Source organism: Sorex araneus, chromosome X (genome assembly GCF_027595985.1).
Source record: "Sorex araneus isolate mSorAra2 chromosome X, mSorAra2.pri, whole genome shotgun sequence".
Taxonomy (NCBI): domain Eukaryota; kingdom Metazoa; phylum Chordata; class Mammalia; order Eulipotyphla; family Soricidae; genus Sorex; species Sorex araneus.
Genome location: NC_073313.1, coordinates 233401887 through 233546065, shown reverse-complemented (window position 1 = coordinate 233546065; position 144179 = coordinate 233401887). Strand labels below are relative to the sequence as shown.

The 144179-nt window shown below is 39.3% G+C and overlaps 1 protein-coding gene across 1 annotated transcript; it reads right to left on the bottom strand.

Annotated features, from left to right (window-relative positions):
- Positions 1 to 45139: 45139 nt before the first annotated feature.
- On the bottom strand, positions 45140 to 128663 carry AOX1 (aldehyde oxidase 1). The gene is made up of 35 exons (XM_055120892.1): positions 128503 to 128663; positions 118477 to 118534; positions 116958 to 117054; positions 111680 to 111788; positions 109770 to 109896; positions 106582 to 106643; positions 103160 to 103249; positions 102451 to 102531; positions 101745 to 101889; positions 100920 to 101012; positions 99169 to 99320; positions 98031 to 98124; positions 96736 to 96845; positions 94979 to 95163; positions 93851 to 94013; positions 91992 to 92084; positions 88864 to 89033; positions 88441 to 88576; positions 85616 to 85738; positions 81628 to 81724; positions 68865 to 68989; positions 68163 to 68296; positions 66721 to 66808; positions 65594 to 65680; positions 64528 to 64719; positions 62247 to 62474; positions 57924 to 58019; positions 54753 to 54881; positions 54013 to 54087; positions 52319 to 52371; positions 50809 to 50923; positions 49165 to 49230; positions 47233 to 47421; positions 46494 to 46661; positions 45140 to 45556 (listed from the first exon to the last, which is right to left on the bottom strand). Exons 1-35 carry the CDS (start codon positions 128584 to 128586, stop codon positions 45506 to 45508), a joined length of 4065 nt encoding a protein of 1354 aa, XP_054976867.1. The 5' UTR covers positions 128587 to 128663; the 3' UTR covers positions 45140 to 45505.
- Positions 128664 to 144179: the final 15516 nt, after the last annotated feature.

Genomic DNA, 144179 nt, shown 5'->3' with positions numbered 1-144179 from the left:
AAAAGGAAAGCTTCAACAAATGACTTATCCATTCACCTTGTGAGTTACTTTTTTCTATCCTTTTGCACCCATTTTATGTCATGAGTTTTTTTAAATATCAAATAAATAATTGCATATGTTTCTATAGATTTAGTGCCCTAATAGGCAAAACATGTTTTAGAATCTGTTTCACTGACATACATTAATTTCCTCAGCAGAGGGAGCTCATGCACTAATTTCAGGTAGTTGGAAAGACTACAGGACTGTAATAGAACCTGGAAAAAAATGTTGTGACACTCGTTTTAAATAGTTTTGGTTTTTTTTTTTTATTACTTCTTAAGGCTCAGACCTTTTGATTTAGGATAGTTCATCTGCATAAAAACACGTGGTTATTGATTTGGGGGGCAGAGTTTTCTTTGATAAAGTTCTGTTTTGCTTACCAAATAGATTAATTTAAAATAGCTACTCCAGGTCACAAGGCTAAGGATTCATCTAGAAAGAAGATAACTGTCCACATGTTCACACTTTGATGACTTTTTAGACTGTACCATGAGCACAGAGATAACCTTATTTGCCTTGTTTTAATGTTTCTCTGATTTGACATTGAATGTTTACATATGAGGTCCTTGCCCTTTGAAATTATAAAACAATATTTATTTAGACGTCAAAGGATATTGACTATCCCACAATCCAAGTTCAAAGGCAAAGTGAGTGAAGCCTGAGAAATGAATTGGTCCCTCAAATAAGAAGCCAGAAGTATTATTGGACTCAGCAGTACTCAGCAGGTGGAATCAGCCACACTAATGCTTGGGGTTTTGTGTGCATGAACTACTATACTTGTATTTATCCTAAAAACTCTAATAATATGAAAGGGCACATTTGTTTAAAATTTTTATGTTTCCTGAACTTATTCCTGTCTGTGTTGTACATATCTAAATCATACATTTCTACGACACAGAAAGCTATATCTAAAAATGTGACCGCTACACTTTGAAAAAAATATACCTTTCTTTGTTGGACACCTTAGGGATAGTAGGTAGAGGTAGTGGAGCGAGCTTCTGGATGAATTAACAAACTCCTGTTGAGTCTCAGCTCTGTGCAGAAAATTAATTCTTGAGACAATGATCATTTTTACCAGGATTTTATGAATCAAAGAGATTTTCTTTTCAAAAGATCAGATATTATTCAGAATTCCACTGCAAAATGCAATTTCCTCCATCCACATGATTCTGTGATTTGATTAGTGTTAAAATAGCCTTAGCCTTCCTGAGCAAAACCATCTGCAGCAGAAGGATATGGTTATAATGAAAGAAAACACACCTTTTGTCTTAGTTACTATAAATAATTCCCAAATCCTTGTAGAAGAGGTAATAATTGAATGGAATTTTCTTTAAACTTCATATAGGCCCTTGTAGAAAAAAAGATTATCAGTAGTGGAAAAGAAGCCAGTCATATTTTGTGTAGCAAATAACCATACAACTCTGAAGCTATTATTACAGGCCTGATAAGTGAAGGGTTATAAAACTATGACAAATGAGGCCTGTTTTCCTCCACAGCATCTCCCCCACATTTAACTCGAATTGGTTTGATCCAAGCTGTAAACCCATCTGCATATTTCTTCGTTTTCAAATCTGAGAGAAACATCTGTTCTAGTATTTACTGGTGTTTCAAAGGAGGGAATTTTTTTTCTTCAATTTTTATTTGGGCATGGTGATTTACAACATTGTTAGTAATAGATTTTCAGTCATGCACCCACAGCCACAGCAGCGTCCCTTCACCAGTGACTCAGAGTTTCCTACCACTTACCTTTGGCCCCTTGGCAGAATCAGTTCTCCAGGTTAAATCTCAAGGGTTGATACCATTGGCCAATAGTTATTTTCTTACTCTGTTTATGTTCCACATGTGAGGACTGGAGCGATAGCACAGTGGGTACGGCGTTTGCCTTGCACACGGCTGACCTGGGTTCGATTCCTCCATCCCTCTCGGAGAGCCTGGCAAACTACCAAGAGTATTCCCCACACACAGCAGAGTCTGGCAAGCTACCCATGGCGTATTTGATATGCCAAAAACAGTAACAACAAGTCTCACAATGGAGACGTTACTGGTGCCTACTGAATCAAATCGATGAACAATGGGACAACAGGACTACAGTGCTATATAAGATAAATTATTTTGCGTTTGTCCCTCTCCTTTTGACTGACTTAATTCCCCATAGTCCCATCCATGGCAAGAGTTACATGATTTTATCTTTTCTGATAGTTAGACAAATTCCATTGTGTATACATACCGCACTTTATCCACTTGTCTGTTTTGGGCATTTGAGTTATTTCCAGATCTTGGCTATTGTGACAAGTGCTGCAATGAGCACAGGAACACAATTTTTAAATATATTTTTGTTTATTTGTTTTAAAATGTTTTTATTTGTTAAGAGCACCATGCCCAAATAAAAATTTGTTTGTTTGGTGGGGGTGTTTTATTTGCTTGTTTGTTATTTTGGGGCCACACACAGCTCAGGAGTTACTCCTGGCTCTGCACTCAGGAATCACTCCTGGTAGGCTCAGGTGACCAAATGGAATGCTAGGATCAAACTCAAGTCAGCCACATACAAGGCATGTACCCTACCTACTGTACTATCTCTCCAGTCCTCAAATATTGTTTTTGATTTCTCAGGTTAGATGACAACAAGTGTAATTTCTATGCATATGGAAGATCAATTTTTAATTTGTTGTAAAGTTTGCATATTGGTTTCCATGAGACTGAACCAGATGACAATGGATAAGATTCCTTTTACCAATACCCCCACCAACACTGATTTGTTTCTACTCTTTGTGTTTGCCAATGTCACTGATGTGAGGTGATATCTTATTGTTGTTTTGATTTACATTTCCCTGATGATAAGTGATGAAGAGCACTTTAAAAAAAAATCTATTTGCCATCTGTACGTCTTCTTTGAGGAAGCATCTGCTTAATTCTTCTCCCCATTTTTTGATGAGGTTGTTTTCTTTCTTTGTTGTTAAGTTTTGCAAGTGCTAAAAAGCATAACATTTTATGCTCAAAGGATTCCCACTACATACTGGAATTGAAATGAGAAGCTAATTTGATCTTTAGGAGCCAGAGACATTAATTATCTAACAAGCTGGCAAAAGGGTGAGTTTGAATGACCAGATACTTTGATTCGCTAATAGTTACTGCGCTACATTTCATTAGCGTGTATTTCATTAACATGGTAGCTGTGGCTCTTTGCTGCCCACCAGCATAGGTGTTTCCCATCACAAGTAGAGCTTTGGGAGATTTGATGTTCCAATCCCCAATGGTCATTTAGGGTCCTATGTTGATGCAATTACTGCTCTCTCCATGGAAGTTCCTCTCCACTTCTTTTTTAAGATCCTCCATCATTATCTGCAATAGATAAATGCAGATTTAATGCTGATGTCAATGAGAAACACAGACTTCAGTACAGCTCATAAACTGAACAAGAATCATTGAACTCACCATGGAGAACAAAACAAAGACAGATACTGATGAATCCATGGCTTAATCGGTTCATAATTAGATCTATTGCATTGTATATTTATTTCCCATAGCTTGTAGCTTAAAAAGAACTAAGTGGATTTTAATTAAATTTTAACTCATAAACAAACAATCATCTCATGTACCAGGGATGAGATTTCTAATGTCAAATTTTCAACCAAAGAAATAATTTATAAATGATGATAGAAAATCAACCAAGACTTAACAGCATGTGTCCGAGGGTGAGTGTGCCATCTATTATTAGACACCCTTGTAGAATGGAAAAATGATGCATGTACCAGGAAACAGGAGACCCAGCTTCTAATTCCAGCCTGAGCACTTGTCATTGAATTTAGGAAAAGATCAGGATGCCCCTTGACTTTGCTTTATATATAAATTAGGGATTTGACTAGAAGCTGTTTTGGTTTCTAGGCTGTACTTCTGTGAGGTAGAGCTGACTACTTGATTGAACAACAGACAAATGGTAAAAGTTTAGAACGTTAGGTTTACTTTTGGGTGAGAGGGCTGGAGGAGCCCCTGGGCCCTGCCTGGTGTTGCCCAGGGGCTATTTCTTCACTTGTGTGAAATAGTGACTCCTCCTAATCCTCAGGGGACTATATGCAGTGCCAAGGATATATAGTCATGGCCTTATCTCCTGTACTTTCTCTACATAAGAATCTTAGAATTTTAGACTTTAGACTTTAGAATTTTAGTCTTTAAAAGTCCTTAGATACCTCCCATAGACTATTGTTGCTTATTGTGCAAGGTTGAGGACTTTCACAAGATGAAAATTTTCTCAATTAATGAATGCATTTAAAAAGCAGAATTTTCTTAATTTTTTTTCTTCATCCACTTCTCTAAAGCCAATGGCATGCCAACTGAGAGCTGACAGTAGGATAAAATGTATGAGTAGGAAATAAATATTTCTGAAGGTAATTTGTAAATATCTGAATGTTTTGTTGAATTATAGTTTCAAGCATTTTAGGCTTAACATCGGGTTGTCCTTTCTCCTCCTGCAGAGAGCTTATGTTAATTGAGTTGCACCCACTAACAGGCTCCAGAGTGCACACCCAATTCCAGCAGGGCTCTCCCAATCCTTTGTGTTTGTCTTTAACCTCTCCTTTGTGTTCTACTCCCCCTATCTCTTAGTCACAAATATCTCCAAATTAGACATGGTACATTGTAAAGTCAAACCTTCTGATGGCTCTGGATTTTGTACAAGTTAAACATATGCTGTTTTTTCCTTTATGCCCTTCCCATATTTTTATTTTAGAACAATGTCCTTTCTGTATAGACACAGGAAGATAGTTAATGCTATACTTCTATAATATGGGAGTTAATTGACTCTGAAAAATATTTACTCCTGGACATATGTCATATTTACTTGACTTAATCCTCAATTGCCCTTAGATTGACCTTAGTTCCTTAAATTCCAAAAGTGGGTCGCACTCAGGGTCTTGGATGGACTGGGGGCAAGCAGTAAGCTACCCTGGCCTTGACAGGAAACAGTCTAAGGGCCATAATAAATATAATAAGTTAAGAGGACAGTCATGAAACAAACTCTGACATGACCAGAAAAGTAACTGAATAAGGACCCTATTGGGAGTAGGAAAAACTAACTCAACCTGACAGTAGTATGGGAAATATAGTAAGACGTTCCCAGGAAAAGTCACTCTTTACAATGACTCCAGAGAGAACATTTTAAACTTAACCTAGGATATAGATAAAGTCTGCATCTCTTTCTGTGTTTATACAAAATGACTAGAAATATCACTAAGAAGTAAATTTAATATGATTGCTTAAATGGATTACTAGTAAAGGTAAGGAGTAAAGGAAAGGAGTAAGAAATATGCCCAGAGATGGAATATCACCCTTGGGTGGATCTCCTAGAAGAATTTCCCATGAAGGAAGCACTTTACATCTGTTGATGTTTATGTTAATATTCAACCATACCCATGTGTTATTGCTGTCCCCCAACCCTTCATGTTTTTTCTATAATAATCCTGATTGATTTGAATAAAATTGCCACTGGTTACCAACCTGTGGACATGTTCCTTCGTCCATAAGCTGGAGGGGATGGCTATGGGTCCCCAACACACCAGAGGACCCAATCACTTCAGGACAGTGACTCAAACAATATTTAATTGTGTCACTCAAATTGTACTACAAAGCAGTAGTAATTAAAACAGCATGATATTGGGATAGAACAGACCCACAGCCCAATGGAACAGAGTGGAATATTCTGACACAGCCTCTCAAGTATATGATCATTTAATCTTTGATAAAGGATAATAAATATGAAGTGGAGCCTCTTCAACAAGTGATGCTGAGAAAACAGGACAGCTACATGCAAAAGAATGAACTCATACCTCTGTCTAATGCCAATCACAAAGGTCAGATCAAAATGTATTAAAGACCTCAATATAAGACCTGAAACCATAAAGTACATGGGGAAAAATGTAAACATAACTCTCCATGATACTGAAGCTAAAGACATCTTCAAGGATGAAAAGACCACTGACCAAGCAAACAGAAACAAATATAAACAAATGGGACTACATTAAACTAAGAAGCTTCTGCACCCCATAAGAAACAGTGACAAAAATATTGGAAGAGCCCATGGAATGGGGAAAAATATTTACCTAATGCCCATCAGATAGGGGTTTAATATTCAGGATATACAAGACACTGATAGAACTTTACAAGAAAAAATCCTCCAACCCCATCAAAAAATGGGGAGAAGAAATGAACAGAAACTTTCACCAAAAAAGAAATTCAAATGGCCAAAAGGCACATGAAAAAATGCTCTACATCACTAATCATCAGGGGGATGCAAATCAAAACAACGATGAGGTATCATCTTACACCACAGAAACTGGCACACATCAATAAGAACAAGAACAACCAGTGCTGGTACAGATGTGGGGAGAAAGGAACTCTCATTCATTGTTGGTGGGAATATCTACTGGTCCAGTCTTTTTGTAAAACAATATGGACATTCTTCCAAAAACTAGCTCCCATATGACCCAGTAATACCACTCCTGGGAATACATCCCCGAGATGCAAAGAAACACAGTAGAAATGACATCTGCACTTGTATTGCAGCACTGTCCACAATAGCCAGAATCTGGAAAAAACCCGAGTGCCTGAGAACAGATGACTGGTTAAAGATTCTTTGGTACTTCTACACAATGGAATACTATGCAGTTGTTAGATGAAATGAAATCATGAAATTTGCACATAAATGGATGGATATAGAGAGTATCATGCTAAGTGAAATGAGTCAGAAAGAGAGGAACAGACATAGAATGACTGCACTCATTTGTGGAATATAAAGTAGCATAATATGAGACTAACACCTAAGGACAGTAGAGATAAGGCCCAGGAGGATCATGCCATGATTTGGAAGCTGGCCCCATATGCAGGGGGAAAAGCCACTTGGGATGGAGAAGGGACCACTAAGTAAATGATGATTGGAGGGATCGCTCTGGATGGGAGATGAGTGCTGAAAGTAAACTAAGGACCAAACATGATGACCTCTTAGTATCTGTATTGCAAATAATAATGTCCAAAATTAGAGAGTATGAAGGAAAGTACCTGACACGGAGGTTGGGGGTGGGATGGAGTGGGGGGTCTCAGGAGGGATACTGGGGACAATGGTGGTGGAAAATGTGCACTGGTGGAGGGATGGATGCTCGATCATTGTATGATTGAAACATAATTATGAAATTTTATAACTCTATCTCACAGTGATCCAATAAAATTTATTTTAAAAATATTTAATGGAGTCATCATTTTGTTTTCCTCCCTTGTTTCTTTTAAATGAACTTCTGTGCTTCCAGTTTTGTTGTGAATACAGGCGTATTTTTCTATTCCTAAAATCAATCCTAATCTGCTTTAATTCACCACTGTCTTATGTTGTTCAGAAATATTATGTAATCAAAGAAAATCCCTGGAATTACATCTTCACATACTATGTCTGAGAACTACTAGTCTCAATTAAAGAAGAAAATAATAATGAGGTCCAAAGATGTGATCTGGTCAAGGTGACACAGATGGCTAATACAAACAAGACCGTGAACTCCAGGGCACCAGGTTTCCTGCCAAGAGTCCTCTGAAACTGAAACAGATTCATGCATCTGGAAAAAGCATGACTTAAACAATTTCTGTTGGTTAATAATAAACAAGAAGTCATTTCTTAAGGGAATTGAATTGTTTAATTTGCTTGAAATTAAAATAAATGATTTCCTTGTAAAATGTTTAATACAAAACTCTTGTTCTTTGTACAAGTCATCTAAAGGACTGATCTTTTGTTGGAATTTCCATGTGTTCACAAATAATTTCACGCTGAATAATTCCAACATTGAACAAACATTGAGGAAGCTGCTTTACTGACTGAAGTGATGGAAATGGAACAATTAAAGGCTTGTTGAGAATTTCTTTATCATAATGATTTTGTGAACATTGCCTTAAGTTATGTGTTTTGTTAGAAAGGATGACAGAGAAATGGGAGTCCCTGAGATTGGATTAAAAACTCTGACTAATGGAATAATTCTTATGTTCCTCTCTTTTTTAGGGCTATGGTTCATAGAGTATAGTTCAGGGATTCCCATGGGTTCCTGTTACTATTTCAAAGATCCCATGGCCTAGCTAATTTATAATGAGAGATGTTATTTGCCATCTTCCTTGTCATTCTCCTGTGGAGGGGAGCTTTCCAAAGGCAAAATCACGCTTGTGACAGGACTGCTGAAATAGACATGGGTATGCAAATATTGTTGTCTACTTTTAGCATAGTAACGAGATTTATTCTTAATGTAGAATAAAATGTATTCATTATTTTCAAATGAATAGATGAACACATAAAAAATTAAATGACTTTGTAATTTTAATTTCACATACTACAAATTTCAACTGCAATACACATAAACAACATATTTTTAGGATTCTCAATAACTTTTAAAGTTAAAAATGGTGTTAATTAATATAGACTGACACTCAAGGACTGTAGAAACAAGGGTCAGTAATATTGCTCCATGGTTGGAAGCCTGCCTCATGAGCTGGGTGAAAAGGCAGCTTGAATAAAGAAGAGATCACTAAGTTAATGATGGTTGGAGGGATCGTTCAGGATGGGAGATGTGTGCTGAAAGTATATAAAGGACCAAACATGATAGCCTCTCAGTGTCTGTATTGCAAACCATAATGCCCCAAGGTAGAGAAAGAGTATGGGGGAAATTGTCTGCCATAGAAGTAGCAGTTGGAATGTTGGGATGGGGTGGGGGGAATAATGGGAACGAACTTTGGTAGTGGGAAATGTGCACTGATGGAGGGATGGGTGTTCAATCATTGTATGACTGAAACTCAAACATGAAAGTTTTTTAACTGTATCTCACAGTGATTCAATAAAAACAAAATTTTAAAATGGTGTTAACATAGTGGAGAATTGAGAATTGTTATGCTACTAGCACAACATTGATCACATGTCTCTCATTGAGCTGACCCCATGAGTTCACAGGTGATCAGGACATAACTAAAGATACCTTAAAGGAAAGAGAGATTTCTAGGAGGCATAAGGAGCTTCCTCCCCATACTTTGAAGGAGTGTTTCATTTAAAGGTCTCTGAAGAGTAGAGACTTTCTTCATTCAAGACTTTGGCCCCAACTCTTCTGTGTCCTAGTCTTCAACATCTCCTTGTTATGGGTATTATTCTCATAAACATCCAAGCCTCATTCACTAGGAAGAATACACTCATATTATTTTCAATAACAAAGAAAACAAAACTAAAATAATTCTTCTTAGTCCTCTTCAAGATATTACCCTGTCTATTTTATCTCCCTTATCCAATTTTTTAAACTACTCTGATCTCTGACTTGATTTATTTTCTTTTTATTCTTTCCTTAACACACTCCTTTTTTGCTTTTTGAAGGTTAACAGTGCTGTCACTACTTTCAATAATCCTCCTTTGTCTTCTCTCTGAGCAATACTTATTGCATTTGACCTTCTATGAAACATTTCTTCCATTGCTTGTTCTTAAGCTATTCCAGTCTTCTCATATGTAAATCCTTCTCTTAGATTTTTTTGTTTGTTTGATTGGGGGCCACATCTGGTGATGTTCAGGGCTGACTCCTGGCTCTGCACTCAGGCATCATTCCTGGCGGGGCTGAGGGACCATATGAGGTATCTGCAATTAAACCCAGGTCAGCTGCATGCAAGGCAAGTACCGTACCCACTGTAATATCTCTCTGGACTTCTTACCTAGATTCTTGTTCTCAGCCTTTGGGGCTCATTTATCATTCTGCATTCTGACTTTTGTTAGCCATTGGAATTCCCTAATGGCTAAGATTCAGGTTCTTAACTGTGTTCATGTCACTACCTATAATTCTGAAACCCAATCAAACATATACATTCAACTCTTACCTCTCTTATAAACTTCCTCTTACCTACTAGAAACTTCCCTCTAGGTTACTTAAACTTGCATGTAAAAATATGCATTTCTGAACTGTCCTCTGAAAGAAGGTTCAGCTACAATATCCCTAACAGCAGCTTGTTATGAAAATAAAACACCTTGGAATCACTTGACTTTTTTCCTTGTATTTTCAAACATCCAAACCCACCAGCAATCCCTTCAAATTTCTCTTATACATTTCTACCATCTCTCCCCTTCTCTCCATGTTCATCACTGTGCTTTCCTAGGTGTAATCCCTGGCATTACAAGACAACCCAAGTACCTCCAGGAGTGACTGCTAAGCAATGAGCCAAGAGTATCTCCTGAATACTGCCAGACATGGCCCCAAAGCAGACAAAAATAATTTACTATCACCCTAATCCTAGATACTATTGTTTATATCTTCTGGGCTGCTAGAAATATGCTTGTTACATTGAATTAACTTCAATTTTTTTCATACAACAGCCAGAGTGGTCTTTCAAAACTATAAATGTCCTTTATCAAAATCTTTTAATGGTTGTTCATTACATGTGCAAAAGATATTTCTTATATTTATATTAAAGGATATCAAGATCTGATCTAGTCTTTTTTTCCTACTTCACACTATGGGGTAAAGTTGGGGATTACAATGATCTCTCCAACCTGTCTTACTCTAACAACTTCATGATTTTTCAGAAAATTCTACATTCTTCAAAGCCATAGCCAATCATATGATTTATGCTTTACCTAGATTTTCATCTTCACATCCCATTTATTCCTGTTCCTAGTCTTAATGATTTGTATTTATAATTCAAGTGATAGATCAAGTTGGCTTTTTGGAAAGGTCTCTGATTATGCATTTCAGTTCCCTTGTTGCTCTCTACTCTACTCCCAAACCCCAGTTCATAAGGCTTATTTATAATCCTATACATGTTCTATCATTAAAAAACATTACAGTTGCTTTTGTCTAACTCCTCCATTTCATTGGGGTCCTGAGGGACAAGGTGTTTGTCATTTCTGTATTTCAAGTGCCTAACTTGGTGTCACCATTTGGGAGCTGCCCAATGGAAGTTTGATGAACAACTGACTATAAATGAATCCAAGGTGTGGTTGGAAGATCAAGTGAAAAAATTGAAAAAAAGGAGGTTATTCAAAGGTTAAAATTTGTACCAAGCTGTCACTTGGGAGAAGAGCTAGTAACTGCCTTTACCTGCTTGTGGTTTGCACCTGGATTTCGGATTTCAAAAAAGAAGGACACGTGTGCAAGAATAGACTATGACTTCTCCACCCTAGATACAGAGGAGGAGAAGATGCATTAGATGAAATGTCAGGGTCAAGGTACCTTGACCAGGAGCTAAGTCTGGGAGGAAATGTTTGCCATAGTCCCCTCGGGTGCCAGCTATACAAACGTACCAAGGGGGAAATGAATAGTGAGCCAGCTCAGTAAAAATTGCTATGATTCATAATTCCTTTTCACCTTGACTTTATTTTTCAAAGAAAGAAAACTAAAGCAACAAGTTAGCTGATTTACCAGGAGAGTGTGTTTTATCTTGAAGATATTTTACATTGTCCTTTGACATTATTAAGATATTTACATAAAGATGCCAGAAAATATCAACCAAAGAAAAGCTTCTGGGGCTACTTATTCTCCCTCAGTTAGCATCAGAAGAGAAATAAATCAAGAGAAAGAGAACAAACATTAGTTCGGGTAAAAATATATGTTCCTGAGGTAAGTCCAAGGTCTAAAATTCTTTTCCTTCACATATCGTTTATTATAAGCCACAAAAAAGGTAATAGTCTTTGATAAAAACAGAGCCAAAGGTTGATCAGTGGCATTGTCATTAATATCCAAGTACTGGATTTCTCTTGTTGGCAGGGCCCTGAACCGGGGTGTGGAGAACAGGATAGTAAGACACCACCCCTCGGTTTTATGCTGCCTAGAGAAGCTGGAAGCATGGGATGCAAAAGGAACTAAACTTTGTGCCCCACATGACATCGCTGGAGAGAGATAAAACAACATGTGTAGCCAAAGTCAAGTGTTAAAGATCAGTTCAAACAGCAAACTTGCCCAGAGGTTAGGTGCAAGGCTTTTTGCAAGAGGAACTCAGACCCAGAGGGCAGGCTATATGTGAGTGCTAGAAATCAAATAGAGCACTTGACTACTGAAAGCCTGGAAAAAGCTGGTGTGAGAAGCAGGACAGAACCGACTGGAAAAAAGTCTTCAAAGTCAGCTTTAGATAGAAGTTAATACTTAAACAAGTGGAATATAGTCAACATTTCTATACTAATATTCTCAAAAATCAATTTGACTATGATTTGTAGTCATTCCTAATTCCAGAGCAGTTTTATGTGTCCCTATGGAGTTCCATAGCAAGTCAAAATTAATCCTGGATCATCACAAAAGATTCCAATCTAGACAAAAGGAGGGAAATTCTAGACAAATGTGTTTTCAAAATATCAAAAATTCCTGAGGAAGTCTGGGAAATTTGAGAACACTGTCATGAGTTGTCTGGATAAGACAGTGGAGAGGCAGGGGAAAAGCACAGATGATTTTGAGGATGCAGTGCAAGCTAGAATGTTCCAGCTTTAATTCTCAAAGACAAAAATCAAAATATGTTATACTCTTAACATTAGTATGGAACACCTGGGAGGCACTGATCTAGTGGAGTTTGAGTAACCTCACTCTTGTGAGGGTGACAGTGAATTTAGGATTGGGGAGTGATGAAATGTTCAGAGATAATGCAGCAGTAGAGATGCACTTGGGACTCACACATGGCTGTTGCCTGGAATGTGAGGGATATGTATGTAATTAGATGATTAAATGCTTGGAAAGAATTTAGTTAGAAAGGAGAAAGAAAGGCAGGTCGAGGCAAATGTGCAGCAGGTAAGGTGTTTGCCTCTAATGTGGCCAACCAGGTTTAATCCTGATACGGCGTATGTTTCTCTCTCTGGTCCCTCCAAGAATGAACCTTATTTATTTATTTATTTATTTATTTATTTATTTATTTATTTATTTATTTGCGTCACACCCAGTGATACACAGGGGTTACTCCTGGCTCATGCACTTCGGAATTACTCCTGACGGTGCTCAAGAGACCATATGGGATGCTGGGAATTGAACCCCTGTTAGCCACGTGCAAGGCAAATGCCCTACTCTCTGTGCTATTGCCCCAGTCTCCAGGAACCATCCTTCTGTGCAGAGCTAGGAGTAAATCCTGAGCACTGCAGGTTTTGCCCCCAAAAACAAACCAGGAGGAAAAAAAGGAAGGAAGGAAAGTATAGAAAAAAGAAATGAAGGAAGGATGGAAGAAGAAAGGAAAAAGAAAAGAAGGAAGGAAGGAAAGAAGAAAGGAAAAAGAAAAGAAGGAAGAAAGGATGGGAAGAAGGAAAGGAGGGAGAGGGAGGGAAGGAGGAAGATAAATAGACAGAAAGCCAAGTGGGGTAGAGCTGGCTGCAACTGTGAGAAAGGCTTTCATATGTGTGGAGTACAGACTTACCCAACGTCTTTCCCTCTGTGCAAATTACAGGAAGAATCTCAGATTGAACAAGAAATGGCTTTCAAACAGATCTGGGCCTCATATGTCAGCTATTTGAGTTACAAGGCAGTTTCTACTAAGAAGTTTTTTTGTTATAATGGAACTAAGCATAATTAATTGATGCTTTGAAGAGAAATTATATAGAGAGAATAACAGTTGAAGGCACTGTGCTTAGATTATGCACTATAGCACTGTAGCACTGTTGTCCCATTGTTCATTGATTTGCTCAAGTGGGCACTAGTAACATATCCAATGTGAGATTTGTTACTGTTTTTTGGCATATCAAATATGCCATGGGTAGCTTGCCAAGCTCTGCTGTGTGGGTGGAATACTCTCAGTAGCTTGCCGGGCTCTCTGCAAGGGATGGAGGAACTGAACCTGGGTCAGCGACGTGCAAGGCCCTACCCTGTGTGCTATCGCTCCAGTGCACCTTGTTAAATTTGCTGTAACATTACTTTTGTTGTTTGGTGGGTGGGGCCATGAACCATAGTTCCCAAGGCTTACTTCTGGCTATGTGCTCGGGGATCACTCCTGGTGGAACTCAGGCAACTATACATACTCGTTGGACCAGGGTTGGCTTTGGCACCTTACTCACTATACTATTTCTCTGGCTCTTATAATGTTAATTTTCATACATATGAACTGCTCTCCTAGAGTTCATTTCTATTTATATTTCTACTTAAATTAAAGGCATCAAATGAATGTAGCTTCAAGGTGTCCTCCAAGTCACTAGGTCTCTACTGTGGATCTCAACTCCGACTTACTCTTGCAACAGTCTACTCCCAAGGGAAAAAAAATTCCATCATATATTAGTGGGAATTTCACTGACAGTCAGTACTTCACACATTATCCACTCACAGCTAATAACACCAACTTCTTCCCATACACTATGGACAGCTACAAACTCAGAATTTTATGCCCCAGAGGTTAGCTTCCAGTGCCCATGTGGGATCTTTTTCTTTTAAATCTTTTAAATTAAATTAATTTTTAAAAATTTATTCTTTTGTTGAATCACCACGTGTAAAGTTACAAAGCTTTCAGGTTTAAGTCTCAGTTAAACAATGCTCAAACATCCATCCCTTCACCAGTGCACATATTCCACCACCAAGAATCACAGTATACCTCCCTCCTCCCCTCCACCTCCCCAGCCCCCCACCCCGCATGTGTAACTGGTAAATTTTACTTTACTTTCACTTTACTTTGATTACATTCAATATTTCAAAAAGAAACTCACTATTATTGATTTGAAGTTTCCTCCCCCCTAACGTCGACCTGCTGAAAGAAAGCATTTTATAATTTGTTTTCCTTTGCTGAGAATGAAGAGATATGAGGTCGAGAGGCCACACTAGCAGCTACAGGGGTTTGGATTTCTGTATTTTAGTATAAATTAAATTAAATTTTATTTTTTATAAAGTTGTTTACAATAATTGATTATATTTAATATTTGAACACCAATCCCACCACTATTACACCTTCCCACCATCATATTTTGAATGTTTCCATCCCAAACCCCACAAACCCTGTCCCCAAAGCAGAACTGAAGTAATTTATTTTGTTTTTCTTGTTATAAATAATCCGCTAAAAATGCTCCAAAAAAGTTTTTTTTATAGGAAAGTGTGTAAAGATTGTTGCATCTCACCAAGGAGCCTTTAAGCCCTTCTATAAGAGACTAGTAACATGTGGTTAAAGGTTGGTTGGTGTGCTTATAAATGTATATGTGTATATATATATATATATATATATATATATACACACACACACACACACACACATATATATATGCCCCTAGATTGGTTGCCTTCTACTTTAAACCCCATCAAATGTGGTGTGTTACTCTTCGTATATCAGTGGTGTAAAGTATCAGATGTCATGTGGCTGCTAATGTCGCCACATGGTCTAGGAATAGATTCACTCATGGGTGAGGCTCCTCCGAGTATGTGGAGAGTGGCTGTGAACATGGCTGTGAGTTCTAGAAGTTTTCAGCTGTTGGAGCTTCATAAGGGTGGGGAGGGGAACTCACCCACCCTCTCGGGGTTGCTCCAGATGAAATAGCCTGGTGAGGGGTCTGGAGGCATCTCTATGGCATATTATTCTGAGCTCTCTTCTGAGAGATTTATTGTTGTACCTCTGGATTTGCCATTGTGGATCTTTATTTTAGTCCCTACATTCAGAGAAAGCAACCGTACAAGTAGGAACTCACCTGAGAACTGAATGGTGGCCAAGGAACAGTTGTTTGGAAGGACAGAGCTTGGACTCATAGGCTCAATGTCAAGTCTGTGATTACCTGGATATAACACATAGCCGGGACAAGAAGATAGGAGAAACTGAAAGCTTTTGTTGGTACTACAGGTTTCTGCAAATGTGAGAATCAAGTCTGCCATTTCTGTCACCACAGGTGGAATATGTGGTTGCCACTAGATAAGCAGCCACGTCAGTCTTTAACATATCTCTCTCTCCCCTTGCCACTTTAATGTGCTTATTTAGGTCAACTTGATTTTCAGAGGGAATTGTTTTCTTTTGTTATTGTTATTATCTTTCATAACAATTATTCTTTGTTTAAATTTTTAATGTGCAATTATAAAGTCAATACATGTTCACATAAAAATCATACTGAGTTGATGGAAAAATCTAGAAAATTACTTATAACCCAACCATGCAGAGATAACTACCTAGTGGTTACCTACTTAATACAGTGCATGCACTTACTCTCACTTTTTATTCTTATTCTGTGTATGTGTGCTTATGGTGTAGTTATAATTTCTTGTACAAGTTTAGTGCCATAGTGTTGCTTTTAAAAACGTTATTTTACTTAAAATCATCTTTATTTTTAATGTTATACAAAAATGATTTTAAAGATAGTTTCCAGTTATATGGGCCTGCCATGATTTATGTAGCTATTTACTTATTTATTTACTACATATTTTGGGTTTGGAGGCCGCACCTGACTGTACACAGGGTCTGTGGCCTGGAGTGACCCTTGGCAGTATGAGGGATCTAACTGGGAGCCTGACCACATGCATGGTAAACACCTTATCTTCTATACTCTGTATTTGCCCACAAGCCATGACCGACAATGATTTATTTAAGTAATATCCCATTGTTGGATGTTTGTTATTTCTGAGTTCTGTTATTGTTTATAACATAGTGAGAATTATCTCTCTACATAATAAATCATTATATTGACTACAATCACTTCCCTATAACAAATTCCTGGCAGTGGAATTGCTGGGCCGAACAGTGTGTGCATGGAGAATTTTAATTCCATGGAAATTTTAATTTCTTTAGCCTTTGTGAACCATCTTTAGCCAAGATTAGATCTAAGAGTGATTCAAAACACTGGTAATTAGAAAACCTGTCATTTACTAAACTACAATGTGCTTGTCTGTGCTTGGGACTTTATGCACATAATTTTATCTATATTTTTCCCTCAATAATTCCCTTTAAGTATTATCCCAATTATACCAAAATTAAATTTGAGCTGGAAAGTTGGAACTTGAACTGGGCCCTCTCTTGCCAAAGTTGATGTCATCATTCCAGTCAAACAATCACCATTGTGATAGTCAAACTATCACCATTTTTCCGAGTCCCGTTAATAAAGCTTATAACGTCTGATCAATGAGGTGGACTGAGACCAATTGTGAGAAATTGCAGATAAAAGGGAAAAGAAAAGGAAACACACAGCTTAATTCTCGGGCTCCTTCTTTTCTTGATTGAAGGAACAACATTGCCTATTCTTTTAACAGAAATATAAATTAAGAAAGAAATCATTATTCATTTATTTTGGTATTTGGTCCATGTTTGATAGTGCTCAGGGCTTACTCCTGGCTCCTTGTTAGGGAAAGACTTTCAGCAGAAATCAGGGAACCAGTTGTGGTTCCAGGGATTAAATCCAGGTTGGCCACGTGCAAGCTATCTCTTGAACCCCAGAAAACATTTTCTTGTTGGCAAAATTGGCAATCCTAGAGACCTGATTTCCCACAAATGTTAATAATATTAATAAGTGTGGTGGTTGGGGGTGATGGTGATAGCTATCATCTGCATTCATTATAGTGGAGATTGTATTGTTATCAGCTGCATTACTTATAGTGAGATTGTATTAAGTACCCAGTATGTGCTCAGCATGACGCTTTGTACTTTACAGATGTGAAATATTTCATCTTCATGAGCATAATCCTTTATAGTTAAGGAAATGGTAACCTAGAAAAATAAAGTGATTTATCAAATTTTATAGCTAAAGAATAGAAGAATATGAATTTTCAGTTATGCATTGTATAATAGAGTTCATATTTATAAAAATACAATTTTCATTGCCTATAATTATTACTAATAATCATAAATTTCTTATGGTTTACTATGGTCCACTGCTTTCTAGTCAGACATTCAGTCATCTAAACAACCCCTACAGAGAGAGGAATGGGGAGCAAGCTGTTCAATGCAGAGCTGAAAGGTCTAGGCTTCCAAGTTAGAACAATATCCACCCTGTGATCACCAAGACCCAGGAATTGACTGCATGACAGGATTTTTTTCAACTTCTATTGAATCTATTATCCCTTTATCTGTTTCAGTCTGAAAATATGAGCTTGTTAGAACTCGTGTTCTAGCTAATTAAATTCATTCAAATTATTTTTAAATCTGGAAGGAAACAGAATATGAGATATAGTTGACTATGAAAGGTACATAGCTCCTATAACACATAATTTCAAATGAATAATGAATGGATGAACTGAAAAATAAATGAGCAAATAAACAAATAGATATTATTGCAATTTGTCTTGCTTCTTCAGCTCAGGTAAATAGTAGTACTAATATTTATGTCTGCTTGGCATGGTAAGAAATGTTTTACATGGATTATTCATGTCAATTTTGTTTACATGGCTCTCTTGTCTCTATTCTTTAATCTTTCTTATAGATATATTTGTTTGTTTATACCCTTTGGCATTGTCTTAACTCTCTCTTTCCCACACTTTTTAAAAGAATTTAGAATCTAAACATCTCCAGATATAAAGCTTCTGCAGCTTAGAGAACATTTTTTTAGGTAAGAGTTTGCAATTTAAAAATCAGTAATTCTATATTATCTTTCCTGATTATTTATTACAGTTTTTGGATGTGGAGAGAGAATGGACAGAGAAAGTCTTGGAACTCATGTTGTATGGAAGTTACTGGTTTTCTCAGTGGCTCTTGATTCTGTGCAATGTGAGAGATGGAAATGGTTTCTCCTCTCTTTCCCATACACCATTAGTACTAATCAAAGATGGAATCACATTCAGAGAGGACATAGGGCATTTATTTCATAAAAGTGCTCCAGTTTGGCTTTGATTCCACAAAATGTGCAGCCGAAAAGACAGTGTGAGAAATGGCCTCTTCTCTGTCTTTTCCTATCACAAAGCTAGGTGTTAGGAAGATGGCCTAATCCTTTTTCACTTAGAATATGCTATTTTATACCCGTCACCTTCAAAAAATCCATTAAGGTTCTACTTGTCTGTATTTATGAGAAAAATATCTAGTTGCCCTCGCTGAGATGAGCAAAATGGTAAACCTCAGAGTCTCTAAAGCACAAAATTGCACTTTCCTTGAAAACCAATTCCATGTAATGGGTGTGATGCTTTGCTATTTAACCTCAAAGTGCTGGCTCAGCAGCCATTAGTCATTTCCTATGCATGGGAGTAAAGCCTTCCCACTCTCCACAATGGGTCTGGATCTAATACAGCACATAAATTACCTGCAGAGAAGGAAATACACAATGTTTCGACTCTAAGGCCATGTCTCTGAAACTTGCCATATCTTTCTTATCCATAACTAGGATACCCCTCTCCTCAAAAAAAAAAAAAATGATGCACAAAATACCAGTAGTTTTTTCTAGGTCGAATGAGAGTCATCAGAACATTTAGGAATTTAGAATACACCTCTGGTTCACATGCTGATAATGGGTGCAGAGGTGGGAATCTGTGAAGAAGATGGGCAAAGGACTGAGAAAACCAATAGAAACAGAATGAGTCATGTGCCAGAGGGGAGCACATCACATAAGCAGAGGCCTATTGCTTTTGATCTGGGTGATCTTCCCAAAGATATGCACTGGGATTGTGCATAGTTTTGCAAAGTAAAGACAGACCCCCACACACAAGAAAATGGAAGGTATTAAGTGATGTCAAATCCTTGGCCCTGGATTATAGAAATGAGAATGCCAAAGAAGAGCTTAGGGGAGGGGGTGCAGATAAGAAGGTGGACTGATGATAACATAAAAACATTGGTCAAAGGTCTTGAACATTTCAGAGATGTAGAAGTGAGGAAACTCTGCAGATCAAAACCTTATGAGTTAATATTAGTGTAAACATGTGATCCAAACTATCATAATATTTTAATGTATTTGTAAATGAAGTGAGATAGGAAGAAGGAGGAAAATTTGGGTTATTGGTGGAAAGACACTGATAGTGATGGTGGGTTTGGAGGTGGAACACCGTGTGTCTGAAACTCTTCTATCAACAACTTTGTAAATTATTGTGCCTTTGAAAAAAGACTCTCTAGAGTGGAATTAGCAGAAATACTTTACTGATAAATTCAATAATGACAATTCTATTTCCTTGGAGGCTTACAGCTCACTATAAAAGATTTGTGTTTCCTCGGAGATGGAGCGATAATACAGCGGGTAGGGTGTTTGTCTTGCATATGGCCAACCTAGGTTCGATCCCTGGCATCCCATATGGTCCCCCGAGCACCAAGCAGCTCTAGGTGTAATTCCTGAGTGCAGAGCCAGGACTAACCCTGAGCATTGCTAGGTGTAAACCCCCCCTCCAAAAAAAGGGGAAAAAATAAAATAAAAGCATTTTCAGGGTATGTGTGTGTGTGATTAAGAGAGAGAGAGAGAGAGAGAGAGAGAGAGAGAGAGAGAGAGAGAGAGAGAGAGAGATTTGTATTTCCTAATCTCAAGCTTCCTCTCCTGCAACACAAGTCATTACGCATCAGGTCTTGACTGACCCTCTTCACATTGTCTTGTGAGGACTGGGGTTTCAGAAAGCCAACACAAATGCTCCAACTCCAGCTTGACTATTTCTATGAAGAAAGTCCTTGGTCTCTGACCTGTCTATCAGTCTGTGTCAGGCTAACTGCTTAGGTTATAAGTAGGGAAAAATTCTTAGACCATTTATAGCTCTTAGGGCTGAGGGCTGGGTTGAGCAACACCCATGATGTTCAGGGGCTACTCCTAATTAATGCAGGGGCTGGGGATTGCTCCTAGAAGTGTTTGGGGAAACAAATTTGGGTCAGATATATGCCAGGAGAGGGCCTTAACCCCTGTACTTCTTTTAACACTGAACTCTGAAATAGAGGGAATATCTTGTACAATCAAACATCTAGATCCAATCAGGATGTCACTACAATGCAATTATTTTAGTCTCTTTAGTCCAGTCATTCTCACTTTCATGAGTGGATTATACTCCAATGTCAGTTCTGTTACATGGATATATCTTCAAAATCGCATCTGTGTACACAAAATTTTGCACATTCATGTGCTCCTTTGGAGACATAAATTGACTCTGAATCAGAATCCCTGGTCTGGATGATTCTCCACAAGGTTAAGAACCAAAAGTACACAGCTCATGAAACAGTAAGCAATAAGATGCTAACAGAAGGAAGAGCACATTAATAAATTACAGAAGAAAATTAGAAGACTAAAAATTTACATGTATGTTATTTCACAATGTGAAAGAGGGCCAGAGAGATATTAAGTGGGTAAGGCACTTGCCTTGAATGCAGCTGACCCAGGTTCAACCCCTGGCCCCACATATAGTCTCTTGAGTTTTACTAGGAGTAATTATTGAGCACAGCAGGGTGTAGCCCCCAAACCAAAAATCAAAGAAATAAAATATAAACCCATTTTATATAAAAAATATAAAATGCTAACTATATTATGTGAAGGAAATAATAACAATAAAGGAGATGCTAGAAATTCTCCATGAAAAATAGCAAGGGGAAACGGTGTCAGGAAAATAAACACATTGCAACTAGGTGGGTAAGATCATGGATTCAATGACCAGATTATCTGGGTTGAAATATTGACTCTTCCACTGACCAATAATGTTATCATAGGTAGTTGATTCCTTACCCACTCCATAATTTAATTCATTATCTGCATATGGCATACAGTGTCTGTCACAGAATAATTCCTTGTGCCTATAAAGTACCCTATAAAAATAAACTGTTTTGTTGGTAGTTAGATATTAATACACAGGCAATGGATGATAAAGAAAATAACTTGTTATGTTAGTGTAATTATCCTATTGATGTCTAGTAGGTTACTACAGACCCTCCAGGGAGGGGACCCACAGATCAGATAATGTTAAAGCAAGCAAATAAACAAAACCAACAAAGAAGGCAGGAGCCATATGATAATAAAATTAAACTGGAGTGGAAATCCACAAGCTTCATAGAAGAGAAGTAGGTACAGGGAAACAATGGAAAATGAGCAGAAAGTACTCAGAAACAACCCAGCATGGGTCACAGAGCCTCCTACAAGTAGCTGTTCAGATCCGCCACTTTTTTCTTTCTAGGTGACTGGTTCTTATCGAACCCTCTCATCTTTGGTTATTATTTTTGGTTCTTATCTTTGTTTTTTCTTGATGTTTGATATTTGTCTCTAGACCTTAAGCTTTGCTGACACTACTGCTTCTGGTTTACTAAATCCAGTTCCCCAGTCTAAATCTCTGATTTCAGCCTTGCCATCCTTGTGTAGGAGATATCTCATTAAATCAATATCCAGTTTCCAGGGCATTTAAATAACATAGGCCACTTAGTCTAAAAAATTATTTCCCAAGGGAAATTACACTAGAAGAACAGAGAAACGATGTCTCTAAAAGGGAACTTTAAATTACCCAGATTTGAGAAATTCAATTTGTAAAAGAAGAGGGATAAAAATTTCTTGCATGACACTGAAGTAAGAGGAATCAATGGTGGTCAGACTATCAGTGATGTGAAAGAATTTTGGAGAAAATATCTCTGGGCTCCAAATAAGAGAAGGAAATATTGAGTGTTGTCCTTCAGGGTTACAGACTTATGAAAAGACAGTTTTAGAAAGTGCTGAGGGATGATGAATCGTCTCCCATTTAAAAAGAAGCTGTAGAAGGAAACCTGACCTAAAATACAAAGGAAGCTCTCATAAGCAAAATCTGGAAGATAGGATTGTAAATGAGAAGAAAAAATAAGGTGTTGGGGCACTCATTATAACCAGATTGCTCTCTGATCAGCAAAGACTAAGAAAGTCTTGGGACAAATGACTGAAACAATGGGCAAATTGCTGATGAAGGGAACGGTGTAGCAGAGATAGGTGTAAGCGTGACTAAGCACTGGACAGAGACATTTTGTGGAAAATACTATTAACCATAAAGCATATCAAACTGAAAACAAATATGTTGCACCATGGAAAGAGACAGATGTCAGAGAAAAGGAAGAACTATCAGATTCCTATTTTGCTTCCAAATGTCTTCTCCAAAAGAATTCTTGGTAAACTAAAGGTATCAGACATGCACAGGTAGAAGTACTTGAAGTCCAAGAAATGTGGGAACTTTAAGAGACTATGTAGCCTCTTTATCTGTGTTTAAGTAGTGAATTGTGTTCCTCCTATACGACTTTCAAAAAGTTTGTAGTGGAAATTGTGAAACCATGGTCTGTAATCCTTACATTATGGAAAACCTGAGCTAGTATACAAGAGAAGACCTGGTTCTTAAAAAGTTGGATTTAGGTGAGCTTACTTAACTTGGCTCTCAGGCAACTTTCTCCATCTACTCTGCAATAGATAATTGATGAGACATCTTAGTTTAGTAGTTCCTAAGAGGAGATTGGGTATTCAAAAAAAAATGGTGGCAGGACCAGGTAGTACAGCAGGTAAGATTCCTGCTTTGCACAAGGCAAACCCAGGTTTGATCCCTGACATTCTATAACATCTCTACGTGTGAATCCTGAGTGCAGAACCAGAAGTAACCCCTGAACATCACAGGTGTGGTCCAAAAATAAAATAAATAAATAATTTTAAAATTCCCTGGCATTTCAATTGAGAGCAAATTTATAAGTGTTAAGTAATTTTTTTCCTAATTCCTATGAGTCTGTGATACAACTTGTAGCAGCAACAGCCACAACAAAATATAAAAACAAGCCAAAAGATCACTGATTTTTGGTTTTTTGTTTTCTTTTTTTGGCTAGCTCTAAGTACATAATTATGATTTTTTAAAGTCCTAATATTTCCAAACACCATTCCAGTACCATTGCTATTGCATCAGTCACCCACGCAAAGATTGTCTCCATAAGCATATGTTACCCAAACATACATTTCAATCAAATGATCAGAAACAAGTGTTGTAGTGCCAAAAGTTTAACAATCTTGAAGCTGGAGAGATAGTATAGAGGGAATGTGCTTGACTTGCATGCAATCAACCTGGGTTCTATGACTGGCAACCTATATGATCCCCCTAACATCACCAGGCATGATCCATGAGGTCAGATACAGGAGTAATACCTGAGAACCACTGGGCATGTTCCCCAAACCAACCAAGAGAACAAAAAGATAATATAATAATAATAATTTAACAATGATGACAAATCCATATTGTTTTCTGACTGCCTGCCCCAGTTTCCCATCGTGGTAAATATGAATGGATAGTGCTGATACTATTCAAGAGTATTAAAGTCATAAGGATCATAATTTAATATATGTTCCAGCGTTTGGCCTGCTTCCCTAGAGGGCAATTCTCAGGCATCCTCATATTGCTTGTTAAGAACAATATTCATTCTATAGTGTAAGAGGTTCATGCTCGTCAGCCAGTGTTTCCACTAACTACTCTAAGAATTGCAAAGTCTTAAATCTAAAGCAAGTTTCAGCTTTACTTTTTCATATATTCTGCCCTGACCTTGAAGTGTAATAAATCTGATGTTTCATTCACTTGGAAATATTTTTCACTATGCATTCTTTTTTAAAAAAAATTTTAAATTAATTCACCGTGATGTACAGTAACAAAACTCTCATGTTTGAACTTTGATCATATGGTCAACCACCCATCCCTTCCACCACCAAAATCCCCAGATTCTGCCCCCCTCCCAATTCCACACCTCCTCTTGCCTATATGGCAAACAATTTGCAAAATATTCTTTCTTCTTTCTGTACTTTAGTTACCTTAGATATTTCAAGACCAGTCCTACAACCCCTAATATCTGCTGAAAATGCAATGTTAGACAATGAGTTTTGTATTGCTTGTTATGGATATAATATAATGTCGCGGCCACGTGCTCAAGGAATCCTGCTTTTAATAATTAGGGTCTGAAGAAGTCAGTGAAGCAAGCTGCTCAGGTCCAAGATTCATCTCTATGTTTTTGGATCGTGGCCACGTGGGAGCTTAATTAGATGGTAGGCAGATGTGACATGATCTTGCCCCATCTGGGTGGGTGGGGGGGGAGGGTGGGGCGGAAGGATGGTCGATTCCTCCATTGTCCCTCGAAACTTGGCACATGTCATCACCACGAACTCATACCTGGTGCTTCTCGCTGGCTTCTAGAAAATGGCACCCACTGGAGCTCTTAGAGGGCAGAAGAAGGGACAACACCCGCCCCCGTCTGGAGCAGCCCAGCAGAGAAGGCCTTTTGCAAAGTCCATTTCTGCCGCAAGTTGCTCAGGTCAGAGATTCATCACTATCTCACTATGCATTCTTACAACACAAGTTTAAAAATCTTGTGAGGCACCAGGAGAGATAGCTCAAGGGGCTGGAACATAAGCTTTACTTATGGGAGGCTCAAGTTTAATCCTCAACATTATGTGGCCCCTCTAAGAATTGTTGGGGATGACACATAGAGCTCTACCAGGAGTGGTCTTTGAACACCACTGGGTGTGGCCCCTCCTAACTTTTTAGAAAAGGAATATGGTGCAGACTAGGTCAGAGACTAACACACCAAGCTGTGTGCCTCTGATAGTGTCAAGGGATGTCCCTGAAGGACAAACAGGTCAGGACATTCCTTATCATCCAGTCTTAGGCTCAGTGACCTGTCGGTAACATTTACTGGACACCAATTCTGTGTGGTTTGGAAAAGTATTTTTGAAATGAGACATAATCATTGCCCTTAAAAAGGGTTTATACCTTAGTTTGGGGGAATTTGATATATATAGTCTTGATTATAGACTATTACATAGCAACAAATTAAATTATCCAAGCCACAAAAGAGGGTTTTCTTGGCTACAATTAGCAGTATAGCTGTGTACACAGACCAATAATAAAATATACATCCTTGTTTTCCCCAGAAGAAGCAAGATAAATGTGGATTGTGCCCTTTTCAAGTCTTTGTAAAAAGAACCCAAAGGCCTCCTGGAATGAATATTGTTCTCCAAGGCAGTGAAATGGATTCCAAGTGACTCAGAGGCGATGACACTCCACGTACCTTTTTGTAGAAGCATAATAAAATTTCACTAACAATACAAAGTTATAGAAAGAAAAAAGAAACCCATAATATAGCAACACATATCTCTTACTGTAAAGGACATAACCATATTCACCTGATATCTTTGTCCTCTGAAACCATAAGCCACACTCATTGACATCTGTCATTCCACTTTCAAGACAAGCCACTTACTTTACTCCGATCCTACCCCAATCTATTTGTAATGAGGTATAATATAAGGGAAGAACTCCATAAATACAAGAACAGTAGAAAACCATCCAGCTATTTTTTTTAAATTTTTTTTATTGAAGCCAGAATCTGGAAAAAACCCGAATGCCCCAGAACGGATGACTGGTTGAGGAAACTTTGGTACATCTATACAATGGAATACTATGCAGCTGTTAGAAAAAAGGAGGTCAAGAATTTTGTAGTCAAGTGGATGGGCATGAAAAGTTTCATGCTGAGTGAAATGAGTCAGAAAGAGAGAGACAGACATAGAAAGATTGCACTCATCTATGGTATATAGAATAACAGAGTGGGAGACTAACACCCAAGAACTGTAGAAATAAGTACCAGGAGGTTGACTCCATGGCTTCGAGGCTGGCCTCACGTTCCGGGGAAAGGTCAACTCAGAGAAGCGATCACCAACTACATTGTAGTCGAAGGTCATGTGGGGGAAGGGAGTTGCGGGCTGAATGAGGGCTAGAGACTGAGCACAGCGGCCACTCAACACCTTTATTGCAAACCACAACAGCTAATTAGAGAGAGAGAACAGAAGGGAATGCCTTGCCACAGTGGCAGGGTGGGGTGGGGGGGAGATGGGATTGGGGAGGGTGGGAGGGACACTGGGTTTACGGGTGGTGGAGAATGGGCACTGGTGAAGGGATGGGTTCCCAAACTTTGTATGAGGGAAGTATAAGCACAAAAGTGTATAAATCTGTAACTGTACCCTCACGGTGATTCTCTAATTAAAAATAAATAAATTTAAATAAAAAAAAATAAAAAATAAAAAGTAAAAAAAAAAAAAACCAAATTATTTTATATGTAAACAAAGGCCAGTAATAAAACTAATTATGTATTTAAGCATAGAAATTATTCTTGTTCAAACTTCCACTTAATAATTAATTTTAATTACTAAAAAAAAAATTTTTTTATTGAGTCACCATGTGGAAAGTTACAAAGTTTTCAGGTTTAAGTCTCAGTTATACAATGCTCGAACACCCATCCCTTCACCAGTGCACATATTCCACCACCAAGAATCACAGTATAGCTCCACCCCGTCCCCCCACACCCCTAGTCCCCCCAAACCCCTAGCCCTCCCCACCACCCCTAGCCCCCCCTTGCCTGTGTAAGTGATAAATTTCACTTTACTTTCACTTTGATTGCATTCAATAATTCAACAAAACTCACTATTATTGTTTGGAGAGTCTCTCCCCTAAAGTCAGACCTGCTAAAAAGGAAGCATTTGACAATTTGTTTTCCATTGCTGAGAATGAAGAGGTATGAGGAATCCAGCTATTCTTATTTTATTAAGTTTCCCCAACAAAAAAGTAGGTATATCCTCCCCAACTTCAGGTCAAATAAAGAATTTACTTTTGACTCTGAATTCTTCTTAGTGTCCTATATCTGTACTGAGGAAATGCCTGTATCGAGACCATTATTTCTGAAGAAGAACAGCTATTTAGATATGTTGTTTGCCTGACTTGATCAAATATCACTTTGCAATTATAAAATTATATAATGTGCTGGATTTTATTTCTGTAGGAAAAAAATGTTCGGCTGTGAATAAGAGGCAAACCAATAAAGATTTTCATTCTAACACAACAGTGATTTCTGATGAATTAAAAATATGGTAAGTTATAAACTTTAAATTTCATAAGTTTCACAGTTGAATAAAAGCACTTTAATTCTCACTACCTCCAAAACATTCTTTGTTCTTCTTTCATATTTGAGAAGTTAAATAAACAAGGCCTTGGCATCGTAGAAAATGGCATTAAGTCAGCACTCACAAGAAAACCTCCCAGAAAAACTCCTGCAAATTAACCCACTGTTAATTTCTTTTGGTGAAGGGACTTTAGAAGACTTATCACCTCCTTAGGAGAGGAAATGGGATGCAGAAAAAAGAACAGAAACGTTGGGAGCACATAGATGACAAGTAAGGTCTCCTTTAATACTAGTTAGAGTCATCTTGGGCCCCTCAAAAAACTTTGTTCTCTTTTCTGAGCACAATCCTGTTGGGAAGCTACAGGAGTTCATTTCCAACTGTGGCCATTGCCTCCTTTTACCAGTGGTGCTGAAAAAAAGTGATATTGAGTTGCCATTCTGGCCGAGTTGAGGATAATAGAAAACAATGAGCACATTTAAGAATTTTATTTCTGGGCCAAAGTAATAGCACAATAGGTAGAGCCCTTGCCTGGCATGCAGCCAACTGGGGTTTGAGCCATAGCATTCCATATAGTTCCTAGAGCCTGCCAGGAGTGATCCCTGAGTGCAGAGCTTAGAGTAACCACTGAGTAGCACCAGATGTGGCCCCTAAACAAAACAGCAAAGGGAATTATATCTGTTAATTCTCAAAAAGTCAAAAATAGAAGTAGAAAATCATTTGGCCTTTCTTTTAAGAGAGTGGATTTAAAGCCAGAAACTGGATGAACCAAGAGCCGCGGCACGAGAAGCAGAGCCTCCCGCCTACTGACTGTGATCCTGAGGTCTCCTAACCCATTTTGGCACCAGAGCAGATTCTTGCAGCCATGCATTTTGACTGCGAACTGAACTACAACCTCGTGCAGCCCGGGAAGGGATTTTTTTCCCTCTCCACCTCATTTTTCTGAGCGAAAATGGCGGCAGCGGCAGCAGCCACGCGGTGAGAGCCACCCTCTAAGACCCCTACACCAGGAGGTAGGACTTTCTTTAGTGACGTAGCCTGTAGGTGATCCTGGGAGGGGAGGTGTTCCCGGCGCGCCCTCCGCCCAGAGATGAACCAAGAGCCGCGGCACGAGAAGCAGAGCCTCCCGCCTACTGACTGTGATCCTGAGGTCTCCTAACCCATTTTGGCACCAGAGCAGATTCTTGCAGCCATGCATTTTGACTGCGAACTGAACTACAACCTCGTGCAGCCCGGGAAGGGATTTTTTTCCCTCTCCACCCCATTTTTCTGAGCGAAAATGGCGGCAGCGGCAGCAGCCACGCGGTGAGAGCCACCCTCTAAGACCCCTACACCAGGAGGTAGGACTTTCTTTAGTGACGTAGCCTGTAGGTGATCCTGGGAGGGGAGGTGTTCCCGGCGCGCCTTCTGCCCAGAGATGAACCAAGAGCCGCGGCACGAGAAGCAGAGCCTCCCGCCTACTGACTGTGATCCTGAGGTCTCCTAACCCATTTTGGCACCAGAGCAGATTCTTGCAGCCATCCATTTTGACTGTGAACTGAGCTAAAATATTAGAAACCGCTATTGCGGCCGCGCGGACTCAAAGTCTTCACCTTTACCAAGGTAGAGAAATTATTAGATGATGCTTATTCAGCAGGCCTGATTGTTGGGGAAAATTTCCAATCAACAATAGTGAGTTCTGTATGGAAATATGAAATGTACTCAATATATAGAGAGAATAATGGGAATATCATCAGCTACTTAGATGGGGGGAGGGGTGGGAGGGAGGTGTATTGGGGTTCTTGGTGGTGGAACAGGTGCACTGGTGAAGGGATGGTGGTTTAATCAGTATTTGACTGTGACTTAAACCTGAAAGCTTTGTATTTTTTTTGTTTTCACGGTGGTTCAATAAAATATTTCTTTAAAAAAAAAAATAAATAAAGCCAGAAACTGGAAACAATTCAATGCCAAAAATAGAGTGCCCGAGAACAGACAATTGGTTAAAGAAACTTTGGTATATCTATACAATGGAGTAGATGAAGTCATGAAGTTTGTTTATAAGTGGATTGACATGGAGAGTATCATGCTAAGTAAAATGAGTCAGAAAGAGAGGGACAGACATAGAATGATTGCACTCATTGGCCAAATATAAAAATAACATAGTATGAGACTAACACCCAAGGACTGAGGGGGAATGGCCAGGAGAATTGCTCCACGGTTTGGAAGCCTGCATGAGCTGGGGGAAAAGGCAGTTGGGATGGAGAAGGGACCACTAAGTCAATGATGGTTGGAGGGATCGATCGGAATGGTAGATGCATGCTGAAAGAAGACTAAGAATCAAACATGATGGCCTCGCAGTACCTGTATTGCAAACCATGATGCTCCAAACGTAGAGAGTAATAAGGAAGATGCCTGCCACAGAAGCAGGGAGTGGGTGGGGTGGGGGAGGCAGGAGGAATATTGGGAATATGGTGGTGGAAAATGTCTACCGGTGGAGGGATAGGTGTTCAATCATTCTAAGACTGAAACTCAATCATGAAAGCTTTGTAACTATTTCTCACAGTGATTCAATTTAAAATTTTTTTAAAAAAGAGAGTGGATTTAATACTGGAAAAGTCTTTTGGGAGCGGTGATGGTAAAGCCCCTGAAGGAAGACAGTCAAGCCTAAAACCCAAATGTTTATTTCTTTTAGTTATATCACAGCTCCTCCCATGGTGAAAGGGTTCAAAGTTGTCAGTGGGCCATTAAGTGATTGTTTCATCTCCTGGAAAGACCTTGCCAAGGAAGGAATTAGACGTTAGACTGTTGTAGGCAGGTTGGATATTCAACAGCAGCAGCTGCAACAGTAGCCTCTTTGATACATGGCTTCTGTTCCTACCCTCACAAGTCTTCACAAAACACTATTCCCGGTGGGTGACCAAAGACATAAGTGGCTGATATCAAAAGTCATTTGGCCACTTGTTTAACACATTTTTCATGTCATGAACTTTCTGTTAAAACTGAAATCCCTGGTTGAGGAGTATGTACTCCTAAGCCCAGACAATCCACCTTCCAAAACGTGTGCATTGGAACAACAAATCATATATAAGTGAGAAGCTTTCCCCACAGTCTTTACCTTCTTGGAGTATCAGCCATTTTTACAATACGTGGGAAATTATTGTCATAATTATTGTCAATTGTCATAATTGTCATCCCTCTTGATATAATAAGGTCAATTGTCTTGCTGTGCATTTACTGGCTGTATTTATTTTCTGATCCTAGAATTTTTTCTAAATCTATTTTTCTTCACTCTTTGGGTTTAGTGAGAAGCACACCATGTGGTACTCAAGGCTTACTCCTGGCTCTATGCACAGTGAATACTCCTGGAAGTGTTCAGGGAACCATACGTGGTGGCAAGGATTGAGGGCAAGACAAGGACCTCGTTCACTATACTATCCCTCTGATCCTTTATTATATTTGTGGTGCTGGCTGTAAGAAATTCTGTTCCAGTGGGTGCTCCCAATAAAGGGAGAAATGTATGCTGTATGAGAGCTAGACTGAATTTCCAATTCAGTTTAAGAGAGGAGGAAATGAAGAGTAACAGAGAATGATGAGGAGATAACTGGAGTACTATTCTCAGGGTGCAGACCAATAGGTGCCCCAAGGGGCTGTCTTCTATGCAACTGGTCATTCTCCCTCAGAAGCATCTTAAAAATCTCTTGGGTGGACAAAAAAACAATTGCTTGGAACCCAACCACCATTTTAAATCACTAGTTTCAGCATTGAACTTCTCACTCTAATGAGTTTGGTTGTTGTAGTTTGGACCTCATCCTTAGAGTGTGTTGTTTAGATATGTACCTTTGCCACAACTCTGTCACATCACCAGTGATCCCAAAGCCCCTGAACTGCACCTCTGTGGAGAGCCTCCAGGGGACAGTGCTTCGTGGACACCTATTTCTTGTTAATTGCACCGTGCATCGAAAACAACTCCTAATAAGGAAACAGGATGTCCAGTCACGCCCACAAGGTGTAACTAGCCTATCAGCTGCAGACACTTGGGCGTAAACAAGCAGCGAGAGGTATATAAGGGGGGGAAGCTGCCTAGCTAGTCGTTCCCCCTCGTTTCTCCTCCTTGTTCCTTCTCTTTCCCGGTCCTCTTCATCTTCCCCAATGCATGGGAAGGTCCCTGAGTAGTTCATCTTCCCCAATGCATGGGAAGGTGCCTGAGTAGTTCATCTTCCCCAATGCATAGGAAGGTGCCTGAGTAGTTCATCTTCCCCAATGCATAGGAAGGTGCCTGAGTAGTTCATCTTCCCCAATGCATGGGAAGGTCCCTGAGTAGTTCATCTTCCCCAATGCGTGGGAAGGTCCCTGAATAAATCGCTGCAAGAAGAATCTCCGGGTTGCGTGTTTCTTCACTGGTCGAAGCGGCGCACGACACACCGCTGTTACCTCTTTCTGACTCTTACATCCCTCCTTGATTTCTGTACTTCTCTGTCCTCATTTCTGTAATTTGGGGTCAAGGATAATCTATGTATTCGCACCTTAATCCCTTTCACTCCCTGTCCTATTATTCTATATGCCACAGATAACTGAGATTACCCTGGATTTGACTTTCTTATTCTGATTTACTTCACTTAATGTGATATCCTCCAGTTCCATCTAAATTGTGGCAAATTGAATGATTTTATCATTCCTTGCATATACATACATACCATTGTGTATATATCACATCTTCATTATCCACTCACTGGCCACCTAGGTTGATTCCATTGTATTAAGTGCTGTAAAGGTTGATTTTATTTTCAGACTATTGTATTAAGTGCTGCAATGAATAATGGTGTGCCATTTTCAATTAATGTGTTTGTGTCTTAAGGTAGATAGCAAAAAGTGGAATTACTGTGTTATATGGAAGCCCCAGTCTTACTTTTCTGAGGACTCTCCACAGTGTTATGCACAGGGATTGAACAATACAACTTTCCCACCAATAGAAGGTGAATGTTTCTGTTTCATCACATGCCCACCAACACAGATTGTTCCAGGGTTGTTGACTTTTTTTTTTTTTGATAAATGTTGTCACTGGTGTGAGATGATATCTAATTGTTTTCTTGCTTTGGATTTCTCTGATAATAAGTGATGATAAGCACTTTCTATGTGTATTCCTCAAAGAAATGTCCATTTCCTCTGCCCATTTAAAAATTTTTATTGTTTTTGTTGTTGATTTTGTTCATTTTAGTTTTTGTTGTTGAACTTCATGAATACTTTATATGCCTTGGATACTAACCCTTTATATTATGTGTTGGGTGCAAATATTTTCTTCCATTCAGTTGGGTGTCTTTTAGTTTTAGTCTTTGTTTCACTTTTTAATTTGATATAATCCTAGTTGTTTATGTTGCCATTGTAAATTAAATCATATCATTAAAAAACACTTTTAAAGTTCATAGCCTGGAGCACCTGCTTATATTTTCCTTTATGTATTTATAATTTCTGTTCTGATCACAAGATTTTCTATCACTTTTGAGTTCTGTGTAGGTCTGAGCTTCATTTTTAACATGTGGTTGTTTAGTTATCCCAACACCATTTATTGAAGAGGCTATCTTTACTCCACTTCATATACACTACTCCTTTGTTGAAGATTAGTTGACCACAGGTCTGTGGATTTGTCTTTTGGTACTTAATTCTAACCCATTTGTCAGATATTTGTCCTTGTGCCAATTCCATGCTGTTTTGATCACTATACCTTTGTAGGACAGTTTCAAGTTAGGGAATGAAATATATCCCAATTTCTTATTTCTCACTATGTCTTTGGATATTTAAATTATTTTATGATTCCATACAAACTTTATTGTTAACTGTTTTAAGTCCTTGAAGAATGTCATCAGAATCTGGATGAAGATAGCATTGAATCTATATAAAAATAGGGAGGATGGTCATTTTTACAATATTAATTCTTCTAATTCCTGAATATGGAATGTTTTTCCATTTATTCTGATCTTCTATCTCTTTTTCAGGGCAGGAACCTTTGTTTATTTTATTTACTGAAATGACTTACACAGTGCCTGGAAAATACCACCATATTTTATAGTATTATTCAGAAACATTAAGAATAACCTTAGTCATTAGTCTGAGGCCATTAGAAATTATTGCCATGGGCCAGAGAAATAGTATAGGAGTTAAGGTACTTGTCTTGCTTGTTTCTTACCCAGGTACAATTCCTAGAACCCCATACTGTTCTCTAATCATAGCCAGGAGTGAGACAGAGTAACTACTGAGTAAGAGCAAGTACTGAGCACAACTAGGTCTGGTCCACCACCACCCCACTCAATAAAACATTTGAAAAAAAAAAAGAATTACTGCAGTCTAAATTAGACCAGGGAACAAGGCTGAGAGTATGGCAAAGAGACAATAATATTCATTAGTCTCTAGTACTTTGCACCTTGGTGATCAGCGCCTTACCTGCTCTACTATCTCTCTGGTCACTACGTGGGCCTTTCCTTGCTTCTTTATGAACACTTGCATTGTTATAAACTTCCTTTCTAACACCACTTTTGTTGTGTTTCCTATGTTATGGTAGCTTTTATAGTCATACTCCTTTGTTGCAGGATCTATTTTTTTTTAATTAAAATTTTTTTTCATTGAGGCTCCGCGGCCCTGAGCACCCGCGCTTCCCTCCCCTGCGGACTGCCGGCCGAGTGGCCAGCACGCCGACCCCAAGCGCCGCCGCCATTCTGTCTTCCGGCAAAGGTCTGTGACACTCCCTCGACCAGCGCTTCCGGACCCAGCCTGCTCCACGGCCCTGAGCACCCTGTGCTTTGACCGCTGCCGGGTTGTGGGAAAGGGGCGTGGCATAATCGGTAGGGGCGTGGCCTAAGAAAAGTGGGCGTGGCCTCATCACTGGCCAAAGCTCATGCGGCAGCAGATAATTTCCTCAACATCCTATCCAAGACTAACATCCTAGCTATTTGCAAGCAGTAGGACAATAAAACACAAGACTTCACATAAGAACTGAAGGAAACATCTCAGTAGGAGACCAGGCTCTACAAATGGCAAGTAAAAAGGCAACCGCCAGAATCTGGAAAAAACCAGAGTGCCCCAAAACAGATGACTGGTTAAAGAAACTCTGGTACATCTACACAATGGAATACTATGTAGCTGTCAGGAAACATGAAGTCATGAAATTTGCATATAAATGGATTAACATGGAAAGTATCATGTTGAGTGAAATGAGTCAGAAAGAAAGAGACAGACATAGAAAGATTGCACTCATATGTGGAATATAATGTAACTGAGAATTACAAGTTGGCAACGATGCAACTTCTGGCAGATATCTCTCTGGACTTAATTACTAAAATACTAAATTACAGAAACCCAAAACTGAGAGGCCGCTAAGTGTGGTCACTCGACCTCATACCTCTTCATCCTCAGCAATGGAAAACAAATTATCTAATGCTTCCTTTTCAGCAGGTCTGACTTTAAGGGAGAGACTCTCCAAACAATAATAGTGAGTTTTGTTGAAATATTGTATGCAATCAAAGTGAAAGTAAAGTGAAATTTATTAGTTACACAGGTGGGGGGGGCTTAGGGTGGGGGGGCTAGGGGCGTGGGGGGGTTAGGGGTGTGAGGGGGTGGGGTGGAGCTATACTGGGATTCTTGGTGGTGGAATATGAGCACTGGTGAAGGGATGGGTATTCGAGCATTGTATAACTGAGATTTAAACCTGAAAACTTTGTAACTTTCCACATAGTGACTCAATAAAAAAATTTAAAATAAAAAAAAAAAAGGCAACTGCTATTAACTGAGCCTATCCACAATCCTTTTTCACAACAAAAGGAAACAGGGATACTCATCTCCAAGGGCCCTCTTTCATACCACAACAACAACATGAAGAAACAGCGAAAATCCCCAGTGCAAGCAGAGGACGATCCAAGGAGTTCGGAAACCTCAAGGGGCGTTTCCTACAAACTTGACCTCACTGAGAAAGAATTCAGAGTTGAAATCCTCAACATGTTCAATGAACTCAATGCAAAGATAGACAACTTCAAGGAAGACCTGGCAGAAACAATACAACAGACAGCCGACAAAATACAGGAAGAAATGAGAGCAGAAATAAAAAACCTTCAGAAAGAAATGAAGGATTCGGTACATGAAATCAAAAACTCTCTGGCTGCCCTCAACAATAGGATGACTGCAGCGGAAGACAGAATAAGTATGCTTGAAGATGAGCTGCAAGAGGCCTACAGGCAACAACAAACCATGGCAAGAGACCTCAAAATAGCTCTAACCAGAATCAGAGTCCTAGGGGATGATTTCAAGAGGAACAACATTAGAATCATTGGACTACCAGAACCACAGGGAACCAACCCCAGCGAAAAAGACACAGTCAAACAAATCATTGCGGAAAACTTCCCACAGCTGGACAATGCGGGCATCCAGATTCAAGGCGCCCGAAGAGTGCCAGCTAAAAGAGATCCTAATAGAAAAACCCCAAGACATATCATAGTTACAATGATGGACATCATTCAGAGAGACACTATACTGCAAGCAGCAAGGTCCAAGAAGGAAATTGCATACAAAGGAGCTCCCCTTAGACTCACAGCAGATCTATCAGAGGAAACCCTCCAACCTCGAAGGCAATGGTGGGATATAGTGAAAAAACTCAATGAAATCAACGCTTCACCAAGAATACTTTATCCGGCTAAACTCTCATTCAAACTAGAAGGAATCATACACTACTTTGAGGATAAACAACAGCTCAGGAACTTCATAGACTCAAAACCAAACCTAAAAGAAGCACTAAAGGGGCTATTGTAAGACAAGAACAAACCCTACAAGCACAACAAACCCTTGCACAAAGATGGCACAAAATCCCATAACAATAATCTCCCTTAATGTCAATGGTCTGAATTCACCAATTAAGAGACACAGACTGGCAAAATGGATTCAAAGACTGAACCCAACATTCTGTTGCCTGCAAGAAACACATCTGAATAGCCAGAACAAACACAGACTCAAAGTCAAAGGCTGGAAAACAATCCTGCAAGCAAACAACTCCCTCAAGAAAGCTGGGGTGGCGTTACTAGTATCGGACAACATAGACTTCAGGTTGAAAAGATTAGAAGGGATAGTGAAGGCCACTTTTTATTAATCACGGGATGTGTACATCAGGAAGAAATCACACTCCTAAATGTCTACGCACCCAATGAGGGACCAGCTAAATACCTACAACAGCTGCTAAGAGACCTTAAGAAGGACATCTCGAGCAACACAATAGTAGTTGGAGACTTCAACACCGCACTGTCTCCTCTGGACAGATCAAGAAGATTAAAACTCACCAAGAAAATACTGGCTTTGAAGGAAGAAATAGAAGAGAGAGGGCTAATAGATCTATACAGGGCTTTATATCCCCAAAAAAAGGAATACACATTCTTTTCCAGTGCACATGGAACATTTTCCAGAATAGACCATGCACTAGGCCACACAGCATACCTCAACAGAATCAAAAAGATAGACATTGTACCAGCTATCTTTTCAGACCATGATGCATTGAAGATAAAACTTAATCGTGGACAGATGCAGAAAACCAAATCAAATACCTGGAAATTAAATAGCTCGATATTGAACAATGAGTGGGTCAGGAAGGAAATCAAGGAAGAAATCAAAAGGTACCTAGAAACAAATGAGAATGAAGACACGAGCTACCAGAACCTGGGGGACGCAGCTAAAGCCGTTTTAAGGGGAAAATTTATAGCTCTGCAAGCATATCTCAGGAAGGAAGAAAGGGCCCACATAAATAACTTGACTTCACAGCTCAAGACCTTAGAAAAGGACCAACAAAAGGAGCCCAAACCAGGCAGAAGGAAAGAGATAATAAAACTTAGAGCAGAAATTAACGACATGGAAACCCAAAAGACAATCCGAAAGATCAATGAAACCAAGAGCTGGTTCTTCGAGAAAATAAACAAGATTGATAAACCACTAGCAAGACTCACAAAGAAAGAGAGAGAGAGAACCCTTATAAGCCGAATCAGAAATGAAAAGGGGGACATCACAACAGAAACCAATGAAATTCAAAAGATCATCAGAGACTACTTTGAAAATCTCTATGCCACGAAACAAGAGAACCTAGAAGAAATGGCTAAATTCCTCAACTCCTATAATCTCCCAAGGCTGAACCAAGAAGACCTGGAGTACCTGAATAGTCCAATTAACATCAAGGAAATTGAAATGGTAATCAAAAGTCTTCCCAAAAACAAAAGCCCTGGTCCAGACGGATTCACTAGCGAGCTCTTCCAAACATTTAAAGAGGACCTTTTGCCAGTCCTTCTCAAGCTTTTCCAGGAAATTGAAGAAACAGAAACCCTCCCAAACAGTTTCTATGAGGCTCACATCTCCCTAATACCAAAAGCAAACAAGGACACCACAAAAAAAGAAAACTACAGGCCAATATCCCTGATGAACACAGATGCGAAGATCCTCAACAAAATATTAGCAAATAGAATTCAACAACTCATCAAAAAGACCATACATCACGACCAAGTGGGATTCCTCCCGGGGATGCAAGGATGGTTTAACATCCGGAAATCAATCAATATAATCCATCATATCAACAAAAGAAAAGATAAAAATCATATAATCATATCAATAGATGCGGAGAAAGCATTTGACAAGATCCAGCATCCGTTTATGATAAAAACACTCGCCAAAATGGGTATAGAAGGGACCTTCCTCAATATAGTCAAAGCCATTTATCACAAGCCTATGGCAAGCATTGTCCTCAATGGGGAAAAACTAAGAGCCTTCCCTCTGAGAACAGGGATGAGACAAGGATGCCCACTCTCTCCACTTCTGTTCAATATAGTACTGGAAGTACTTGCAATAGCGATTAGGCAAGAAAAAGATATTAAGGGCATTCAGGTAGGAAAGGAAGAAATCAAACTCTCACTATTCGCAGATGATATGATACTATACCTAGAGAACCCTAAAACCTCTACCAAGAAACTCCTAGAAACAATAGAGTCATATAGTAAAGTTGCAGGCTATAGAATCAATACCCAAAAGTCCATTGCTTTTCTATATGCAAATAATGAGAGAGAAGAACGTGACCTGAGAAAAGCAATCCCATTCACAATTGCACCTCAAAAAATCAAGTACCTCGGAGTCAGCTTAACAAAGGAAGTAAAGGACTTGTATAATGAAAACTATAAAACACTACTTCAGGAAATAAAAGAGGACACAAGGAAATGGAAAGACATCCCCTGCTCATAGATTGGAAGAATTAATATTGTCAAAATGGCAATTCTCCCCAAAGCATTGTACAAATTCAATGCGATCCCTATAGGGATACCCTTGACATTCTTCAAAGAAATGGAGCAAGCGCTCCTGAAATTTATATGGAACAATAAGTCCCCACGAATAGCTAAAGCAATCCTTGGGAAAAAGAAAATGGGAGGAATCAACCTCCCCAACTTCCAACTCTACTACAAAGTGGTAGTCATTAAAACAGCATGGTACTGGAACAAAGGCAGAGCTGCAGACCAATGAAATAGGGTTGAATACTCTGACACATACCCCCAAATATATGATCATCTAATCTTTGATAAGGGAGCAAGAAATGTGAAGTGGAGCAAGGAAAGCATGTTTAATAAATTGTGCTGGCAAAACTGGACAGCTACATGCAAAAAAATGGGCTTAGACCTCCATCTATCACCAAGTACAAAAATCAGATCAAAATGGATTAAAGACCTCAACATCAGACCAGAATCCCTAAGGTACATTGAAGATAAGGTCGGCAAAACCCTCCACGACATTGAAGCCAAAGGTATCTTCAAAGGTGACACGCCACTGGCCAAGCAGGTAAAAACAAAGATAAATAAATGGGACTATCTCAAACTAAGAAGCTTCTGCAACTCAAAAGAAACGGAGACCAAAATACAAAGACAATCTACAGAATGGGAAAGGATATTTATGCAGTACCCATCCGATAAAGGGTTGTGTATAAAAATAAAAAGAAAAGGGCGCGGGCGAGGGAAGGGACGCCTCACCGCACCGAGCCAGGCACAGGGCCTAGGGCAGCAGCCGTCTCTCCTGCCACCCGAGTTCGGTAGCCTCCGGCCACTTCCCCCACCCCGGGGAGGTTGATGGCCAAGATGTGGCAGGCGAAGGAAGGAACGGAGCCATGATGGTTGGTCTCACTTGCAGTTTATTCCAGTCTTCCCTCTATACACTCTCCATCCTCTCTACACCTGTCCGCCCTCTATACACTTTCCGCCCCCTCGCCTTCTCTCCGAACCCCTTTTATTGATCATGGCCCTTCCAAAGGCTGCAATACATTGACGTCACCAAAAGCACCAAAAGATCTTACAGGAAGAACATTGAGGCAACATAATTCTCTTGTATCTGCAGGCCCTTAATCTAGGCCCTCAGAAAGAAGCTACAAAAACAAAACCAAAGCCTTCTTTGGGCTGAAAGCACTCGGATTTACATCCCAAAGATCAGGCTGGGCTGCAGCAAGAAATCTACATGTCAATTACAAACTAGACAGCACCTGAAATTTACATCCCAAAGACCAGGCTTGGCCAGAGCCTGGAATCTACAATGTCAAGTCAAGCCTGGCTAGCACCTTAGATCTTCGGGGTCAAAGATCAGCTAGGTTTCTGTGACAAAAGGTTTCTGTGACAAAACTCCAGAAGGCATCTGGAAAAGGGGAAATATTCCAACAGGTTGATAACAAGGGTATACAATGCACTGGTTGAACTCCACAAGAAGAAAACTGCCAACCCAATCAAAAAATGGGCTGATGAAATGAACAGAAACTTTTCCAAAGAAGAAATCCGAATGGCTGAGAGGCACATGAGAAAATGTTCAACATCACTAATCATCAGGGAGATGCAGATCAAAACAACAATGAGATATCATCTCACACCACAGAGACTGGCCCACATCCCAAAAAACAAAAGCAACCAGTGTTGGCGTGGATGTGGGGAGAGACTCTCCTTCACTGCTGGTGGGAATGCCGACTGGTTCAGCCCTTTTGGAAAATAATATGGACGATGCTCAAAAAGTTAGAAATTGAGCTCCCATTTGACCCAGCAATACCACTCCTGGGAATATATCCCGGAGAGGCAAAAAGGTATAGTAGAGATGACATCTGCATTTCCATGTTCATTGCCGCTCTGTCTACAATAGCCACAATATGGAAAAAACCAGAGTGCCCGAAAACAGATGATTGGCTAAAGAAACTCTGGTATATTTACACAATGGAATACTACGTAGCTGTCAGAAAACATGAAGTCATGAAATTTGCATATAAGTGGATCAACATGGAAAGTATCATGCTGAGTGAAATGAGTCAGAAAGAAAGAGACAGACATAGAAAGATTGCACTCATATGTGGAATATAAAGTAGCTGAGAGGCACAAGCTTACAATGTTGCGATTCCTGGCAGACATTTCTCTGGACTTAATTACTAGATACTAAAATACAGAAATCCAAAACTATGCTGCTGCTAGTGCGGCCTCCTGACTTCATATCTCTTCATTCTCAGCAATGGAAAACAAATTACCAAATGCTTTCTTTTCAGCAGATCGACTTTAGGGGGGAGAAACTCCAAATCAATAATAGTGAAATTTTTTTGTTTAAATATTGAATGTAATCAAAGTAAAGTGAAAGTAAAGTGAAATTTACCAGTTACACATGTGGGGTGGGGGGCTGGGGAGGTGGAGGGGAGCAGGGAGGTATACTGTGATTCTTGGTGGTGGAATATGTGCACTGGTGAAGGGATGGGTGTTTGAGCATTGTATAACTGAGACTTTAACCTGAACGCTTTGTAACTTTCCACATGGTGAATTAATAAAAGAATTAAAAATAATAATAATAAAATAAAATTGTTTTCATTGAGCCACCGTGAGATAGTTACAAAGCTTTCATGTTTGAGATTCAGCCATAAAATTATCGAACATCCATCCCTCCACTAGTGCGAACTTTCCACCACCAATGTCCCATTATTCCCCTCCCCCAATCCCAGTTCACCCTGGCTCTATGGCAGACAATTTTTGGGTCACACCCAGCGATACTCAGGGGTTACTCTGGGTCTGCACTCAGGAATTACTCCTGGCAGTGCTCAGGGGACCATATGGGATTCTGGGAATTGAACCTGGGCTGGCCACTTGCAAGGCAAATGCCCTACCTGCTGTGTTATCGCTCTAGCCCCTCTCTCTCTATTTTTGGGCATTATATTTTGTTTGAATTTTCTCACCACCATTCAAGCCTTCCTTCAGGGACAGATGCTAGATCATTTATTTTCCATTGCTCATTTTACATATCATGAGTGCAAAATGATATGCATCCTAAAATTCTAAGATTTTAAATGGTTGGATTCCAGAGACATCTCTGTAGGGAGCTAATCCATTTTAGGATTCAATTGGGAGATTTTGGACCTGCTCCATCTGGGGTCCCTTGGTAAAATTGGCTCAGTATGGGGCCGGGAGAAATCCCTGGCACTGTGATGCCCTCTGGGACTCTCTTTTGCTGTGTCTCTGGGCCTGGACTCTTGGTGCACCTGATGACACCCAGAGGTGGGTTGTGGGCTTGCTTGTGTAAGCTCATGGTGGCTGGAACTCCATCTGGAGTTGGCGTGTTGCAGGATCTTTTGATTTCCTCTTGACTCACTGGTGAATTCAAGAGAAATTCAAAACTGGAAAAATTTCGGCTGTGAGCTTTTGCTCTGGGGACTGGGATTGAAGATCTCTGAAGGCAGTAACAGGTGTGGGTGGGAGTTTTTCTCTAGGAACAAGGGATGGTCCTACAGGATCCAGGTGGATGAGGACAGTGCAGGGAACAGAAGGTGTGAGGGTTTACAACCCACCTAGGACTCTATTTATTTATTTATTTATTTATTTTCTTGTGGGTTATACCTAGTGGTGCTCAGGGTTTTTTCCTGGCACTGTGCTCAGAAATTACTCCTGGCAAGCTTGGGGGACCATATGGGATACTGAGAATTAAACCTGGGTTGGCGGTTTGCAAGTACCCTACCCACTGTGCTCTCATTCTGGCCACTAGTTTGTTTCTTTTTCTTTGGCGGGGTGGGTGGGGATCCGGGGCCATGCTACAAATTCTAAGTCAATGGACTACTGGTTCAGTGCAAGGGACAAGGGTTTGATGGTGCTCAGGCCCTGAGGTGCTGGGGATACCAGGACTACCCCCACTGTGTTTTGAGGACGTCTGGGACCACAGCCCGTGGTACTCTGGGGCAACCTGTGGTGCTCCAAATTAAACCCAGGTTGGATACATAACCACTCTCCTACCATCTGGCACCCAGACCACATTTTCTGTAATGTCTTTTAATAAATTAGTACAGCTGGAATCTTTCCAATTTGGCTATTATGAAGAATGCTATAAACATTTGTGAACAAGGTTTTATGTGACAATATGCTTTCACTTCTGTTGGGTGTTCATCTAGCTGCAGTCCTGGTAATACCATGTTTAAATTTTTGAGGAACCACTGAACTTTTCCCTACAGTCTGAACCATTTTCTTTCTTCTCTGCAATAAGGAGACACTCCAGTTTCTTGACATCCATGTCCATACTTTACTATTCACCTTTTGATTCCAGCCATCTTGGTGTGTGTGAAAAAGCCTTTTGTTGTGCTTTTTGGTTTGAATTTACTTAGTGACCATTGTGTTTGAGCATCTTTTTATATCATTATTGATCATTTACAGATCATCTTTGGAAAACTGTCTTTTCAATTCTTTTGGACATTTTAAAATTAGGTTATTAAGAATCTGGGGACACTGTTGGAGAAAAGTTGATAATGGTGGTGGGACTGGTGCTGGAACATTTTATGTCTAAAACTCACCTATGAATAACTGTAAATAATGGTGTCTTAATAAAATTTTTAAATGGATAATTTATCTTTTTATTGAGTGGTAAAGTTTTTAATAATTATATTCTGTATAGTAAATTTTAATCAGATATATTATTTTCAAATACTTTCTTCCATAGGTGTTATCTCTTCAATTTTTTATATCTTTGAATCAAAAGTTTTATTTTTAAGTCCCATTTATCATTACTTTCTTTAGAGAATTATTATATTCTTATATCTTTATAATTGTAGTCTTTAGTACAATGATTGGTTCTATTTTGCCAAGAAAAGGAGGATTACAGCAGTTGTGTGTGTGTGAAGGGGGGCAGTGTTGGATGACATTGGTCCAGTCCTTTCTCTCCCATGGCAAGGAGCTTAGGTTTATTGAGTAACACCCATCACAATGCTCACCAAGCACTCTTATTTCCTCAGTATTCATCTTTAATTCCTCCTTTGTGCTCTACCTCTCCTATCTGTTAATCACTCATTTTCCTTAATCAGACCCTGGGACTTGTAATCTTCAGAGGATTCTGGATTTTGTATTTGTAATTGAAATATTGCTTTTCTCTTTCCTTTATATCCTTTACAATTTACTTTAGAGCAATGTCCTTTCTGTATAGACACAGAAAGGCAGTTGATGCTATGCTCTTGTTACTTGAGAGTTAATCAAATCTTAATAATATTTACTCCTGGGCATCTGTCATATTCACTCGACTTAAGCCTCAGTTTCCCTTAGTTCTTAGCAACTTAAAAGGAGGGTCCTTGGCAAGGGACTTGGATGGACCCAGGGCAATCTGTAAGCTACCCTGGCATTGAAAAGGGATAGGCCAAGTGCCATAAAACTTTTAATAAGTTAAAAAGCACAGTCATGGAAAAACTCTGGCATGATCCAAAAAGAAGTAACTGGATAAGGACCTTGCTGAGGTTAAGAAGGACTAATCTGGCCTGAGGACTGCAGTCTGGGATGTATAGCGAGATGTCCCCAGGAGAGCCAGTCTTTAAGCTTAATATATCTTTTACTGTCTCCATACAAAATGACTAGAAATATTGTTAAGAAGTAAATTTAAGATGACTGTTTAAATAGATTTATACTAAGGAAAGGAGAAATATGCCCTTAGATGAAATTCTGCCCTTGGACGGATCTCCTAGCAGGATGAGATTTTTGTCCTAGCTTCTCTGGAAGGAAGGGCTTTACATATGCTGATTGTGCTACCTGACCTATGTGTAATTGCTACCCCCAACCTTTGATGTTTTGCTCTTAATTAGCTGGGAGACAGGAATAGGGAGAGTGAAACTGGATGGAGAGGGTGTAAGTGGATGGAGAGAGTGAAACTGGACAGGGAGTGTGAGACTTTGAATGAGAGGCAGTGTAAGTCTGGAATGGGGATGGAGATTGGGATAAACAGCGACTGATCACCAACCAGCTTGGCTTCTTGTGTCTATCAACAGTGGCAGCCAGCCAGGGTGGGGATACGGTTTATGACCACTGAACACATGCGCCATGTACCGACATTATTTGAACACACAGTGGGGAATGAAAAAGTGACACTTTATAGTTTGTACTACTAATAAAATTACTTAGACCATTTCCTTTCATTAGACAGTATAATTTCTGTTAGAAGATACAAGTCAAATATGAATCACAAATAAATCACCATCTTCTATTCCATTAAACTGAATGAATTTAAGGCACTGATTAATGAAGAATATCATTCTAAAAGAAACCAGTTAGTACTTACATCATTTAAAACATGACTTCTAAGTGGTTGAAACATAACTATCAAGATCTAAATGGAACATTTAAAATCAGCATTAAATAAAAGAAATATTTTATGAAATTATTTCAGAACCATGAAAATTCATCTTTGATCCTTAGCCTTTTTAAACATAGATATTGATGAGATTGCTATACTGGAAAGTTAGTCTGCTTCCTGCAGAAGTTTAAATTCGATTCATACGCATATATTCCAAGGAACATAAGATCCAGGCTCATCTCTTGGAATCTAGGATAAAAGAACAAAGTTAATTTTTAAAATTGGAAAACACTTGTGAAAGGAAAAAAATATAAAATAAGATAAAGATCACAGAACATAGTACAGCATAAATGCCACAGAAATGAGACACATGGAGGCACTCAGGTGTGGGCTAAGGATCAGGCAGGCCAGCTAAGAGAATCATTAGCTTTATGCCTGAGAAAGGACAAATAACATGTCAATATCAAGTCCATGTTTCTCCAAGGTGAAGATGTACCTGGAGTGACCTCAAGGTGAACCTGGAGTCAGGTTATAAGGAGCCAGCAGAGGAGGGATTGAAGAGAGAGGCTCCCTTAAATATAAGGAATGACCTGTTTATAGTCAGAGGAATCACTGTGCATGGTTGCCTTCCATGCACAATGAAAACCCACTGAAAATGAGGGCATGGTTAGAGCATATTTGTGAAGTTCCAGTGTCCTTTCCAGAACCACACAACAGCCAACCAATCAACCTCTCTACAAATCAACCAAGAGGGTCTGAGGCATTTGGTCAGCAACAGTGTTGCTAAGAGGATCATCCCTGCTCTTACAGTTGGAGACCAGAAAAGGGCCCACTCTAAGGCTGGAAATAGAAATAGTACAACTTTCTTGGAGTCTGAAGGAGTACAGAGAAATGGACTGTTGTTGTCACCCAGATTCTTGGCCTGAGTGTCTTAGTCTCAGATTTCTATTTCTGACATATCCTGTCAGAAGGGAACAAAATCAGGAAGGGAGATAGAACAGATGGATGAAAAAGAAAGTTCTTTCTGCATGTGGTACAAAGCCTCTCTGCAGGCTAATAAAATCCAAGGACCACATCTGTTCAAATGCACTTAGGAGTCCTAACCCTTTTTTCTGCTATGGAGAACTACTGTGGTAGATTGACACAACTTAACCACAAGTGAAACAAATAAGAATTCAGAAGGTACCATTTTTGTGAACTTGTCTTCACAGGCCATCCTAATCTTCTCTGGGGTCATCGGACTAGTTGATACCAATGGCGTGCTCAAGCCTCTCTCCCGCCGCGCTGCTCTCACTGCATCCTGGATGGCAAAGAGCACGGAACATCCCAGGAACAGTGCAGGCTCCCCTATACCCTGCAAGGAAAACATCCACTAGTTGTGACTGCCACAAACAGACACATATGTAAAAATATTTGTATATGTCAACTGTGACATATGCATCTTTTATACTTAACATTTATTTTAACCCAGTTTTCCTATTCTCAGAATTCTAGTGTAAAGAGGTCATCCTGAAGGCCAAGGAAATAGCTCAAAGGGCTGAGCACATCTGCAAGCTGGAGCCCCAGATTCAAGCCTGGGTCCTGATACATGATCTCCTGAGCTCCACTGGAGTGACCCTTCAGCTCAAAGCCAGAAGAGCAGAGCTGGGTGTGACCGACCACCATCACCACCACCACACACACACATACACACACACATTCACACACACACACACACACACACACACACACAAGACCTCAAGTGGGGAAAGCAGACGTTGAAGGTGGGAGGATTATCATTGCAAGATGAAAAACCATATATAGCCTGATGGGCATTTTCTTCTACAATCCTGTTAATAAAAACCCAAGTACTAAGAGAGGAGTACAGCTCCCCATCCCACACACATATCACATAAGTCTGCATTTAGTCACAAAGTGTGGTTTACCTTAGAGGAATACAGGGTGTTTGAGTTTTCAGTTGGAGGTAACAGAGAAACATGCAGTTCTATGGGGATGTCACAGATGGCAGGGATTTTATATTGGCTTGGACCACGAGTGTACAGGACACCCTGAGGAGAGTACTTCAGTTCTTCTATTGTATAAAGCCCCATGCCTTGAATAAATGCACCTTCAATCTTAGGGGAGAAAAAGAATTTCAACTTATAAGAAAAATACAGTAAACAGTGGCATTTCAATTTCATGCTGTTTGTTTGAAGTTTTAAAATACAGAGTTTTAAATATTTTTTAAATGGGTTAAAAGACCAGTTTAAAAGCATTTTCAGTGCATCTTGCATCTTGGAGCATTTCTCTGAAGGCTTACCCAAGAGTGTTTCTCAACATCCCATTTAATGTTAAGTTCAAAGTCAAGGGACTTTGAACATTACCACTCCATAAGCAGCTTCAGAGAGCTGATGGCTCAAACACCCTCATTGATTCTGCTTCTGAGGAGGAGGATTGACCCCTCTCTGACTCACTCATCCCCAGAGCCCAGTTTGCCAGAAAAGGCTCTTGGGACTCAAGAGACTCAGCATCTCATTCCACTATCCTCACAAGCTGACTGTTCTGACATCTGGACACATTTTTCTCACTTTTAACAGGAAAGGCCTGACGTGGGTGCTCCCGAAGCTTTTTCTACAGCTTTAAAATGTTCTCTGTTCCTACATGTCTGCATGGAGTCAATATTACCTTCCCACATTTTTTTCTTTCTGATTTCTGGGTCTCTTCTTCATATACTTCCTTTCAGTAGCCAAATTTTCTCCTGACCTACTTCTGCAATTGACATAGCCATCCTTCTCTACACAACAATAAATGAATCCAAATAAACTCTGTTCTCTGACCAGATTTCCTCCTCTGCTCAGCTAAGTCCTGTCTTGGAGACCACCAACTTGGCCTTCATTTTCTATCTTCTCCACTGTCTTGCTCCTCTGATTCAGACACTCACCATTGTCATTACTTCTCCTGATTATCAACTGTGGCATCAATGTGCACTGAATTTCAGGTCTTGCTACAGGTTAATTTCCTTCCCTCTCTTCCCACCCAGGAAGCCTTTTTCCTATCTGCTCCTGAAACCCTCCTCCACCCTTAACTCCTCCCTGAAGTCTGCTTTGACACTTTCAATCTACACATTTTTCCCATTCTCCAATCAGCGTTTCAATTAGACAATATCTCAATTTAGGTTATGTTGGAGGAAGTAAAGAGAACCATCCCTGAGGGAGAGATACATACAGAACATAATGGGGTTCTCTAAGGGGTTCCATACTGAAGTAACCTTAGTAACCTAGCATCAGAGAACATGGTTCTTTAAGGAGGCAGCTAAAGGACTTTTCTTTGTGGACATGTAGCAGCAGAGTTGTTAAGTTGTTTCTAAGAGACGCTAAGCATTTTAATACTTATTGAAAATACTTGTCATGCTTTCATCTTATCTACTATTTTAAAATTCAAATTAAAAACTGGCTGAGCACAAAAGTGGCTGCCTATCAATAACTACAGCTGTTGATGATGTTTGTCACCCAAAGTCAACTTCAAGCTCCTTAAAACTTGCACTAGCACTAGAGCCTAGTACTCAGCACTTAGCCCTGCATTCTGCTTCGAGCGCAGACAGGTGGCACTCAGTTTGTGACTACCAGTCTCAGCCTGACTCACTCAAAATTCCCAAACACAGACTGTATATTTCTTCAAATGCTACCTAAAACATCTTTGTTTCTTTCCTGTTTTTAAACAGAAATTTGAGTTCTGTAGCTGGCCTGAATAGAATGATTTTGGCTAAAGGAGAAGAAAAACAAGATGATGAATAAACTGAATGGAATGTTTTCCCTGTTGACCCCCACAGCAGTCTCGCCTTTCACAAACAGGAACAGAGGCAAATTGGTTCCACATACCTGGCCTATGTCAATGGCTGGATTGAGGCTGTAGCCGATATCCATCACAATGTCTGTTCTGATGTTCTATTAAAGAAACAATTCAAAAATTAGTACAACTTAGGCAGAAAAAGCTGAGAAATAGTTCCTGCCAGGATGGAGTTGGACTGAACCTCTCTTTGGATTATTTTATCACTCCAGGTAAAAGAAACAACAAAGATTTTATGAAGTCACAGAATTGACCAAGCATACCTTCTAAATTATATAACTACTCTTAATTAGCTTATATGATTTTTTTTCTTGGAGACAGTAGGAGAGAAAAATATTTACTTGACTCTGAGTCCAGCTGAGTGATGCAACACACTGAGTTGAATCCACGACAACATGCATAACTTAAAATGACAGAAATAGAAAAGTTCTCTGATGCTCAGAATTCTAGCTGCAAAACTCTATGGCTACAAAACAACTCCACATCCAGAGTCCAACTTGGCTGCATGAGGTTTATTTATTAAAGCCTTGACCCAGGGTCAATTCACAAAAAAAGTCTCCCAGCTGTCACCTGCTGCCTTCCAGTTTTTGTTTTTAGAGTAGAGATAAACTGACTTTACAACTTGGTAACCTCTATGTTCTCTAAAAACCTACAGAGGAGGACAGAAAGTCAAGCCAGATTGATAAAAATCCTTTTGCTCTCCAGCAGATCTATTCCTTTTTTTATACGGCATAAAGATATCTACCATGACAGAACAAATTATACTTGTAATAATCATTCATAGAATGAAGGAACCTGAGTTCTTTATTTCATCTGGGACTGTCACCTAACACTTTTCTTAAGAAAATTAGATAGTGATGAATAATTTTTCACTAAAATAAAAGTTCAGGTTCTCATCTTTTTTACTTAAAGATGCAATAAAACATAAATTTGTCTTTGATACCAGTTAGCAAGGCTGGCCAACCAAGAGACAAGTGGCCTCAGTTGAAGGGAGGGACATTGGATAGATGCTGAAATAACTCGAGTGTTTGCTTGGAGGCTGGTTTGGGAGAAGCTAAGGGATAGCAGAATCTCATTTACACTGATGATTATTTACTGTTAGCATGACTAATAAGTAGCTTCATTTACGCCAAAGACCAGAACAAGAGGAGAAACTCAGTGAATACTGAACCGGCTGTATGTGTGTGCATTTGCCTCTTTTCAAAACATGCCTTTAAAGCAGAGGATGCTCTCAAAATGATTTAAGTAGTAGGACCTGGCTGAAAAAAGTATTTCAAAAGCTGGCTTTTAACATCTTTAAACTGATTTTTGGTACCTACTGGGTGGCTGGATACTTAAGAAATCCTTTCAGATTGTCCTAAAACAGGCTCCATATAAGAGGACAGGATTGCTGGCTGTGCCATCAGGCTATAGGAAAGCCTCCCTCTAGGCTGTGCTTCCTTAAAATGCTTTTCTTCATCATTTCATTTGTAAAGGCTACAAAAATAAAGAGGAAGTCACTACTTGCTTTCCATAGAATCAGCCATACCATCAATGTCAGTGCTAAGTTTCTATTCTGATAATAGAAATCATCCTTAGACTAAGTACATAGTGTTTCTATGGTGCATCAAAAGATGAAGTATCTGGAAATTGATGTTTCCAAGTACAACATGAAAACCTTCCCAGTTGGTACTGACCTTATGACCACCAGTGAGACAGTCTATTTCAACCTCAGAACAGGCAGCTCCATATACAAAGTATTCAAAAGGATGGCCTTCACCTGTCTCCCAATTCATGTTTGATTCATAACCCCTGGAGAAAACAGAATCCTTGAGAAGTGTTGTTAAACTGTGAGGTCCCCTCATTACAGACCTATTAGAGGTTGTGCTCAATTTGTATGCACAGCAAACCAAACGAATACACTTGTACAGTGTGATGTGTCAGCACCTAATGCATGTAATAAATCTGTTGACTAAATACATATTTACTTATTTCTCATTAAATTTGCTTTGTCTAATTAAAAACACTCAATCACTCCTAACCAATAATTCTTTATGTCTGGATATTAGCTTCTTACTAATTATTCATCCTATTATCTTTAACTAACATAGGAACATATAATCCTATTGTTCTCATATTAAAGACATTCAATGTGCTTTTCATATCAAATACTACTGCAAATGTGCATAGCACACTTGCCTGTTGCCTTGTCTTTCTATCTTCAAGGTTCAGCTTTCTGTGTAAGGAATCAGGCCTATTGGCGCTGGTTTTCTGCCACCCTCTGTTTCCCACTCATCTGTAAGGATCTCAAAGGAATGCCATGGTAAAAAAAGAAGCCGGACTGCTTACTTCCATAGTATTCCTATGCTCTCTTACCCCTATTAAATGAAGTGACCAATAAAATTGTCTAGTGCTTATTCTTAACAATTAGTACCCTGGGACTCCCATGATAAGTGGTAAAATTATAAAATCAGTAAAACTCTATGCCATCCTTCTCTCTGGTGGGTTTCACTCTCCGTTGAATTAATTTGATAATTTGCTTTCAAAAGTATGTGATTCCAATGATTTCACATCTAGATAATAAATTGTTATTGTCAAATTTCTTATTTTGAGCTTAGATTGGCACAAAACTTTCTAAATCCAAAGTGTGAAATGTTGGGGCTAGAGAGAGAGAGCACAGCAGGCAGGGCATTTACCTTGCATGTGACCAACCCAAAGTCAGTCACCAGCAACCCATATAGTCCCCTGAGCCCACCAGGAGTGATTTCTGAGTGCAGAGCCAAGAGTAACCACTGTACACTCCTGGATGTGGCCTCCCCACAAAAAAGAGAATAGAAAGAAAAAGAAAGTGTGAGATGTTTTTCTCATATTGTAGTTTTTAACTTGAATTACCTTACCTTTGGGATTTAACTCATGGGAGCCACTAGGTTTCAAAAAAGGGCCAACCATTTCTGTGGGATCCAAATATTAACCCCCAGTAAACCCTCAAACACTAATTAGCATGATTTGAATTTCATTTCAGTTGTATTTTAAGTGTCTATTTTTCTCCAGAAAGCCTGTATGAACATTTGGAGTAATTAGCTGTTAAGTGTTGTTCATAGTGAGGTAACAAAAGGCATAAAATAAATTTTTGTCAATACTGGAAACAGAAGTAAAACTTCCTTACTATATACTGCTTTCCAAAACATGATTAGAAGGACTATTTACCTAAAGTATCCAGTAGCTGAAAGGCTGATGCTCTCATTAAAGGCAGCCTGTGCCTGTAATAGAAGAGTTAACATGAGATGTCATAAGTTGGTTTAAAGAAATAATTATTCAAGACTGCAATTTTAATTTCACTACACGTTAAAAGCTATCAGGAGTAGTAACTAGGAAGAAATGTGATTAATTTACTCATCATTCCCCACCTTCACACATTGGTTAACAGCCTTTGTTCATTGTATCTAACCTTGATCAGAAAGTTCCAGGGTGTGTCACACTATAGACTAAAGTAGAATGGACTTGTATGTGCTATAAATAACTTATGGAAGTCATCTGGGGATACTCAGCTTATTAGTGGATAATGTTCTGGGAAACAATGGGAGATTTAATTTGAATATCGTGTATATTCTCCAACAGTCTAAGAAGAGGGGTATGATTTTGCTAAATTGGACTATTTGTTCCAAAATTTTTCCTTATTTTGTAGTGCCCAAAGTTGATTAATCTATAAAAAAAATGGAGATGAGCTCTAAGGCCCCATGTCTGAGAAAGACAAAGATGAGAAGTGCAACCATTGTGAATAAAGTGGGCGGTACGATCACCATTCACAACAATGGAAGACTGATCCTCTTGCTAGTTTTTTCAAATCAAACTCTCAGGTAGCACAAAGGTGAGGGCAGAAATAAATATGCCCAGAAAGGACTTGAGAGTGCCTGTGAGTACAAATCATGAAGAGAGTCACAAGTCGGTGGAATAACACACAATTTCTACATAAACTCACAAAATGTTATCTACCTAGACCAATGCTTTTAATGTGATTTTCTGAAATGATCAGCATGACACATATTCCCAGCCTTTATTGATATCCATTTCATACTCTCTGGTAGTTTAGAGTGTAGAGCCTATTTAAAGCATTCAGTTGACTTGACAATATGTGTCTTCTCTTCTAACTGAACTGTAAGTAGATCTAACTATTTCCATTATATTATGGTTGAAAACATATATGTATATACATATGTGTGTATACATTATATGTGATGATTTATATTATGGTTGAAAACATATATATACATTTATGTGTGTATACATTATATGTGATGGTATAAAGATAGGTATATTCAATGATTTTCTTTCTTATTTCTAAAAATGTTTATGTGATTTTTGTTTTTTATAGAAGGATTATAGCATTGCTTCCCTCTTTTAAGAATAGTAGAACTCAAAAGAGAATAGACAGCTCTATAGCTACTATCAAGAAAATACTTAGGCCATAAGAAAAATATTAACCAACTCTTGCTCAAAATAAGAGTTCTAGGGGCTGGAGCAATAGCACAGCGGGTAGGGCATTTGCCTTGCATGTAGCTGACCCAGGTTTGATTCCCAGGATTCCATATGGTCCTACAAGCACTGCTAGGAGTAATTCCTTAGTGCAGAGCCAGGAGTAACCCCTGAGCATCTCCAGGTATGACTCAAAAAGCCAAAAAACAAAAAAAGAGTTCTAGATAAAATCATTTTTACTCTAATAAAGACTTTTCTCAAATGCAAGATTCCCCACCATACTGTGATAGCCTTTCCATATTGAGAGCCAAAGGACCTTTATTGCTTATTGTGTAACCACAGTCCCTTTAAGGTGTATCTCCCACTAATATTAATCCACACTCTCTCCTTCTACCTTCAAACATAAAAAGAGAAACAATGGTTCTCACCCAATCCTTCCAGGTGCCTTGAGGATTCTTGCTGATGATGGGTTGAAGGCGTTTCAGAAGAGTTTGACAAGCATCCTAGGGAATATTTTAAAATTAGAATTATAATAATTATTTCATGCAAACACCACTTTAAAAAGCTCATGATCTCTCATATTCTCTTATATTTAAAGGTCCTCTGGAAAAACAGAAAAGTGACTATACCTATGAGAAGGAAATCTGAAAGCATCCCTCAAGAGGGGTGACATGTGACCTGGTCTTGAAGGCATATCACTTCATAGGGACCTTATAAGTCACCCCTAGTGGCAGATCTTAACAGTAGCAAATTACCAGCCACTGTTTTAAACCCAATGTGTTCAGATCCACTTCATGGGAAGTGGCTTCTGGCAGTATGTGGCCAGAGTGAAGTGTGAAGGGACTGGGATGGAAAATCAGAGCCTCAGGAAAGCCAAAGCAAGGAGTTCAAGTCTGAATTGGCATTACACAGAGCAGAAATTTTCCGAGTAAGACTGAAATGAGGTGCTGATTAGTGAGAGGCAAGGGAGGAGAGAAGGTGGTATTTTCAGGCCAGGAGAACCCACCATGCTGCATCAGCTATTGAGTGTGGGGGAAGATGCAGTTTTCACCTGAAGGTATGGGAAGGAGATAATAGTAGGATTGATTCTCAGCATCTCCTGAGCTTCACCAAGTGTCTCAGAAGCTACTGATCTTGATCAGGTGAATGATTTGGTCATGACTTTTACCTTGACTGCTAAACCGTTGAGCTCCGCCACCACAGATCCACCAGAGGCATTTGCATTAGGAACAGTTTCCGTGCTTGTACTACGCAGATGGACATTGGATATCGGCATTCTCAGCTCACGACTGACTACCTGGGTTTTAGAGGAGAGTTCCTTTTCACATACTTTGGTAAGTCACGGACACATGCATTATGTTTTCCACATGATAGAAAGCGCAGGAAATACATAGAGCAGGGACCAGTCAGAAAAACCACAGCATCCTCTAATCAAAACAAGTTACTTTTTCTAAAATCCCTAAAGCTAGCCTGGGTCTTATGCCCTAAGCACACTTTTTAAAATTTTTTTTAAATTGAATCACCATGAGATACAGTTACAAGCTTTCATGTTTGAGTTACAATAATACAATGATCAAACACCCATCCCTCCACCAGTGCACATTTTCCACCACCAATGTCCCCAGTATACCTTCCTCCTCATTTCCCACCCTCCCCCTGCCTCCATGGCAAGCAATTTCCCCCATACTCTCTCTCTCTACTTTTGGGCATTATGGTTTGCAATACAGATACTGAGAGGTTATCATGTTTGGTCCTTTATCTACTTTCAGCACACATCTTCCATCCCAAATGATCCCTCCAGCCATTCTTGTCTTAGTGATCCCTTCTCTATTCCAGCTGCCTTCTCCTCCAGCTCACGAGACAGGACTGAGCACACTTTCATTTTATCTGACTTCCCTTTGAATAACACATCAGAAGAGGAGGTGAGATCCCAAGCCACAGATGGAAGAAATGACTTTATCTGATCTGATAGAGATGTTTCATCCATGATTCTGAAAATATTCTGAGAAAAGAGCATTTCTTGTGATAAAGAACAATAATCTTAGAGAAGCAGTCACCAACATAAGACTGCACGAGACAGAAGCTTGCAACTGGTCAACATGAGAATTTATTAGCAGGTGGTTCTGCTCCTTTTTTTTCATTTTCATTAAGTAAAGGGAAGATTTTGCTGGAGAGCAAAACAATATTACTAACTTCAGCTGATCTCAAATTCTTCTCTTTCCCATATAGCAGTGTAGCTTAGCAAAATCTGCCCACAGAACTTAGATATAGACATTGGCATTAGTTTTCTGTGGCCCAATCAGCCTCACCATCCCTACCTTCTAAGCTGGAAAAGGTCTCACCAGAAAAATTCCTCAGGTGCCTGATAACATGAAAAAACATATATATATATATATATATATATATATATATGCACACATATATTCAACATGTCTGTGACTAGGAAATTTTAAATTCAAATCAAAATCAGGCATCATCTAACCTTTCAGTATCAATATTGCAAACCACAATGCCCAAAAGGAGAAAGAGGGGGGCAGAGAAGAAAAGTACCTGCCATAGAGGCAGGTAGGGAGTGGGGATTGGGGAGGATGGGAGGGAATCTGGGAACACTGGTACTGGGAAATGTACACTGGTAGAGTGATGGGTGTTGGAATACTGTATGACTGAAATTCAATCATGAACAGCTTTGTAGGGTATATCTCACAGTGATTCAATAAATTTTTTTTAAAAAATCAGACAACATCATTCACATATCAAATTATCAGAAACAATTTTTTTTTAAATCCGTAACATGCAATATTAGTTCTCAATGTAGATTAGTACTGCATGGAAAACAATTTGGAAATACTTGTCAAATAACTTAATATATCTTGTTATTTTTTTCTGGAAATCTATTTTTTCCCTAAATAACCATTTCCTTGATCACAGGCTTATATGCAGCACTAATCACTGAAGTTTCAATAGTTGGGATTTTCAATTATATACAGGTTCCATGTAGACCATATGCAAAACCATAATTGCAAAGAATTCTTATTGAAAGTAGTATGTACTCATTCCATATGAGGAAAAATGGGGGTGCAGGAGAAAAGACAAAAAATTTCATAAAGATCATATTAGCTTCTTTTGTTTGAAAGAACAAAGACATGATGGAAAGATCCCCAAACAATTACTTTTTATTTTCCCCTGTCACTGTCATCCCATTGCTCATCGATTTGCTCGAGCAGGCACCAGTAACGTCTCCATTGTGAGACTTGTTGTTACTGTTTTTGGCATGTTGAATATGCCACAAGTAACTTGCCAGGCTCTGCCCTGCGAGTGAGATACTCTTGGTAGCTTGCCAGGCTCTCCGAGAGGGATGGAGGAATCAAACCCGAGTTGGTCCCGTGCAAGGCAAACGCCCTACCTGCTGTGCTATCGCTCCAGCCCAATTAAAAAAATTACTTTTTCACAATTTAGAGGAAGATTAATGCTAATGATGCTTTATTCTTTCACAACATATACAACAAAGTGTCAATAATCATCAGCCACTGTCTATAGGTCCTTTTCGCCACCCCCTCCCTGCGGTGTTCTGTGAGCAATTCATTTTTCAGTTCTGTTGGCAGTATCTCAGGTATTGAAGCAGTGAATACAGCTAAGCGGTAAAATTACAGAAGATTTTAAAGGTTTTTTCCTCTCCTCTTCCATAATCTCTATTGTCATTATTAAGAGCAAAATATAGAAATAGCTGGAAACTAATCTATAGTAAACAGTCTGGTGAGACAGATCTAATATGCTATGTAATACTATTTGTTCAGAGTCCTTACTGTGAAAAATGCAAGAAATAAGGTACACCAGAATTTAAACATCTTTTTATTAACCAGCAAAAGTTCAAAAAGACAACTCACTTGTTAATGCAGCCAAAGAAAAATGGCAAATGACCATTCAACTTTCTTTGTTTGATTCTACTTAAGATCTACAAAAATGATTCTGCAACTGGTTTAGAATTCTCAAGTTGCTACATCCAGACCAGTTTATGGTATTTGATAAACACCTCTTGGAAAGGGTTACAACTTGGGAAAGAGATGTTATTCAAGAAATATGGCCTGTTACTTGATGCAGCTGAGAGGGAAAAATAAAATATTACAACCCCCCCCCCCCAAAAAAGGAAAAGCAACTTAAAATTATTCTGCCACATTCTTTTAAAAGTTTATTTAACCAGTGTCCTCTGGTAGCTTATTTAAGTTTAAGGTGTCAAATCTAGATTTCTTAATGGTTTTGAAGAATATAAAATATATTTTTATAATTTTTCTCTTATAGTTACCTTAAGCAATCAACTTAACCCAAATATTTGCATTCTTACCTGAATTATCTTAGTGTGGACTCCTTGACCCATTTCAATCCCACCATGAGTTACAAGCACAGAACCATCTAGATAAACATGAACCAGGGCAGCAGCCTAAGAAAAAAAATAAAAAGAGATAAAAAGTTAACATTCGGTTTGATTAATATTATTAGTATAGGATATGTCAATGAAAATATTTTCCCTGGAAATGATCTTCTTTCCATCTCCTGTCAAGAGATGTACTTTTCTTGCCTCTCTGAAGGAATTGAGCAGAGCCAGAGCAAAAGCTGGCACCAGGGTTCAGCATTATCCCATAAGTGCCAGAATGCCTGTGGATGGCTCTGAGTCTATCTAGAGCAGGATTGAGTTCCTAAATGACTCAGCCTCATTTCAACTTTTGAGCACCCTGGTACCTTAAAGGATGTCCTTCAACCCAGGGTGAAGAAGGCTTGAGTTTTAGCAAGTATCAGGGAGGTCAGATTTTAAATGCAGGGTTGAATATAAATAGATTAAAGTAGAGGGAGAAGAATTATTTTCAAAAACACACATTCCAGGGCTGGAGCAATAGCACAGTGGGTAGGCATTTGCCTTGCACTCAGCCAACCCAGGTTCGAATCCCAGCATCCCATATGGTCCACTGAGCACCACCAAGGATAATTCCTGAGTACAGAGCCAGGAATAACCCCTGTGCATCGACGGGTATGACCCAAAAAGAAAAAAAAAACCAACCCAAAAAACACGCATTCTAGTATTTCCCATATTCTAGGTGTGTTATAGAGAATGAAAATCCAAATAAAAAAATGGTACAGATGGACAAGAACTTTTTCTCTTTTTTTTTGCTGCAAAATAGGCCAAGTCCATTCTAAATCATCTTGGCACTTTAGTTGGAAGGGAACTTGGATGTAATCTCCAACTATAACATTTTCCCCAGAAATCTGAAGAAACCAGATTTCTAACATAGAATCAGAGACTGCTGAGGTAAGAAATATCTAAAGCCTAGGCTAACCATGTTTGACAATTGATAATCATGTGCCTTCTTGCAAGTCTGTTTCTGCTGAACAAAGGGTACTAGAGCTATATCAAGGAACTGCACATAATGAGAATAGCATCTTCCCTTTGTGTCTCCAGTGAAAAAAAAATTTATGGTCCAACAGTAAATGCTTCCAATACTTCCACTGTGGTTCTAAAGGAACTGTAAGGCACACCTTTGCAGTTCTTCAACTGGGAAGATGCAACCTCATTGATATGGTCTCGGCCAGCCAGGAGTCTCTTAAAGTTCTGTCATCTGTGTTTTATGATAACTAAGTTTCTATGCAGAATAGCACAATTATCTAGTATGTATAAAGATAAGGTTTCCAGAACATTCTGGCAATGACATAGTTTCCATTCGGTAAAGATAAAATTGTTGTGTAGATTACTTAGATTATTTATTGGCAATATTGGCCAAAAGTGAAAGTCAATTGAATTACATGTTAATCACAAGGTATGTCCAAGAGAAAATCACATTCTCAGGTTGTTTTTATGATGACTATTTTTAATACCGATACTCAATTCTCCAGAAAATCAAAATAAGAACTTCATATAGTTTTCAATAAAACCTTTTATAGTAAAATTGAACTCTGTTTACTGCAAGTGTAAACTAGTGATGTACTGGGGCAAGGGGACACAGGAGTAGTACTCTTTCTCTGAGGACAAAGGCAATGTTAGAACCTTGAGAAAAGCTTCAGTCCTGATAACCATGTTCAGGAGATCTGGGAGCATGAACAGAGCGTACCTGACTGTGTGTTGGCAATCCCTCCTGGGAATTCCCTATTATTCTCCTGGCTATTTATTCTCAAAATAATGCTAAGGAATAGCATCCTCTATAAAAAAACAGAGCTGGCAGTCTCAGGATTGTACATAAGTTGCCAGGTAATTCTAGTTACAATGGCTCCATCCTAAAGTACTTCTTTCTACTCTACTGCAATATGAGTCCCCTGGAAAGAGGAAACATGTCCTAAAGCATCCATTGGAATGAAACATAGTGTTTCACATGTAATAAGTGCAAAATAAAAATCTAATAAAGGAATTTGCAATCACTTAGTCATTTGATCTGTTGCTTAAGCTGGAAGATTCTCAATTTGGCCTCCTTGGTGCTAGAAGAAATTCAAAAGTTGCTTCTGAGTGAAATTCATAGTTGGTACATATGATTGAGCTACAATTAGAATGAATTGTGCATTTCTTACATTGTATGGCCCTGCTGGCAGCAGCACTCTGCCTGTGTGTCCAGGGCAGCATTTCTATCAGAGACTGCTGATTAATTTGTTCCATGTGCTGCTGCAATCTTCTCAAGCCATTTAAAGTGTCAAATTTGGTTCTGTTAAGTGGCATCACCAGATGGTTCATTGTTAGAGCCACAAAAGATAATTCCACAAAGCTTCATCTACGACATCGGCCCAACTGGAGCATGGGAACAGATGGTTCTCCAATAGAAATTGGAGACTTAAGACTATGAAATGTAAATCTTCAGGCAATGATGACTAACATTGATGAGAAGTCTGCTTTAAGTCCCACAGATTCCCAGGACGTTCATTTATATAAACATTTGAGTTCCTATTCTGTGCCAGGTGCCATATTAAGGCAGAGTTAATGAAATACTCCGTGTTCAGCAGTGTCCCTGATTTAGGATTAGGTGGAACACAGGTGAGGTACACTTGACCCCCTCAGCTGTCAGGCTGCTGCTGCTCAAGGAGGCAGCATGGACTGAGGCACAGCCAGACAGTGCTAACGTCAAATCCATATTCTATGACTGCACAGTAGTTGGATGTTTTTGGTAAGGCAATGGAACTCAAGAGGACCATCATTTCTTATTATTGGGGAAATGCAAATTAAAATAATGAGATATCATCTCACACTCAGAGAATGGCTGTAATTTAAAAGAGAAGCAATGAGACTGGAGCGATAGTACAGCAGGTAGGGCGTTTGTTTTGCCCACAGCTGACACAGGTTCGATCCCCAGCATTGAACGAAGGAATGAAGGAATTGAACCCGGGTCATCGGCTTCAATGAGCACAAAATATTTATTTTCTCTTATCTAAGACAGAACCACACATACCCCCACAGAGGTGAAAAGGATTAAATGAAGTAGGAAATTGCAAATCACCTAGTTAGCGCCTTACCTAAAGAGAAGGTCAGGCGTTCAAACATCATCTCTCATTGCCTCCTTGATTTGCTTAGCTGCAGAATATTCTTCCTGTACAAGTTTGGGGAGTGGGGGGGTGACACCTGGTAGGTATAGTGCTCAAGGGTCATTCTTCAGAAAACTACTCAGAAAACTGTGATTGCAAATATTGAACCTAGCCTCCTGCATGAAAGCATGTGCTCCAGCCCTCTGAACCATTGCCCTAAGATTTATTCTTTAAGAAAATGTTTTAAACATAGAAACTGACCAGCTCCTGGTGGGGGAAGAAAGGATGATGATGCCAGGGGTCATCAAGAGCTTCTCAGTAGCCTTGAGTGAGAATTTGTAATGGTATGTAAAACTGGAGATAATAGGGCTCCCCGCTCATTGTTGTGAAGGGTACTATATAGAGTAGGCCACAAAGTGTAAGATTCACTCAAAAATGAAGAGATGGGAGCAGGAAGTGGGATTTAGTAAGCAAGGATGAAAATTGTTTTATCAACCAACAATATAAAGAAATTAATCTACAACATATTCTCCTGCACACTTGGAATAACTATGAGGTAAGAAAACTCCTAAAATTGTGTTTAAACAGTATGTAAATGTTTTAGCCTTCTGGATTTGGTAGCCTAATTCACCAAAAAAGGAAGAGTGGCAAATGCTTCCCACTTTCCCTCGCCGATCTAATCGTCCAAAATCTCAGACTCACAGAGCAGGAGAAGGGGGTCTCAGCAGGTGTCACTCCTATCGTCAACTTTATACTGGAGCACTCTGAGGACCCCAACAAATTTACTCAGCATTTTGCTGTTAGGTCCAGGAGACGAAGGTCTCCTGATCATCCCTCAAAAATGCTTTTCTTTGGGGTCAGAGAGATAGTATAATGAATAAAGTGCTTAAACCCCCTATGGTTCCCTAAGCCCATGAGGAGGGATCCCTGAGTACAGTGCCAGGAGTAAGCCCTGAGCACCACGGGGTGTGGCACCCCCTAAAAAACAAACAAAAAAATAATAATTTTTCACCAACTCCTAGAAACTGATCAGAGGCACTTTTGTTTCCTCTAAAAAAAATGCTCGCTTGATGGAGCAATTTGGTAAAGGTGCAATTAGGTATTACAACCATATGGTTAATCTACTTAATGAAATTTTCTCAGTCCCTTTAATTTATCAGTTTGGAGAACTGACCTGACTAGCAGCCAAGGATCCCATGCCAATTGGAAACTTCAGGGGGACCACAGCCAGTCCTTTCTTCTTCCAGTAGTTCTCTGAGTTGAATTTTTCCACGGCAGCTTTCCTCAGGGAGTATGAAGACATGGCCATGCATTCCTCCCAACACCGTATCAGGTTCTTAGCATCAATCTCCTGTCTGTAGGGTGTTTGATCAATTTCCTTATACATATTTATTTTTCGAACCTATAAAAGCAAAAAGGATTTTGCAGTGAACACCTAGCTGGCATATTTCTTCTACCCATGGTCCTCCTACTCAAATTGTCTCATCTACTAATGCCCAGTTTGGGTCTTACAACTTATGGAAGCCCTTCTAAGCATTTCATTTTCTCTTCTTCCTCCTCTGCTCATAATTTATATCAAGTACTCCAATAGTTATATGCCTTCTCTGCTGTGTGTGTTATTTTTCAAAAGGAAGGAAACCTTTCCCTATACGTTTTACAAAACTCAACCCAGTACAGGGACACTATTAACTCTTAATTCTAGGTGCATATTCTAGTGAATATCTATTGATAGTAACCTAAGATTTAATTTCCGTGTTACATGAATTAGTTCATTTAGTTGCTATGGCAAGACCTCTCTAGCTTCTAAACAGAACATTACAAAAGTTTAAGTTTAGTCCATGGTTAGGATAAAGAACAAATCAAAATATTCTAACCTAGGATGTCTAAACCATTAAGCATTTTATGAATCCCTACAATAAGTGGCAAATGCCCCAAGTAAGAAAAAATGATGGCAAATATTACACATTCTCAGTTGAGAAAACTCTCAGCAGTTGTGGCCAGCCACCTACCTCCCCAATATGATAAGGGTTGTAATGTACATATACTTTCCCCATTCTCTAAAAAAAAAATTTGCCAGATCATTATAAAAGTAAAACTGGGAATTAGTGAGCTGTGCCATCCTGGATAGGGTAGTGTTTAGAGAGTGACTATTCTCTCCTCCAGTTGCCCTTGGGATGAAGGGAAGTCATTTGATTTTATTTCTCTTGGTACCAAATGCAACACAACATAGCTTGGTGAGATGGCCAGGAAGGAAGGCCCTCATACGATTATGAGGCACAAAGAAGATGGCTCTTTCTAGAACAATAGAGTTAGATACTGTGGGGAAAGCAATTGGTAAATTGGGCTTGAATTCTTTCTAAGGGTTCAATTAGCATGGGATAAAGACACAGGTAACAGGAGATTTTGCCTCAGGTGCCAGCTGAGGGTCAGTTGGAGTTTTAACCCACTATCCCAGGGAACCATGGATTTCTGATATGATGCTGGCAGAAGTAGAGTCTGTAGACTAGTTAAGACTGCAAAGTGACTCCATCTCTCAAGGAGAGGCCAGAGAGCTGACTGGGAGAACTCACAGGAAAAGATATTATCTGTATTCTCAGATCTTTCCCTTACTCTGCCTTAGAACCACTGCAGATGACATAGGGCAGGAAGAGAGAGAACAGACTCCATGTTTTCCTAACTCCAAGCCAACATTCTAGGTAGAAGATACTCAAGCAGGGGCTGGAGCAATGGTGCAGTGGGAAGGGCATTTACCTTGCATATGGGTGACCTCGAGTTCTATCCCTGGCATCCCACATAGTCCTCTGAGCCCGCTAGGAGTAAAACCTGAGTATGTAGAGCCAGGAGTGAGCCTGGACACTGCTTAGTGTAGGTCAAAAAACTGAAGAGAAGGGGTGGGGTGAGACATATACAACACAGAGAGAGAGAGAGAGAGAGAGAGAGAGAGAGAGAGACAGAGACAGAGACAGAGACAGAGACAGAGACAGACAGACAGAGTCAGATAAGAAATGAAATTAAAAAGCTAAAAAGATTTTTATGGTGATTCAATTTTTAAAAAAATTTAAAAGCTGAAAAGTTGAAAGGATACTGTTTTTTAATGACCCAAAATGTATGTGAGCAGCCTAAGATGTTACAGAAGCAGGGTGAAGATAATTTCCACAGAAGATGCTGGTAGTTGTTATATCCTTCACAAAAGGGAACTATTCAGTAGAGAAGTTAGGATGTAGTGTTCACTCAGTATAACCTCATAACCTCATATCCTCCAGGATTTTTGAATAAAAACTCCAGGAGGCTACAGGTCAATAACCTTTAGAGTTTTAACTCAGTACTAACCAGATAATTAGCTTAATCAGGCAAATTACTCTGCCATTTGAACCTCAAATTCTTTAACATGAATCACCCCCTCAATGGTCCTCCCATATTTGAAATTCAAGAACATTGTACTGGACTAATGTTACCTTCTCCGGGGGCAACCCACATTTGGCTGCAACTTCTGTGATACAGGCTTCAGTGATCAGCCCTGACTGTGGAAAACCAAAGCCACGCAAAGCAGTGTTGGAGGGGAGGTTGGTTCTGCATGTCCAAACCCGGCAGCGCAGGTTGGGGAACTTGTAAGCATTCTCCATTTTCAGGAGTCCCATTTCTGCCACCTGGGGAAATACAGAATTACCGAGATAAGACACTTGCCCTTCTTTTTTTTTCCTAATTCTTTGTAATGAAGGCTATTCCTTGGGTGCTACAGCCACAACAGTTGATGCTGAGGGTGGGGCCAGCAAGTGAAATCAGGGATTCAACCCAGAGCATCACATATGCAAGACATGGAAACACGTGTCCTTCTGTACCTCTTACCCCATCCTAAGACGTTAGACTAAACCCAGATCCAAATGATCAAACCTCTAATAGCACATCAAACTTGCTAAAATTGAGTTGTGTTCCAATAAAAATATGTTTTTTGTGAAATAATTTTTAAATATTTCAATAATTTTGATTAGGAAAGCATGATTTTTTATTTTTGGAGCTAATGAATTTTAATGCAGGTTCCAAATATTTCCCCAAATCTTTGAGTCACCCATAGGCCTAAATCACTGGGTTTACAGAAGGTAATGACTCAAACTTCTAAAAAACAGGAAAATACTCTCATATTTGGTCTAATGCATTTATTTTTGGTTTTGAAGATTTGAGTCGCTGTGCCAAGGATGTTGCTAAACATCTATAACACCGTGCATAAAAGAGTCCCCATAAAAAAGAATTATACAGTCCAAAAACATTAGTAAGGCTGAAATTGAGTTCTAAAGCTTGCGCTTGGAAAGGCTTTTCAATATTTGAAATATGGAGATAACACACAAGTACACCCAGCCAATATCTCGGGCTGCCTCTGGGGGTTCCAGATGTGACATATGGTTATCTCTGCAATAAGGGTTTGTACCCTCCAATAATTGAATATTGTTTAACTATTGGAGTTTTTTAATTCAAGCACTTTATGTAACACTTTCCAGAATGTGAATGTACTCCTTAAACACTTACAAGTAGAGACTCATCCAAGGAGGAGCCACCATTGCAATAATGTTGCATATCCAGAGCCAAGATTCTGCCATCCTTCATGAATCCAGCCTAGAGAAAGAGAACTCACATTTGATACTGATGCTGGGAGTCAAATCTCTCTAAAGTCTGTGACTTGGGTATGCTTGCAGAAAGAAGAAAAGTCTTGTGACATTGGATGTGAAAAGTAATTCTATGCATGAGACCCAAAACATAAGCAACAATAAAAAAATATAGATAAGTACTTCCAATTAGATAAAAGTGTAAAATTTGCATCTGTTAAAGGTCAGATTAATAGAGTTAAAAGCTGTTCCAGAGAATGGAAGAAAATATTGACAAATCATGTATCTGGTAAAGGGTTGAGATCCAGGATGCATACAGAATGCATACAACAGAACAACAAAACAACCTGATTCAAAAGTAAACAAAGAAATGAAATATCTATTTCTTCAAGCTACATAAAAAAAATTTTAAAAAGCTACATAAAAATGTCCAATAAACACATGGAAAGATGCCCAATGTCACTCATCATTAGGGAAATGCAAATCAAATAAATCACATTCATTAGGATGTCTACTATTAAAAATATAATAAATTGTTTGTGAGGATGAAGAGAAATTAGGAACCTGCAACTAGTTAACAAAATAAAATACATTTCTATTTTTAAAATAGTTCTAGAAATGTCTGAAGCACAGTTTTCACAAAATACACTTGTTATATTGAAAACAGAGGAATATGTTGGCAAATATTGAAAATTATACTACTTTTTAACCTCTTTTATCTGGGTAGCAGGGCTAGCGGATCAACTTGTATGGACATAAAATACAACATGTTTATGGTTATTCACTCTGTCATAGTGAGTACCAACGAGCATTTCCCCACAGTTCTATCTTTAGAATTCTGTCTTAAAGATAGATAACAATTCTATCTTTAAACAACACATAATTGCTTCTTAAGCCAGCCAGCTAAACAGCACAAGGAACAGAAAGTCCAATAGAAGCACCTTTATTGCTTTTGTTACTGCCCATAAGAGAGTGGCTACTTGCTGCCCTCCACAATTAAGATTGTTATATTTAGAGCAGAACCCCCCACTCCCTTATTCCTCTGCTCACTTTGTACTTTCCATAGTAAGGGTGGCGGCCTCCAGTTATTAACATGTCTTCTCCTCGTTCCAGAATGCAGCGGATGGCACGACCATGTCTAAAGTAGAGAGCAAAAGAAAGAAAAAGCAAGAGAGGCAAAGTCTGATATTAGGTAGCTATTAGATGGGGCTCATGGAATCCCTCTGAGAGGTAGAATGGCATCGACACATTTCACAGAATGACAGATCTAGGCTTGCACCAGGCGTGAGGGTCTCAGGGCATCCACACTGGATCCCCTCCCTTTGCTTCAGGGCACAATCCTGATATCTTTTACTCAAGGGAAGGCTGGGTGTCAGGGGTGCCAAAGTATTGTTGATATTTTCACTGTGGTAATCACCTCTGCTTTAGGAACACTGTCCCTAGGCTATTACAAGTGGCAAACAGAGGCACTCAGATCATGACTGATGGCCAAGTACTCCCGAGGGGACAGGTCTGGAATTGAATCTTTTTGGTTCATGGCTTAGGGAGGAACTGACCAATAATACTTAGCAAAGAGATTATACCTCCCGGTGGGTCTACTTCAAAGACAATTTCCTATGGTAGTGTTCTAAGGTCCTAGAAAATGAGTTGATATCACACAAGGTCAGTAAAATGTTCACTTAAATCATCTGTTTATGTATGTATGTGTATATATATATATATATATATGCCTGAATTATCTTATTTTATTTTTCTGGGTTTTGGGTCATACCATACCGGGATGGAGTGATAGCATAGCGTTAGGGCTTGCACGAGGCCGACCCAGGTTCGATTCCTCCATCCCTCTCGGAGAGCCCGGCAAGCTACCGAGAGTATCTCATGCGCATGGCAGAGCCTGGCAAGCTCCCCTCGATGTATCTGATATGTCAAAAACAGTAACAAGTCTCACAATGGAGACGTTACTGGTGCCCGATTGAGCAAATCAATAAGCAACGGGATGACAGTGACAGTGACAGTGGCCTGGGGGCATTTCCCAGAGCTTACTCCTGGCTCTGTGCTCAGGGATTGCTCCTGATGAATTTGGGGGACCATATGGAGTGCTGGTGATCAAACTCAGGTCAGCTGTGGGCAAGGCAAGTACAGTCAGCTGTACTATAGTTCTGGCTCCCTGAATTTTCTTTTCTAAGGTGGAACTGATCTGTATGTACATACAGGTACTAAGAAAACTCTTCCCTCCAGTTCCAGTTGGACCAGTTCCTACCTATTTTATAGTCATTATAGTATTTTGTGAGTGTGTGTGTGTGTCTGTGTGTGGTTTTCATTCTTTTCAATAACTTAAGTCATAATAAATTGACTCTTTGTTCCTATATTTGCATACTAAATTTAGGTTAATAATCCTAACCCAAATTCTTCATCATTAACCCAACTCCCTAACTGAAAATTCTTAGCACAATTTCACTTTTTTTTCTATTTAGCAGCTTTTCTTCACTTACTTGTTTGCAGCAAATGCAGTGATGGCTGCCATGATGCCGGTTTTGACCACTTTCCCTCCGAATGCCCCACCAACACGCTTTACATGACACATGACCTTGTTAGCTGGGAGTTTCAAGGTCGAAGCAACTATGTCCTGTGAATGACAACAGTTCTTGTTAATAAGGTCCAGCTGTTGCAAGGGAAGGGCATGCTTCTTACATGCTTTGAGGCCATAATGTGCATTATATGAAAACCCTGTGGTTATGTGAAATAGTGGAATGATTTCCAATAAACTAGATAGATATCAGTGACTAAGCCAAGGTTGAGTTTTCATGAGATTGTCAAAACTTTAAGTACTGATATCAATGAGATGGCTTTGTGCCAATAGTAAATATTTAACCCATAAACCAGCTCCAAAGTATCCTTTTAAATGAATCTCAAGGAAGCAAGATCTTAGAGACCTCAGATTGGCCCTTTCCCTTATAGTCCACTGTCTCTGCTCCTCTCACCTACTGCTTGGGTTACTGCTAAGTTGGACAGTAGGTCTTCCTGACGAGAATAATGAGAATGCAGGTTTTCATGCTTGACATCCCCCAAGGGATGTGACCACTAGAATTATAAATTCTTACAGTATGTGAAATGAGATTTTTATCTTATTTGGGGTTTTTGTCTGTTTGTTTTTACATGAGCCAAATCCCCTCCACATAAAGGCTTCATGTTACCTGTATGTATTTGGGAAACTGTGTGGACACATAGACATCAATTTCTTGGTCCTCCCCTTTAGGAACAACAAGCATGCTTTGCGTTTCCATATAAAAGTGTTCTTGGCCTCCCATATGTATTTCACCTGTTAGAGGAAAATGCATCAGTTATGAAGTCTGTCAGAACAGAAAGCACCCTAAGGCTTGTATTCCATTATGGACAAATTCCACCGAGGGTGCTTCTGCTAAGGGAGTAGGTCCCATGATGGAAGGCCATAGGCAGCAATACTGACCTGTCATCTGTCAAACTGGTCAATATAGTTTGCCACAGAATCCTAGAGAAAGGTCTGCTATGTTGTAGAATTAATATACTGTGGCAAGGAGATTCTAGTTCTAAGACAAGATTGAGCAAACACACTTCTTCCTGTTCCTTCCATTAAGTATAGATAACAACTCTGGATATTCTATATAAAAGAAACATATAAAACTGAAGGAAAGAGGGAAGTGGGAAGAAGACAAAATAGCAAAGAATTTGGGGACCCAAAAAAGATAGACTAGAGTATTCAGTGCCAAGAGTACAATTAGAGTTTTGCTATTTCCTTCATATTTCCCAGAGTAGGTGTCAGAAAAGCCAGCAGTCAAAATCATCAAAAAGAAAAGATTTTTTATTTACTTATTTATTTTAATTAAATCACCATGAGATACACAGTTACAAAGCTGTTCATGGTTGGGTTTCAGTCATACAGTATTCCAACACCCATTCCTCCATCCCAATAGAATTCTATCCTCTAGCCAAAGGACCAGAAAAAGGGAAAATGTATTGAGACAGAAAAAAATTGGGGGTGGGGATGGAACACAAGTGGTAGTTCTCAGTGGCTACTGAGAACCCAGATTAGTTCATGAGGAGTTACTTCTGACTGTGTAAAATGTAGTAATGGGGATTTAACCAGAGTCTCTTGTATGCAGAACACATACTCTAGCCTTAGAATTATCTCCCTGACCCAAGACAAAGGCTTTTGTATAATAACCACTCTACCACAGATGGGATTTATGACAAAAACTGCAGCAAAAGGACTCGAGGAGGCTCTTGGGAAGGTGGGTGGCACCGGCCCCTCCTGCCGCCAAGATGTGATCCCGGGGGCCGCACGTGTGTGCGGCCTCTCCGCTGCTGCACGAGCGTGAATCCAGACCCAGCTAAACTACTTTCAGCATGGGCAGCTCCTCGCAGAATGTCTCCAGCCTGAGAACTAAGCCGCGGCCCCATGCCTGTCCAGGAGGGGAAAGGTATTTCTCTCTCTCCCCTCTTCCTTTCTGGGGATGAAGGGCATGGTGACCACCATATTATGACTACCACAGATGGGATTTACAAGCTTGCAATGATCCAATATCTGGAAAAATCTCCCTGGACTTAGTTGTTATAGTACAGAAATCCAAAACCTCATTTCTCTTCACAACAGGTCTGTCTGACTCTAATGGGGTACTCCTGACAATAATATAGTGAGGTTTGTGTTGAAATATTGAATGTAACCAAAGTAAACAGAAAGCAAAGTGAAACCTATCAGTTACAAGATGGGAGGGGGAAGGGTGGTGGGATGGGAGGTGTACTCTGTGGGTTTTTTTTTTTTGGTGGTGGTGGGATATGGGCACTGGTGAAGGGATGGTTGTTTCATCATTGTATAACTGAAGACTTAAGCCTGAAAGCATTGTAATTTTCCACATGGTGATTCAATAAAATAAAATTCTTATTAAAAAAAAAAAACCACTCTAACCCAGCCCGAAACTACAAAAAAATCTTGCAGTCCCAAAGTTGAACTTGAACTTTTACTTTATTAGGAGGTAAGAGGTAAACCCAATCTTCTGCTGGGTGGTGTCAATGGAGACCACATGCTGAATCTGTACTTCTCTCTCCTCGTGGTAATAACAAGGCACAACACACTTTCTCCCCCACCAACACAGAATCAGAGGAGTCTGGCAAAAGGAGGTTTGCAGGGGTGCTGAAGTTATAGTATAGTAAGTAGGGCACTTGTCTTGCATGGGGCCAACTTGGGTTTCAATCCCCAGGTCCCATATAGTCCCTTGATCATCCCATATGGTCCCCTGAGCACCACCAAGAGTAATTCTTAAGTGCAGAGCCAGGAGTCAGCTTGAGTACTTCTGAGTGTGGCCCAAAAGCAAAAAAAAAGAAAAAAAAGAGATTTAGGGACCAGCCAGTGATCAGCAGTTAAGGGTGCATGTGGGTCCTGAATTTGAACCCCTACACTACATGGCCTCTTGAACACAGCTGGAAGTGGCCTTTGAGACCCCAACACCACTGCTTGTCCTGCTTGTCCTGTGGTCTCCAGCACTGCAGGCCTACTTCATATCTTCAAGTACTGAAGTATATGTATGTCCTGGTTGACTGAGCATTGTAGGGAGTATATACTGGCCCCCTTGAACACTACTTGTGAGTGCCCCCAAGCACACACCATGGAAACAAATAAGATGCAAAGTTTGATAGCATCATACATAAAATGACCGTGATATAACTTTTTCAAATACTCATAGTACGGACTAGAGAGTTAGTATAGTAGGTAGAGTACTTGGCTTTCACATAACTGACCCAGGTTCAGTTTCCAGCACTTCATAATCTCCTCCAGCCCCACCAGGAGTGACCCCTGTATGCAGAACTAGGAGTAAGCCCTCAGCAGAGAAGGGTGTGACTCAAAAACAAAAAAAAAATGTTCAATTAAAAAATAAACAGTCATCATACCAAGAACTCAACCAAAGATCAATTTTAGAACTAAGAAAGACAATAACCAAGATTAAGCAGCTTAATGAATGAACTCAACAACTGGGTAGAGAGAACATGAACATAACCAATGAACAAGAATACAAAACAACAACAAAAAATGCCTAACCTGAACAAAGAAGATAAAACAAGACTGAAAAGAAAATGAACAGAGACTGTGGAACCTTTGTGACTGTAGAAAAGGACTGAATATTTGTCACTGAAGAAAGGGATTTGAAAAAAATAACAGCTGAAATTTGACCAAATTTGACAAAAGACATACATACAGATTTAAGAAGCTGAGTGAATTTCAAATAGAGAAAATAAATCCAAAGAAATCCAAGCCAAGACACAAGACATCAAACTTCTGAAAACTAACAACAAAGAATCTTTATAGCAGGATAATAAAAAACACTGTTTCACCTAATGGGGGAAAATACTTCAGAAGGCAGCACATTTCTCATCAGAAACCATGAAGACCAAAGAAACAGACATTTTTCTTCATGCGTTAAAAGAACCACCAACTCAGAATTCCACATCCCGTGGAAATATTCTTCAATAAAGATAAAAGAAAAAAAGAAGGGGCCTGGGATGTGGATCAGTGGTGCAGCAGCTACCTCAAGAGAAGGTCATGAGTCCAGTCCCGGCACCACTGCTGTCAGACTCAGGGACCATATGGGATCTGGGGACTGAACCTGGGATGGCCACATGCAAGGCAAATGCCCACTGTACTACAGCTCCAGTCCCTTACAACTTTTTTTAACTTGAGGTCTATTTTATCTGACATAAATATGGTCAATATGATCCTGGTAGTATTTTTTGCTGTGATCCCTAGCACACGACCTAGCATGCAAGTTGTGGTGAGCAGCACAGACTAGAGTGTGACCCCTGGATACCACAACAATGATGGCAACAAAGGAAAGGGAAAGGCAAAATAGAATAAGAATCAAAGGCAGTCTCAGATGAAGAAAATCTTTCTTTAAAAATGTCATGAACAAAAGAGTACATGCACCAGATTTAAAAGGCCCAAAGGGTACCAGCTAAAAGAGACCCAAATAAAACTACTCCAACACATCATGATCAGAATGATGAAAGCCAAAGATAGAAACAGAATACCAAAAACAGCAAGACCAAAGGAGGAAATTACACACAAAGGAGCATCCCTAAGATTCGTAACAGATTTATCAAATTAGACTCTGCAGGCCACGACAATGGTGGGATATTGTAAACAAAAAAAAAAAAAAAACAATGACATGAACTATTTTAACTATTATTGTGGTTTTGGAGCCACACACAGCTGAGTTTAGGGCTTAACTCCTGTCTCCATTCAAATGGAGACTATTATTCACATTTGAAGGAACAATGCAGATCTTCATGAATAAGCAACAGCACAGAAACTTCATAAACTTCAAAGCCAACTTTGCAAGAAACATTGAAGGGATTTCTTTAAGACAAGATACATCTCACAATCACACCTATCCTACAGAAAGATAGCAAAGAAATTTAAGACTGGGGCTGGAGAAATAGTATGGCAAATGAGGCACTAGTCTCTGAGGGTGGACTCAGGTTTAACCCCAAATGTCCTATTTCAGTCAAGAGTGTATCACTGTATCACTGTCATTCCATTGCTCATCGATTTGCTCAAGTGGGCACCAGTAAGGTCTCCATTGTGAGACTTGTTACTGTTTTTGGCATATGGAATATGCCACGAGTAGTTTGCCAGGTTCTGCCGTGTAGGCGGGATACTCTTGGTAGTTTGCTGGGCTCTCTGAAAAGGATGGAGGAACCAGACCTGGGTCGGCAAATACACTACCCACTGTACTATTGTTCCAGACCCACAAATTATCATATAAAGAATAATTCGACTCTCTAATAAGAGGGTCAATGATTTTTGCAACCAAAATGTTATTGAGAGGAAGCATATTTTCCTCTTGCCCACTGTTTTATCTGTCCCCATGGACCTGACACCCATTTCAATGTAAAGGTCTCAGAGGTTCTGAGTTTCCCAGGACCATAAAACTCTGCTCTGGGGCCTAGGCTGACAGGGAAACTGAGATAATAGGCAGTCAAGCGTGATCCCTGAGAATGGAGACAGGAATTAAGCCCTAAGCACAGCTAAGTGTGTCTCCAAAACTGAACACTCAAACAAACAAAAACTCCATGACAATAATATTACTCAAAGTCAACAACCTAAATGCACCAATTGAGACAAACGAGGCAGAATAGACTGGAAAACTGAATCCAACTTTCTGCTTCCTACAAAAGTCACATCTGAAACAGTGTGAAGATTGTTCTGTTTTGGCAGGAGCCATTAAGACATTCTATAGAATATCACTAACAGTTCTTCATAACAGACAATAGGAAATATATTATTTCGGTTGTGTTTTGGGACAGGGGTTGGGGTTTGGGATGGAAATATCCCGAATTTGGTGGTGGGGGTGTAATGGTGGTGGGATTGGTGTTTGAATATTGACTGTAATCAAAAATTGTAAACTAATTTATAAAATTAAAAAATAAAAGAAAAGTAATGGGGAGTTCATGCCCAATTCAATCAGCTTAATCAATGGCTGAATAAATAGCAGTGCTCCTACATTACAAAAAAAAAATCACATTTGAACAGTCAGAGAAAACAGAGAATCAAAGCCAAAGGTTGGAAGACAATATTTTAAGTGTTTTTACAACTCCCATAAAAAAACTAGGAGTCATAAAATTTGCTGCAATGTGAATGGAACTGAAAGACACCATGTTAAATGAAGTAAGCCAGAAGAAGAAAAATAAACACAGGATGTTAACACTTACATGTGGCATTTAGAGTAACTGAATGAGGAAATGCAATGGCTTAAAGGGGATGCCTGGATCCCTTTGGTCCCTATAGGGAGGAGAAGGAAAGAAAGCCAGTGATGGGTTAGAGATATATTAGAACGAACAGGAACAAAGATCAAGGTATTGAAGTAGTGTAAAGAATGATCAAGCTAAGGGCTTGTTTCTCTTTATTTTTTTATTGTTTTACCAGGGTTCTCTCTTTTTTATTATTTCCATCTAGTGGTTTGTCAATCTTGTTTTATTTTTACAAAGAACCAGCTCTTGAAAGCCTGTCCCATGAAATGGGGGAAAAGGCAGCTGGAATAGAGAAGGGATCCCTAAGACAATGGTGGTTGGAGGGATCGTTTGGGATGGGAGATGTGTGCTGAAAGTAGATAAAGGACCAAACGTGATGGCCTCTCAGTATCTATATTGCAAACCGTAATGCCCAAAAGTAGAGACGGAGTATGGGGGAAATTGTCTGCCATAGAGGCAGGGGGAGGGCTGGAAAGGGGGATACACTGGGGACATCAGTGGTAGAAAATGTGCACTGGTGGAGGGATGGGTGTTTGATCACTGTATGATTGGAACTCAAATGTGAAAGCTTTGTAACTGTATCTCAGGGTTATTCAATTAAAAAAAAGTAAATAACCAAGGTATATAAAAGCAGTAGTAGAAGTTTAAAAGAAAAAAAATACAGCTCATCAAAATATGGAGTGAACAGATGAACAGAAACTTCCTCAAAGAAGACATACAAATGGCCAAAAGATATATAAAACAAAAATGCTCCGAACTAATGAATTACCAGGGAAATGAAAATGAAAACAATAATGAGATTTGCCTGTACTAAAGAGACTGGCACACATGAAAAAATAACAACCAGTGTTGGTGTGGTTATGAGATAAAGAGACTCATTCACTGCTGGTGAAAATGTTATTTGGTCTTTTTGGAATACAATAGGAGCAATCATAAAACTAGGAATTAATCTTTCATATGACCCAGAAATTCCACATCTTAGAATATACCCCAAGGACCAAAAATACTTTTCAGAAAGATATTTGTGCTTTTATGTTCATTGTAGCACTATTCACAATAGTCCAAATCTGGAAACAACCAAGAACAGAGGACTTGATAAAGAGGCTATGGTACATATGCACAATAGAACCCTACGCCTCAGTAAGAAAACATAAAGTCAAGAAATTTTCTGCTACGTAGATGGATCTGGAGAGTATCATACTTCGTGACATTTGTTAATCAGGAGAGGGAAATCACAGAATAATCTCTTTAATTGGCATAGTAGGGAATAACAAATGCCAAAAGATAACTGAGAACATGAGAACTGGTGTTCAGTAGGAAGCTTACACAAGCAGGGGAAAGGACAGGGAGGAAAATGGTAATTCTGGAGAGGAAGTTATAAAGGAAGGTGGTAAAGTGTTATGCATGAAACCCTACCAGTAAATATATTGTAAACCACAGTGCCTAAAAGGAAACAGAGACCTGCCATAGATGAAATCTGGTAGAAAGGAGGAAAATCAGGATACTGGTAGAGGAAACTGGACACTTGTGAAGGGATTAGTATTGAAACATTTCATGCCGAAACTCAATTGTGAGTAACTTTGTATATTATGATGCCTCAATAAAAAATTTTAAAACAAAGTAAAATAACATTTTTCAATATAATAAAGGCATAATATGTGAAACATTAATTTCTGATTGAATGATTGTTAGATCAAATCAAATGTGAAAACCCTTTTATGAATGAAAATTGTCATCACCACCACCAAAATATTAACTAACATATTAAGTTCATCACACTTCCAGAAAATGAATAATTGCTTAGAAATAATCTTGAAAAATCAGGGAGAAAATAAAATAATATAAAGAATAAAAATACAGAAAAAACATTATGTTTTCCTTCTCTTTTGGATGGATTTTACAAATGGCATTTGATGCAAAATTTTAACATTGCTTCATGATGTGGTACTCAATGTATGTAGATAGGATTATAAGTGACTTAGAATTTACACCCAAAAAAACTTGGCAAAGTGATTCATAAAAAATTCTACAGATAAACCAAATGGAATCCTAATAAATATTCAAATAACCTATAGGAAAATGAAGGAAAAAAACAGAGAGGTAGGGTCAGAGCAATAGAACAGTGAGTAGGGTATTTGCCGTGCACATGCCAGTTGTAATTCCTGAATGCAGAGCAAGAAATAACCCCTCAGCATTGCCAGATGTGACTCAAAAAGCCAAAAATAGAAAGAAAGAAAGAAAGAAAGAAAGAAAGAAAGAAAGAAAGAAAGAAAGAAAGAAAGAAAGAAAGAAAGAAAGAGAGAAAGAGAGAAAGAGAGAAAGAAAAGAGGCAGTTAAAAAAAACAACAGAATACAAATATGACCAGCCATCATATCACATGTCAAGTGTTAGTCAGAAATGTTTTTAATATTAAAAATTATGCTCACTAATAATGATCTGCAAATTGTTCAAGGGAAATTTCATAATATATATTGTAATAATAATATTTTTGTATTAGGGTCTGGACAGCTTATTTTACCCAAAATCTGAATAAAGAGTGTAAAAAATTATATTCTTTTTCATTCGTAAGATTTGAAACCAAAATATCAAAACTCAGATCTTAATTGAATTAGCTCCTCTCAAAGACTATAAATTGAAAACCACACTTGTTAATAAGCTTGAGTGGTTTGCAATATTAGTAATTCCACTTATCTATTCAGAATAAATTTTGTCAAATGCCTACTTCATTTTTTAAATATGGAGCTAAAAATAGCTCCTGTTCAGTCTTTAAGGTAGGCAAGAGTGAAAGCTCTGCCTCACGACACTGCCGCCCCACAGCTCTAGCCCATGGTGCCCTCTTCACCCTCCCGTGTGGCTCTCAACTCTAGGTTGGAAGCCAATTTGATCAACTAATCCCTGAGATAAAATTTTATCCCACTGTGGGTTTACAAATGATATTTACATTTTACTAAGAGGCTCTTAAAGACTGAAAATCTATTAAGATATGAAGAAGTCTACCTATATGTCCAGCAGAGCAGCTTCTAGAGGAAATAATCTCAGTTCCAAGGTCCCTAAATCTCTTAAAAATCTTGCTACAGAGATTGTCTTCTATGCTCTCCCCTATAAAACCTGTCCTAGATAGGGGGATTTTAAGAGATAAAATTTCAAGAGAACCAGCATAATGGAGAGAAGATAATGCAAAATTCAGAGTTTGGAAATCTAGATTTCATTGGAGTCAATCTCATGCCTGTCTGTCCTCAGAAAGCTCTCTGGCACGTACATTTTTAATGTCCCCTAGCACTATGACACCAGAGTTAGAGCTGAAAGACATCTTCATAGCAGTAAAGCTGAGCATCAACATTAGTCTCCATGTAATTTGTCTTTTAAAATTCACTTTTCTTGAGCACTTAGTTTCCAAAAGAGCAGGAAGTTCTATTATAATTACTATCCTTCATTACCTTTCATTAAAATAATTAATCAATCTTTGTTTTGGGGCCATACCCAGTGATGTTCAGTGCTTAGTCCATCCTAGCAGGCTTGGGGGACCCTATGGCATGCTAGTATCAAAACTGAGATTGGCCATGTGAAAGGCAAATGCCCTACCTGCTATATTATTGCTCTAGCCCCAAGTCAATTAATTATTCTTAATCCAAGCGACTATGACAGATTAAGGGGCAAAAGTGAGTCAAGAAGATGAAAACTTAAAAGTAACAGTATCTCACAGTGATGGATAAGTAAATAAATAAAAATCTTAACAGTAATGATACCTTCTCCATTTCAACTATCAAAATTATTTATTTGAAGAAACACTCTTTTCTTTCTAAATGAAGTAATTTTTTTTGACATGGAAGGTGTTCATACACAAAAAAACTATTTTAATTTGTTTCAAGATTTTTTTTGCATTGTCTTTTAAGTTCATAATACGATGTGAAAAAGAAGCAAATAAAAGCAGCATTATATTCCACTTTAAATGTTCCACTTTAAAGTTCGACATAATGTTCCACATAAAGTTCCACATAATGTTCCACTCCACTCCAGTACACACAGCTGCTTCTCCCGGAAGGGAGCATAAAATGAGTGCCCCCATAACCATGCCACCGGACTCGGCACTAGGGGTGCCCCAGAGGGGGGTGGGTGAGAGCCCTCCTCGCCCCAAGGGGACCAGCCCTGCAGCAGGCCTCCACTACCCCACTGCCGCCACACTCTAGGCTGCTTTCCACATGTTCAGGCCGAGTCTCACTCATGAGTGAACATATTCCTCAACACATCATCATAAAGGGAAATATATATATTTATATATATATTTATATATATATATACATATACCTCTCAGAGAGCTCAGCAAGCTACTGAGAGTATCCCTCCCACACGGAAGAGCCTGGCAAGCTTTCTGTGGCATATTCGATATGCCAAATACAGTAACAATAACAGGTCTCATTCCACTGACCCTGGAAAGAGCCTCCAATTGTTAGGAAAAATGAGTAAGGAGAGGCTGCTAAAATCTCAGAGCTGGGATGAATGGAAACGTTAGTGGAGCCTGCTCGAGTAAATTGATGAACAACGCAATCACAGTGATACAGTGAATGTTCCACTTTAAAGCTTTAAAGCTTTCTGTATCCTTTATGCTTATTAACTGGGCATGAGGCACAAAACAAGTTAAAATTCAAGTAAAAGACAAGTGGAATAAATTTCTGAATGAATTATATGATACGTTTTTAATAAAAATACGGAAATTGAGTTCCCATTCAAAATCATACTATGGCATGGACAGAGACAAGATCTTATGGGGAGGCAGTCTCCACTAACTCCAGCAAGACCAACCTGTTCATATCGTGGACTCCAGAAAACACACCTTGTTCCCCACAAAGCACACCCACTCTTCAAGTTTTAGCCACATTTTTACTACTATTAAAAATCACTTGTGCCATGTTCAAACTTGTCAAAAACAAGTTTCTGTTCTACTCTGGATCTTCCAATTTGGGAATTCCATAGTATCTCAAGATAGGTCTCATAGGCTCCTGACCATGAGAAAATCTGGGAAACGCTAGGTTTATTAAATGACCACCAGCTAGTATGTTAGCATAACACTAGACAGCCTTTCCTAGAAATAAAGCAAAAACATCTATGCCTAATAATACTTATTGTTTACAGTCATGGATCACTGTAAGCTAAGCCCAAGTGCATGATCTCTCGTTGCACTGGATCTTGGAGATTAGTATTTTTTCATGCATATGATTTCAAAACCAGAAGATTGAGTCCTGAGAAAAGGCCTGCCAAGCCCCATAACTAAGACAGGGCGGAAAGGAATGCTACCTGAGTGCTATCACAGAGAATCTGTTCTATAGCTTCCAGATGATAGTAACCAGTCAGCCCAACACCTGTATCAGGCTTACTACAGAGGGAAATTAAGAGACATGTTATCCTCAGGTGAATGAACCAGTTATATTTGACATCTCTGGTTGGAGGTTCAGGGATCAGTGTTGGAAAGAAAAATTCAAAAGTTATTTCTAATATGCAGTAGACGCAAAAGTTCTAGAAATTTACTTAAAGATAGAAATTCCAAATTGCCTATCCTCTGACCTGAGAATTATTCAGACTTCCATAACCATCTAGCAACACATCTAGGTAAACCAGATCTTACCTGACAGGTACTAAATAGCACTTTCAACTGTGAGGATCACAAAGGAGCATAGTAGAGAAAAGTAGGGGATATTTAAAATTCTGGCAAAACCCTTTTTTAGCTCTAAAAGAGTGTCAGATAAATGGCAAATTTTGAATAAGATCTGCAGATGAAACAATAGGCTCACCAGTGTCAATGTTCTTATAATTATAACTCTCTGTGTAACAATATCTTTGTCTAAGAAAATGAACATTTTGGTATTTAGGAGTGAAGAGGTATGATGTCTGTGTCTCACATACAAATGACAGAAAAAATTAAGAATCATAAAGCAAATTTAGCAAGTTATTAACAATTGGAAAATCAGGTGAAGGGGGTTCTTTAATGCCTCCAAAACTTTTCTGAAAATTTAAGACTACTATATAGAATGAAAAGTCAAAAAAGGCAATGAAAAGTTATTACTATTTTCTAAGAGGAAATTTAAATTTAAAAAGTGTTATAGTTGGGGCTGGAGCGATAGCACAGTAGGTAGGGTGTTTGCCTTGCACGCGACTGACCAGGGTTCGATTCTCAGCATCCCATACAGTCCCCCGAACACTGCCAGGAGTAATTCCTGAGTGCAGAGCCAGGAGTAACCCCTGCACCTCGCCAGATGTGACCCCAAAAGAAAAAATAGTGTTATATAAGAGTCAAAGAGATAGTTCAATGGGCTGCGTACATGCTTTGTATGCACTTATTCAAAGGGTCTGGGTTCAAGCCCTGGTACCACATGGTTCCCTGGACACCTCCAACAGTGACCCCTGAGTACAGAACTGGAAGTAAACCCAGAGAACTTCTGGGTGTGACCACAAAATCTCCTTGTCAAATTGATTACATACATTCATAGTGGACTGGAGCAATAGCACAGTGGGTAGGGCATTTGCCTTGCACACAGCCAACCCAGGTTCGATTACTCCATCCCTCTCAGAGAGCCCAGCAAGCTACCGAGAGTATCTTGCCCGCATGGCAGAGCCTGGCAAGCTACCCATGGCTTAATTGATATGCCAAAAACAGTAACAACAAGTCTCACAATGGAGACATTACTGGTGCCCACTCAAGCAAATCGATGAATAACAGGACAACAGTGCTACAGTACTACATTCATAGTAGAGGAAAGTCTGGAAGAAGGGAGGAAAGAAAGAGAGAGATAGAACCTCCCTTTTCACAGCCCAAAAGAGAAAGCAAACTTGTGAATGAGGTGCCTGCTCCCAGAAGCACCCCCACCCTACCCCTACCCACCCCCACCCCCCCGCCGCTGTAGCTGACTGGTGATAGATGCATGGCCTTGAACTAGACATGCTTAAGAAAGCAGGCTTTAAAATTTCTTCCCTCTCATCATTGTCTTTTTTTTTTTTTGCTTTTTGGGTCACACCCAGTGATGCACAGGGGTCCTGGCTCATGCACTCAGGAATCACCCCTGGCAGTGCTCAGGGGACCATATGGGATGCTGGGTTTCCAACCCGGGTCAGCCGCATGCAAGGCAAACGCCCTACCCGCTGTGCTATTACTCCAGCCCCCATCATTGTCTTTTTTTTATATTTACCTTCAAGAACTTGATCAACAGCTTTAAATGCTTCATCAATATTCCCATACTCAAGCTTCTTTTCTTCCTCGAAGAAGGAGTTGTGTTGAATGGCTTCCTAGAAGGAGAACAGACATGTGAGGCCCATGGAGAGAGACCCAGGAATCTAGCACAGCTCTTTGAGTCTGCAGAATTCCTCCACAGGTCTAGGATCTCACACATGGAACCTCACTGAGCTGAGCTAAAAATAAAAAATTTAAAAAACAGTCTTCAGAGAGAGAGCTGAGCTAAAAATAAACAAATTTTAAAAACAGTCTTCAGTGAGACTTCTCATAGAGCAGATATACCAAGAAAGAAAGAAAGAAAGAAAGAAAGAAAGAAAGAAAGAAAGAAAGAAAGAAAGAAAGAAAGAAAGAAAGGAAGGAAGGAAGGAAGGAAGGAAGGAAGGAAGGAAGGAAGGAAGGAAGGAAGGAAGGAAGGAAGGAAGGAAGGAAGGAAGGAAAGAAAGAAAGAAAGAAAGAAAGAAAGAAAGAAAGAAAGAAAGAAAGAAAGAAAGAAAGAAAGAAAGAAAGAAAGAAAGAAAGAAAGAAAGAAAGAAAGAAAGAAAGAAAGAAAGAAAGAAAGAAAGAAAGAAAATCACTGGGCCTACAAGGTAGAACTAATATTGCCCAGGTAGAGGATTTTCTTCATTTCATAACCCATTTTATGCATCCAACGCCATGTGGCAGGGGATGCTGAGGTCCATCCCAGCTGTGACCGTGGCCTCCATTTACTAGCTGCCTGATGGGGGCTTGCCCTCTTTGAGTCTCATATGTAAAAAGATACAGTTGTGTATATAGTTCCAAGGGGTTCTGGTGAGGAGACTATGAAAAGGCATACATTGTGTTTAGTACGTGCTCAGCTAATTTTATATAGGAAGACATTTTGGTGATAAGATCCTAGAGATCCTGCCTGGAGATCTTGCCTTACTAGCAATATTCCATCACAGGGCTGGACAGATTGTACAGGCGTTAAGGTGCATGATTTGTTTGTAGCTGATTTATGGCACCACATGGTCCCATGAGCACAACCAGATGGAGGCCTGGTGGCCTCCAAGCACCACTAAGGTGGTCCAGATAACATCTGGTACCATAGGGCTGAAGCAGCAACACATCCTCAGTCCCTGACCTTGAATCACCAGTCATGTTGGCTGAGCTTCACTAGGGTGGCCCCTACTCCGCAAAGAAAACAAACAAAACAAGAGCTTCCATTGTAAGCCTGCTCTGAATACCATAAATTTACTCACTGATTTCCACAATTGGTGTCCGTTGGGTGCCGAGTGAAGAGGGGACACATAATCAAAGCTGAGGCTCAGTGCCATCAATAATCACAGGCTGACTTTCCTTCTTGTCATTAGGAATTTATATTCCTGCAATTCCTGTTGGTCACCAGCAAATATGATGTGCCAGTTCCTAACATTATTAGCTACAATGAGTTAGTGTTCGCTCCTGAAAGCTCAGCCAGCCAAGAGTTGGGAGCTTTCCTAATTCTGATCCCCCTGGTCACCAGTAGGTGTCTACATCTACCAACACATTTTACAGGAATGTTATATTAGATCTTTACATCTTGTCATTAAAAAATACTGTCATGGAGCCTAGGTTTTTGATAGTGTTTGTTGACTGTTTCTATGAATGATTAGCTAGGTTACTTTGGGTTATGCTGCTTTTTACTTTTTTCCCTCAGAATAGGGACAGTAAGAGTTTTTACTTCATTGGATTTCTGTGAGCATTAAGTGAGTTAATGGATGGAAATTGCTGGAACCACAGAACCATTAAGTAAGCTCTATGTAGAGATGAACAGTGGTCAGTGCATAGTCACCCATCACTGATGACTGATGACAAATTCTGGTCAGGAGCAAGAACAGACTTTTCTCATCACAAACATTAGCTTGGACCTTTCAAGCTAGAATTTTGATGTTTCTCCATCTGAAGTATCAAAAACTTTTAAAAGCCTGAGATGGGAGGGGGGGACATGAGCAAAGAGATATGATTGGAGTTCATTAAAGTGCTGATTTGCATGCTGCCAACCCTCCTTCAATCCCTGACACTACAATGTCCCTGAGCATCACTGGAGGCCCTCCCCAGCAAGCACAGGTAGGTGTGGCCCTGGAGGTCTCCAAGTACAATCCCAGACCTCCTGAGCACCTCTTGGGAGCACCTCCCTTTTAAAAAAATACAGTGACACCAAAGAAATGCATTACTTTAATCTTATTTGAGTTACCAACATATTTCCTACTGGAATTAGTTCACGCGATTTTCTTATTAATCTAAGATTGTGATATTCCAGGTTGATGTCAAGTTTTACAAATTATATTTTAAAAGTTTGATATTTTTCAACCTCCTTGGTACTTGCTCTTTGAGTAACTTTGAATCAATTTCCTAAATATTTTTCAGCCAGGAAGAGTGACTTAAAAAACTAAAACAAACAGAAAACTCCAGAAATGTGCAGTGAGTTCAGAATATTCTTGGCTGTAAACTTTAATTAAATCCACTCTGATTCAGCTGATTGAGCTTGGAGAGCTTAACCTCTGATAGAAAAATGAGGCTGCTCTTTTCCATGGTGTGAAAATATGACATTTGATTCTGAGGCTCTCTGGGAGACAATGAGGGATATCTGCTCATAGTCAGGGAGGGCAGGGAGAGTGAACTATTTGTTTATTTGAAATTTTATTTGACTGGAAAGTGGAGGAAGGGACACTCCTATGCCACTGGCATTAGACAAAGAATTACAAAGAAAGTTTTGATGATGTATTATGCAAACAATTTCTCATTAAGAAGTAAATCAACCTCGCAAACAGAATGTTGGGAAAGAAATGTGTAAACAAGCATAGCAGGAAACACAAGAATAAAGATTCTGAGGAGGGAACAGAATTTTGAACTTGAAACTAGTCAGAAAAAATCTGAAAGGACTAGTCATGCTGGGATTTCAATTAAACTATGTTATTATCTTCTTGGCATGATTTAATTTTGAAACACTAGGGACACTGTCCAAAAACAGACATTATGTTCTGAGGTATCAAGGACTTGGTAGAAAACATATCCAAGGCCAAATTCTTCTGGAAACACTCATCTTGGCCATTTTCTCATTTTCCACCTCAGAGGGTGCAATCACCCAGGGAACAACTTACGCTTTTCATTGTAAACTAACATCATATTCCCAGAGTCCATGGAGTCTGTGCATACTTCATCTAATCTGTTATGTGTCTTCCCAAATGAGCATTTTCTATTAGAACTAGAGAAATCTAAGCAGAAGTAAACCTTTTTTCATGAGGATAAGTCTTATGAACTTTATATATTCCAAACTCCTTTCTGAAATAGCAGGAAGGGAGGTACAGTTCTCAGCAACATGTTTCAATTGTTAAAATACCTGTGGGTATCAGAAACTGTTTCTCATGCTCACATTCACGAACACATCCAAAGGTAGGATCCCAGTATTTGCTTCAAAGGTCGGATGTTGGTTCTCATTTAAAAGGGTGGGAGAAATGACTGCTGAGCTTTAGACCATATCCCTTCTCTGGAACATGCCTGGCTGCCCATGCTGCCCTTCTTGGCTGTCTTTTTCCAAATGGTTTCACTCTGTTTTGAGTATCTTCCACTCCCTGATGATCCATGAACAGCAAAGGAATCTGCATCCACAGCTCCTCCACCTCTCTGCTTAGTCATTAATTCAAAGCTGGACATTTGCCCTAAGAAACCTGTTTCTAAGGACTTGCGCTTGAAATACAGAGACAGTGGAGCTCCTAGAGGCTGCAGCTGTTCTCCTGTGACCACAGAGGACCATATCTGAGCTGTGGCTGCAGTAAGAAGCAGAAAGTGGACTTCTTATTAACACAGACACAACTTGGGCCCAACCACGTCCTGTATTTTGGATGCCCTTCAGGAGTTCCATTTTCCTGTGATTGTAGTCAAAAGCACTTCATCTGAGACACCCCTGAAATCAGCTCTCCTGGCACCTGCCTTGAGCACATTACCTCAATGGTCAGGATCAATGGTTGCAAATCCTGGTAGACAATCTTCACCTCCTTGGCAGCTCGCTTTGCCTGAACTTCAGAATTGGCAATGACAGCACAGACAATCTGTCCCACACAGAATACCTACAACACAGAAAAAGCCATGTTTCCAAGAAAGGTCTCCTTTCCTGCCTTGTCCTCCTCCCTCCTCGTACAGTAAGAGTCTCGTGTTAAGCAATCATTTCACACAAGTCTTACACCCCCTGCTGCACAAGCTTTGGTAAGAAGATGTGTGTGTACAAGTTGACCTGCCAACCCCAGGTACTAGAAGGTGGTGGTGCTCAGGGCTTTGCACTGCATCATCAGCAGAAGGTGGCTGAGATGCTGCCTCAAGTAAGAGCCACTGATGACCAGATAGTCTGGAAGAGCAAGTCCTAGCTTGACTTGTGGCTACACACCATGGTCACAGCCATCCTGAGATGCAACTTCTGCCTCAGGACTGGAAGGTCAGTGACCATTTCATCTAAATAAGAGGGAGGGTGGGGAAATTAAGGCAGCTCTTAAGGGGGTTGAATCTTAGCAACACAAGCCTTTCTTAAAGAAACAGAAGACAGCAAGTCAAAGCCCTAACAAGCGTGGGTCACCCCCTCTTCATTTCATCCACAGGTTAGGTGCCATGAGCAGGTGAAACAGGTACTAAGGCAGTAAGTTGATGGGAAAACCCAAAAGTTAGGCTGCATAGTCATGATTGGAAGAAGTCACCACAACTGTCAATTTATCTTTCTCACTTATGCCATGACCATGGTGCAAACATCTTTGTTCATTTTTATGTCTACTTGAACTATGAGGTCTTTTTACCATGAGCTTTATCCTCAGGTGGGGTGGGGAGTGGAATGATAGCAAAAATATATAGTTTAATTCAACACACACGGAAAATGAATGTGTTTGCTGAGGATACTGGGGAGGGGGCCGAGGGGAGAGAAATGAAACCCAAATGTCACTGTGCTAACAACTGTTGAAGCTGCAAGCTTAGGTCTACAGGACTTCATCAGATTGTCTTTTGGGTACTTTTGCATTTCTACAATGAAAACATTTTTCATTCTCAATGGTTCTGGACGCCACTCTTCATAAATACCTGGTCTTGTTTCATGACTTAGCCCACAGATAAGGCCCTGAGATACTCCTGACTGTGTACTGCTTTATTTGACATTTATGCAAAGATCATATTATTCACTGTCTTCTGCCAATGCTACAGAGCACTGCTGTGGGGGAGTTTTGACCTTGACTTCAGATTCTTAGTCATCAAACTTTTCACTTTGACCCATTTCAAATAAAACAGTTCACAGGGCTGTAGAGATAATACAGCTGGAGAGATAATACAGCTGGAGATATAACACAGCTGGTTTGCCTTGCAAGTGGATGACCTGGGTTTGATCCCCAGCATCCCATATGGTCCCCCCAAGCACCATCAGGAGTAATTCCTGCAGCAAAGTCAGGAGTAATGCCTGAGCATTTCTGGGCATGTCCCCAAAATATAACCTAATTAATTAATTAATTAACTAAGCAATTCTTTGGGCGTAAAGCCTGCATTGAGAAATCTGAAGTAGGAAGGAAAAAATACTGAAGTAAAACACTGTCCTTGCCTCACTTTCTAATAATTTTAGACAGTAGCCAAAGTTCTAGTCATTTGAAACTTCCTCATGGTGATAACACTGTCCTAATTTCTCCACACATTTATCCTCCTGCTGTGAGAAGCAGTGTATAGAAGAGACAGCAAGTGAGATATGGATTCTACTCAAGAGCTTTTACTGAATAGGGAAATAGGTGGTAGAAGGTACAGTGAAAGTCTTCTTCAATCTAGACAAGAACTACATGCATCTTGTTTGGGGGTGATGGTACTTAGTAAGTGCCTTTCAAATGCTGGTGAGCAGGCCCTAGAAATTTCATCTTCTCAGAATTTTTAAAGTTTTCTCCCACTTTTTGCTTTTGCCTTCCCACTTACTGTTAAGAGATGCTTCTGTAATTTGTAGGGTTCAACTAGAAATCAATCACTGGCTAGAGGAAAAGAACAAACAACCGATGTGTGATCCCTGAAGGCTTCACACAGACACTGCACAGTGATGGTATCTTAAGTTTATAGAGAACAGTGACTGTGCAAACCACTAACAGCAGCATGACACTACATGACTAAACCCCTTCTCCCCCACCAGCCCATTTCTCTTTTTTGCTTTTGTCTACTCCTACCAGCATCTCATCAGAGCCTTCACGATCTAGTCTGAGAGTAAGACAGGTTGAATGAACAGTAAGTGCATGATTTTCTCAGGTTGCTGGCATCTAAATTCACCTGTCTTTCTGCAGCAAGCCTGTAGCCAAAAACTGGACCCCAGCATACTGTCTAGCAATATGAACAACTGAATTCTGAGTAAATTCACAAAGGGAGAAAGGACTCCTGAATTAAAGGACAAGGAAGAGATACACTTGGACTTGGACTTTGGTCACACTGGTTAGATAGGACAATAGCAAATAAGAGCTATCATTTTCTCCTTGTTTATCTTTTCATACTTTTTAACAGCCCACTGACTCACTACTAGAAAATATAAAATACCAAGATATCTTTTTTTATAACTAGTCAATTTCTTTACTTATGTGGAAAATGAAAACATTCTAATTCATTCCATTTTAAACTTTGGCATTTTCTGACGAGCTTTCAAAGAATACTGGAATCTGTTATGATGTGCCAAATCTTAAAGATGTTATGTTTAAGAAAATATGCCTTACATATTTTTCAATGAACATAATTTTTCAAGGAACATAATTTTTCAATTATGTTGAAAAAAATACAATACCTCACTTGTGTCTAGGAGTTTCTCAGGCTTGGTTAAAAAACAGAAGGCATTTACTGCATTTACTCCTTGAAGATGTTCCTCTGTCACAATGTCTACCACACCAGGCAGGCTGAGTGCTCCAGACACATCAATGGACCTAGACAGAACACATGGAGCAGCCAGGTAGCCCAAAGATCAGGACAATATGCTTAACTAGAGAGCAAGAGAGAAGAGAGGTAAAGGCATAACCACGAACTCTCTAAGAGTTCTCATCTGAACAATTAGGGAAAACCCCTGGAACAAACTATAGCAAATCCTACATTTCCATCCAATTTTACCTCAGATCTAAATTGAATATTGGCCACAAACTGTTTACCATCTACACTCATTATGGAACTTGGAAGAAAAGGCAATCATTAATTGGGTAAGCATGTGAGCACTTACACAATCTTAGCATGAGCTCTTGTACTTGTTACAAAAGTCAAGAAAAGTTCCTGGTCCACTGCAGGCATGTCGTCACAGTAGATGGCCTCACCCGTGGCATGCTTGATTGCAGACAGATGCATGAGGGGACGGCCAACCGAGTCTTGAGGAAGCTGCTTTGTGTCTACATCCTGTTTAGTCAAAACTCAGCATATCATCTTCATAATCACATCATATACATCTCTCATAAGGAGATATCTGTTTAATTCAAATTCAAGCTAGAATACTTTTGAAAATAGTTTTTCTACTTCAAAACTGTCCCTGATCCAAGACAGAGAGCTCTAAAGCTCTTGTTAAAGTTCTTGTTAAACAGAATCAAGGGAAAAAGACCCTGGTTGTCTCACATTGCACTAGTCAATTGACATGCTTTCTTTGCGTGCAGATGCTTTGCTTTCTTTTCTTTTTCTGAAGCATTTGGATTTAATTTAATAAACACCAGAGATGTAGCGTAGCCTACACAACTGGAATTTCATAACTTGGATTTTGCATAAAAATATCTGAGAAAAATACAGTCCTCCAATGCCCTCTGCTGCCCATACAACTTGAGAAGTAGTGCCAACCTACTTGAGGGACTCAGGACCTAGGTCTTCACTGTGAGCTCTATCATAGAAGCTCTGGGATGTGGGTAGGACTGGAATAGTGACATAAAACAGAAAAGTAACACATGTAACTTAACTTACTTTCATCACTATTATTGGTTATTCGAAAGATAACAAAACTATTGTTTTTAATAGTTCTTTTTAATGTAAACTATTTAGAAATAGCTTTTACAAAATATTCTATATGAAATAGTTTTTGCAAAATAGTTTATATTTTATAAATATGTTTTCAATATAAATTATTTATTTATAAATAAATAAATGTCAAGAAGTAAAATATCAGCCAAGTTTGGACTAATAATTACATGAAGTGATTTCTAAAATTAATTTGATATAAGACATATATGTAGGATCTTCTACACTTATTGAGAATCTATAGTAACTATTTGCTGATAAAAATTTTCATTTTAATGTCCATACTTTTTTCATATACATGAAAATTTCAATTTTGTAATTACTATAACACACTATGTTAAAAAGGGTATACCTAAGTTTTTGTATGTTCATCCTGACTTTAAAAATGAGAAAGCAGAAAATTATCAAGAAAAATAATTCAGATCTTATCCCAGACAAATTGACCCACACATTTAAATTTTATTTCTAAGAGGTTTTTCTCCAGCCTGAAGAGCAAAATTCCAGCTAATTCATAGGTTTTGTTCACTAAACACTTTATAGGTACCTATAAATACTCTATGATGTAATACTTTTAAATGTAAGTGATTAAACACAGCATAAAATTGAAAAATTCCTTTGAAAATTTGCTCTGTGAGACCAGTGAAAACACTAAAGAAGAATTTTAAAGTGTGTTTTTGTCCTATTCAATAATCATATATGAAACAGATTATCTCATCTAAATATGAAACTTTTTTTTCAGTCAATTGTGATAAATCTACTTGCGAAAGAGGTTGGATTTGGTTACCAGCTTTACTAGTTTTGTGGCAAAAAGATATGATGGAGAAAACTATGTTTTATCTCCAAAGTGGTGAAATCTGGAAGGCATATTGCTTTCAAAGTAAATGATAATTTTGAAAAAAAAAAAAGTGCTCTGAGTGTTGATGCTACTGTAAGTGTGTGTGTGTGTGTGTATGTGTGCACGTGTGTGTGTGTGTGTGTGTGTGTGTGTGTGTGTGTGTGTGTAAACTGCAGGGTTAAAAAAACAAATGCAAAACTCATCTGAATGAGAAACAAACTGCTTTTAAAACTTTCTTACAATCTATAATAGCAAACTCCTTTTAAGATGATCAGCCAAGTGAAGATTATCACTTTTCTGTGGATGATTTGAATGCTCATTAATTTGTTGTTGTTGTTTCTTTCTTGAGTTTATTCTATTGTTAAGGCAATGTTAGCATATTTACTAACTGAAAGTTGCAGCTGTTGGATTTTGCAGAACACAAGGGAAGTTTGCAGCTGTTTTTAACTTTTAAAATGATCACTTTCAGCAGAGTTTGCCATATTTGAATTTTTGAACATATTAAACCTAAAACCTCAAGAATATGTATCAGCGAACACCAGTGTTAATTTTAATTTTTTGCAAGATTTTATGACCAAATCCAATAACTAATGTTTTTTGAAAATCTCTTCAGAGTCTTCATTTAATAAAATGTTCAAGGTAAAAAATTTTGATATTGGGGCTGGAGTGAAAGCACAGAGGGTAGAGCATTTGTTTTGCATGCGGCTGACCCAGGTTCAATTCCCAGCATCCCACATGATCCCCCGAGCACCACCAAGAGTAATTCCTAAATTCAAAGCCAAGAGTAGCCACTGTGCATAGCCAAGTGTGACCCAAAAGGAAAAAAAAATCTTGATATTAATTTAAAAGGAAAATATCAAATTGTAACCAGTTTACTAATAGAATGGTTTTAGGTGATGTTTTTATGATGGTAGGATAGAAAATTTCATTTGAAAATTATGAGAAATTTTCTATTAGATAAGCTTAGAATTTATGTTTGATTCAATTCTAAAAACTTACTCACAGAAAAGCCTCTTGGAGAACAGGAGCTGGGAAAGCAAAGCACCTCCACATATAAGCAGAATGAATCAGCTGCTCTTTGAAAAAACAGAAAAGTCTCCAAATCTGTTTTTCTGGTTCTCTGAAAATGACACTGAAGCAGTCTATGACCTCTGACCTGACATAAAATAGGGCTTTGTATGTGCTAACTTCCACCACACCAGGGGCAGAAAGTGTGTGGTGTACTAGCCCACTCATTCACTGTGGTTCTGAGAAGTCCAGAACAAAGTACAACCTTCAGAATCCAACAGACATTTTATTTTTTTCAAAATTAGCAGTTCTAGCTTTACTTTTTAGTCACAATTCTTCACTTATTTTGAAGTTTTAATGAACATGAAAGGAGGTTGCAAGTGACCAGAAAGGAAGTTCAGCCATGTCAAAACTGAGAATCATAAATAGATGAGTGCAATGTTCAGGAAAGGAGGAAGAATAGCTCAGGTTTTTAAAAAATTTCTTAGAATTAAAAAAAAAATGTCACTCACCTGGTACTTAAATGTACGCCAGGGATGTCTGGAGTAAAGAGCTTCTAAAGCACTCTTATAGTTGTCTGCAAGGATAGGACAATGAGCAGAACCCTGTGAAAGAGAACCATTGTAAATATTTCTAATGTGCTGGAATGATCTTAAAAAGGAAACTAGCATGCATCCCAGCAAATGGGTCTCCCTGAAATTTCACGTGTATTAAAGTCTTGCCCAGAACCCTAAAAGCAAAAACAGCTTCCTGAAATCCAGGATATACACTTTAGAGATCCACCCATAGAAGCACATATGGGGAAGAACCTAGTAAATATAGAAAACTTGACTGCCAATATCTCTGATCCGTATGATTCTCTCTCATGCTTTCCTACATAATCTGAGGACTTTTAAACCATCAAAGCAGGAGGCAGAAGCTAAGTAAATAAAGTGGAAAGGGAGAGAATGTTTAAACCAGGAAAATAACAGCAAAGTATGCTATTATGAAGATGCCTGAAATTACTCTCTAGCATGTGGCCAACCCCAGAAAAAGAGGAACACAACACTGTAATCTCTGCCACACTCCTGGGAGGAAAAAGTTAGTCCGAGGACTAACATTTATGTGGGTTGAACAAATGGGTCTATGTCCCTTTAAACAACGCACATGTAATATTTTATACAAATGTATAGGAAATTTTAGTCAAAAAAGGCTGTAGTCTTTAATAACATAAAGACATGTTGGAGATGGAGGACATGAAGATATAGTTTGTAAAGCAGAACCTTGATTTATATCAACTGATTTACCAAAAATGACATTATCATATTAACTATTAACTGAAGGACTCTACAATTTCTCCTTTTCACTTTTGATCATTTGTTGAAAAGTATATGAGCTCAAGTTTCCATTCTTGAAGTTTTAACACAACCCTCTGGTTCTTAGTTGTTCCCATGTATAAGAAAAAGATGCCCTCAAATGCAATGATGTAAAAGAACTTTGTTTCTTTTATTTAAATCACATTAATTTCTACATTCCATGAGGAAAGTTTTTGGCCTTTAAACGTAGTTTGGTTAGTTAGTTGAGATTAATATATATCAAAATGTCTAAGTCCTCTTTGAAACTAATGAATTTATTTTAAGAGTTTTTGTAGTTGTGTCATCTCTAGCCAATAATCTGAAACACTAATCTTTTCTTCTAAGGCTCTATTATCACTATCATTATGATTTCCACTAAACAGTCTTCACTGTGATCATCAGAAACTCTTTTCCTACAATGATCCATTTCTCACTAAACTTGTGTTGTGTTGGCCACCATTGTCTGAACCCAGATCAGAAATCAGCTGAGTCCATAGCAAAATTACAAATGCAAGAAGACAAACCCCAACCAGGGAAAGAATTGCTTCACTGAAATAATACATATTCAGATCATTTACAAGTTTTCTGCATATCATCAACCCCAGGGGTTCCCAATCTTATCTGGCCTATTAGCTCCTTTTCAGAAATAATTTATTCACTGTGCCCCTGGAAATCTACCTTTCTTAAGCTAACAAGCAGAAAGTATCCTTTAAATGTATCCAAGACTACAGCCAAGCCCTTAATGGTTCCAGCATCCCTTGAAGAAGGGATGATATTACACTGATCTAGATTAACAAATCAGAAACAAAATAACTGAGAGGTCTAAGACTAAATCCTGTACCACTCTGTGCTCTACTGGTATTCATCCCCAGGCTTATAGTCACAAACAGGATGTGACAGAGCAGTAAGCCCATGAATTTCTAATTCAGCTTGCTTTTTCTACTCTATAGCTTTTTGCCAGGGAGCTGTGTTCTCCATGTCTGGCATCTCTACAGACACCAGTACTGGGGAAACTAGGATAGGCCAGATCCATTTACCATCCTCTTCATAAGTTGTGACACTTCCAGGTAGAACTTGAAGAGAAAGCTGATGATGAGTGTTCTCTTGAATTCCACCTTCCCACCTGGAGCAGAGCCAGGAAGGGATACTTCCTCCAGAACCAGCCGGCATGCTGCCTCCAGCATCGCTTCATCCCAGGGCCTACAAGAGTCAGAAGAGAAGATTTCTAGTCTGATAGGCCTCATTCTCTCCCAAACTCGAAAAGTGTGCAAGGCAAATATGACAATTGGGTGCAGGAAATAAGAGGATATGCTCTAGAGTCAGGCAACTCCAGCTTAAACCACAGTATACCACTGTTAAGTTGCCTGGCTTGGGGCCCCAGTTATTCAAATCTGAAAAGGGAATAACAATAGAACTCACCTTATGCAGTGGCTTTTGACAGAAATGACAACCCACAGTTGTCAGTCGAAAAGTAACAGACCCCTGCCACTTTTTTGCCTTTTTGTAACAGTTACAAAATGGTTTATGATTGGGTTTTAATAACACAATGTTCCAACACCCATCCCTTCACCAGTGTATATTTCCCACCACTAGTGTGCCCAATTTCCTTCCTTCCATCCTTCACCCCAGTCTACTAGTCTACCTCTACAGCAGGAACTTTTCTTCTCTCTCTCTCTCTCTCTCTCTCTCTCTCTCTCGCTCTCTCTCTCTCTCTCGCTCTCTCTCTCTCTCTCGCTCATTCTCTTTCCTTTTGGGCATTATGGTTTGCAATATGAAATATTATTATATATATGCCTTTATAGTAGCTAGCATTTTTATTCTTAGTATAGCCTGTCACCACAAAAAAATCACTGTATCACTGTCATCCTGTTGCTCATCAATTTGCTTGAGCAGGCACCAGTAACATCTCCATTGTGAGACTTGTTACTGTTTTTGGCATATCAAATATGCCATGGGTAGTTTGCCAGGCTCTGCCGTGCGGGCAGGATACTCTCAGTAGCTTGCCGGGCTCTCCGAGAGGGGTGAAGGAATCAAACCTGGGTCGGCTGTATGTAAGGTAAATGCCCTACCTGCTGTGCTAATAAAAAATAAATAAATAAATTTAAATAAATAAATAAAGAGCTGCTTTTTTACTTTAAGTCTAAGGAATTGAGGTCATACCATACCTTCCGATGAGTTTCTGGCAGGAATTCTCTGCACAGATGGTGGTTGGACCAACACCTCCATAGGATATGGCTAACTCTTTAATGATGCCATCCCCTTCTCCAAAACAGACTCTCATTCCCGCATTGACTATTGGGAGAGCATTCTGTTGTCTCTGGGCTTGTCGAAAGGCTGAAACAAATTCCCACTGAAAGCAAAAGAGACACTTGTAAAACCTACTGAGTGATAACTGTGTGTAAGAAAATGTGTGTATGTTGCCTTCTTGATCCTATCATATTGTTATGGACTAAATTATTGTTTTTTTCTTTCTTTTGGATTGCCACTGGTGCTTGGTGTTATTCCTGGCCTTATGTTCAGGGGTTGCTCCTAGCAGCGCTCAGGGGACCATATGATGCTGGTAATAAAAGACTGGGCCTCCTGCATGCAAAACATGCCCTTTAGCCCACTAAGCCATCTTTCCAGCCCTCAATTATTATTTTATTTATATTTGTTCCACCAAACATCAAAACATGTTGGAGTCCGAATACCCAGAACTGCACAATGACTGCAGCCAGAGACAAAGATTTTACATAATTAAGATGAGATAATTAAGGTTTGTGCTAATCAAACAGAGTGGTGTCATCATAAGAGTCACTGATATGAACAGAGGGAAGACCACGTGGCGACATAAGGATAAGAAAGTCATCTGCCAACCAAGAAGAGAAGTTGCAGAATGAACTAGCACTCTTAACACCTTCATATCAAACCTCTAATCTCAAAAATTGAGAGGAAATAAGTGTGTAATGTTTGAGCTCCACAGAGCATGGCTCTCCTCTGTTGCAGACTTAGCAAATAAATACACTTCTGAGGCAGTCTTGATTATAACTCTCATTTACAAGTGAGAAATATAAGGCTCAGAGTGATTGAGTGGTTAGTTACAGTACATCTTAAAACCAAGATTCAATCTTGGATTTTACTCCAAAGCCTTTCACAACATTTACTTACAAATGGATTTGTTAACCTCTTTCAAGTCATAAGACATAGGTAGAGATGTGTCTTACAGCTTACTTAGTGATGTTTTAGGGAACAAAATTTTTTAAACTGTAAGAAAGTAACTTTACGGGGTTGGAGCGATAGCACAGTGGGTAGGGCATTTGCCTTACATGCGGTCAACCCGGGTTCGAATCCCAACATCCCATATGGTCCCCAGAGTACCACCAGAAGTAATTTCTGTGTGCAGAGCCAGGAGTAACCCCTGTGCATTGCTGGGTGTGATCCAAAAAAGAAAAAAAAAACAAGAAAGTAACTTTAGGGTGCTGGAGCAATAGTACAGCGGGTAGGGTGTTTGCCTTGCATGTGGCCAACCTGTGTTCAATCCCTGGCATCTCTTATAGTCCCCCAAGCATCTCCAGGAGTAATTCCTGAGTGCAGAACCAGGATTAACCCCTGAGCACCACTGGGTGTGACCCCAAAAGAAAAAAAAAACAAGAAAGTAACTTTAGAGTTAGAAACGCATTTGTGTATATATGGATGTGTGAGCAAGAGAAAAGATAGTGTGAGAGAAAGAAAGGGAGTTAATATTCATAACAGAGACCAAGATCTGTGACTCTAGTAATGATACAAAAGCACATACCACAGGTAAAAAGAACTATTCACAAGTCCTCATCATTTCTCTTATGAAGTTTCAACACCTTTTGAATCCACTCTAAAATAGGACTAGCAATCTACAGGCTCACAGGAAACATCAGGCATTTGAAGAAGGATATCGAGTCAATCTCACCTTCCTAGAATAAGGGATGTTCACTGAGATTAAGATTTCTCCAGGCTTAAGATCTGTGCTGGGGCACCTTCTGAGAAACTGCTCATTGAAAGGAATCTGTCGTTCTCCTCCTATGGAAAACAAATGACATTTGTCCTGGAATCTGTTTTGTTAGTTGTCAATAAAACAATACAAGTTACAAAACATAGGAAAGAATGTCATCAAACACCTGAAGAAAATAATTCTTTGGGGAGTGCTCTTGCTAGGTTTAACCATCTTTCATCCTTCAACCATAATGGGCTCTTACTATTTCTTCAGACTAGGTATGACTTTAATTTTTGCCTCCTGTGCTGATCTATAACTAAAAATAGCAAAGCAGAACAGAGGTCACGTAGAATAAACTTAGCAATCCTGTTCCTAAGAAGCACACTTCATTTGGAGATTTATAAGTAGAGAATATTTATAATATCCTTTTTGATATTCTCATCAAAATATTCAACAAATATTTATTATTTATAGGACCCTTACTAGATATAGCATTGAATGAATAAATTGCCTCTTTTGAATCTTATACTAATGAGGAGTTTGCCTTATTTTATATCTTTTCTTAGCACCTAAAAAATTTCTGGTCATTAATTAATATATGGAGGAGGGAGGTAGAGCTATTTAAAGCTATAATAAAATAAGGCTTTCAGTGAAAATTAAGAAGCTTTGATATTTATACTCAATTATAAAATTATTTTTTAATTATATTTTGTAAAAGACTATTAGTTAAATTGATAAGTCTTAATGTAATGCAGGCAGTAAAGCTAGAACACTTTTTTTAATTTTAAAAAAGGATAGTTATAGAAGACCAAATAAAGCATCCTAATAATTATTGACTGAGTTAGAATAACAGAAAATATTAAAATTCCTGGACTCAAATAAGTAAATATAGAACAGAGCTCAATCCATGAAATGGCTTTTATCAATAACCAAGTAATTGTCCACAGCACAGTGTGCCACCAAAATAAAGTTTTCAACAAAGAAAACATTGTCTTGATCAGGTCACGTCAGAACACTAACCAACAACAAGCATGTTTAACATCAGATGACCAGTACAAAAAATGTATGGCATGAGGATTCGAAATGAAAATGATGAAGACAATGGAGCATGTGAAATTAGGCACAAACTGATGAACTTTCCAGGAAGACTTTGATGATAGTCACTATCGTAAGAATTAATCACTTTTTATAATGGCATTTCCTGTGTCTCAGAGAGACAAAAGAGTAAAGAGAGTAAGTTCAATCTTTTCTAAGAAGGAACTGTCACTTACCTTTTGATGCTAAGTTGAGGGTACAGTTGCCCACAGCCAGCAGAGGATTCAGATCTGAATCAAAATGCCTGCTCACAATATGACCCCCTAGAGACTTTTCAAAAAGAATGAATAATTTTTACACCATTATAATTATAAAAAGCTCTAGTATAAAATAATGATTAACCAAGGCCTTTAAAAAACATTCTTTTTGTTTCTTAAATAGGATTAAATATTTCCAAAATTCTAATCATAAAACACATTTGCACTCCTATATTTATTGCAGCACCATTCATAATAATCAAAATCTGGAAATAACCCAAGTGTCCAAGAACAGATATCTGGATAAAGAAACTGTGCTCTACACATACACAATGGAATACTACTCAGACACAAAAACAAAACAAAGGCAAAATCATGTGATTTGTCACTACATGGATGGAAGTTGAAGGTATCATGCTGAGTGAGGTCAGTCAGAGAGAGATAGTTAAAGAATATATCTCATGTGTGAGATATAAAGAAACCCATTAAGGAAATAACAAATGATCAAAAGTAAAGGAATAAGGGCTGGAACAGTAGTCCAATAGGTAACGTGCTTATTTTGCACATAGTCAACCCAGGTTTGATCCCTGGTATCATATATGGTATTCCAGGAATGATCCCTGAGCATAGAGCCAGTAGTAAGCCTTGAGCACTACCAGGCATGGCCCCCCAAATAAAAAACGAACAGAAACTATTAACTGCTCTACAGAGCAGTGCTCACAATAGTAGTGAGACATGGAAGAGAAAAGAGTTTTAGGCAGGGGAAAGGAGGTTAAACTGGTGGGGATCTGGGGACAATGGTGGAGAGAAATGTACACACTGGTGGTGGTTGGAGGGGAGGTGTTGGCATGTTATATGCATGAAACGTTATTATTGACAATCTTGTAAAATGATAAATCTCAGTGACTTAGAAAACAAAACAACATGAAGATAATGGTGGAAGGAAGTGGATACCCTTGTGAAAGGTGTGATGTTGGAACACAGTATGAATGAAACCCTATCATTAACATACTGTAAATTGTGGTGGTTCAAGTAGAAAAAAAAATAATGTTATGATTTGTCAGGGAGAGTCACACCAGGCACACACACACAGGGTTCAATGTTGTCAGATACGTACAGCCATGCTCCTGATCTGACACCCAGCCAGAGTTCCCAGATGCTTCAGCAGAGCCCTGTGTGTTTGTGTCTTCTCTTCTGGGAACTTGAGGATCACGTCAGCCAAAACGTCTTTCACCTCAGCCAGGCTGAGTCCTGCACCTAATGTCAGCCCTGAAATGAAATCAACTGTAAATAATGTGATATGATCTCTGCTGATCTGGAAATCTCCATTTGAACAATGCTACAGATGTGATATCTTTCTGCTGAACACATTCTGTCCTGCTTATTGGCAGTGACAGTGGCGATAGTGGTGGCAGTGATGGTAGTGGTGGTAGTGATGGTGATCATGGTGGTACTAATAGGGAGGGTGGTAATAAATTTTTGAATGTTTACTATACCAAAAACTGTGGCATATCTCAACAATCTCTTTGAATCTATCAAGTCTTTGCAATATTAGCACCCCAATTTCATAGATGAATATGCAGAAATTTAGTTAAGTAACTTGACTAAGTCTTTAAACCTAATACATAACCTGTCACTGACGCTGTCATCCTGTTGCTCATGGATTTGCTCGAGTGGGCACCAGTAATGTCTCTATTGTGAGATTTGTTGTTACTGTTTTGGGCATGTCAAATACGCCACGGGTAGCTTGCCAGGCTCTGCCCTGTGGGCAAGATACTCTTGGTAGCTTGCCCAGCTCTCCGAGAGGGTTGGAGGAATCAAACCCAGGTCAGCCTCGTGCAAGGCAAACGCCTTACCACCTCTGTGCTATTGCTCTGCCTAATGCATAACCATACATAACTTAATACATAACCATAGCAAGAATTAGGCTCTAAACCTACATTTATATGACTTCTCTGCATGGCCACCAAATCAATTTCCTTTATAAGAGTGAAAAAAGCTGAGGCTTGAGTGGGCAGGGTACTTGCCTTGCACGCCACAGATCCTATTTGATCCTGACATCCTATATGGTCCCTTGAGCACTGCCAGGAGTAATTCCTAAATGCAGAGCCAACAGTAACCTCTGAGCACCACTGATTGAGGCACAAAAACAAAAAAGAGAAGGAGGGGGAGGAGAAGGAGGAGGAGGAGAAGGAGAAGGAGAAGGAGAAGGAGAAGGAGAAGGAGAAGGAGAAGGAGAAGGAGAAGGAGGAGAAGGACAACTACTGGAGAACAAACACTGCTTTTCTGCTCACCTTCATGTTCTATCCATACTTAGCACAGTTAAGCTTTGTTGAGAAATTGTTAAATTTCTCTTATATTGCAAACAAAAATATTGTCAGTGTGCCCAGGGATGTGTGAAGCCTGGGTTTACTTCCTGAGGAAAGAAGGAGTGATTTACTCAGAAAAAAATTACACTATTCCTATAACTATAGAGAATTCTTCTCTGAACTTCTTCCAGAATGCATATGTGTGTATAATATATGTGAGTGTATGAATGTATATATATATCAATATATGTATATATATGCATTTCTCAATATTATAATTCTGAATGATTCTTTTTCTGCTTGTCTACTAGTTAAAAGAAACTGGTAAATGTACTTCAAATAAGAAAACAGATTTTATATTTATTTTGGGCTTTTGGGGCCACACCCAGAAATGCCCAGGGATTACTCCTGGTTCTGCACTCAGGAATTACTCCTACTAGTACTCAGGGGACCATATAGGATGCTGGGAATAGAATGAGGGTCAGCTGTGTACAAGGCAAATGTCCTACTCTCTATACTATCACTCCAGCTTCTGAGAAACAGAGACTTTAGAACTCACCATCACTTGCATGTTTCACAATGCTCAGTTCTTCCATTCTATCTGGAGAAATTATAACTGGGTGAAAGACTCCTTTAAATTTCACTTCAGGCCCTAAAAGATTAGGAGAAAAATTAAGATTAGGGGAAAAGAGTATTACTGTCTTTTTAATATTGAAGTTGTGATTAAAATGTCATCTGTAGGGGCTGGAGTGATAGTACAGTGGGTAGGGCATTTGCCTTGCACATGGCCCACCTGGGTTCAATCCCTGACATCCCATATGGTTCCCCGAGCACTTTCAGGAGTAATTCCTGAGTGCAGAGCCAGGAGTAACCTCTGAGCTTTGCCAGATGTGACCCAAAAAGCAAAAAACAAAAATTCATCTTTTAATCTATAATATTTATGTATTGGTGGTTTTTTATGCCACGGTGCCACACATATGCAGTGCCACACAAGAAAAGAGAATGGTTTGGTAGAATTTTCACTAATCTTGGCAGACTTTTGGTCCGTAAGCCTTAAATTTTGTTTGATGAACCCAAGATAATTGGTGGAACATTCAAAATTCTCTTGAGAAAAATAGTGAGTGGTTCTTCAAAGAAATGGACAATCAAACCAAAGTTACAGTGGATACAACAGAAAGGCAATGCAACTTGTCATTTTAGAGATTCTACTTAACTGAGACCCACAGTAGTCTCAAGCAATGCCGGAAAAACTCTATAGTCTAAATGATTAGAAATGCTATTTTAGTCCACTTTTCCGAGAACATGAACATTTGAGGTTCTTCCTCACAAAGCACTTTTCTCATTTTCCTCATAAGAAATTCTGGGGGTGGGGGTGTCTACATACCCACAGAAGTGTTCCCCATGACCACAGGGGCCTGAGGGTACTTGGCTTTTGCTTCCAGAAGTTCCTTCAGAGTTACTGGGGAAATCCAGGTCATTCTATCACCACCAAAAATCCTAGTCCTTTGTTGTTGTTTCTCAGCCATTATCTATAAGAAAAGCAGTAAATCATGTCCTGCAAAATTTCTGTTTCTACTTTGTCTTTGTAGGGATAGACAAGAATAAGGATCTTTTTTAATAACAAATAAAAAGATCTTAAAAATAGAACTCTAGTAGGTACTGGAGTGCAGAAGAAAAGGTACAATATTGTACTTCTAGAGTCTGTTCCCCTCTCTCTTGGTGTTTTCCTATTTCAAGGGAATCAACCTTAGTGTTTGAAAATATTATTTTGCAACCTTATTTTGCTAAGTCATTCTATGGAAGAATACATTTCAGCCAAACTGGTAGTAGAAAACATGTCTAAACTAGAATGTTGTGATATCGCTTCAGGGTATTTAATAGACATCTGCTGTTTCTTACAGTCAGCTGTGCTCACATAGCAACCATCCCCCTTCTCAGCCATGTCTCATAGTGTTTATGTCTCAACTTAAGGACGACCAATAGATATAACCTATTTACTGATCAGTCTTTGCAATTATCCTTAGGAAAACATACTTTCTTACGGTTCACTCTAAAGTCCCAAGAAAAGAGCTCAACTTTGCCTTAATTACCTTCAGCTCAGGAGGAAATATCAGCTCCTGGGTTGGATCCAATGGCAAAAACTCCTCTTCTGAAAAAAGTGGTGAGCTTGCCTGAAAAAGAGAAAGCACCAGAGTTACAGTCACCAGGCAGTTCTTCTTTAAGTCCCTTGTAGAATGAAGAAGAAAGAAGACAAATAGGAGATTGAACTCAAAATGCCCATTCACGAATTCAATCTTAGGCTCTAAGTCTGGGCCTGTAATCCACACCGAGTCACCAGCTACTCAGAGCAGATGTCAATGGCTCACAAAGTCCTCACTCCCCACACAATCTCTTTGGACTCTGGAGAAAGCAGATGCTGGCAGATAGACAACAGCAGACACAGCTGAGAAGAGTGTTTCCCCGGAATCATCTTTCCTATCAAGTCTCCCTCTACCTGTTCTTCCAAGTCCCTGAAACTCCACTTTCCTGGCTTTTGAAAATAGACCAAAAAAGGACTTTGTGTAAGTGGGGACAGTAGGAACCCATATATTTTCCCATCTACAACTGCATTTGATTGAAGTAAACTCTAGAATGAAAGATGCAGTTGTTAGGATAGAATCTAAACAAATAAGGAGATTGGAGAGGAGTGGACACAACTCAAATGAGCCAACTTGTGAAGCTATTTATTCTTCCTAAAAGTTGGCTGGTCTCTGCTCATATCGTGAGAAAAATCTTACCCAACATTTACATTCCACTAACCTCATTTCCTTCCTCAAATTCTGATATTCCATTTATTCCTTTATCCAAACAGCAGACCCCATTTTCTTTACTTTGACAGCAGCCAGAAGTCTAGTGGTTAAAAAAATAATAACAAAAAATATGTTGCTGATTCTACAGAATATTTTTTTCAACTTTGAGTCATAACTGACAAATAAAATCATATACATTTAAAAATACAACATGATGACTTACATATACATAATTTGCTAAATGATAATCACAATAATGTCAATTATTAACTCAACTCTTACCTTACACAATTAATATTTGTGTGTAATTTTCATGCTATTTCTTCTCATTCATAAGAATTTTATATTTTCCCAGTTATTTGTGTATTCCTTAATTTCTTTGATCAAAATCATGTAATTTTCAATGCATTTGTGTTATATCTCTGATGAAATTCACTTTTAGAGTTTTGATTGTTTGATACTTTTGTAAATAGAATTCTTTTCTAAATTTCTCTAAACAATAGTCCATTGCTAGTATATAAAAATGTAATTGCTTCGGGGCTGGAGCGATAGCACAGTGGGAAGGGCATTTGCCTTGCATGTGGCCAACCAGGATTTGATTCCCAGCATCCCATATGGTCCCCTGAGCATCGCCAGTAGTAATTCTTTTCCTATCCAATTTGAATACCTTTAATTTCTTTTTATTGTCCAATTTTTTCAGTAGGATTGAAGTTAGCATTCTAATCTTGTCTTGTTCCTTTACTGGCTCTATTCTTTGGCTCCAGATTTTTGAAGTTGTCTGTTTTATTGTAACTCACTGAGCTTTCTTAAAATAAATGTTTTGAATTATTTGAGAAAAGTTTCTAAGCTCCATATATTTGTCAATTTCTGGAAAAGAGCAATATTTCTTTGGTATTGGTGTTTTCTTAATTTTTCATGTTCCTTGAAGTTCTGTCAGGTTCTGAAGTTCTGAGGTTCTCCTTGACTATTTTGATGAAAATTCCTTCTACACTCATATTCCCTTTTGAGGGGAATTTCCTAGAATTATATGCCTTCCTTCTATTCTGAGAAACAAAGCTGAATTTGTTCTGCTCTCCCCAGGGCATTAGAGAAATGTTCAAATCATTGTGCTTTCTGCCAATCCCGTAGAATCAGGCCTTCCATGCAGCTAGTTATCTACAAAGTCTAGAACTCACTGTCCCTTGGCCCGAGCACAGTGTTCCAAACACAAAGCAGGATGTGGGTGGGGTACTTAGAACACTGGGGATATTTTTTGATCAAGTGGGTGAGACAGGACAAAATCTGCATACAGTGTCTCCAGTGGCTCATGAATGTGTGTCTAAGAGAGTTCATGAAGCAATTAGTGATATCCATGTCCCTTGTCACTCTCTGAGAGTCCTAGTTACTGTTCTTCCAGTGATTCTCCTCCTGGGCCCACAGTCCCACCCCTCAGTGTTGTTGCTGGGGTGAAAAAGAAGTGAGCTTCTGGCATCTTCCCATACATTTATGAACCAGGTGTCCACTCAGATCTTCTCACTTTCTCCCATAGGAAAACCTATGAACCTGGAAGTTTCATAGCTTCTACACTAAGCTTATCACCTTGAGTGACACAGGGAAAAATTAAACTGTTTTCTCATTCTATTCAATGCAACCAAAAATATGGGTTTTCTTTTGCTTCAAAAGCATGCAAAAAACATCTCCACTACACTCCTCGACTTCCAAAAAGGCACCCTCATCCATAGGTGGTTGTCAGATCTGTGTTCTTTGGAAGGCGGAGATGGTCAAAAACTTCAGTTTCACCATTGTGTTGCTGTCAATGCTCTAAGGTCCAAGTCTTGATTCAAGTCTGAGACCTGACCCTCACCCACATGGAGAAGCAATTGGTTTGCTCTCAGGAGGTCTGTCTTCTGAGACCAACTACTGCAGCTGGAAACAAAATGCAAACCTGGGATGCAAAAAGCAGACCTCAGAAGCAACCCCTCTCTCAAAGCATTAAAAAACAAACAAACAGGTGTCACATAATGCAGAAATAGCATTATCAAATGCTATAAGACTCATGTACACTTAACATATCCAAACTAACATCTAATAAAAATTCTGAGCTCATGAGAAGTTTTGAATAGCAGTGATTATTATATAATTTTAAATATGTCAAAACATTTTAAATAGGGGCTGGAGTGATAGTACAGTGGGTAGGGCATTTGCCTTACATGCAGCCTACCCGGGTTCAGTTCCCAGCATCCCATATGGTCCCCAGAGCACCACCAAGAGTAATTCCTGAGTGCAAAGCCAGGAGTAATCCCTGTGCATTGCCAGATGTGACCCAAAAAGCAAAATATTTAAAAGTTTTTTAAAAAGTCATTTTAAATATATTTTAAACAAAGGTTGTCATAGCAGTAGAAATTAACAATGATGCATATTTACAATCTTTAATAATAACTATTAACAAGCAATATTATCATGCTGAACTGGAATGATAGCATAGCGGGTAGGGCATTTGCCTTGCATGAGGACAACCCAGGTTCGATTTCTCTGTCCCTCTTAGAGAGCCAGGCAATCTACTGAAAGTATCCCGCCCGCATGGCAGAGCCTGGCAAGTTCCCCATGGCATATTCAATATGTGAAAAACAGTAACAACAAGTCTCACAATGGAAAGGTTACTGGTGTCCACTCGAGGAAATCGATGAACAACGAGACAACAGTGCTACAGTGCATTATCATGCTGCTTCTATAATGCACTGAGTTTGTAGTTTCGCTTCCAAAGGGCAATTTTACTGATTCCTCATTTCAGGGTGGTTTGTTGACTTGTTCATCAGCAAATTTATTATGTGGCTACTCCACTGGGTGCCTATGCCCAGCCATGAAGATGCACAGCCTCTGGTATCAAGCATCTCTCTGTGCAGTGATGAGAATGAGAAGGAAGTGGGAAGCCTTCTTGTCACAAAAGCTGTCATGGGGCAGGGCAGAGGGGCTGCAGGAGCAACAGGGAAGGGTACCTGAACCAGACAAACAGGCTGGGTAAGAGCCCTTGGGACAATGATCTCATGCCAATATCTAAGTGTTTAGGTGTTCATGACAAGCTCAGTGATTGAGAGTGTCCTGCCCAAGACCAAACACAAGCAGTAGTCACAGACTTTCAGATAAGAAGTTTCCCCTGGTTGATTGGGAAAACTGGAGATAATGGTGGTGAGAAGATGCAATGTTGGTGGAACTGGTGTTGATACATTGATTGTCAATAACAAATCATCATGAGCAACCTTGTAAACCACAGTGTTTATATAGTGTAAGGGGAAAATAAAATTTTAAAAAAGAAACAAAGCTGAGAATAAAACCTACATATCAGCAAAAAAAGTCCCCCTTGCTAATAATAATTTCCTCTTATTAGTAATAACAATTTTCCAACTCTACTGTCTTCTTTCTTACATACTTAGTCATGTATCTTTTTCTACTTACTTTACAGAAAGTCTTGCAAGCCTCGATTATGGGCCTGTATCCAGTGCACCGACATAGGTTTCCTGAAAAAGAAAAACCCACTTTGATTACTCAAGCAGCCCAGACGAAGGCAAAGGATACCAAACGCATGATAGAATAAGGATTCCTGTTCAAGAAGCCCTGTTGGATATTTCAGTGCAACTCATGAAAATAAATTTTTTTTCGATCAGAAATTTAGGACTTTGAGTTTAGAATCTTCAAGTAGAGTCTTAAAGCTCAGATATTCATACTCATTGCAAATAATTTTTATAGTCTCTTTGGTAGGTGGTCAAAGAACAAAGTATTATTTTTAGTAGAATACAATTCACATAGCAATAACATAAAACATTAACATATATAACAACAACCTGTATTTGGTAAACAAATTCTTAAATAATTGTTACATAGCTAATATTTATAATTTAGAAAAATATAGTAAAATACTTACAAAAATCAAATAGTATCTACTGTATACATAGCCACCTATGACACAGTAAACTGTTTTTGTAAGAAAGATACCAAGCAGTGCCTATAGCAGGCCCAGGATTCTCTTCTGACTGCACTAAGTCTGGTTACAAGAAAGGCACCTACCTTAATCCCTATACTATCTTCCTGCTCTGATGAAATAAACTTTTACTCTTAAATAGAAATGCAAGAGAAACAAAATACTCAATACATTTTTATTTCCCAACACTGAAAATTTGTCAACAGGAGTATCAATATAGCGTAGAACATTTACACAGTGGAACAATTTTTGCCAATTATAAAGAACAATTCACATTTTCCTGAGTGAAAGAAATAAGAAACAAAAGTATACTCTATGATTTTACCTGCAAACACTGAAGAATAGAAAAAAAAATAATCAGCAATTATAGATTTAGAATAGTGATTACTTCAGAGGTGGGGCATTCTGAACTCTTAAATACTTTGTCAATCTGTTGGCCATGTCTGTGGGGATTGGTTTCTGAGCTCTCAAATCTGTTTCATTGATCTGTGTGTCTATTTCAATACCATTCTGTTTTAATCACTATGAATTTACAGTCTAGTTTAATTTTGTTATATTTCAAGAGTGCTTTTTTTAAAAAATTTTATTTTATCACCATGTGGAAAGTTACAAAGTTCTCAGGTTTATGTCTCAGTTATACAATATTCAAATACCATCCCTTCACCAGTGCCCATATTCCACCACCAAAATCCCCAGTATACCCCCGCCCCCGCCCCCCACCCCCAACTGTATAACTGATGAATTTCACTTCATTTTCTCTTTACCTTGATTACGTTCCATATTTCAACACAAAACTCACTATTGTTGGAGTTTCCCCCAAGAAAGACAGCCCTACTAAAGAAGCATTTGATAATTAGTTTTCCATTAAAAGATTGTATGTTTTCAGTTTTTTAGAAAAGGTCGCACGGCCGCTAATGTGGCCACGCGGTTCGGATGTGTCCCAGTCCCACATCCCAGAGCCGTGTTAGTTGCTGCTCAGTGTCGCCAGGGCTCCATCTGGAAAAGGTGTGGTGGCTGTACCTCCTCCATCTGGATCCCCGGTGTTGCTGGCCCGGTTTCGGGTCTGGAGCATTCTCAAGAGTGCTTTTTTAATGCTGTTTAAGGCCTTTTATAGTTCCAAGAAAGATACACAATTTTTTCCCTCTATTTTTGTAAAATAAAAATCCATAGGAATTGCATTGAATCTGTTTATTGCTACAGCTGATAGTCATTCTAACAATGCTAATTTTTCTAAGCCGTGAACAAAGAACTCTGCATATCTTTATGTCTTTTATAATCTTGCAACAATATATTTTAAAGTTTTTAATTTAATACAAGTAGTATTTTCATTCTTAGAAGTCCCCACATGTGAAGTAAACAATAATTTTAAGCCCTAATCTCTTGATACATACATAGCCTTATGCAAGAGCTAAACTTCAGCTGAAAAAAAGATCCAATGCATCCACACAGCAGCAAAGGTGGTTTTGTACTCCAGAAGCATCTGGCCAGTGTTTCACATGCAGTGATCCACAGTTGCCATTCTCCCTCCATACACAAATCAAGAATTGACCTTGAAACACAAAGTTACTGAAGCAATTTCTTTGGGTTCTCAGCTCAGAAATCTTCATTCTTTGACAACTCCTCAATAAAATGTACCCTACATTTGAGAAACCTCCTTATTTGTTTGCATCATAATAGAATCAAATGCATAATAAAATCTGAAGGAAATCAGACAAAAGACAATTCATGTACTTTCTATGTCCTTCCTACTTCCATTTTCTATGGTCTTCCATAAGATGAATTTGCAGAGTAACTTGTACATTTGAGTTTTAGTCACTTATTTGCAAAGATAATAGAGTTGTGGAAAGTTCTACCAGTAATAGATATTGGGAAGTAATTTTTTTTGTTACTTGTTTAGGATCTTATCCATTGAAACCTACTCTGCCCACATATACTGAGCTCCCGAGCTTGATTAAAAAGCTCTGAATAAAGACAGTTCTCTGAAATAAGTATAATTATGATCTCACTGTCTTTGATTCCACATTGTATTCTACAATCTAATATTTGCCATAGTTCTAACAGATTCACCAATATGGGAGAGTGGTGGTAGACAAAAGCATGTACTCTTTCCAAGTACAAATAAATTAGTTTTATCATCATTATAAGAAATAAGCAAACAATAAAAGGTAGGAGATCCTTATAGATTAAAACAGATTTAAGAAATATATCTACAATATGCAGTGTGTGGATTATGTTTGAATCTGGATTTGACCAAACCAACTTCTCCACTTCTTGGTCACATAATTTTGAATAAATTATCCTAAGTCTCAGTTCCTCTATCAATAAAGTGACATATTTTAAGGGTTGGGGAGGTTGGACCACACACAATGATGCTCAGGCACTATTCCTGGCTCTGCAGTCAAAAAGTACTCCAGCATTGCTTAGGATCCTTATGGGATGCTGCTGATTGAACCTGGCTTGGACACATACAAGGCAAGTGTTCCTACCCACTGTACTAACTCTTGCCCACAATAAAAATTATTTCAATATTAATACATAATTTATAAAGTTATTAGAAAATAAATTAAATGATATACATATAGCATTCATTACCATCATGGCAACTCCAATCAGCAGCAGTAGCAGTACCTTCAAAAAATTAAAGGCACACACACATATAACCTACCACCAAGGGCATCCGTTAACTGATCCAGAGTGGGTTCTGGGTGGTTCCTTAGGAGGCTATAGATGGACATCACCATCCCAGGAGTGCAGAATCCACACTGTGTGCCATGACACTTGGCTATTCTCTCCTGAAATCACAGAAATATCATAACTGTGGAAACTTAGTTCCCAGCACAGGTCTACTTAATGAGAATCTACATGAGTTTCATGCACATTCAATAGGAGAAAAGGTCCTGGTAAATCCTTCTCATTCCAGCTGCCTCCCTGCCTGGGCTAGGCAGCTGTGCTTACTACTCCTTATCAGCTTTTGAACTTTAGCAAAAGTCTCAGCCTTTAGAATCAACAGGGGAGCTTTAAATTTTCCCGGACTCAAGCAATACCCCAGATCTATTGACAGAATCTATGAGAAGTGAGGAGTGAACTTTTAAAAATTCCCTGGAGTTTTTCTATTTGTAATCCAGAATAGGGATTGCTGTGATGAATGTTATTCTCTGGAAGTCCTTCAGACAAACCGAACACATTACATTCAAGTTGAGAAAAATTAAAAACAACTTCAATCATTTCCTAAATGCCTTTGAACCGGCCATGATTGCCCTAATACTTTAGAACAAGGGAATTTGTCTCCAAAGTACCATCATCAGCCCAGAAAATAATCAAAAGGGTATCCAATGTTGCCTTGATTTCTCATCTAATCCTTTTTCCCTCCACAGCTTTCTTCTTTAGGTCTAACTTCAAAGGTGCAGTCCCAATTTGGAAGCTATCTTCTGGCTGTACTGTAAACACAGGAGCTCAGAAGTCACTAAAAAGTATTTTATGCTTGCAAAAAGTCAAAACTTACAAGGCAGAATTCACTCCCTTTAGATAAAAAAGGTTTCATAGAAAACAGACCCCAAGATTTCTTAGTTTTGGGGAATTTCAAGTCTGACCATTTTCCATGCAACTCTTCTGATCCATTTCATACTTTCTCCTTAAAAGTGACCCTCATTAATTTAGACAGAATTAAATAGAAATGGCATTTTTATTAGGCATTAGGCAAATTATTTAAGGAGTCAGAAATCATTTGAAGCAAAATTTAAGCAAAGTGCTAGATTAGGAGAAAAGCCTCAAAAATCACTGATAACTCCTATTATCTGTCTTTTGAAAAATCCTCGAATTAAGTTCTCAATTTAACAAATCTTTTGTAGCAAAGATTTTCATTCAGCTTTAAAATCATATTACTTTTTACTGCATAAAACATCAACTATAATAAAATTTTATCCCTCAATTCACATGGTTTATTTTGAAGAGGTGCAATGAACATGTTAAAGAATTCTATTTATTTATTTTTAATTTTTATTTTTTAAATATTTTTATTGAATCACCGTGAGATACAGTTACAGACTTACAAACTTTTGTGTTTATGTACCCATCCCTTCACCAGTGCCCATTCTCTACCACCAAGGTTCCCAGTATCCTTCCCACCACCCCCACCCCATCCACTATTAGAAAATTCTAAACCGTATTTAGAAATTCATTAAAAAAATAGTTATCGGGGAAAAGTGATGGTACAGTGAGTAAGGCATGTGTTTTGCATTAAGTTAAACCAGGTTTGATCCACGCCAGTGCATGTGGACCTCCAGCACCAGTGGGAATGATCCCTGAGCACTGAGTAGTCTCTGAATTAGGAGTAAGCCCCAATTGCCACTGGTTTGGGCAAACAAATAAACTAAAATGAAATAAAGTATAATTTAAAAACCTCTTCCCCAAATGTCAATCTCAAGTTCCCATTCATCCCAGGTTTCTTTTCTGCCCCTAACTAAACATCATCTATTGAGGGTAACGGGCGACAGAGCCCAGATTTCTGTCTTTTTTCAATCTCAGTGATTCATCAGGTCACTGTGAGCATAGGAATCCTCTGAGAAAGAAGCTCACCTGCACAGGATGAATCCTGGTCTTGGTGCTTCCTATGCCTTCAACTGTGGTGACAGCAGCCCCATACAGAGAACAGATTGGGGTCAAGCAGGCATTGACTGGATAATGTCTTCAGAGAGTGAAAGAAAAGTACAAATTACATTGCATCTAAGGTGAAGGGGGTCTTAGCATTCACTGACCCCTTTAATATGGCAGGCTTCACTTATATACCCAGGTTTCGCTTATACATTTCCTCCTTGGATCATGTTCATTTTACAAAAACAGAATCTTATAGTGATTTTGCTGAGGTCACAGCTAGGGTCAAAAACAAGATTCAAACTAGATGACCTAATCCTAACTCCACAGCAATTTTCTTAACTTTGTTCTCTTGAGTGAGGGGGTGACAGTCTCCTTTCTAATCACGTAGGACCAACAATCTATAGTATATTCCATCTTCTAGGAAGATACTGGGGCAGGTATTGATTAAGCAATAGAGTCAATATGGTATTATATTTCAGAAGAATAAACAGGGTATAGATATATAACTCCTCAATCTTACAAATGAGCTACTTGAAAATGTCTAACTCAGAATGACTCTTAAAGTGTTATATTAAAATGTGGGATTGATGCTGGAATACTGCACATCTAAAACTCAGCTATAAATAAGTTTGTAAAGCATGCTGCTTTAATTTAAAAAAATTAAATTTAAAGAGGTTGACGAAACAGAACTGCAAGTAGCCAATAAATATATAAAGCAAATGTTCAACTTTAAAAATAATTGAGAGATCCAAATTATACAGTGAAAAACACCATTTTATAAAAAAAATTTTAATCTTAATACCCATTACTAGCAAAGATTTGGGAAGAATCAATTTGCTTTCTATAAGATAGAACTCTTTTGTGAGACATTTCATTAAAGGCATAAAGACCTATAAGATGCATACACTCTATTACCATGCAATTTCATTCCTACATATTTATTATAGTCATACAATTAACATAAATCAATATGAATGCTCCCTAGCATATTGCTTATAATAATAAAAAATGTAATCTATGTGAGCACTCAGATATTAGTTTTGGTATAGAACATATACAAACATTAAACAGAATATATACAACCATTATAGAACATAAACAATAGAACATATCTAACCATTAAAACTATATTTATGGGCTGAAGAAATAGCAGCTGACCCTGCTACAATTCCCAGAACCACATGGTCCCCTTAAAAAAGTCCTGAGAGTGACTCTGAGCATATTTCTTGGAATAGCCCCCCAGCACCAATGGGAATGGCCCCCAAACCCAGAAAATTTGTTATTTATTATTAATGAAAATAATAATACGTATTTAGTGAGAATATAAACAAAATATATTTGTTTTTTAACATTATAGGCAGCATGCTACCATTGTAAATGCAAAGAGAAAGATGGGAAGAATATTATTCATTTAAACATAACTTATGACATTTGCTGAGTATCTATTGTATACCCATTAGAGTTCCAGGTGCTGGAATTCATTGGTGAATAAAATACCTTTGTAGGTGTATAATCTAGGAGAGTGAAAGAGATATTATATCTCAACATAGGCAGTGCCTAATTTATACACAAATTGCAATGTGAGAAGTACTATGAATAAGTTAATATGAGTCATGGGGATAAGAAGCTTCCAAGGTGAGGTGGTGCATTGCCAATTAGGAGGTGGTCAGGGAAAAGTTGCCAATGTAGCATTTTGACTGGAATCTGATAGATTCTTTGGAGGCAGATACAAACATTTATAGGAAGAGACAAAGAAACAGACACAGTGAAATGCATAAGCCTTGAAGCAGGAGTAGGCTTGGGGTACTTGTAGATAACAAAAAGGCCAGTGATACTGGAGCACAGTAAATACAGGGGATATAATAAGAGTAGAAATTGAGAGACAGACAGGAGTAATATAGGTAACATTAAAGCTTCATAGTAAAGGTCAGGGGGTTAAATATTGATTCTAAAACTAAGTTTTTAGTTTAGACATAGAAAGTTGTAAGATTCAGCTTCACTCTAAAATCTCAAACAGGCCAATATTAGCTAAATAATGATAGTTTTTAAAGAATAAAATGTTTTAAAGTGTTTAAGTTTGTAAATGGGCTGGAGCGATAGCACAGCGGTAGGGCATTTGCCTTTCATGCAGCCGAACCAGGTTGGATTCCTCCGCCCCTCTCGGAGAGCCCGGCAAGCTACCAAGGGTATCGTGCCCGCACGGCAGAGCCTGGCAAGCTACCCGTGGCCTATACAAAATGCCAAAAACAGTAACAATAAGTCTCACAATGAGAGACGTTACATGTGCCCGCTCGAACAAATCGATGAGCAACAGGATGACAGTGACAGTGACAGTGAAGTTTGTAAATCACAAATCACACGAATCATGAAATCCCATTGATCGTCGATTTCTCGAGCGGGCTCAGTAACCTCTCCATTCGTCCTATCCCTGAGATTTTAAAAGCCTCTCTCCACTCAGCCTTCCCATGATGCCAATGCCGCATTGGAGGCTCTTTCAGAGTCAGGGGAATGAAATCCAGCTTGTTAGTGGCTTTAGCATATGAATACACCACGGAAAGCTTGCAAGGCTGTCCAATGTGGGCACGAAACTCTCAGTAGCTTGGTAGTTTCTTGCAGAGGGAGAAGTAGGTTATAAGATATCGCCCGGCCACAAAGTGGCTGCAAGCTTCTGGGAGCTCACTTTTAAGTCTCTGGATGTTGGCCGTTGACAGGATTACACACACCTGGGTTCCTCTGCCGGTACCTTCATGCGTGAGGCTTGACCGAACATATGGAGAGGGGACTTGAGCATGGCTGTGGCTAGGTTCTGATGGTCTTCGGCTGCCTGGAGCTCTGCTCCAGGCGGGGAGGGAAGCTGGAACCCATCCCCGCAAAGGGCCCCGGAGGAAGTCAGCCAGGCATGCGGGCAAGAGACTCTCTTCTGAAGTTTGTAAATGAATTCACAAATTATTCAAAGATCCTTAAAAGTGATTGGTGGAATTACTCAACTTTTTTTTTCAATGAATAGCAGGATTTGTGAGTTGAATATAAAAGGTTTTAAAGAAGGGTGGAAAATTGAGGGCTAGAAATGTATAGGAGATAAAATGCTTGCTTTTCATGTACCCAACACTGATTTGATACCTATTACCACAGTGATTCCTCTCAGCACTGCCAAGGGTCAATCATGAGCACAGAGCCAGGAACAGCCCTTGAGCACTGTCAGGTGTGTCTCCAAAAGAAGCAAACTTCATTAAATACATAAGGAAACTTTTGTTTTGCTTTTGAGACACACTTGGCATTGCTCAGGGGTTACTCCAGCTCTGCACTCAGAAATCACTCCTAGCATGCTCAGGGAATCACATGGGGTGCTGGGGATTGAACCTGGGTCGGCAGCCGGCAAGGCAAGTGACATACCTGCTGTGCTATCACTCCAGCCCCAAAGAAACTTTTAAAAAAACAACAACATAAGTGCAGCCTCTAATAACAGAGAGAATATAGGACTTTTCTCATGGATGATAATAGAAGGTGGAAAATTAATCTGCTTTAGAAGGAGAAATCAGATTAATACTCAAAAACTTTTAATAGCTACATGTTGGCTGACATCATGAATTATATTATGATGAACTGTCCCAACTTCTTCCCTTCTCTTCTCAGACCTCACTGGGTGCTGAAGGTAATGCCACATATAAATAGAGGCAGGCAATAAGTGTGACATCCTTTCTGGGTTTCTCCTGTTATATCAGATTTCTATTACCTTTTTTTCCCTTTTTTTTTCTTTTTGGGTCACACCTGGCAATGAATAGAGGTTACTCCTGGTTCTGCACTCAGGAATTATTCCTGGCGGTGCCCAGGGGACCATATAGGATGCTGGGAATCGAACCCGGGTTGGCCACATGCAAGGCAAACGCCCTACCTGCTGTGCTATCACTCCAGCCCCTATATTACCTCTTATGTCCTCTATTTCCTGATGTTTTGGATCTTTTCTAAACTTTTTGCATGAAAGAAGATAGCAAAGAAAGCAGAAAGAATTGTTTAATAAAAAGCCAATTTAAAAAATAATAAATAAATAAATAAATAGAGGCAGGGAAGGAATGTCATAATAACCTCTCCAGGCACATTGGTCTTTAGACCAGGAATACTAAGAGAAAGCAGAATGAAGGGAAATGATTGGCACATTAGCGTGACTATAAGGGATCTTCCAAATCACATACAGTGATAAAGGAAAGTAGAGAATGCTTCAATGACCAAAAGTAGTAAATAGTTTGTAGGCAAAAATGATTCCAGAGTATACACTGAGCAGGTGGCTTGGCTGAGGAATACAGATGGAAATGTGAAGTCTTAACAGTGCTCAGAGCCTTAACCCGCATCTGAGATATGTGGAATAATCTGAAATGCATAACATAATTGTATAGCATAACATAAAATGCATTATTCACACATGCATAACTGGACTCTCAGAAAGAGAGAAACAACAGAGAGGCAGCAGAATGGTGTGGGGGAAGAAAGGAACAAAATAAATATTTGATGGGATAATGGCTTTAAAAGTTTTCAAAGCTAATTGAAGACATTAAGCTACCAATCTAAGAAATTTGGCAAACCTAAAAGATAAATTCCATTCACAATGAAAAGTGTTAAATGTAATGGAAATCCACTAGTAACTTTTAAGTAGGAAAGTAAATTTGTGCTGATTTATACTTGAAACAGATCTCTTCAACTGGTGCACAAAGAATGCCCCTCTATATAGGGCTAGATAGAAGCAAGGACATAAGTTAGTAAACAGTGGTGTAAGTCAAGAGTCTGATAATGGCTTCAGTGTTGTTTCAGCCCTTCCTTTCCTCTACAGACAGCACAGGGAGTCAGAAAGCCTTCAAGTGTCAGTAGGAGATTTTTTGATCTTCCGTTATCCTCATTGATGGGACATTAATAGTGGTGCTCAGTAGACTATAGATTGTGTCGACTTCTTGAACTGGGTTGAGTTGCATACAAAGCAAGAGCCTTACCTCTGTGAGGTTCACTTACCTTCTGAAAGTGCATTTTTTTTCTAACCTATTCACCATATTCCTGTCTACATTTTTCACCATTGTATATCCAGTGGCTAATACCTTTTTGTCACAAAATATATATTCAATTCAATATGTGTTCAAATACAAGAATAAAAGTTCAAAACTTTTTATCTACAGTGGCTAATTACCTTTTTTGTCACATATTATATGTTCAATGCAGTACATGTTCAAATATAGAACAAAAGATCAGAACTAATTTTGGTTTTTCTGCAAGGTACCTTATCTTCTTGGTGACAGGGTTGTATCGGGATATCATCACTGTGCAAGCACCACAGCCTCCTCCTCCACAACCATACTTAGTTCCTGTGAGTCTGACTGGAAAAATTATAGTTAAAGATAATGCACTTTTCATAATTCTCTTTCTTATAGATTTGACCTTAGGAGACAATAGCAGCAAACACTTTTCCATATGTAATTAAGTTCAATATGTATACTTATAAAATTATGTATGTGTATTTTAGCTTTTTTATTTAGAACTTTGTAAGTTCTTGATTTCTGTGTATATGCTGTATCTTCTCTTCTCCCTTTCAACACAACCAGGTTGCCAAAAATAGAGCCAAGCTAAAAATATAAAGGTGTATGTAAGTACATGGGCTTGAGTTTTTGAAAGTAGAAGTGAATTACACATTTATTTGCATCCTTATCTGTATCTCTGATAACATACGAAGTGAAATGTTAGATTATAATAACTATTTGAATCTATATGCCTTATTATCTACATTTGTCATTTCTATGGTCCTCGGTGGCAGACTGTTAGGTATTTCCTGATATCTATTTTTTCTTCTTTCACGGAGGAAACCCCAATTTTTAAATTAATACATGGTTGTCCAGAATAATATAAGTAGTTGGATACACACACACACACACACATATTGCCAGCCTCTTCTGTAGCTAGAGGATACATAAACAGAGCCAGGCAATTTAATCATAAGTGTTAAATATAACTTCTAGGAGGAAAACTTTCTCATTTTTCCCCAGATAACCTGAACTATCATAATGAGAAAGAAATAAAGCTCTGCTTTTTAAAAAATAGTATTTACTGCTCTTTGGGATTTTCTGTTACCCACCAATAACCGAATATTAAATACTACACTGGTATCACAGACAATAACAATCAGTTTTGATTGTTTTATTGTCCAAAAATCATGAATGACCCTCAAAAGCTAATTCACAAATTGTGTACTCTTTGGGTAATTTCACCCTTTCCTGGAGGAAAGAATGTACAAACTCATATTGTCATATATACTTTTGCACAGTTAACAGATATCTGGAAATGACTGGAGGTCATGCATAGCTAGTTAAAAATCTATTCTTTTTAGATGATCTTTATTCAGAAATTTTAGAAAGTTTTCTCAAGTAACATTTTTAGATTTAATTTATCCATTGTTCTTTTAGTAAATCTTCTATAATTCCTGTTTCTAATGGACATAAAGGATAGAATGTCAGTATTGTGACTGTTAATTCTAAAGGATGCCAAATTAAATCCTTTTAACATTAATTTCTTTAGTTCCTGTTTCTAGTTTTACAACTTTATACAATATATTTAGTGACAAATTACAAATTAGAAAGAACCTGACAACCCAAATTGTGCATTGCCTTAAAAGCTATAATATACAAATTTCTCAAAGATTAAAAGAAAGCCATAAAAGTAGGGAAGATGACTTAAAATAAATTTTAAATATCATCTGATGAATATATTATAGTTATACAAAAATACACACTCAAAACAAAGGATACGTTTCTTTCTCAGATATGGTAACAGCATTATTTCAGGATCGACATTTTTTTCTATCACCTGCACCAGAAGAAAAATAGTTATGTGTTAAAGTTAAAATATCCAGAGTAATAGTTAAATTGGCACGCTCTGGGTAAATTTATCCAAATGCACATTAGTTAAATCTTCTGCTAATTTTTAAATTCATTTAAGATCTGTAGACCATCTATGATAAAAAAAAAAAAATTCACTACTCTGTGTAGTCTGAAGTTTGAGGTCCTGTCCTTGGTGCTGAATCACCACATTCTATAAGGGTATAATTCTTTCTACAGTGGGTCCTGTTCAGATTCTCCTAGAAAGTTTGAAGAAGATGAGGGCAAAGATATTAATAAAGATATGATAGATAATTTTTAGAGAGATATATACATACAGTTTCCAGGATACAATGTCACCTAAGAAACTGATACAGCTTTTAAAAAGATTGGCTTGCACAAAAGTCAGATCAAAATGGATTGAAGACCTCAATATTAGACCTGAATCCATAAGGTACAGAGAGAAAAATGTAAGCAGAACTCTGTATGACATTGAAGCTGAAGGCATGTTTAAGGATGAAAAACCATTGACAAAGCAAGAGGAAACAAAAATAAACAATTGGGACTATATTAAACTAAGAAGCTTCTGAACCTCAAAAAGAAACAGTGACCAAAATACAGAGAGAAATCTATAGAATGAAAAATTTTATTTACCCAATACCCAGCAGATAAGGGGTTAATATCCAGGATATACAAGACACTGGTAAAACTTTATAAGACAAAAAAAAACTAAAAACCTCCAACTCCAAGAAAAAAATGGGGAGAAAAAATGAAAAGAAATTTCCTCAAAAAAGAAATTCAAATGGCCAAAAGGCACATGGAAAAAATGCTCTACACTGCTAATCATCAGGGAGATGTAAATCAAAACAATGAGATATCATCTTATACCACAGAGACTGGCACACATGAAATAGAATAAGAACAAACAGTGCTGGCTCAGATGCAGGGAGAAAGGGATTCTCATTCATTGTTGGTGAGAATGTAGATTGGTCTAGCTTTTTTGGAAAACAATATGGGCATTCCTCAAAAAACTAGAAATTGAGCTTCCATATGACCCAGTAATACCACTTCTTGGAATACATCCTGGGGGTGCAAAAACGCACAGTAGAAATGACATCTGCACCTATAAGTTTATTGCAGCACACAATAGTCAGAATCTGGAAACAACCCAAGTGCCCAAGAACAGATGACTGGTTAGAGAAACTTTAGTACATCTACATAATGGAATGTATAGATGAAGAACAGATGAAGTCATGAAATTTGCTTATAAGTGGATGGACATGAAGAGTATCATGCTGAGTGAAATGAGTCAGAAAGAGAAGAACAGACATAAATAACTGCACTCATTTGTGGAATATAAAATAACATACTATGAGACTAACACCTTAGGACAGTAGAGATGAGGGTCAGGAGTATTGCTCCACAGTTAGAAGCCTGCCTCATGGACTGGGGGAGAAGGCAGTTGGGATAGAGAAGGTACTGCTAAGTCAATGATGGTTGGAAGGATCGCTAGGGATGGGAGGTGTGCTGAAAATAGACAAAGGACCAAACATAATGGCCTCTCAGTATCTGTATTGCAAACCATAATGTCCAAAAGTAGAGACAAAGTGTTAAAAGGAAAGTGCCTGCCATAGATGTAGGTGGTGTGGGAGTGGCAGAAGGGATACTAAGGACGTTGGTGACATTGGTGGTGGAAAATGTACACTAGTGGAGGGATGGGTATTCAATCATTGTATGACTGAAACTTAATCATGAAAGCTTTGTAACTGTATCTCAAGGTGTTTCAATAAAAAATAAATAAAAATTTAAAATATTGGCTTGTTTATCATATGCAGCGAACTAGTCTACAATAAGAGATCACAACCAACCATAGGGAAGGAAGGAAGGAAGGAAGGAAGGAAGGAAGGAAGGAAGGAAGGAAGGAAGGAAGGAAGGAAGGAAGGAAGGAAGGGAGGGAGGGAGGGAGGGAGGGAGGGAGAAAGGGAAGAAGGAAGGAAGGGAAGAAGGAAGGAAGGAAGGAAGGAAGGAAGGAAGGAAGGAAGGAAGGAAGGAAGGAAGGAAGGAAGGAAGGAAGGAAGGAAGGAAGGGAGGGAGGGAGGGAGGGAGGGAGGGAGGGAGGGAGGGAGGGAGGGAGGGAGGAAGGAAGGAAGGAAGGAAGGAAGGAAGGAAGGAAGGAAGGAAGGAAGGAAGGAAGGAAGGAAGGAAGGAAGGAAGGAAGGAAGGAAGGAAGAGAGGCAAGCTTTTTGTTTTAAGTTATGGACAAAAAAAACAGAAACAAAGAGGTGCAAGCAAAAATTCAGTTAAGAAGTTCATGCGAGGGGCTAGAGCGATAGTATGGCGGGTAGGGTGTTTGCCTTGCACGCGGCCGACCCGGGTTCGATTCCCAGCATCCCATACGGTCCCCTGAGCACCACTAGGAGTGATTCCTGAGTGCAGAGCCAGGAGTAACCCCTGTGCATTGCCAGTTGTGACCCAAAAAGCAAAAAAAAAGAAGTAAATAAATCAAGCCTAACAGTAGTAGTGAACAGTAGCCTTACCTAAGAGATGGGATGGGAAACATGATGGCTAATGTTTCATAAAGCTATCACGTTTCTATTTTCTGACTAGAGATTTAGATTTTTAGATTCAAAGAATGGGTTGAAGCATGATTTGCTTCACAATTGCAGAAGTAGAGTTCATCTTTCACCACCACACTATACTAAATTTCCCTTCTTGGAAGCTGATAAGAAGGATTATATGCTTATTCTGTGAATGTTTCCTCACTCTCAATTCTAAGTAGCTGTGTGCCAATCACCAGTTTCAAATATATGTTCGAAAGAAGAGGTGTCATACGTGTTCATGCATACACAAAAAGTAAAATGAAGGAAAAGGGGGAGTGTCTCCACAAGACACCCAATATAAATAGTTCTCAAGTGAATATTTTCATTTCCCAAACTTACTTCCTTCTTTCTTTTTCCTAGACTCACCATCTACTACATGGTAAAGCTTAAAAACCTAAGCTATTTCGAGCCTTTTTTTTCCCTCTTTCAATCCACTACACTCAATGTCAACAAGCCCTTCCATCTGTTTTCCCTCACTGGTTCTCTAATTACAGTTTACTGATCACTTTCGGCAGGGCTCAGAGAACCTTCTGTAGTGTCAGGGATTGAATCCGGGAGAGCTGCATACAAGGCATCTCCAAATGAAGCTTTCTGAAGAAAGAGAACCAGGAAAGGTTTCTCTTAAAGAGCTCACTGAAGGAGCCTTTGGTGAATTTATATTCAAATGTTTCTGCATGTGACTAAGAAGACGTGATGTGTACTCATGAAATGCTACTCAATTCACTGTCACTCTCTCACTGTCATCCCAATGTTTATCAATTTGCTCGAGCGGGCACCAGTAATGCCTCCATTGTGAGACTTGTTGTTACTGTTTTTGGCATATTGAATACGCCACGGGTAGCTTGCCAGGCTCTGCCTTGCGGGTGAGATACTCTTGGTAGCTTGCAGGGCTCTCCAAGAGGGACAGAGGAATCGAAACTGGGTTGGGTGCGTGCAAGGCAAAAGCCCTACCCACTGTGCTATCGCTACTCAACTATTTTTAAAAAATCAAATTGTGATTTTTGTGCAACCATGAGTACAACTTGAGGTTATTATCCTAAGAAAACTAAATGAGGAAGTGAAAGATGCTACCAGATGATTTCCTCATGTGATACATAAACAACCAAAGCAGATGAATGAACAAGTCCCACCACAAAATAACCATTAGTCTGTGAAAAATACAGCAATTATCACAGAACAAGGGGAAAGTCCATAAAAATGGGTAAAGGGGGGTCAATCTGATCATGGGAGGGGCATTAGAAGCTTGGGGATGTGGGCAGCAAAGCTCATACATATAGAGAAGTGTGAAGCTGTACACTCCTGAATTGTATATGGTATTGTGAACCAGTGGTAAATGAAAAGCATTTTAATTGAAGAGTTTCTGGAATACAGTAAGAAATTTAAGCTCCTTGGCCTAATCTATAATGCATCTTTGATAAACTGCCCACTATCTCCTGCCATGCAATCCATGTAACTTGAGCCCCAGTCACATGTGAGAACTGGCAGTCCCAGCAGTGTTTGAACTATTACCCTTCGTTACTTTTTTTTCCTTTTCTCCCCTAGATTTTTCTGTTGTTTCCATGACAACCAGGGGAGAGTTACATACCCTCTTGATTTGGAGCTCACAGGTTCCATGTCTGGCTGTGGTGCTCATCGGTCTTTGTAGCAGTGCTTTCCATTGTCACACACTTTTAATTCTAGTGCTCAAACATACTTGCTTGTGTGCTGGAAATCTCACCTTGTTCTGGCATTTGGGAAAGGGGTCTTCGGACAGCGAAACTTCAGGGACCATGCTCAACTCATGTGGGTGGAACCAGGGATCAAACTCACAGCCTCACGCTTATAAGGCAGGCTCTTTGTCACTGGGCTCTCTTCATTGCACTTTCATTCAAGGTTGGGTCTATCTTGAAATTCCCTCCTCTTCTTTACTTGCCAGAATCTATATGTCATTCCAAGCCTTGCTCAAATATTCTCTCCTAAATGTGTGCTTGCGTGTGTGTGTGTGTGTGTGTGTGTGAGTGAGTGTGTAGGTCTAAGTGGGGCCAGGGGAGGGGTTGAAGGGAGTTAGGGAGTTACTGCCATCTACTATCCCTCCCAACTCTCCACTTCAAATAGCCATGACAACCAGGGAAGAGTTACACACTCTCTTGATTTGGAGCTCACGGGTTCCATGTCTGGCTGTGGTGTTCATCGGTCTTTGTAGCAGTGCTTTCCATTGTCATACACTTTTAGTTCTAGTGCTCAAAAGTACTGTGCCAATACTCATACAGCCAATGTCCATGCGTCTTCCACAGAGCTTTTTACCCTACCTCATAATTATTTGTGTATGTTGCATAATCTTCTTTTGATCCTGAAAAAAACCACTTTTATTCAACTTCTTTGTGCCAACAATAAAGAAATAAGGAGCTGGGGATATATATCATAGGGCTATAATAATTTCTAGTTTTGATTAATATCCTGGACACATATATATGTATTTATATATATATATAATTTACTATGAGAACACTCAAGAGGGAAGGGTGATTTCTCACAGAACAGAAGCCAAGAAAACAGTAAAACAACAATAACAGTGGCAGAAACAATTGGTTGATTTATCCCATCAAACATTCTCTCTTTTTTCCTTCCTAAAACAGGCCTAAGTGCTCAGAACTCCTGTGTTATCTTGGCCCATAAGACCACACATAAATGGCAGCAGAGAAAATAAAGAAGGAAACTAGAAGGAATCCAAATGACAATATAAAACTTCTAACCAGATCTCTGATGTTTATCCCTGGTGTTGCATATGTAAAGGTAAAAATGACTTGTATTTTTCTTAAACCACTGCTAGTTTGTGCCACTTGTATTTGAAAGTAATCCCAAAGAAGACATATGACAGTGAATCCACAGAAACCAAGCTCTCAATGAGAGAGATAATCTGGGGACCATACATGGTTAAAAAAAAAAAAAAGAAATTAGGCCTGAGGAGTATTTGCATGTTTGGAACAAGCAGACTTTGTTTGGCTATTTGTTCTAAAAAGATGTCTCAGGATACTAGAGTCTGCCTCAAAGTACCAGAGGCTTCAAACACACTTAGCTTTGTTGATGTGTTGGATGGCATGTTTGGAGGTAGGAAACCAGAACATCTTGCCTGCAAGCTGTCCATGAGTTTTGGAGTGAAAGGGTGAATGGGTGAGGATAAAGCACTGGATGGAGGATGGGGGTTCCATGGGGAGGCGGGTAGGAAAGAGCTAGGTCACTGACTCTAGTTCTCAGATACAATGCCAGGTCTCGGTCAGGGTCATTGCATGTTCCCTCTTGGCTCAGCCTCGGGCTGTTGCAAGGCCAGGAGAATCTGACCCTCTGTGTGTCCAGTAGCCCTTGGGGAGATTTCAGGTTTACACTGGACAAGGTTGAGAAATCACTTTCCTCTAGGTCTCCTGGTGATTTAGACCAAGGGGACCTTGCAGGACACAGAAAAAATAAAGAGAGAGAATGTGGGAGAGAGAGGAAAGGGGAGGAAGATGAAAATGAAGCTGAGGACCAGAGAGTATAGTTGGTAGAGCACTTGCCTTGCAGGCAGTTGAACCAGGTTCGATCCTGAGCATCCTATATGGTCCCTTGAGCATTGTCAGGAATAATTCCTGATTGCAGAGCCAAGAGTAACTCATGAACATCATTGGTGTGGCCCCAAAATAAAACCAAACCAAAAAATGAGGCTGAGAATTATACAGACAAGCAAAGCTGAGAGGTGGGAAAAGGAAATAGGAAGCAAGCATTACAGAACAGTGCCCAAAGCCTTCCTCTGCCCATCCCCTCCCAGAGGCAGAGTCAGTCCTTATCCAGCCTTTTATATGTTTGAACCCTTCTATCATGTAGTCCTTCTATCTGAGCAAGGTCCCCACAAACAAAACAAAACAAACAACTAAAATTTTTATTTTAACTTATTTTATTTTCCTAACTCACCCCCAAAACTTTTTGGATTATTAGAACAATTCCATCAGCTTAGAAATTTCAGTCTTGTAAACCAAAGTGATGGTGAAAACACCAGCCAATTGAGGCACTGTTTTGTTTCCTTTTTGTTTTATTTCTGGGGCTGCATAAGATATGCAAAGAAAGGGATTGACCCCTGAGCTATATTTCTGGCCCTTTGAGGATGGCTTTTTCCATATTTGCATAATATTATAAATATCAAAATCTTTTTTGTTGAACAAATGTTTATGCAGCTAATGCCTAATGACTCTTTTCAGCCTCTAGGACACTTCTGGGCAGGTTCTGGCTCTAGACACTAAGCAGATGAGTTTGTTTCCAGTTCAGATACCAACCATCATTTCCACACATCAGTGCCCAGTATCTTGTTAACCACTCTCCATGGAATTTAATTCACCCCAATTCTGTAAGATAAAGTTTAATTATATGCCTTTTTTTTTGCAGAGGAGGAAACTGGGGACAAAAATATAAGAACCTTGCCTGAGGCCCCAAGTTGGCGGAGTGGCTGAACAGATCGTTCAGGATTCTGTCCAAAGCTCACTGCCTTGATCTTTATCTGTCCCTCACTGCCACACAGACTAGCACGCTTCAGTCCTAGAGTGTCACTGTCACACAGACTGGCATGCTTCAATCCTGGAGTGGGAGCTGAAAAATAACATCTAAAGTATTATTTACTGTTGAATTTTTTCTCCCTCAACCCACCTGCTAACTGGATCATTTGTTCTGGGGGTTCGAATGGAGCAAAGAACATTTTTTTATAATATTCAGAACATTTTTCATAACCAGACCTCTGACCAGCATGCACATCTCTGCACAGCCTTAGCCCCAGTCCGATGATAACTTTTGGTAAACAGAGGGAGTTTTACAAAAAGCACAGACCAGAGGCTAATTATATTACTCAGCATTTCCTATCTTCTAAACTCTTTTCTAAAGCAAGGTTTTAATCCCAGAGGTCACATTTGACATCAAGATCTCTTCTCTTTCACAGTCCCTTTCTTACTCTTCTTAACAGCCCTTGTCCCACTGTGATTTAATTCTTCAAGTGTGGCAATTAGGTCTGCTTATCAGAAACAAAGCATTTTCCTCTAGGTCTCCTGGTGATAGAGTCCAAGGGGACCTTGCAGGACACAGAAAAAAGAAAGAGAGAGAATGTGGGAGAGAGAGGAAAGGGGAAGAAGATGAAAATGAAGCTGAGAGTATAGTTGGTAGAGCACTTGCCCCTAACAGAATTTAGAAGGGGAAAAGGAAAGGAAAAAAATGACACGATGTCCTGACCCACAATTCTGAACTACTTCCAAATGATCACAGGACACTTGGACCACAAATAAACAATTCCATGAGTAAGAAACAGCTTATCTATTTTTAAAAATCAATATGGCACAAACCATGGTTAACTATTAAGCTAAAAACAATCTCATTACCACCTCTTTGGGGGTAGGAGTTAGGAAGGAGAAGAAGATGACAGAAATACCTGCTTTCTCATTTAACCAAAACACTTCGCATCACCTACAAAGGCCTAGTCAGTGGGCCCTTGTCTGGTTCTACCAATCCTTTTGCTATCCCACAGCAGAGGAATCCTCGACTTGGAGTTGCTCTGTGTGCATGCATTCTCTGTTCAAATGCTCTTCCTCATGCTCCACAAGCTTGCTCCTCACTTCCTAGCAGTCACAGTTCAAACATCACCCTCTTCAACATCCATCCATCAAAGCAGCAGTTCCAGAGCTGGGAGATAGCTCACAGAACTGGAAAACAGGCCTGAAAGCTCTGAAAAGTGAGTTCTATTAACAGTTGATCAAAGCCTTAGTTAAGGTCTAAATTCCTGACAATACTGTCCAGTGATACAAAAGAAGAAAAGTGACCTAGTGCAGACTCTTCATGACACTCTCTTGTTTCATACCTTATCACAGCTGAGCTCTTATCACAGACCAGGAAACACCAGCTCATCTACAATGCAGATAGTGGGACTAGAGGGAAGATTCCCAAAGTCCAGAAACTGTACAGTTTGTGTGTGGAGGGTTCACTTAAGAAAGAAATAAGGGGAAAAAAATAAAAATTTTAAAAGAAAAGAAAGAAAGAAAGAAAGAAAGAAAGAAAGAAAGAAAGAAAGAAAGAAAGAAAGAAAGAAAGAAAGAAAGAAAGAAAGAAAGAAAGAAAGAAAGAAAGAAAGAAAGAAAGAAAGAAAGAAAGAAAGAAAGAAAGAAAGAAAGGAGGCCAGAGAGATAGTAGGTAGAGTGGGTGGAATGCTTGCTTTCACATGGCTCATCTGGGTTTGATCTCTGGCACCCCAGAAGTGATTCCTGAGTACAGAGTCAGCAGAAAGCTCTGAGTAAAGCTGGGTACAGCCAGGAAGACAGAAAAGGAGGGGAGGGGACAGAGCAAGAGAAGAGATAAGGCCGGGCACAAATGGGGAAATCCAGTCCAGGATTTAGAAGGGAAAGACCTGGTGCATCACTTTCTTTAGTGACACACTTGGCCCTTTGGTCATCAGAGAACGTTTGGCCATCCCTGAGCAGACACAGGACTCCCAGGGGTCCTGCAGGCTCCATACCACAGAAATGGCAGTACAGTTCAGTGCTGTAGTTAGCGCTCAAGGGAGCACCTTCACCTGACTGCCTCAGTTTCCCCTTAGCTAGGGACAAACTATATTGTGAAAGCATTAAGGAAAAACAGAGAGTCTTGAAAGGTGCCCTCAAACATCAAACTGAAGCTGCCCCAGGGGTTCTGCAGAATCAGTCAGGCTTCTGGAAGGACTGACACGAACACCGAGCCAGAGGAAGCCCCCCCAAATGAGAGACCCAGCCTCTGGATACAGCTCAGCTAGGAGTAAGCGGTGACTTGGGCAAGTCACATTTTGGTGACCTAGGAAATGTAGGGGTGGTTTGAATTCTGTCCATCTCCATGGTCCTGTCCCCGCTGGTGAACTTCCCCAGCTCCCCCAAACCAAACACAGACATCGCTTAAAGACTGGGAATAGACGTTGTTAGCGGTGGGACCCCACGAGTAAGGAGAGCTCGCGCCCCGTTCCCTTACTTAAAGCGTGGGAAGGGTTGGTGATCAGCCAGTACAACAGAGAAGGGCAAGTACCTTCGTGGGGGGGGAAAGATCCACGGCAATTTCTACAAACTGTGATGGGAGTGGGGCAGGCGGTCTCCAGGCAAACGCCGCTTCCAAACCAGGAGCCTTGGCTGATGTTTGCCAACCTTTAGTTACATCTGAAACCCGCACCTGTCGGCGCACCGCTCAGCCAGGCAGCCTGTTACTAGGCACAGCGGTAGAAGCGCGGTTTTAAGCTTATTGCACCCGAGAACCGACCCTGGCGGGTGCACTTCACAGTAGAGCCCCGCAGCGCGGAGAGCAGCCCTAGCCCGCCCGGGCCCGCGCCCCTGGGCCGCCCGCCGGGGACGCTCACCTTGCGGCCGTTCACGTAGAAGAGCAGCTCGGCCGCCCGCTCCATGCTGGCGCCGCTCGGGTCCACAGGGGTCGTCGCGGGCATCTGGGACTCCCCCTCCTTCCCTCAGTCGCTGGCCTGGCCAAGTGAGATCGGGCTGCTAGATCCTCAAGTCCAACCCACCCCGGAGAAAGTCTGGATTAAGAATCAAAGTTCCGTGAGCGCCGCGGCAGGAAAACTGCCCCGGAAATCGGGCGTCACCCGAGCCTGGCTGGGTCGGGACTGAAGGTTTTGGCGAAGTGCCCTTGGCCTCCCCGCCCGTGGCGCTGAGCGCCTTCCTGCAGGTCCGGCAGGGTCTACACCATCTCTTTTGTATACTTTTTTCACTTTTTTTTTTTTGCCTTTTTTCAGCTAGAGCTGACTGAAGTCGGGAAACTGGAGTCTATTTGCCCCTGTCCTCCCAGCCGCGCCTGTTGCAGCTCTTAATAAACAACCACATTTATCCACAACCTTGTGATAAAGGGCAGGGCGAGATCAGGAATGTGGCCTTCACAAAAAAAGGAATCCCCTGGTATGGAGGGTCACAAGGGTGACTTAGATGGTGCCTGATAACCCGGAAGACCCAGGCTCTGCTAGATCTGGACATCCTCTTCCCCGTTTTAACGACCAGCATTCTTATAGCATAAAGAAATGCTCTCCCACCCACCTTGGAAGGGCCTCAGCCTTTCTTCGGAATCCTGCTTTGAGACCCCTCCCATAATCTGGGAGCTTCCCTGCCTTGCTCTCCCTTCCTTTCTGGTTCCCTAAATAAAGCCTTTTAACTGAATTTGGCCCTTTTCTCTCCTGTCCCTTGCTTTCAGTTTGGACTGCTTGAGGACCTAGAACCTGGCTATCTGCGCCTGTTACATCAGTTGTAGGCAAGAAGCTTGGGGACCAGGAAGGGTCTTAGAAATATATCTCACTTCTAGAAGAATCCTCTGAGGGTGTTTGTTTTGTTTTGGTTTTCAAATGAAGAGGCATGTGAATTTTGAAGCCGTTTTCTTTTGTTAAATTGTTTTTGGGGCCATACCTGGTAGTGCTCAAGGCTTACTCCTGACACTGCTCAGAAATCATTCTTGGCAGGACTTGGGGGGTCATATGCAGTGTTCAGAGATGGAACCTCGCCTTTCCTGCTATACTATCTCCCTGCCTCCTAGAAACTTTTAAAAAACTTTTAAAAAATTATTCACACACACACACACACACACACACACACACACACACACAAAGACAGTTTATCTAGCAAACAGCCACAAACTTTTGATGCCAAACATGGGAAACAGAACTTGGAAAATACTAGCATAAATGTTAAAACCACACGGGGCTGGAGCGATAGCATAGCGGGAGGTTGTTTGCCTTTCATGGGGCCAACCCGGGTTCGATTCCCAGCATCCCATATGGTCCCCCAAGCACCCGCCAGGAGAAATTTCTGAGTGTATGAGTGAGCCAGGAGTAACCTCTGTGAATCGCCGGATGTGACCCAAAGAGCAAAAAAAAAAAAAAAAAAAAAAGTTAAAACCGATTTGTTTCCAACTTACACTGTAACTTTAGCCACTGTCTAGCTGCATCTTTTAAAAATCTGCCCCTTAAATTTTGTTTTGTTTCATTAGGCTACACCCGTTTGTGCCTCAGTAGACCATATAAAACAGTACCAGATCCTTGCAAGCAGCAAAGCTTGTTTCCAACCCTTCGATCTAGATCTATCACTGGACTACTTTTAATCCTCAAATGAGTTCTAATTAGCATTTCCCATATTTATTTTCACTTAACTATTAACATTTTCTGAGGTCATTCCATTTATGTAAGCACAAACCCTTTATTATGAAATTTTCACACTTTCTAGATTCTGTACAACGTACATCCCCATACACCATACTGAGCTCTAATAGTGGCCAACATTGTGTCATACCGCCTTTATTTTTCTAATAAGAAAAGTATTTAAAGTCAACTTCAGATACATTATTTTATTCTATTTTATTTTATTGGGATGAAGGGCATCAGAGTCTGGCCACACCTGTGCTCAGGGCTATCAGCGTACTTGCCCACATACACAAGGAGTAAAGCTAGGCAAAAAAAAAAAGCAAACCATAGAAGGAAGGCAGTGGTTTGAACACAGGGAATTTTGTCTTGGAAAGTTGGCAGACAAGTGGTTATACCCCAACCTGCCCCCTCAAATCTTGTAGTTTTAGAGAAGCTTCATTTTACTGGTTTAACCAAGTGCAACCTTCCGATGGTTTTAGCAACTTTTATCTTGGGGATTTGTCCTTGGGCAGCTTCTGAGAGACAGGAAGGCAAATAAAACCCACATCCCAGGAGGTGGGAGGGTTTGGGGTGGTGCCCCACAGGAAGGGAACTCCTCAAATTTCATTGGCCAAGCCTTGACCCAGCTCAGCGGGTGGTCATGCTCTTCTGACTGTTTTCCAAGACAAGAACAAAAACATATTCTTACTCAGACAAAATAGCATTATCACACCTATAAAACATTTAAAATTTTTTTATTTTGATTTGAGGCCTCACTCAACAGTGCTCAGGACTTACTCCTGGCTCTGTGCTCAGGGATCACTTCTATTTGAGGGACTAGATTTGGTGCCTGGGATGGAACCAGGGTCCTCATGCAAGGTAAGCACATGAAACCCTATTCTATCTGTTCAGTCAACTCAAAATATTTTTCAATACTCTCAGATTTCTCAATGTGTTTACTCTTGATTTCTTGAATCGACCAAGGGTTATGCAACGTATTTTTGCTTATTGTTCCTCTATTCTCATCATCTAGAATTCTGTTCACCATTTCCCCCTTAATCAGAATCATTTGTCCTATATAATAAACAACACTTTGAATGTGGCTGATTTCTTCTTGCTGGTGTTCTTTGTTCTTCTATCCTACATATTTTCATATATGACTCTAGATCCAAAACCTTCATTATATTCAGGTTCATGTTTTTGAGAGGTGATAGAGGTGGTGCTGGACATTTTATTATAGCTCACTGCAGACCTGTGATGCCTGGTGTCCCATTCTTCATGATACTGACTGTCCAGTCTATTATCTCTTCATCATTAATTTCTCTATCAACATCTCACCTGATAGTTACACCACTCATTGTCAACCATTGTCTGAAAAGTTATGTGAGGGGATTACAAAATAGTAATTTTTCCAGCTGGAGGTGTGGCTCAGGGGAAGATTGCAGGCTTCAAATATGTGAGGCCCTGGATTTGATCCCCCGCCCCACACACACAGTCGAAATTTGTTTTCTTAATTCTGACATTCCTTCCACAATCATCTGATTCTTCTGATTAGAAAAACTAGCCATCATTCACGTGAGCCATTAATTAGTTACAAATTAAATTCATACCATAAAGATAAATTCTTTTCCCTAAAATTGAAATAACTCAGAAGACCAAGTGTCCTGACAACTTTCAGTAGTTTCCAATATAAATTGCCTTGTTTCTCCTTCATTTTTCTTTCTTTGTTTGTTTTAGAGCCTCACCCAGAGCTCTTCAGTGCTTCCTCCTGGCTCTGTGCTCTGGGATCACTCCTGGTGGTGCTCAGGGGACCAAATGCAGCACCAAAGATCGAACGAGAATCAGCAAGGCAAGTGCCTTAGCCCCTGTACTATCTCTTCAGCCCCCCTTTCTCCTTTTAAAAGTATCATTACAAATGTATGATTTTTCTTAATGTATTTTGGGGGTGGGACCCATACCCAGTAGTGCTCAAGGATCACTTTTAATCAATTGCAGTCATCATTCTTGTTAATGCTCAGTTTGTCCCATCTTAGGCCACTGGAAGTATGTCCCATCTTAGGCTACTGGAAGTATCTTCAAATGGAAGTTTTTGTTCTTTTGACACTCACAGTTCATTTTCTTTAAAACTTTTTTCACTTACTTTCTGGCACAAGATATTCCAAGCTCACTTTATCTATTTTCTGTACCAGACCTGGATTTAGATACTTCTCTAAAGAGCATGGGCTCCTCTGAATGAGAAGTGTTATTTTAAAACTGCAATCTGGATACTAGAAATACTCATTGCTAATCCCATGTCACTGTTTCTAAACATTCTGAGGACAGATTTAGAGAATACATAATTTTAAAAAAGGGAATGCCAAAAGCGTTGACAACTATCCTAAAATTAAGTTGTAAGATGGCAGGTTTTTTTACTTTGAATCTTATAATTGCCTTTCTTTTATCAAATACCAAAAACTTTGGCTCTGAATCTTGCTGCTTTACTGTCCCTGGATCTTTTTCAAAACAGCAAGCAAGGTTAGGAGCTGGAGTGGTAGTACTTGGGTAGCGTGCTTGCCTTGCACTACATGCAGTCAGTTCCCCAAGCCCACCAGAAGTGATCCTTGAGTAGAAAGCCAGGAGACAGTACCAAGCACCGCTGGGTATAGCCCCAAACCCTCAAAAAACAAAACCAAACAGCAACATCAGTATTAAAACAGTGATATCTTTAGAAAGATCGCACTCATATGTGGATTATAAAGTAGCAGAATGGGACACTAATACCCAAGAGTAGTAGAGATAAGAACCAGGAGGTCTGCCCCACAGCTTGGAAACTGGCCTCACATGCTGGGGAAAAAGGCAGCAGAGACAGAGAAGGGAACACCTAGTAGAGAATGTTGAGAGGACCCACTCAGGTTGAAAGCTGCGTACCAAAAGCAGACTATAGACTGAACATAATGACCACTCAATACCTCTGTTGCAAACTACAACATCCAACAGGAGAGAGAACAAGAGGTGTTCAAACTACAACATCCAACAGGAGAGAGAACAAGGGAATGCCCTGCCAAAGAGGCAGGATTGAGTGGTGGGGGTTGGGACGGGGGTGGTGGGAGGGATACTGGGATCATTGGTGGAGGAGAATGAGCACTGGTGGAGGGATGTAAACTAAATACAAACATGAAAATTCATAAGTCTATAACTGTACCCCATGATGATTCACTAATAATAACTTTAAAATAAATAAATAAATAACAGTGATATCTAATGAATCAAAGTTTTATGATTTTTTGACAGTTTTCAATGCTTAGAAAATGCTGTAATAAAGATACAAATTTAAAATACTTTCTCCAAGGTGAGTTATTTCTGTTATTAACTTGAAATTTACAATCATTTGTTTCAAGAAGTTTTCAACCTACCCTATTGAACATTATTTGGGGTGTTCCTTTTCCCTTCCCTTTTTTGCTTTTACAAACCATGCCATAGTGAAACTTGAGTGTTTTTTTAAAAAAAAATTGTCATGGTTTCCTTAAAATGGAATTGCTAGGTGAAGTACTTTTATTAATCAGTTTCCTAGGTATTCATCATCATCATCATCATCATCATCCCGTTGATCGTCGGTTTTCTCAAGTGGTCTCAGTAACGCTTCCATTCATCCTAACCCTGAGATTTTAGCAGCCTCTCTTTACTCGTCCTTCCCAATAGTGCCGCATTGGAGGCTCTTTCAGGGTCAAGGGAATGAGACTCATCATTGTTACTGGTTTTGGCATGTGAATACGTCACAGGGAGTTTGCCAGCCTCTCCCATGGGGGCAGGAAACTCTTGGTACCTTGCCAGCTTCTTTGAGAGGGAGAACTAGGCTGTAAGATGTCGCTTCCAGGAGGTTGGTTCTGGGTGTGACCACCTAGCTACTGGAAAATGGGGGATCTTAAGTATTGTCAAACTCTTTTCTATCAAAGTCGTATCATTTTGCATTTTCTCCAACAAATGTGTAGGACCCAGATGGGATTTGAAAATTAAAGAGGATAGAATTATTAGGAGCCAGAACAAAACCAGTGGGATGGGGAGATTCTCCTCAGCCCTGTTGATATGTCATACTCAGGAAAGAGATTTCCAGGACTTGGAATTCAGATCTCCAAAATGGCATGTGGTGAGAAAGGCTAGCAGGCCTGTGGCCTAGGAAAGGTGCAGCTTGACTAATGCTAATATTTGGGAGAGGCATTATAAGCTGGTTCTAGGAGTGCTAATTCGACAGATGAGTGGAATCAACTGCTGTCTAAGTGAAGCACCATTGCTGAGTTGCTGTGGACACAAGCAAGCAAACAGAAAGGCACAAGATCCTTTTATCCCAGATTTTCTCTCACCTTGTTTCTTGTAAATTAGTGGTTAGGAGTTTGACTTTCTCCGTTTTGTTCAGGGTTGAGGGGGAGCAGTATCACTAGACAGTCCTGTGTATTTTCTTTTGTATCACATTAGGAGTCCAAAATAAGTGGTTGTGCGCTTTTAGTGATTCTGGTTGTTTTTGGATAGTTAGAGCCCAATTCTTTCATTATAAAGTTCCCTATTAGCTTCTTTTTTTTAGATGATGGTGGTTCATACCTGTGGTACTCAGGGGTCACACCTGGCTATACTCAGAGACCAGGCCTGCAGGATTGCCAGGCAAGTGCCTTAACCTTTGTTCATTCTCTGGCTCTTCCTATTCACCTGCACCTACTAGTATAGAATCCATTAATAATATTTATACTTACTTATATAGGAATCCATTAATATTTAATCTTACTTGAGTCACTTAATTAGAAGTGGTAGACATTTTATTTCTGTCATATTAATGTTTATGAGGTGTCAGTCATCTGTAATGAAAAACTTTCCCCTAATCTCTAGGCATTGTCGTTTCTACCAGGAACACGTGCTAAATGCTTGTTTGCTGTTTGAACATTTATTTATTTTTTTGGGCGAACTACATTTGCTTTGCTTGGAGTGTTACTCCCATGTGGCTCATGGGGACCACATAGGACCTGGGTTCAAACTTGGACCTTCCCACATCCAAACAGGCTTTCAGCAAATTGAGCTATCTCCCCAGCCCTATTTAAGCCTTTTTTCTTTTTAAATTTGTTTTAGTTTTTGGGTCACACTCAGCTCAAATGCTGTCCCAGCACATTGCCTAGGGGGTTGCCTTGTGACCCTTGGGAGTGGGGGGACCATGTGCTGCTGAGGAACAAACCTGGGTTTCCGTAATGTGAAGATGTAGAGCTTTGACCTATCTCTGGCCCTCTCAGCTTTATGGTTTTAGATTTTCAAAGTCCACAATCCGTTTTGATTTAATCACATTCTAACTTTGTATATGATGGGAGGTACATGTGAGATGTGCTCAGGGATTATTCCTGGCAGTGCTCATGCAACCATATGTGGTGCTGGGGAATAAAACTAGATCAACAGGCCGTGCAGGCGCCCTAACTCCTGTACCATCTCTCTGGCCCCCCTTTTAATTTTTCAATATATAATAAATGTAAATAAATAAAAATGAACCTGTAAAATAAAGAATTGATAGCACAGTGTGTAGGGCGTTTGCCTTGCACACGGCTGACCTGGGTTCGATTCCTCCATCCCTCTCGGAGAGCCCAGCAAGCTACTGAGAGTATCCTGCCTGCACGGCAGAGCCTGGCATGCTACCCGTGGCCTATTCGATATGCCAAAAACAGTAACAAGTCTCAAAATGGAAACGTTACTGGTGCCCACTTGAGCAAATCGATAAACAATGGGACAACAGTGCTACAGTTCAGTGCTTTCTCTGACCTTATACTGCCCCCTACTGTCAGAAAAGAAAAAAAGGAGTCAGCTCACACACAAAAAATTAAAAAGCTATGATTTGCAGAGTTCCAATTTTACAAAACAGAGTATTGAGAGGTGAACCCAAGAGTTGAGACAACATCTGACACATCATTAAGCTGGGTTTATTTTGTGAAAACAAGAATGTTTCTGGAAACAGAGACATACTACAGCGGGTAGGGTGCTTGCCTTGCACACAGCAGACCCAGGTTCAATCCCTGGCACTCCTTATGATACCCGAGCCCACCAGTAATGATCCCTGAGCACAGAACCAGGAGTAAGCCCTGATCACAGCCCCGTGTGTGCCCAATACTAAAATAACTAAAATACTTCTGTACCAAAAATTATCATTACATTAATAGATACATAGATTATTAAGCAATTGTTTTATTCTAATCTATACTTCTCTGGTACCTTATTTTGTTTGTTTTTGGACAGAGCACACTGGGCATGCTCAACTCTTGGCTCTATGCCCAGGAATTACTCCTAGTGGGACTCAGTGGACCAGATGGGGTCTTGGGATCAAGCCTAGGTCAGCTGTGTACAAGGTGAGTGCTCTACCCACTGTACTATCACACTGGCCCCTCTCATCCACTTTTTTCAGGCCAGGCCCTTGTAGTTCACATATCTCCTTTGTTAGGCTCCCTTTCATTTTTTCTTTTTCTTAGTGCTTGGGTGGCTATCATTGTGAGTACTTTGTTGCTCCCTGAATTGAAAACCTTTGTATAGGAGTTTATTGAGATGAACTACCAAAGATAGCAAAGGATTCACCCTTGGGACTGTGTTATGTGGAAATTCCCAGGCAAGCCAACAGGCGCTTTAAAGAAACCCTCTCTTATATAAAGATGCAAGGTCTCCATGGTGAGATACAACAATCTTCACTAACTTTCTTCTAAGGAAACTTTTTTTTTTTTGATCATCCTTTTAGCAAATTCTTTGTAACAAGCAACGTAAAATAAATTATTGAGGGTCTTTGTAACAAGCAACGTAAAATAAATTATTGAGGGTCTGCTATGGGGGCAGTCTCCAGTGGTAGTTGAGAAAATTCAAAATAATGGTGGTAGGAAGGTGCAATGGTGGTAGGATTGGTGTTGGAATATTGAATGTCTGCTACCAAACTAATGATTTAATAAAGCTATTAATAAAATAAATAACTAAACCACACGCAAAAATACATGGCACTGGCAGAGCCTCAGATCAATAAAATAGAGCTGAATATCCTGATATACACATATATGATCAGTTAATCTTTGATAAAGGAGAAAAAAATATGAAATGGAAAAAGGTAGTGGTGCTGGGAAAAGTGGTCAGAAAATAAAAAAAGAACTCAGACCTCTTTCTAATGCCATGTACAAAAAATCAAATCAAAGTGGATTAAAGACCTTGATATCGGACCTGAATCTATAAAGTACATAAAAGAAAATGTAGGCAGATATCCCCCCAACATTAAATTTCAGGCTTTTTCAAGGATGAAACACCACTGACCAACGGCAAAACCCTCCACGACATTGTAGCCAACAGTATCTTTAAAGCTGACACGCCACTGGCCAAGCAAGTGAAAACAAAGATAAATAAATGGGACTACTTTAAACTAAGAATCATCTGCACCTCAAAAGATACAGTGACCAAAGTACAATGACAGCCTACAGAATGGAAAAAGATATTTACCCAATACCCATCCGATAAGTGGTTGATATCAAGGATATACAAGGCATTGGTTGAACTCCACAAGAAAAAACTGCCGACCCGATAAAAAAAAACGGGGTGAGGAAATGAACAGAAACTTCCCCAAAGAAGAAATCCGAATGGCTGAGAGGCACATGAGAAAATGTTCCACATCACTAATCATCAGGGAGATGCAGATCAAAACAACAATGAGATACCATCTCACACCATAGAGACTGGCCCACATCCAAAAAAACAAAAGCAACCAGTGTTGGCGCAGATGTGGGGAGAAAGCAACTCTTCTTCACTGCTGGTGGGAATGCTGACTTGTTCAGCCCTTTTGGAAAACAATATGGACGATTCTCAAAAAATTAGAAATCGAGCTCCCATTTGACCCAGCAATACCACTCCTGGGAATATATCCCGGAGAAGCAAAAAGGTATAGTAGAAATGACATTTGCATTTCTATGTTCATTGCAGCACTGTTTACAATAGCCACAATCTGGAAAAAACTGGAGTGCCCAAAAACAGATGACTGGTTAAAGAAACTTTAGTACATCTACACAATGGAATACTATGCAGCTGTTAGAAAACATAAAGTCATAAAATTTGGAAGGTATCATGTTGAGTGAAATGGGTCAGAAAGAAAGACAGACATAGAAAGATTGCACTCATATGCGGAATATAATGTAGCAGAGAGGTACGATCTAGCAATGATGCAACTTCTGGCAGAAATTTCTCTGGACTTAGTTACTAAAATACTAAAATACGGAAATCCAAAACCTTGTGGCCGCTATTGTAGCCACACAACCTCATATCTCTTCATTCTCAGCAATGGAAAACAAATTATCAAATGTGTCCTTTCCAGCAGGTCTAACTTTGGGGGGGGGGGGGGGAACTCCAAATAATAGTGAGTTTTTTGTTGAAATATTGAATGTAATCAAAGTAAAGGGAAAGTAAAGTGAAATTTATCAGCTACATAGGCGGGGTGGGGCTGGGGAGGTGGGAGGGTGGGGGGGAGGTTTACTGTGGTCCTTGGTGGTGGAATATGTGCACTGGTGAAGGGATGGGTGTTTGAGCATTATGTAACTGAGACTTAAGCCTGAAAGCTTTGTAACTTTCCACATGGTGATTCAATAAAAAAATTTAAAAATAATAAAAAAATTAAAATAAATAAATTAATTTAAAAAAAAGAAACACCACTGACCAAGCAAGTAGAGAAAATATAAACAAATGGAACTACATTAAATTAGGATGTTTTTGCACCTCAGTCGAAACCAGGATACAAAGACAGCCCAGAGAGTAGAAGAAATTATTTATCCAACACTCATCTGATAAAGGGCTAATATCAAAGATCTATAAGGCACTGTAGCACTTTACAAGAAAAAAACATTCAACCTCATCAAAAAATGGGGAGAGGAGATGAACAGAAACTTTAAGAAAAAAATACAAATAGCCAAAAGGCATGAAAAATGCTCTGCTTCACTACTTATCAAGAAGATGCAAATCAAAACAATAATGAAATATCTCACATCAGAGAGACTGGCAAACAACAAAAATAACCAGAACAACCAGTGCTGGTGTGGATGCAGGGAGAAAGAGTCTCTCATTCACTGCTGGTGGGAATGTCAACTGATCCAGTCTTTCTGGAAAACAATATGAACATTTCTTTTAAAAATCTAGGAACTGAGCTCCCATATGACCCAGCAAACCCACACTTTGGAAAATATACTCCCAGGGTCCAAATACAAAATGGAAAAAATACATTTGTGCCCCTATGTTCCTTGCAGCATTGTCCACAATAGCCAAAATTGGAAACAAACAAAATATAAAAAAATAGATGACTGGATAAAGATATGGTACACATATACAATGGAATATTACTCAGCCATAAGAAAAGATAAAGTCATGCAGTTTGCTGCTACATGGAGGGACCTGGTAGTACCATGCTGAGTGAAGTTAATCCGAGGCAGAGAGACTGACACAGAATGATCTCTCTCATATGTGGGATATAATAAAACATAATGGGGGAGGGGGAAGAATGCCCAAAGGCAATGGAACAAAGAACAGTAGAACTGGTATTCAGTAGGAAACACACCATCTAAGGGTGCTGGGAGATAGGACAGGAAGGGAACTACAACTATGGCGGAGGGAAGTGTTCAACTGGGAGGAGACAGTAGTGCTGAAAGTTGGTAAAGTGTTTTGTATGAAACCCTATCACATTGTAAATCACATTGCAAAATGTACTTTTTAAAAACAAGTCCTCTCTCTCCCCGCCCCCTGCCCTCCTCGGCTGGGGCTTCTCCTGAAGCCCCCGCCTGGCACCTTTCCGCCGCTGCCGTCGGATCCTGACCAATCCCCACTCCGCTGCTTAGGGGCGTGTCCTCATCTTAGGGGGTGTGGCCTAAAGTGGGCGTGGCCTCTTTCCAGAGGGCGGCTGCAGTTATTTTTTTTACCATTCCATGCATTGTCCTTTGGCCACAATTGATAGAATTCATTCCTCCGAAGAACTCCCTGATCATCTTAGTTACTATATGTTAATGCTCAACTAACCCACCCTATCCTAACTTCACGAAAACTGTCAATGAACACATCAACTTGCACGCAAAAGTCCTTTGTCAAAGGAGCATAGCCCAAAATCTTCAGTTGAGGTTCCTCCCAAGCTAACGAGAGCTCCAGACAGTAAAGCCCATAACAACATGAAGAAATAAAAACAAGTCCTCTCTAGAAGCAAACTGGCGAGTAGGAAGCAAATGAGGGGGGTGGCACAAGGGAGGATTGGTGAAGGGAAGAGAAAAGTGGGCACTACAGTGAAGGGATCAGTGTTAAAACACTGTATGCCTGAAAACCCAATTTTGAGTAACTTTGCAATTTCACAATGACTAAATTAAAAAAACTAAATTAAAAAAGAAAACTGAACCTCACTTTCTGCTGCCTTTAAGAGATACATACATCTGAACAGTCAAGGCAAACACAGGCTCAAAAGCTGGAAAACAGTACAGAAAAACAACTCCCTTAGAAAGGCTGGGGTGGCCATACTTGTAACATTGACTTTAGCTTATAAAAGGCTGTAAGGAGCAGGAATGGTTATTTCTCAATGATCAAAGAAGGGATCAATATATCAAGAACTCATATTTCTAAATATATATGCACCTGATTAATCATCAAAATATTTGTTGTTTGTTCAGTTTGTTTGGGGGCCAAAACCCAGCTGTGCTTAGGCCTTACTCCTGGCTCTGTACTTAGGAATCACTCCTGGAGGGCTCAAAGGGACCATATAGGGTGCTGGATATTTAACCCAGGTTGGCTGCGTGCAAGACAAGCATCCTACTGCTATACTGTTTCTCTGGCTCCTAGATCATTAAAATATTTAAGACAATAGCTAATAGATCCTAAGGAAGAAAGTGACAGCAACATAACTGTAGAAGATGATTTTAATATCCCACTATCACTGCCAGGTAGACCAACTAGGCAAAAACACAACAAGGAAAATGCTAGTCTCAAAGGAAGAAATGGAAGTAAGGGTCTAACAGATGTATATAAGGCCCATCGTCCCCCACAAAGTTGGGTACACGTTCTTCTCCAGTGTACACTGGACATTTTCCATGATAGGCCCACATGCCAGGTCACAAACATATTTCCATAAAATCAGGATGATAAAAAAATGTGTCAACTATCCTCTCAGATCATAATATTTTGAAAATAAAAATTAATCAAACAGAAACAGGGAAAAATTCAAACACTTGGAAATCAGACAAAAATGAAAAAGGTTTTTTTTTCTGATTAAAAAAATAAACAGAATTTCTGGAAAAAGATATGTAGTAATGAGTAACATAGTCAAAGACAACTGAACTTAGAGAGTTGGTCTATAAATCTAGCTAAGGGGAAGAGGGGTGCAGATGGGAGGGGTTTGGGAGACATTGGTGGAGGAAAGTGGGACTGCTAGTGGCTATGGTTCTGGAATTACATATGCATGAAATGATCAGTAACAGTACTACAAATCATGATAGTTCAGTAAAAATGGGAAGAGAAAAATAAACCCAATGGTACAATCAAGCACTGCTTAGATTCTCTAAAATCTCTAGCAATAGATGGTTCCAGAGGCAAAGTGGAAGCATGGAGGAAGAAAGAAATTTGCTCTCAGCATCACCACAGAAACGATTTATCCTGGCAGGAAGAACAGACTTCAGCAGGTGAGTAAGCTCCAGTCAGCAGTTTCCCACATTGAGAGCAGCCTGATTATGGCCATTTAGGGAAACAGCACTATATAATGGCACACCTGCTTTGAGTCTTGGACCTTTCCTTCAAAACTGTTAATTCCATCCTTTTCCCCTTTTTTCTTCAGCCTCAGAGAAACTGAGTGCTTCCTATAGTTATTTCCTCTGTAGATACTCCTAGTCTCTTTGCCCTTTCAGTTCTTGTTCACTTTTCTGATTTATGGCTAATAAGTTACAATTGTGGTTTGTCTCATGTTAGACTGTTAATTCAGTCTCCACCAAAACCTCAAGTCTCTAAACAAAATACAGCATCTATTCATGACTTTTGTATGTGGGGATCACATAAAGACCTTCTCACAGGGTACTCCTGGCTCTGAGCTTGGAGATTGCTCCTGTAGTAATACATGGAGTACCATGAAGTGCCAGGAACTAAAACTGAGTCTCCTGCATGCAAACATGCACTCAGCCCATTGCACTTTATCTTTAGCCAGTAAAACATTTTTTTGTTAAAGATTCAGTAAGACCAGAGAGATAGCTCAAATGGATTAGCACATACTTTGCATGTGGGAGGCCTGGGTTCGCTATCAATGGGAGTAGTCCATGAGCAACATGGGAGTGGCTGGACAAAACAAAACTACAGCACTCAGTAATAATTAGTAGATTACTTTAATGTAGTTTTAAAATATACACAAGCTCTGAACTGAACATCTTAGCAAGAAAAACAAATGAAACATGAAAATTAGGGACAACACAAAAAGATCCTATTCCCATTACTATTTACATTTAAGTGAAATAATTTAGGTTTAAGAGAAATTAGTTTGAATGTACTTAAGGTAGCAGCCATGCAACTGGAAAGAGAAAGCAATGAAAAGCATACGAATTGAAGGAACAATAGAAAAAGACAGCCTGATGTTTAGGGTATGTCCGGGAAAATACAACAAACAACAACAGCATTTAATGATTAAGATATTAAAATACAGAGACCAATAATTTTATTATGCAAACATTCCCCATTAGAAAGGAGAACCAAATGACCTATTTATATTACAAAAAAAAAAAAGCTTAGGTATCAATTTACCAAGTAAAGTGAAAACCCTGTATTAAAAAAGTCATATACTCTTCTAAAGCCTGTATAATTAAGAGTATGGTATTAGAGTGCAAAAAAAAATAAATAAATAAAACAAAACAAAAAAAAAGTAGAAACTAAAAAAAAGTATAGAAACTAGAAACTAAAAGAGATTTCAAAATTGAGAAAGTGCACTTGGGACATTTTAAAAGGTGGTATGTCAAATCATACATAGAAAATAACAACTTCTTAATTAACAAAATGAGCAATCATTGGAAAAAGGCCAAATTTACATTTGTAACTCACACCAAACAATACAACAAAATCCACATGAATCAGAAATGTAAATATAAAGACAAAATTAAACCATCATTAAATGTCTCTATAACCTGGGAGTAGAAAAACTGTTTTTTACTGTGAACAAATTCCTAAGCAGTAAAAGAAATGGTTGATAAATTTGATGACATAAAATGAAAAATAAGAGAGGGGGGTGTGGGAGGGAAACTGAGGACACTGGTGGTGGGAAATGTACACTAGTGAAGGGATGGATATTGTAACATTTTATGATTGAAACTCAATCATGAACAACTTTGTAACTGTGTATCTTACAGTGATTCATTTAAAATTCTTAATAAAATGAAATAAAAAATAACTTGGGAACTAAAGAAAAAAAGACACCTTTCATAGAAAGGCAGGTATAAAAGAAAAATAATAGAAACAAAAATACCAGAGAATGACAGTGGTTTTAAAGTTATAGAAATACGCAAAATGGAATGAAAAAAGTGAAAGAGGGTGCCAAGGACTAAACTACTGTGCAAATTGTTCCTTTTAATAAGGGCACTAAACTGGGGCAGAGAGATAATACAGAGGGTAGAGTGCTTGTCTTGCACTTGGTCAATTCAGGTTGGATACAAGACACCCCATATGATCCCCCTTGCACCAACAGGAATGATTCTTGAGGAATAATCCCTGAAGCACTGCCAAAGAATCCCAAACTTCCCCCCACACACACACAAAAAGAAAAACCTGAATTAAGCTAAAGATTTTAAAAGCAACTAACCTACATTTAACCTACACTTATATTTATATTATTAGTAAATTCTGAGGGATACTGTATTCCTACAGCAGTTCCTCAAAGTTTTGTTCCAAGACAATCTGCCCAGAATTTCCTG

Excerpts from the sequence above, each read along its gene's own strand:
- AOX1 (XM_055120892.1), bottom strand. The coding sequence starts at position 128,586 with ATGCCCGCGACGACCCCTGTGGACCCGAGCGGCGCCAGCATGGAGCGG. Across the intron at positions 54,088-54,752 it reads TCAACGGTTTAGCAGTCAAG|GATGCTTGTCAAACTCTTCT; the intron begins GTAAAAGTCATG and ends AATATTCCCTAG. Across the intron at positions 50,924-52,318 it reads TCAGCTACTGGATACTTTAG|GGGTTATGAATCAAACATGA; the intron begins GTAAATAGTCCT and ends TGTTTTCTCCAG.